This window comes from Aotus nancymaae, unplaced genomic scaffold, assembly GCF_030222135.1.
Source record: "Aotus nancymaae isolate 86718 unplaced genomic scaffold, 86718_ANA_hifiasm-v0.15.2.pri h1tg000108l, whole genome shotgun sequence".
NCBI classification, from domain to species: Eukaryota; Metazoa; Chordata; class Mammalia; order Primates; family Aotidae; genus Aotus; species Aotus nancymaae.
Genome location: NW_026988523.1, coordinates 36,763,209 through 36,907,387, shown reverse-complemented (window position 1 = coordinate 36,907,387; position 144,179 = coordinate 36,763,209). Strand labels below are relative to the sequence as shown.

The 144,179-nt window shown below is 40.9% G+C and overlaps 4 protein-coding genes and 1 pseudogene across 14 annotated transcripts in view; 4 read left to right on the top strand and 1 right to left on the bottom strand.

Moving 5' to 3' along the window:
• LOC105715415 (Fc receptor-like protein 3) overlaps positions 1–1,566 on the top strand; it is a 19,446-nt gene extending 17,880 nt beyond the window's left edge. For all 4 annotated transcript variants that reach the window (XM_021667389.2, XM_012449766.2, XM_012449765.2 and 1 more), the window contains 2 exons: positions 165–196; positions 294–1,566. In XM_021667389.2, coding sequence (XP_021523064.2) covers positions 165–196; positions 294–437 — 176 coding nt within the window. In that variant the 3' untranslated portion in view covers positions 438–1,566. The remainder of the gene's footprint in view (positions 1–164; positions 197–293) is intronic.
• A 7,852-nt stretch (positions 1,567–9,418) lies between these two features.
• LOC105715510 (large ribosomal subunit protein eL6-like) lies at positions 9,419–10,309 on the bottom strand (annotated as a pseudogene).
• A 10,400-nt stretch (positions 10,310–20,709) lies between these two features.
• LOC105715511 (Fc receptor-like protein 5) lies at positions 20,710–34,674 on the top strand. Of its 2 annotated transcripts, XR_010340483.1 has the most exons (5): positions 20,710–20,801; positions 24,157–24,177; positions 25,330–25,575; positions 26,885–27,705; positions 33,224–34,674. XR_010340483.1 is itself a non-coding variant. In XM_064370873.1 (4 exons), the coding sequence occupies exons 1-4, from the start codon at positions 20,771–20,773 to the stop codon at positions 27,232–27,234; spliced, it is 648 nt and encodes a 215-aa protein (XP_064226943.1). In that variant the 5' UTR covers positions 20,710–20,770; the 3' UTR covers positions 27,235–28,891. The 2 variants fall into 2 exon arrangements, 1 of the variants encoding a protein (XP_064226943.1); XM_064370873.1 differs by lacking the exon at positions 33,224–34,674 and having other exon boundaries at positions 26,885–28,891.
• A 12,581-nt stretch (positions 34,675–47,255) lies between these two features.
• On the top strand, positions 47,256–71,984 carry FCRL4 (Fc receptor like 4). 5 transcript variants are annotated; one of them, XM_012449763.2, is made up of 12 exons: positions 47,256–47,352; positions 49,224–49,244; positions 54,817–55,071; positions 56,169–56,423; positions 56,728–57,012; positions 57,824–58,111; positions 64,699–64,812; positions 65,944–65,971; positions 67,340–67,470; positions 67,650–67,718; positions 70,974–71,005; positions 71,094–71,984. In XM_012449763.2, the coding sequence occupies exons 1-12, from the start codon at positions 47,322–47,324 to the stop codon at positions 71,172–71,174; spliced, it is 1,590 nt and encodes a 529-aa protein (XP_012305186.2). In that variant the 5' UTR covers positions 47,256–47,321; the 3' UTR covers positions 71,175–71,984. The 5 variants fall into 5 exon arrangements, with proteins under 5 accessions (XP_012305186.2, XP_021523066.2, XP_021523068.2 ...); XM_021667393.2 differs by having other exon boundaries at positions 47,334–47,352; positions 49,362–55,071; XM_021667391.2 differs by having other exon boundaries at positions 70,974–71,984.
• Positions 71,985–73,856: 1,872 nt separating this feature from the next.
• On the top strand, positions 73,857–132,509 carry LOC105715414 (Fc receptor-like protein 5). Of its 3 annotated transcripts, XM_064370806.1 has the most exons (18): positions 73,857–74,129; positions 93,670–93,819; positions 97,007–97,027; positions 98,179–98,424; positions 99,919–100,167; positions 100,436–100,720; positions 101,845–102,123; positions 105,606–105,884; positions 108,717–108,995; positions 119,305–119,583; positions 122,604–122,882; positions 126,676–126,954; positions 127,423–127,539; positions 128,202–128,229; positions 129,191–129,273; positions 129,474–129,542; positions 132,087–132,118; positions 132,196–132,509. In XM_064370806.1, the coding sequence occupies exons 2-18, from the start codon at positions 93,678–93,680 to the stop codon at positions 132,283–132,285; spliced, it is 3,036 nt and encodes a 1,011-aa protein (XP_064226876.1). In that variant the 5' UTR covers positions 73,857–74,129; positions 93,670–93,677; the 3' UTR covers positions 132,286–132,509. The 3 variants fall into 3 exon arrangements, with proteins under 3 accessions (XP_064226876.1, XP_021523062.2, XP_064226877.1); XM_021667387.2 differs by lacking the exon at positions 73,857–74,129 and having other exon boundaries at positions 93,647–93,819; XM_064370807.1 differs by lacking the exons at positions 73,857–74,129; positions 93,670–93,819; positions 97,007–97,027 and adding an exon at positions 97,056–97,813.
• The last annotated feature ends 11,670 nt before the right edge of the window (positions 132,510–144,179 follow it).

The following is a 144,179-nucleotide window of genomic DNA, read 5'->3' as shown; positions in this document are numbered from 1 at the left end:
GGGGGAGTACTTACACTATGTGGCTTTGGGAGAATCCAGCAGAGGAAACAGTCAAGAGATCAAGCAAATCAAGAAGACTGGCTTGGAATGCAGTGTGTGTAGGTTGTAAGTTGGAATATATTGCCCACAGTTTAATACTTTTCTTTGCTACTCCTATCCAACAGCTAATTGTCCACGGATGCATCAGAAGGATGAAGTGAGTCACATTTCTTGGCTTTTTTTCCTCTCTGGCCTTCCTTACCTGTATTTAGGTACTTACATTTTGTTTTTTTTTTTGTTTTTTTCCCCACCAGGAACTCACAGTCTTCTATTCAGAGTTGAAGAAGATACACCTAGATGACTCTGCCGGGCAGGCTAGCAACAGAGGCAGGGTGCACGAAGATGATGAAGAAAACTATGAGAATGTACTATGTGTATCACTGGCATCAGACCACTAGCCTCTTACCCAGAGTGGCCCACAGGAAACAGTCAGCACCAGTTTTTTCTGTTCTCTCCAACCACACATCATCCCTCTGTCCAGACTCTGCCTCCTACGAGGCTGGGCTGCAGGGGATGTGAGGCTGTGCAAAAGGTCTGCAAATCTCCCCTGTGCCTGAGTCTGTGTGTTCCCTAGGAAAAGAGTGGGCAGTCTCTGAGCAAGCACTATGTTATTTTCACAGTGGAGACACATGGCAAGGCAGAAGGGCCCTCAGCTCCTAGGGTTGTAGAATTAGAGGAGAGAGAAATGGTCTAGCCAGGGCTACAAGGGCACAATCCTGACCATTTGATTCAAGAGTAATTGTAAATGGTTAATGTGCTATCTCTGTATAAACAATTTGCTCCAAATATTTTGTTTCCTTTTTTGTGTGGCTAGAAGTGGCATTGCTGATGTTTTGGTGCACATGCTGTATCCTTGCCACCATATTGGGAATAACCAAAACAAGTTATAGAACAAGATTTTAAGGTGACTCTATCTGAAGTGCATTTTTGTACTTACAGAGCGACATTCCCAACCAAACTACCCTAAGATATGATGAAAAATAACCCCAGCATTTTATTAAAGGCTCTGCTAGTTTCATATGTGACCTGCATCCCCACTGCAAAGACCTTATGTATAAATAATCACATTAATTGTGATTTTTGCTTTGTGACATAGTCTCATCATTTTCCATATGTGATCTATTTCTAGTCAGTTTTTATTCTTACAAGCACCCATTAACCCCGAGATAATAACCTACTATATCTATGTGGCTTCTCCCATTCTTTTCCTCTGCTTCACTCCATCTAATAAAAAGCCATTCTAAATCTTATGTTCATTATTCCGCTGCTCTCCTCTTTCTATCGTATTAATGTATCTATGTTTTCCTTAAATATATGTTTATATTAGTTTTAACTATAAGTTAAAGACCATATTGTTGCAGGTAATTTTTTTAGTATTTCTCTCTTCATGTTATATTTCTAAGATTTATCCATATTGTTTCATTTTGCTATAGTTCATTTGTTTTTATTGCTATTTAGTATTACTTGTGTAAAATATCTGGCTTGATGTTTTCCTAGTTATAACTATTAAAAACTCTTTCCACAGTGCTTTGAATTTTTGACAAAATGAATATGACAAAAATGAAAATGTACCAACGATTTTTATTGACTTCACCTCCATTCTGAAATCCTGATGTTTCCAAATATCTCTGGACATCTCACGTTCTAAGGACAACTGAGATTATGTTAACATTAATCTCTGAATTTTGCCAATTCTAGGCCTTCAGTTGGTTCATGTGGGAACACCAAGTCCCTTGAAAAGCATCACATCTTCCTCTAACCAATATTTCTTGAAGTCCCTAGAGAATGTCTTACATGCATTCAAACAAACACCATTTCTGGAGATACACTATAGGGGCACCATAACCTCTGCTAACCTTAGATTCCATCACTGTGGAAGTTGAGTTTCACCAGAAGGCACTGTTGTCCTCCATTACTACCAGCGAAGCCAACTAAGCCACAGCTGCTGGCCTCAGCTAGTGTAATGGTCAATCCACACTGCTCTCACTGACCTCTGTTCCCCTATTCCTGGCCTTTGACAGCAGGGCATGATGTCCTGCCTATACTGAGATGCTGATCTCTGTCAATTCATCTTCATATAGGCATTACAATTTTAAGGTCCCTTGAAAAGGGAGGAGGCAAATGTCTCTGACTTCTATGTAATACACTCTGCTGTAGTTCAGCCATTGTGGAAAGCAGTTCGTGATTTCCCAAAGAACTTAAAACAGAATTAGCATTTGAACAAGCAATCCCGTTACTGCATATATACCAAAAGGAATATAAATCATTCTACCAGAAAGACATGTGCACATGTATGTTCACTGCACTACTAGTCACAATTACAAAGATGTGGAATCAACCTAAATGTCCATCAACAGTAGACTGGATAAAAATCAAAATGTGGTACATGTTACCATGGAATATTATGCACCCATAAGAAAGAATGAGATGATGTTCTTTACAGCAACATGGTTGGAGCTGGAGGCCATTATTGTAAGTAAACTAACACAGGAACAGAAAACCAAATACCAGCAGTTCTTATTTATAAGTGGGAGCTAAATTTTGAGTACATATTGACGCGAAGAAGGAAACAACAGACATCAGGGTCCACTTGAGGGTGGAAGGTGGGAGGAGGCTGAGGATCCAAAAAGTACCTGTTGGGTACTATGCTTATCACCTGAGTGACAAAATAATCTGTATGACAAACCCCTGAGACATGCAATTTACCTATATAGCAGACCTGTGTATGTACCCCAGAACCTAAAATAAAATTTAAAAAATATATTAAAGTAAAAAAATTAAAAAACAAAACATGTCCTGGTTTTTACTGGAGATAATTAATGATAACATTACTGTTATAGCTGATGAATGAATTCAGTAAAGTTACAGCCTAAAAACTTAACATAAAATATTAGAAAAGTAGCATTGCTATATGCCAACAGCAAACAATCTAAAAAAGAAATCAAGAAAGAAATTAAATTTACAATAGCTACAAAGAATATAAAATATGTAAGAATCAATTTACCAAATAAGTAAAAGATCTATACAAAGAAAACTAAAAAGTACTGATGAATAAAACTGAAAAGGACACAAGAAATAAAAAAAAAATGTTTCATGGTCACAAATTGGAAGAATTAATATTATAGAATGACAATACTACCCCAAAACAATTTACAGATTCAATGAAATCCCTATAAAAATACCAATGACATTCTTCACACAAATTTTAAAAAGTTTTACAATTTATGTGGAAGCATAAAAGAACCTAAATAGCCAAAGCAATCCCAAGAAGAAAGAACAAAGCTGGAAGCATCACACTGTACAACTTTAAAGTTTATGACAAAGCTGTGGTAACCAAATCAGCACAGTAGTGGCATAAAAATAGACACATAGATCAATGGAGTAGAACAGAATATCCACTTATGAATCCACAAATTTACAGCCAATTTATCTTCAACAAAGGTGCCAAGAACATACAATGGGAAAAGGACAATCTCTTTAGTAAATGGTGTTGGGAAATTTGGTTAACTATATGCAAAAGAATAAACCTTAGATCAATATCTCTTACCATCCACACACAAAAATAAATTAAAGGCTTAATTCTGAGACCTAAAACTGTGAAACTACTAGAAGAAAACATTGGGGAAATGCTCCAGGACATTGGTCTGGGCAAAGATTATCTGAGTAAAACCTCACAAGCACAAGCAATCAAAGCAAAAAATAGACAAATGAGATTCTATGAAGCTAAAAAGCTTCTGCACAGCAAAGGAAGCAATTAACAAATGAAAGAAGACACACTGTGTAGAATGTTAAAAAAAATTTGCAAACTACCAATCTGACAAGAGATTAATATCCAGAGTTTATAAGGAGCTCAAACAACTCAATAGCAAAAAAACCCAACAACAAATAATTTAATTAAAAAATGAGCAAAAGACCTGAATAGACATTTCTCGAAAGAAGACATACAATGGCCAACAGATACATGAAGAAAACGCTCAACATTACTAATCATCAGGAAAACACAAATCAAAACTAATGTGAGGTACTATCTTAATCTAGATAAAGTTGCTTTTATCAAACAGGCAATAACAGGTGCTGGCAATGATGTAAAGAAAGGGGAACCCTCATACACCGTTGGTGGGAATGTAAATTAGTAAAACCACAATGGAGAATAATATGGAGGTTCCTCAAAAAACTAAAAATAGAACTGCTTTATCATCCAGCAATCCCACTACTGTATATATCCAAAAGAAAGGAAATAAATATATTGCAAGGATACCAATACTCCCATGTTTATCACAGCACTGTGAACAACAGCCAAGATATATAATCAACCTAAGGGCCTCTTTAAAAGAACATGGAGTCACAAAGAAAAAGAGCACTCACGTAAAGGATTTCTCAGCACCGCAAATTTACTTCTGCAGAAGCGTGTTGCTTATTTTCTGATCACTCCAAGAGAGCACACCAAATAAAGAAGGGAAGGGGTTTTTATTCCTAATGCAGTCAGTCCCTGCTACTGTGTCTGGTCCCCATTGGCTGGGGTCATACTGCACAATCTAAGCTGATTCAGATTGGCTACTTCAAATGAAGCAGGGGTAGGGGCTACAGCTGTGGGAAGAGTGGTTTCAGAATAAGGATGCCAAATAAGGAACAGATGTGGGTTATGTAGTTTACAGATTGGGAATGGATGTGGATTACAGATTGGGAATGGATGTGGGTTACCAATTGGGAATGGATGTGGGTTACAGATTGGGAATGGCTGGAAGCTTACAGATTAGGAATGGCTGGAAGGTTGTTTACCATAACTAGCGGCAAGGAGCCAAGGAAGCTAAGCCTTGAAAATAGAGGACAAGAAGAACCTTTGAAGAGGAATTCAGTTTCCAACAATTCCCATCAATGAATGAACGAACAGAGAAAATGTGGTACATATACACAATGGAATATTATTCAGCCATAAGAAAGAATGAAATCCTGTCATTTGCAGCAATATGGATGGAAGTGAAGGTCATATCAGGTGAAATAAGCCAGGCACAGAAAAATAGTCATTGCATGTTCTCACTCATACATGGGAGCTAAAAAAGTGGATCTCATGAAGAGAGAGAGTAGAATGACAGTTACCACAACTGTAAAGAGAAGGAGAGAGAGAGTTATAAAAAGAAGTTGGTTAATGTGTACAAAAATACAGTTAGCTAGAAAGAATAAATTCCAGTATTCAATAGCAAAGTAGGAAAATTTTAGTTAAAATAAATAATAAATTATATTTTAAAATAAAATAATGTATATTTTAATATATCCAGAAGAAATATGTTCCCAACATGAAGCAAGATAAATGTTTGAGGTGATGGATATCTCAATCACACTAATTTGATTACACAGTGTATACATGTATTAAATATTACATGTACCCCCAAAATGTACAACTATATTAATTAAAAACATTAAAAAATATTTTCTGTGTTTTCTAGAAATATTATATTTTTACTTTTACACTTAAATCTATAATCCACTTAGAGTGATTATTTTTCATGTTGTGTATAGTGTGAGAAAAAATGTTAATTTGTTTTTCTTATAAGTACCCAGTCATTCCAGACTATTTACAGAATAAACCTTGTTTTGCCTCTTGTTAATTGGGGTTATTTGTCTTTTTAGTATGTGGTCACAGGAGTTATTTTTGGTGATGGTCAGTCTGGCACAATCACCACAGGGGACACAGAGGAGGCAAAGGAAAAAACAAGTTTGTTATACTCAAGGTCCTAGAGGAACAGAATCACTGCACGCTCAGAGGGAGTGATGTGGAAAGGAGCACCAAGGAAAAAGGCTCAGCCAAGCAAGTGGGGAGCAGAGAGCAAGCAAAGACCAGAGGGTAAGTGCCTTTACTGGGGCTGAGGTTGAGATACACAAAAAAAGAGATACACAAAAAGAATTTTACTGGTGTATTGAAATGTTACTAGGTTATGGTCAGGAGATGTTGGAAAAGGAAACTTGTGGCAGGGGCCAATCTTACCACACTGGTGCACCAGATTGCCTGGGTGGGATGCTCTCAGCATGTTTGTAGGATCGTTGAGGAAGCAAGAAAATACACAAGTGTTAAAATTTACAATACAATATAACTTTGTCAGATACATGGCTACTAAGTATTTTCTGCCAGTTTGTGACTTTCCTTTACATTTTCTTAACTGCAATTAGTAATTCTAAATTTTTTCATTTGATGAAATTTACCATTTTTTTCTTTTCTTCTTATAGTTCATGCTTTATGTATCCTGTTTAAAACTATTTCTCTGACCAAATATCATATTCTCTTATACATTTTCTTCTAGATATCTAATATTTTTAGCTCTTGTGTTTAGATATGTAAGGCATCCTAAGTAAATTTTTATCATGGCATGAGGTCAGGATTGATGTCATTTTTGTGCACACAAATATCCAATGATCTTAGCACTCTGTTTTGAAGACCTCCTGGTTTTTTTTCCTTTGAATTACCTTTTCATTGTTGTCAACAACCAACTTTCTATATAAGTGTGGGTCTACTTCTGGACTACTCTGTTCCATTTATCTTATTTTGGAATTGATGGTAAGAATATATCCTTAAATCAAAAACCACACTTTCTTGATTACTATTACTTTATAGTAAGGCTTGAAATCAGTTACTGTAAGCCTATCAAATTTCTTCTTTGATTTTTCAAAACCATTTTGGTTAATCAAGGTTTTTGCCTTTCTGTATACATTTTTACATTGGCTCTTTGATTTATTCAAAAAGGAATTTCAGTGAGGATTGCATTGAATCTCTAGACCAATTTGGGAAGAATTATTACCTTAACAACATTGCGACTTTCAATCCATTAACTTTATATAACTTTTCATTTTATTAGGTCATTAATTTTCTTTTTAAATATCTACTATTAAATCTATTCTTAATTATTTCATATTTTATGGTATTATAAGTAGAGATAAAGTTTTTTGTTAAGAAATTTAAGCTCTTAATAGATACATACTATTTATGGTGTGTATGTATGTGTGTGTGCATGTGTGTGTGTGTGTGTAAATTTTGGTAAGTTGTATTTTTAAAGGAATCTGTCCATTTCATCTAGTTGTCAAATTTGTTAGCATAAAATTTTATATAATACTTTTATCCTTTTAATGTCCGAAGTATCTAAAGTGCTAACTCTTTTTAATCCTAATATTGCTGATGTATGTGTTCTTTTTTCTTCTTGATCTCTTTTCCATTTTTTTGATCTTTTCAAAGAACCACACTTTGTCTGTTAATTGACTCTATTTTTTTCTGTTTTTTAATATTGTTTCTTTCTGCTCTTATTACCACCTCACTCCTCCTGATTTTGTGTGTGGTAGACAGAATTCTAAGATGGCTTCCAAGATTCTTGCCTGTAACTACCCACGTCCTTGTATTATTTCCTCTCCTTGAGGATGATCAAGACTAGTGACTATGATAGAACATCACTCTCACGATTAGCTTGCTAATTGTTTGTCTGAGTTAATCAAAAGGGAAATTATCCTAGGCTACCTAATCAGGCAAGCCATTAAAATGAGGTGAAAGGATCCAAAAGAAAAAATCAAAGAAAACTCTACCAAAAACATGGTTTTCTTTGGGATTCAGAGGGATTTTCCTACTAACCTCAAACAAGAAACAAACTGCCATGTTGTGAGCTGCTTATGAAAATTAGCAGCCTCTCTGGTGTATAAGTCTATTCTCATACCACTATAAAAACACTACTTGAGACTGGATAATTTATAAACAAAGGATGTTTAATTGACTCACAGTTTCACATGGCTGGGGAGGCCTCAGGAAACTTATAATCATGGCAGAAGAAGCAGGCACCTTCTTCACAAAGCCACAGGAGAGAGTGTGTGTGAAGGAGGAACTGTCAAATACTTTTAAGACCATCAGATCTCCTGAGAACTCACTCACTATCATGAGAACAGCATGGGGGAAAACACCCACATGGTCCAGTCACCTCCCACAGGGTCTCTCCATTGACACATGGGGATTATGGGGATTACAATTCAAGATGACATTTGAGTAGAGACACAGTCAAACCATATCAGTTGGTTTACTTTATAATGCTTTATTTATTATAAATTAGGAAGACCAGAAACAAAAGAAAATATAAAATTTGTTCAATTGTGGGGGTTGTGGGCATTGAATGGCATTAATGTATTGTCGTTTTTGTACTTTTCTGTATTTGAAATTTTCTCAAAATTAAAAAAAATCATCTTCTAGACTGTAAGATCCTTAAGAACAGCAACTATGTTTTATTAATATTTTCATTGACAGTATCTAATACCATTGCTGGAAAATAGGAGTCCTCAATAAATACTTGCTGAATTTAAAAAAAAGAAAAAAAAAAAGAAAATTAGCAGCGTCTAAGAGCTGAGAGTGGTCCCCAGTCAACAGGTAGCAAGAGAAGGAAGATATATCATACAACTGAAATAAAATGAAGTTGGAAGTGGATCTTTCCCTAGTTAAGCCTCCATATGAGGAAATAGACAGCTGACACCTTGATTTCAGCCTTGCAAGAGCTTGAGCAAAGGCCCCAGTTGAAAGTGTTCCAGACTTTCGACCCTGGGCATTATGAGATAATGAATGTATGCTGTTTTAATTTTATGGTAATTTGTTACACAACAATAGAAAATGAAAGCATTGCTTCCTTTTTTGTTATTTTTAATTGACAAAAATAATTGTACGTAATTATGGGATACAATGTGATGTTTTGATACATGCATACATGGCGTAGTGATCAAATCAGAGTAATTAGCATATCCATCACCTCAAACATTTACAATTTCTTTGTGATGAGAAGATTCAAAATTCTGTCTTATTGCTATTTTGAAATACACTACACGTCATTCTTAACTATAGTAACCCCACTGTGCAATAGCACACCAGAAATTATTTCTCCTATATAACTGACCAACATCTCCCTTTTCCCCTTCTCCCCTGCACCCTGGCCTCTGTTAACCACCATTCTACTCTACTTGCATGAGTTCGACTTTTTTAGATTCCACATGTAAGTGAAATCATATGTCATTTGTTTCTCTGTGCCTGGCTTATTTAACATAACATCACATCCTCTAGGTGCATCCATGTTGTCAAAAATGGCAGAAATTCATTTTTTTTTAATGGCCAAATAGTATTCAATTGTGCATATATCCATTTATCTATTGATAAACATTTAGGTTAATTTCCATATCTTGGTTATTGTGAATAATGATGCAATGAACATGGAAGTGCAGACATCTCTTCAACACACTGATTTCCTTTCCTTCGAATATATACCCAGGAGTGGGATTACTGGATCATGTGGCAGTTCTTTTTGTAGGTTTTTTTTTTTTTTTTTTTTTTTTTTTTTTTGTAGTCAGCTATTTAATTAGGTTCTTAAGACATTTAGGACACCAATTTGTGAGGACAAATTCCATTCATCGGGGCAAACACAGATCACAGGTAGCCCAGGAGCTGAGGTTTGATTTTTGGTAAAATTTGTGAGTCCACAGCTTTCTGATCAAACTTGTGCTACTCTGTAATCTCATATTTCTCTTTTTCTGTGTGGAAGATCTCACCTTCCTGATGTTTGGGCTTCCACGGCTGCTGCTTCTTGAAGTAAGCATCAGTAAGATGTTTTGGGATTTTTACATCTCTGATATCAACTTTGGTATCAAAATTTGAGGTGGCAATGACAAATTTCTGGTGTGTTCTTTGTAGAGGAACTCAATTGAGGACCAGAGGTCCAGTCACGAGTAACAAGCCACTAGCCAGCTGCTTCAGGAAAATTACCCTCTTGCCAGCATCCGGTGAGGATGATCAGAATGGTCCCAGGGGTAATGCTGGCTCCCAGTTTTCTCACATGCTGACTGAAGGGTTTTTTGCTCTGGTCAACAACTTTCGAGGCACATCTTCAGTAACATAATACGTAGGCATTTTGTGGAGTTTAACCACCCGGGTACTGCCATTCCTGTCACCACCAACTGGTTTTGTAACAGTTGCAAGAACCTTCTTTTTCCTTTCAACCTTGGATTTAGCAGCTGAGTAATTCCTCTTGTATATGGCCTTTCTGGAATACATGGCAGATTGGGAATACCTGCCAATTCCTCTGACAAAGACAGGATTGCAGCTGCAGTGGGGCTCCCTCTTCTTGGGCTTTTTAGCCTTGAGGTTACCCTTTTTCAGATATTGCCACAAGCATCAGCCTTCTTGGCTTTGGGTTTCTTCTCCTTAGTATCCGGCTTCTCAACTTTTTCACCCACCATCTTGCAAGATGAGAAATAGCTTTTTTTTTTTTTTTTTTTTTTTTTAACAGAGTTTCCCTATCTTCACTCAGTCTGGAGTGTAGTGCAGTGGCCATGATCTCAGCTCTCTCCAACCTCAGCCTCCCAGGTTCAAGCAATTCTCCAGCCTCAGCCTCTTGAGTAGCTGGGATTACAGTCACCCGCCACCCCGCCTGGCTAATTTTTGTATTTTTAGTAGAGCTGGGGTTTCACCATGTTGTCCAGGCTGGTCTCAAACTCCTGACCTCTGGTGATCTGCCCGCTGTGGCCTCCCAAAGTGCTGGGATTACAGGAATGAGCCACTGTGCCTGGCCTATTTGTAGTTTTTTGAGAAACCTTCATACTCTTTTCAATAGTGGCTATACTAATTTAGATTCTCATCAATAGTTTCTTTTTATTTGGATCCTTACCAGCATTTGTTATTTTTTGTCCTTTTCATTACAGCTATTCTAACTGGAGTGATGTGATATGTCATTGTGGTTTGCGCTTGCATTTCTCTGATAATTAGTGATGTAGAGAATTTTTTCATGTACTGGTTGGTCATGTGCGTGCCTTCTTTTGAGAAATATGTATTCAGAATTTTGTCCATTTTTAATCAGATTGTTTTTGTTTATTTGGTTTTTGCTATTGAGTTGTTTGAGTTCCTTGTATATCCTGTATATTAATCATTTGGCAGATTCATAATTTGTCTCTTTATTCTGTTGAGTGTTTCCTTTGCTGTGCAGAAACTTTTTAGTTTGATGAAATCCCATTTGTCTATTTTTGCTTTTGTGGCCTATGCTTTTAATGCCTCATTCACAAAATTTTTGCCTAGACAAATGTCCTGAAGTGTTTTCCCTTTGTTTGTTTGTTTTTTCCAGTAGTTTTATAGTTTCAGGTCTTACATTTAAGTCTTTAATCATTTAATCATTTTGAGATTTTTTTTTTTTTTTTTTGTATATGGTGAGAGATAGGTGTCTAGTTTCATTCCTCTGCATATAAATATTAAAAGCTATCAGTTGGCCAGGCACGGTGGCTCATGCCTGTAATCCCAGCACTTTGGGAGACCAAGGCGGGTGGATCACAAGGTCAAGAGATCAAAACCACCCTGGCCAACATGGTGAAAGCCCGTCTCTACTAAAAATACAAAAATTCACTGGGCGTGGTGGCATGTGCCTGTAGGCCCAGCTGCAGTGAGCCAAGATGGTGCCACTGCACTCCAGCCTGGCAACAGAGCAAGACTCTGTCTCAAAAAAAAAAAAAAAGAGCTATCAGTTTTCCTCCATGCTCATTTAGCTATGTCTCACAAATACTGTCCTCATTGATATGGTTAGATTTAGGCCTTCCATCTCATTTTTGTTTCTTGTTTTCCTCTGATTTTTATTTTTTTATTTTCCCTTCCAGCATTATTCTAGATTACTTGTACATTTTTTGGAATTTCATTCAGTGCCAAATAATTTTTAATACTCGTTTTTTCTTCAACACATTGTTGTTTTAAAATACGTTGTTAATTCTCAAGTATTTGAGATTTTCCTAAATATCTTATTGGTACTGACATAATTTAATTACTTTGTGGTTGGAGAACATAATATTATTTCAGTCCTTTCAGATTTATCAGCACTTGTTTTATGGCCTGGCATATGGTCTGTCTTGGTGACATATCATGTGCACTTGAAAATAATGCATATTCTACAGTTTCAGAATATTCTACAAATATCAATTAATTAAGTCAAGAAAGTTGAGAGTGTTGTTCAAATTTTTTGTGCTTTTATCTCATTTTATCAATGGCTGAGAAAGGAATGTTAAAAATTTTTTACCATGATTGTGGAATTATTCTATTTCTCCTTTTATACCACAAATTTTTGCTTCATCTATTTTGAGACCCTAGTAAGAAATGTACATACATTAATAATATCTTCCTGAAATCGTCCCTTTCATTGTAATAAAATACCTTATTTATGTCTAATAATATTGTTTGTCTTAAAGATTATTAATTCAATAGTAATGTAACCTCTTCAGCTAGCTTATGTTTACTGGTTAAATAATATATCTTTTTCCATCTTTTTACTTTCAACCTATTTGTGTCTTTATTTTTCAAGTGAGCTTCTTGTAAGCAACATATACTTTGGTCTTGCTTTTTAAAATCTATTTTGATAATCTCTTCCTTCAGTTAAAATTCTTATACTGTTAATAAAGTAATTATTAATATGGTTGAATTTAAAAAAAATTTATTTTCCATTTGCTCCACTGTTTTTTGTTCATTTGTTTTTCTTTTTCTCTTTTGGATTATTTGAATATTTTTAGTATTCCATCTTAATGTATCTATTTTCTTTTTAGAATACATTCTTGTATTGTTTAAAAGGTTGATCTAGAGGTTACAATATACATTCTTAACCTTTCATGGCCTACTTAAAACTGATACTCTGTCTCTCCAAAGAAAATGTAGAATCTTGAAATCAATAGGTATATTTATATGTCCACCCCTTCAATCATTTATAAGATGGTTGTCCTAGCCTTTCATTTATATCCCATAAATGTCCAATCATTTATAGGATGGATATATAGGCATTATATCAATGTATATTTTAAAAATCCCACAAAAAATTGTGAGATTTATTAAATACTTATATTTTAGATAATTTTAACAGAAAAATGCAGTCTTTTAAATTTTTCCCCAGATATTTGCCATCTACAATGTTCTTAATTTTTCTTTCTGATAATCCTCATTATTTCTAGTTTTATTTCCCTTTAGCCTAAGATCTTCTTCCTCCTCTTCTTCTTCTTCTTCCTCTTCTTCTTCTTCTTCTTCCTTTCTTCTTCTTCTTCTTTCTTCTTTCTTCTTTGACAGAGTTTCACTCTTGTTGCCCAGGCTGAAGTGCACAATCTCGGTTCACAGCAACCTCCATCTCCCAAGTTCAAGCAATTCTCCTGCCTCAGCCTCCTGAGTAGCAGGGATTACAGGCACACGCCACCACATCCAGAACATTTTTTTATTTTTAGTAGAGACAGGTTACACCATGTTGGCCAGGCTGGTCTTGAACAGGGACTTCTTTAGAATCTCTTGCAATATTTTCTGACAACTAGTCTCTACATTTTGCTTTGCTTAAATTTTTTTAAAGAAATTTTGCATTCATTTTTGAAGGATATTTTTATTCAATATAAAAACTAAGTTTGATAATTGCTTTCCCTTTCTATAAAAATTTTCCCCTTACTTTAAAAATGTTCCACCGTCTTGTTGCGCCTATGGTTTCTGAGAGAAGTTTCTAGTCATCCAAATTACTGTTTTATAAATACTGTAGCATTTTTCTCTGTCTACAATCAAGATTTTATCTTTATCTTTGATATTTAGTAGTCTGATTATCTTTTTGGCATGGTTTTCTTTGAATTTATCCTGTGTATAATTCACTGAACTTCTCAAACCTGTAAATGTACGTTTTTCACCAAATCTGAGATTTCAGCTGCATTTTCTTTAAATATTATTTTATGTTCAATTTCTTTTCTTTTCTACTGGGATTCCAAATATATGTATGTTATAGTTTTTGATATATTTGATATTGTCTCACATGTCCCTAGTTTCTGTTTTTTTCAAACTTTCTTCCTATATTTTAGATGAATAATTTAATTGATATAGTTTTAATTTTATTGATACTTTCCTTTATCCTATTCATTCTGCTGTAAGTCCATTCAGTAAATTTTTTAAATATAGACTTATTTCAAAAATTTATATTTGGTTCTCTATTTATTTATCTCTGCTGAGATTTCCTGCCTTTTTATTCATTTTACGTATATATTTTTAAATCTCATTGAGTATAGTTATTGTGGCTACTAAAAAAAATCTCGTCAAACAATTCCAATGTCAAACGAATTTGAAGCTGGCATCTATTGATTATCTTTATTCTAGAAAATTGAATCCATTTTCCTGCTTCTTTGTATGTTGAGTACTTTTGGATTTTATCTTGGACATTTAATGTTGTGTTGTACAGATTCTGTGTTCTGTGACATCCATCATGCTGTTTTTGTTTTTGATTTTTTGTCTTAGCAGGCATTTAGCCCAGTTGGGGGGTTGTGTATGCTCCGCCTTTCCTTCTGTAGTTGGTGGTTTAAATCTTAATTCAATTATTAACTCCTTGTTGTACTGCTTCGAGACAGTCCTGTGCTTACATTGGCTCAGGTGTCAGCCTGAACTTGTGTATTTAACCACATAGAAAATTAAGGGACTTCCTTCTCTGTCTCTCTCCTCTCCAGATTTCTCCCTTCATTTCTAGTAACTGCCATTAATCAGACTTCCTTTTTAGATTGTCTAGCCAGAAAGACAGTGAGCTATCAAAATTTTACCCACCTACAATATGCCTCCTCTTCTACAAAAAATAAATCCACAAATCAAATCTACAATAAAAATGGAAAACTTCTGCCAGTCACTGCTCCAGCTTTCATCTCCCCACTACACCCTGGCTGCTCCTTTACTCTTCGGAATTCTCTGGTAGTCATTTTCTGTATTTTATGAGGCATATAATTGTTACCAGCTAGATGGCTTATCTGTAGGGAATTTACAATGTTATTCCAGAAGTTAATTTCCAGCTTAAGTAATAAATGGACATATTTGTATTTATTGGTCACTAAGGTGTGCATTATTCAGGACGTATCTACATATGTGTATATATGCATTTTATGTACTTGGACTGTAATTGTATTAAATGCTTGTTTATTTTACATATTCAAACCCTTTTCATGCTTTAAAAATGTTCTTCTAAGACATGAATATAATAGCTTTGTAATACTGCATTATATATATGTACTCTAATTTACCATTCTTCTAGATATTTTTGTTTTTCTACCTTCATAAAAATTTTGAGAGAAAATCTTTTTCTCTCTGGTGACTTCCTCAGAATAAACTTTTATTGAGGAAAGGAGTATAAGGAATTGGCATCTCATAATCCAGAAAGTTTTTACATTGTATGGTACCAGCAGGAAATAGTTTATGAGTTCCAACACTGGATGCTGTAATTTCTTTATTGTTTTTGCAAAAATGATAACAGAAATTATATTTTATTGTTTAAATTTTAATTTATGTGGTTATTAGTGAAGTAGAATATAATTTTATGTGTTTGGTAGAGTGTACTTTTTAAATCAATAGTCCATTTAGGGTAAATTTTTTTCACATTTTCAACAAATGAAGATACTCTTTTTCTAATAAATTATGTGAGTTTTTTAAAATGAACTAAAGATATTAATCCTTTATTGATTATGTTTGATGTAGCTATCCATGGTATGTCTTTTGCCTTTTACTTCTGTTTATGGTATTTTTAACATGCCAAGGTTATCTAATAGATTATGAACATGTGCTAATTTATTGAAACTTCTCTAAATATGGAACCAAGATTTCATCTGAGTTTGAGATTAAGAGAAGAAATTATCACAGGTAATGTGGAAGACAAGTCACTTCTCCAATTGTGTTCTTTAAAGTGTAGTATCTTGATGGTCATGACCTCCTAAAATTAGGTCCAGGATAGAAAGAATAAGAAATGGGAATTGTAACAGTAAAAGATCATTTCAGAATCATGGACTAAGGGTTACTGTCCAAGAGAACTATAACCCTTGGGCCACTCAGTCTAGAGAGCAGCTTCATTTTTGCAAAAGTGAATATGGTGGTATATAGATCAAAGTATTAATTTTTTTCTGTTCTACACACTTACAGGAGAAAATTCTTAATATCCAAGACAAAAGCAGTGCCTTGCTGATGAATAAAGAGACATGAGTATCAAAAATATAGCTGACAAAAGGCTGGGCATAGTGGCTCACACCTATATTTTTTAAAAAAAGAATGTAACTGACAATGCTGACCATGTAAGAGCCTCTTACACGTCCCTTTGATGCCTCAGTTTCCTCTGCCTACTCCGCTTTTCGTAGGTAAAATTATATCTACAAACTCTTCTCTTCCTGACAATTATAAATTCTTCTCTTTCCCTTCCTTGGATTGAAGGAAGCTGAATGAACCTATCTACACAAACTACTCTTAACTTATCCTCTTTCCTGTCAATGGGCAATCACTGTGATTCTTCTTTAGCAGCTACTGTTTCTTCAGCCCTTCCACTAGGATAGGGCTGCTTTACATACAGTGTGCTGAGTCAAAACAGAACAGAGGGAAGTAGTCACAAAAAGAGGAAGCAGTGGTTAGTGGGTTCTTGAGAAAGTTCTCCAAAGGTTACAAACTGAAAAGATTAAAAAATTAGCAGGTTTATGCTAATCTCTGCTTTCTCCTTTTTGGCAGCTCCACGCAGAAGAAAAAATAATCTGTGACTTCTGTGCCTTCTTCATGATCTCCAGGCAAGACTGGGCTTTTGACCAGTGCACAGGAGACTCATCAATATCTATCTAAGCCCCTTCTCTCTAACAGCTGCAAGAGTGTGGTCTTCTATCATCTCAGGCCAAGAAAGTGCAATAGTTACATTCATCTCCACTCCAATCACCTGCTTTTCATTTTGTATGAGCAGGTCCTGCCCTAAAAAGTAAACATGTCTGCTGAGAAATGCCAGTGAGAGAGGGAGAAGAGATCTTCAAAGGGAAGGGCAGATTTTGTAAGTGGTTGCTGGTGGACTGAAGTCCGTGCTATAAATCTTCTTAGGGTGCAGTAGTTGATTTAACTCCATTGAGATGGACCCTGAAAACAAATATGAACGTAAGGAATTTTACAGATAAACCCATGTTCCATGTCTAGAATAGAGCAATATCATTATGATCATTATCTGTTTTCAATATCCAACACTGCCATTTAGTTTCAGCTTCAGCTTCACCGGATCCTTCAAATATTTCTTCATACAATCTCTTTTTGTCCCTCAGTACCTGATGGAAAGAAAGACCTCCAATGCTAATATGGAAAAGAGAAGAGCCTTGCTCTCCAAGCAGGTTTAAATCTACTGAGAGTGGAAATTGCTCTTTTATTTACAAATACTGATAAGACCCTTTTGGTAGCAGGAAACATGGACCAATTATGCAACCTTAAGTAAAAATGGGAATTTATAGTAAAGGAAAATGGATAGCTGTTAGAATGCTAAGCAGGAAGGTCATAAACAAATTGGAATCAGTAAGTGGGAGGTCGTTGGAATCCTTGGGACTACCCTGACCCTGCAATCAGACAGACTTCTCTACTTGCCATCTGTGTCCTTGGACAAAGTGCTCAACTTCCCTATGCGTCAGCTTCCTCATCTGTAAAACAAGAACAATATTTACCTTTAAAGATTTTTGTGAGGATTGAATGAGTTAACACAGGTAAACAGCTTGAACCTATGTCTAAAATTTACTAATCACTCAAATACTATCTGCCCACATATGTTGATTTCTATTTTGTTTATTTTAATGAATTTGCCACTCTCTGAAATTGTCTTACTTACCTAATTGCTTATTTGTAAAGCATGAGATTTCTCCTCTAGTAGTTAAGGTTTATCACACCCTCAGTAGAGGGAAGGCAGTCAGTGTTCTGCCACGTGTCCTTTTTGCTGGAGCAGAGAACTTTCAGCCTGTTTCTGACTCAGTCCTCTGAGTACCTCTGCTCTGAAAGCTAACTCTCTCGCATTCCCAGGGCTGTTTCTATCTCCATAGCTAAAAGCCAGACTTCCTAGCCCATGGAAGGGAGCCCATTGATTCAGCTCAACTGTAAGGCAGAATCAATCAAGATTAATTTAGTTTCAAGCCAGACCAAGTAGATGACCATTACTACTGATACTGCTTGAAGTTCTGCCCCCTTTGAGGAATTTCCTTCATCACTTTCTTTCAAGAACAATACTAATTGCGGTTACAATGATACAACAGTCCACTTCGAGTTTTGCTAACATATTAGACAAAATCATCTGTGAAACAAGTCCTGGTTTTCCTTCTGCAGTTATGTAGTTAAAAGGAATTCCATATGAAGCTATAGATGTGAACTGCAGGACAGGAGGGAATGCAGTAAAAGTTGGTGCCTTAGCAGTCTAAGCCACCTGCTCATAGAACTTACTTTTGTCTGGTTAAACTCAGTCATATATACATCATACACACACACACACACACACACACACACACACAGACACACACACATATTATATATACACATATATATCTTTTTAAGGATGGATTGCTGCTGTGCGTGTACAATCTTGTGGCTAGATAAAACCTCACTCATGATGAGCAGTTCAGATTGCATGGTCATTTGATGTCCCATGTTAAGTATTAAGTTTTTAGTAAGGTCTAGGCAAACTAGATGCTATCTCCTAAAGAACATTTATCTCCATAAGAGAGTATAACTTTTCTCTAAAATCCTAGAATTCTGTGCTTTACTTTTCCTTTTCTGGCTTAGAAGCACCATACAACATCCATATTTGCTACAGTCATTTCAGGCTTGATTGGATGTAGCGCATCACAAGTCTCAAGTGCTCAAACAGCTTTCAAAGCAATCTGGAATTATTGCAAAGTTTTCTCTTGCCCTGAGCCTCACTCAAAACCGATAGTGTTATGGGCTCCTCAGCAAATGGGTATCAGTGATGCACTTAAATGATACATTGAATCCAAATTCCAAAGATATCCACTAGGTATTTTAGCAATAAGAAGGTGCAAGATGCAACAATTTGCTTTAATTTTGAAGACATTCTGACGTGAATAACAGCATAATCTAACTTATAGGGGTTTCATGAGAAGAAAATGAATTACTTAGCCCCACATATGACATTAAGTCAGCGCTTAATAAGTATGAGCTGTGACGATGATGACAATTATGTTTACTATTACTACTATACTTGAAATTTATGCAAGACCGCATAGAGAAGGCCTTTTCGGATTTCTGAAAACTTCCCTTCTTCACCTCCCAACTACAATATACTGCAATCAGCAGAGTCAAAAAAGAATAGAAATAACATCTGAGGTAGAGGTAATTGTATCTATAACTCTTCATAATGTAGATATGAAATTCAAGAAGCCAGTTATATCTGTGCACAGTTGTTACGTATTGAATCATTTTACATGTAGCAATATGTTCCAGTAAAGCCTTAGACTGCTGTATGTTTTTTAACAAAAATATGACAGGAAGTGTCTTCACTCCATAATGACTGTATATGTTTGTGTGAACTTGTAGTGGGGGGAGGGGCATGGAGAAGGGTTCGGGGAAACCTCCACCTCCAAGAAGATAAACAGGCCTTTGGGATTGAAGAACTTAACCCTCCTTAATTCTAGAAGAACTAGGTCTTTAGGAGCTTCTATGGGCTAAGCCCTCCCTAATAGACAACTAATCTCTACTTTGGAAAAGAGAATAAATGTCTTGAATTCAGCAGTCAAAAGAAGTGGTGGATGGACCTGGAATGAGAATGAGGGGAAAGGAAAGAAGAAGATTTGGGTGAAGGAGGGAGGTAGTCATCTGCTCCTGAACAGATAGTGTTCCTTAGCGTCTCTCTGACACTTTCCAGGACCTGTGTGTGTCGCAGGAAGTCCCAGGGTCATTCAACCATAGAATCCACTACTGGGAAGACCATTTTGCATTCTTTACTGGTGGCTAAAGCAGGGAACCCACCCAGAGATATTTCTTTCCAAGGAAGCTTCCTGGACACTTGTATGGTATTATTGTCACTCAAAGCACTGGCCACACACTCACCTGTGGAACTGTCATAGAAAAAACTTGGGATACTTGTAAAATCTATGGAGCACTAAGGACCCACTGGGTGAAAAAGAGCTAGGCAGTATGTACTCTGGAAGTGGACTGGAGCAATTTAGTGCATGCCAAGTTCCAGACAAATAGACAACTATTTTTCATTTATTTATGTATTATATATGCTGGGCACTATTTGAAGTGCTTTCACCTCTTAACTCATTTAATAGTGATGAAGAAGTTGAGATTTTTGCTCAAGGTGAGAGCCAATAGCCTTTAGAGCATAGGAGTGTGTTTGCAGGGTATAGGCAAAATAGAATCTATAAGGAACCACATGGTATATTGAAAGTGGCAGATAAGAAGTGCTCTGTTGAAAGGTAAGTTTTTAGATCCTAATAGGAAATAGAGAACATGTTATTCTCTATAAAGTCTTTCTACCATCATTAGAGTAGAAATTACATGAAGACAAGGATCATGTCACCTCTGTTCAATACTGCGCAACCAGTGAAACACAGCGAATACTCAATAGATAATTGTTAAATGAGTGAATGAAGTCCCCTAGACACAGAAGCTAAGGAGACTTGAGCCTTTCTAATAGGATATCATGTCTTAAAGTCCCTGGATAGCTTCTTGTCTAGTTCAACCATAACGTCACCCTGTATTTAGGAAGACTTATAAAAAAGACAGCAACTTCATTTCCTTAGGACCCACAGCAGAGGAAATGCCAGTTAGCTAATAACAGTATGCTTGACTTCCCTTTTTCAAATTCTCCAAAATCTCCTAGGCAATGCTCATGGGTGCCACTGTGGAGAGCATCTGTCCTCAGACCTGAATTGTGTGGTCAATCTCCAGGATAAATTTCCTTTGGGTTTCCCAGAACAGGTCCCCATGTTGCTGTGGCCTTTGATGCTGGTTCTAGGTGAGTGGACATCATGAATTAGAACCTGGATGGGGCAGGGGCTGAGCATTAATCTCAGATGCTCATAAAAGCTGCTGTTGTGCTCTGCCCTAAGGCAGTCTCTAGGCTTAGAGGGACGGGGCAAGCGTTTTTGGAATATAAGCCCCTGGCCTCTTAAATAAGAATTTAGGAGCACATCAAAACAAAAATGGTGATAATAGAAATGCTAATATTTATTGAGTGTTCACTAGTAATTTACAAGTGTTAATTCATTTTAATCTTTACACTAAATACTGCCACATGGGATTTGTATCAGAATTGAAGACTATATGGAAATTCACTTTTATTATATTAAAAAAACACATCAAAATGCTGAATAAAATAAATCATATGGGTTGGGCACAGTGGCTCATGCCTGTAATCCTAGCACTTTGGAAGGCTGAAGTGGGCAGATCGCTTGAGCCCAAGAGTTTGAGACCAGCCTAGGCAGCATGGTGAAACCCCATCTCTACAAAAACAATTGGCTGGGTGTGGTGTTGTGTACCTGTAGTCCCAGCTACTTGGGAAGCTGAGGTGGCAGGATCACCTAAGCCTGGGAGGCTGAGGCTGCAGTGAGCTGGTATCATGCCACTGCACTCCAGTCTGGAAACAGACTGAGACTCTGTCTCTCAAAATAAAAACAAACAAACAAAAAAAGAAATCATATGATGACAACGGGTGTCAAAAGTATTGACATAAGTATTAAAAATCAATTTCCATTCCAAAAAGAACTATTCTTAAGCCAGAAGAATACTTACTTAACATGATAAAGAATATGTGTTCTAGATGACAGGCAATATTACACATTAAAAACAGGACTAAAATTACCATTCAAATTGGAACTAGAACCAAGATGACTGCAATCATCATAGTTTGCAATTGTTTTTAAATCCTGGCCAACACACTAAATTAGTTGCAAAAATAAGCAGCATACATGTAGGAAGCCAAGATTTTTAAAAGTATTATTTATTCTTTATTCATTCCCAGGGCATTTATCTGTCACCAGCTTGTTTGCTATTATTGCTGTGTGCTATACAGCCCGTGCTCTTGATCATATCATCTATGTGGTATAGTTAGAAATGTATGAATATTCATAAACTGGGAGGATTCAAGATAAGTATCCAAAATTATGAAATCCAGGAATATTATGAATTACCACTTGGAGATTATAATGAAGAAATCATCTAAAACAGCAATAAAAGTGAAAACATAGGAATAGGGTTTTTTAAACCTAGAAAAGGAAATAAATAAAATTGTACAAAGGAATCTTCAGTGAATAAGGACATATCATCAGTCTGGATAGGAGTACTAACGTAGAGATATTATAAAAAGATCAGTTCTCCCCCAGTGGATTGTAGATGCTGTGTAATTTCAAACTACCTGTGGAATTTTCCATGAAACTCACTAGAATGTTCAAAAATATACCTAGAAAAAAAATATATATCGGTAAGAATGCCAAAGGATAGATTCTTTTCTAAAAAAAAAAAAACAGAAATGTTGGAAATCTAATTTATACATTAAAAAATAGATTTCATGTAAATATAGGTCAATGGAAAATAATAGAAACCCATAAATGTATCTAATTACATGTTATCTAATATATAAAAATAGGCATTATAAAACAATAGATATTTTCAATTCTGCTATAAATTTAAAAATAAAGTCTAGATAATTATAATTATATTTTTTAATTATTAAAAACTAATGGAAAATAAAATTAAGGTTGTTTTTTAATATGGATTCCTAAACATTGAAGCAGTAGAGATTTTAAATCTAAAAGTTAATAACTTATGTATTATAGTAATAACACAACTTTAATAGAACCTAATGTTGTATTAGGATATTTGTAGCAAGAAAGCCAAATAATTGAGATATGATATAAGGAATTCATGTTCATTGGCCAGAAAAACTTGAAAATATTATTGGGTAAATGGAAAAAGAGCAGAATTATAGAATACACAAACACTCCCTGTAACTACTGCTTACTGGCCTGCAAGCTTCATAAAACCCATTGCCTATCCTCCAAACCTAGCAGAGTGCCCAGTAGTCAGTATTTGATACTGACGATATTGACTGTGTTTCAAATTCCTAGCCGACAGTCTGCACAAGGGTCAGAAGCTGTTTTGATGTAAGTAAGGAACGTTCTGTCCCCAAATATTTACTTATTTGTTCTGATCAATTTGAGACCCTGATACAAGAAATCGTATGAAGAAAGTCTCATAACTACCCTACAGCATGTGTACTCTCTGGTTCCTTGGCCATCCCCGAGCAAGGGATAAGGCTTTTGCTAGCCTATCTAACGTTAGGGTCTCTTTCTCAGGCTTTCTCGAACAGAGAGCATAGTTTAATAAAGAGAGCATGGTACTAAACTTTAGAGACAATGAGGTTTATCCTATCTTTGTAACATTCTGTCTCTGTGACGAGGGACAAAATGATCTGAGACTAATTTAATTATTTAAAACTTAAACAAGATGACCACAAGCCCTTGAATCCAATGATTTCATGAAAAGAGTGTAGCCTGGAGTTTGGTACCCAAGGGAGGCTTATAATTCATGTCCATTTCCTTTCCCTGCCTTCTAATCAGTGTCCCTGCTTCGTATTGTCTCATTGAGGTCTGTCCACTGACAGATTGCTCCATTGAGTTCAACTTCTAACCTTGTCAACCTCCTCCTTGAAACCTTTCCATGACTCCTTATGGCTTTTATAATAAAATTACAGCCACTTGCTGGGGCCCTGCATTCCTCTCTGATCTTATTTTCCCCAACACTCCCAACTCCTGAGCACCTATGTTTTTTTCTCCACCTCTGTACCCTTTCTGTCGATTACCCTCCCCATCACCTCTAGCCACACACAAAAGCTAACATCCACCTGCAGATTCACTCACAGTTATGTTCTCACTCACAGTTTTCCAAAGTATCATCTCCTTCAGATACCTTCCAGGATCCATCCACCCTCTTCAACACATATACACACAAACACCCACTCTACACTCTACACACGCACATATATCCTACACACTGGACTAGGTGACCCTTCCGCCCCGAAGATACCCCATGTGTATTTTTGTTATTGCACTTACAGCCTGTGTTACAATTATATTACTTTACATCGTGTTTCTGTTTTTCCACTAGTCAACTTCTTGATGGCAGATACCATTTGTAAAGTCCAAGCACCATGCCTTAGTATATATGAACATCTGATGAATAATTATTAGATTTTTTAAAAATGAAATTTTTAATGGGAGAAGTAATATATGCATGAGGAAAAAAAGGGGATTATCTTCTTAAAGCAAAATAATCTTGGCTCTGTGCTCATCTCTGGCTCTTATTTTTTGCAGCTCCTGTCAGTGGACAGCTTGGTGAGTTCTCCCGTCTTTAGCTCTTCAGTGTCTCTGGATAAGAGTGTCTCTTCCTAGTGAATAGAAAACATTTGTGACGGTTGCCTGAGATCTCTAATATCTCCTGTTTTCTTGCTGAGGTCAGCAGGGATTTCAAAATGATGCCTGGTTTTTTGGCATTGCCCAAGGGCTAGGATAGTGCCCTGGTCACCCTCCGACCCTCCCTGGGTGAAGTGGTGAATGCACAAGCAGCTCCTGGCCTTTGCTAGGCTCTGCATTTACTGTTATTGCCAACAGACCCCACTTAGCCAGGAAGGACATCTTCAACTCCACGGTAATTGTGCTGGACTCAGGACAGGATCCTCTCCAATCAGCAAGCCAGAAAAATCCCTCTGAAAACATCCCACTGTGCTGATGTCAGCAGGAATGCTGCATTCTCTACAGCTTTGGAGTAAAATCCTCCAGGAAATGTGTGGGGAACAGAAAATCCAATAATTCGGTCCTTAAAAAAAAAAAAGGCACAGAAAGGGGAGATAGGGGAGAAGACAAGTCATCGGCATCCCACATTCAATGAGTTCTGGCTCTTACTGCCATTCCTTTGGCTCAGAGTGAATAACTGAGAACCTATGAATAGCAAGAACCCTCTATAACCCCTCTCCTTGTCCGAATCAGTGGCCGAAGCTGTAACCTTGTCCTGCTCACCTCTGGATGCCAGTGAGTGACTTGTCCCTTCCTTGCTCTGCCACAATTAGCTATGATGGGATTTTTCTGGGCATTTGAATCATCATCTACAAAATGAAGATGTTAAGTAAGTTGAGCTGCCAAGGTTTTCTCAGTGACAAATCTTAAGATAATATGATTTATTCTCTCAGGGTAAGTGCAACATTGTGATTTTTAAAATCACCTTTGGAGGTTCTTGTGAGTGTACGAACATGATGAAATGGCAGTGCAGTGGTGGTTTTCTCTGGGACCCCCTTCCATGTAAGGCTACCTAACTGTGACGTTTGATGGTGAATCCTGCCGGTGTCACCCTCCTGAAATCATTTTGCTCACTGTCATCTCCTGGGCAATTTCTCCCTTGGGTGAGGTGAGGGCCGGGCTATGCAGCAGGAGGCCCTGAGGCTGGGCCTGCAGGCGCCTCCACCTCAGACTCCTTTTCTCTTTCCTCCTCAGCAAGGACACACAAGTCCGTTATTTCCCTCCAGCCTCCATGGACCACAGTCTTCCAAGGAGAGAGAGTGACTCTGACTTGCAAGGAATTTCACTTCTACTCACCACAGAAAACAAAATGGTACCTTGAGAAAGAAATACCAAGAGAAACCCCAGCAAATACCCTCGAGGTTGGAGAATCTGGAGAGTACAGATGCCAGGCCCGGGGCTCCTCGCTCAGTAGCCCTGTGCGCTTGGTCTTCTCTCCAGGTGAGGGAGAGTGAAAGACGCACCGACTTTAGAAATCAATTCAGCCCATGTTTCTCTCTAGCTATTATGACTTCAGACCCTTCGTGAGTGGACAATTTTATTTCACACTGTGGTAAGGCAGGGAGAGAGTAAAAAGCTCAGAATACAACCAGACAGGGAATGGGATTAGCTGCTTAATTTTAAACATTAAAATGAAGAAAATTTAAATTCTCTGCATAAAACTCATTCAGCCCAAAGGACAGTGACTTCAAGCAGTGCATCTAGGAGGACATACTTATCACAAATAACAAGTAAAGGTTACTCGGATGCAGCATACAAACACTGCAATTTCCGTTGAGTGGATTAATGTCTCTAAACTTGTGGTTCTTAAAGTTCAATTTGAGCCACAAATCCTGAGCAGCTTATTAATCATACAGATACTCAGGGCCTACCCTATGTTTACTGAATAAAATAAGAGTAGGGCCCAGGAATTTGTATTTTTCAAGCTGCTCTGGTAAAAGAATATTTGAGGAGTAATTTATTTGAAGAAGTCTCTAATCTATTTATAGTTTTAAGCCATATTATGTGTCTGGAATAATAAGTAGAAGGAATGTTCTTTTCTATTTTGAGAAAGAAAAAGAGAGTTAGATGATATAGCATTTGAGAGAGAATGAGAGCTGAAGGAAGAGACATTGCTTTTTTTGTCCTAAAGCCACCTGTTTTGAAATTGAAACGATGGCATCCTAAAGTCCTTTAATTTAGTGAAAAAAGAAGCAGTTTTGTAGCAAGAAACAAATAAAATGCTTATGCTTTCTGACTTAACAATCCCTCTTAAGAATTTGCCTACTGAAACAATGATAGATATACATCCCTGAAAATTGCAGACCCTAGATGGTCAAGAATATAAGCCTCATTTAATAAATTACGTTACTGCCATTAAGGGAACATTCTGTGGCCACTGAAAATCGGGTTCAGGAATGATATTAATAACACAAGAAAGTGTTTGTAATATACTAATTGAAAAGCAAGTTATGAAATTTATAAATATAATTTCTATTCCATAAAAAATACATAGACTGTCAAGTAGTTGAAGAAGGAAGAGAAAACGGGAAAAACGTGCCAAAATGTGGCTGGCTTTTCACCTTTCAACTTTCTGCTTTTGAACTTTTCTCAAGGCTCATGTGTTTAAACAGAAAAAAAGAAATTATAATTATTGTAATAATCCTTTCTCCCAATCCATTTCTTTGAAATACAGTCTACTTGGAAAAACAATGAATGGAAAGGGGAAGCAATGAGATGAAGCAAGTAACCGCGGTTGTGTTTCCCACAGCTTCGCTGATCCTGCAAGCTCCGCTTTCTGTGTTTGAAGGAGACTCCGTGGTTCTGAGGTGCCGGGCAAAGCCGGAAATAACACTGAATACTATTTACAAGGATGATAATGTCCTAGCATTTCTTAATAAAAGCTCTGACTTCCAGATTCCTCGTGCAAGTCTCAAGTACAATGGTGCATATCACTGTACTGGATTTAATAGAAGTAATTTCCCTGTTTCTTCCAACATAGTCAAAATCCAAGTCCAAGGTAAAGGCTTCATCATTTTGCAAAGTGAGTTGGTCAAAAGGAGACTCCCCGGGGTCACAGAGGTAGAACGGGAGGAAAAGGGTGGGCTGGAATACCATTAAATCACAGGGACATTCCTGCAAGGACCAGAGGAGGTGCAGCAGTGCCTTGGACTGAAGGAAGCTAGGGGTTCATGACATCCCTTTCTTTGCTTGCTTTTGGATGTGCTACTGCTTGAAGTGTGTTTTTCTCCAGAGCACATCTCAGCCTCATTGCTCTGGGACAGTTGTTGTGATTCTTCTCTCTAGAGTTGTTTTCACGTCCAGTGTTGAGAGCAAGCTCCTCCCAGCCCATCAACGGGAGCCTAGTGACCCTGACCTGTGAGACCCAGCTCTCTCTAGAGAGGTCAGATGTCCAGCTCCAGTTCCGCTTCTTCAGAGATGGCCAGACCCTGGGATTAGGCTGGACCAACTCCTCGAAGTTCCAGATTACTGCCATGTGGAGTGAAGATTCGGGGTCCTTCTGGTGCGAGATAGATACTGTGGCTCACACCGTCAAAAAAGAAAGCCCAAGATCCCAAATTCGTGTGCAGAGTAAGTTTTTGTAAAAACGGACATTGGAGCCAGAAAAAGGAGGGTAGAGGAGGGACATTGCTTACAACTTAGTTCCTTTTTTCCTTGAAGTGGTGAGCAGGGGTCTATCTTAGATTCTGGTGCTATCTTGAGGTCTTCTCTCTGCTAGTGCATTAGGAGTGGAATAATTATCAGTAGACTCCAAAAAGTCTCAAGACTTCTGGATCTTTGCTAAATCTCTCTAAATTTGCCCTTTCATGTTGCAAAATAATCAGATATTTATTGGGTGTCCGTAATTGTGCTATAGAGGCTGGGGAGGACACAGATGATCTTTGAAGCATTATCCCTAGAGGCAGGAAACAACTCACATTATAGGTGGAAAAGAAAGAGAGTACTCTTGAATATTCATTGAAATTTTCTTTGTGGTGATAGTCAACATTTATAAATGTTCCATTTGTACCTGAAAATAAAATCCATCTTTTAATTATTGAGTGTTAGGTTTGCTCTTTATTAAATCAAATTAGAATTTTTCTCCTTATATATTTTTTTCTGTATTTTTCAATTACTGAGATTCCTATTAAGGTCTCCTACTATAAAAATAGATTTTTCTTTCTGTTCTTACAATTCTGTCAATTTTATGTTATATATTATAAGGGTATGTGATTGAAAGTATTGTTACACATTGCTAGTAGATGAAGAATTGTTATATGACCCATGCTATGGTGTAAATATATGTGTCCTCCCCAAATTCACACATTGAAACCCAATGCATAAGATGATGGTATTAGGAGGTAGGGTCTTTGGGAGATGATTAGGTCATGCAGAGATCTCATATCTGGGGCTAGTGCCCTTATAAAAGAGACTCTAAAGAGCTAGTTCCCCTCTTCATCATGCGAGCATGTAGTGAGAAGGTACCATCTATGAAACAGAAAGCAAGTCCTCACCAGACATTGCATCTGCTGGTGCATTGACCTTAGACTTTCCAGCCTTCAACTGTGAAAAATAAATTTCCGTTGTTTATAAGGCACCCAGTCTATGGTATTTTATTACTACAGCCCAAATGGACTCAGACAATCTCCTTTCTCCCTGTCTTGTCTCTTATAAACACAAGCTGGATTTAGCTTTCTCTCAAATCTCTTCATTTCTAGTGTCTAATTGTGAGGTTTCTCCCATTTAAGGTAATGTAACTGCTGATGTATATGGAATTATTTCTATGACCTTATTATTTCCTTTATTTGTTGTGTTTATTTTCTTCTTTCCTTCATTCAATCAAGTTTAAATCTTTTTTCTACTTTTTCTCTACTTTTTTGGAATTTATACACTGTATTTCTATTCACGTAGAGATTTGACTCAAAATTTTTACATGTATATCTAACACGAAGCCTACATAAATATCTCTTTATATCTACTTCCTAAAAATTAAAGGGCTTTTGAGCACTTTCAAACTTTTCTTCTTCTTGTCTTATCCAATATTATTTTTCTATATTTCCACAACCACAATTATAAGTTACTGTCTTTTATTGAAATTAGTGTCCAGATTTATTCCATTTGCCAATTTCTCTGCTCACTATTTCTTATCACTTTTCAAACTTTCCTTCCAGGACCATCTTCCTTCTTCATGAAATACTTCTTTAGTGCTTGTCTAATGGTGGCGTGCATTCTCAGTTCTAATTTGCCTGGGAATATCTTTATTTTATCTTTGTTGAATAATAGTTCCATTGAATAGATAATTCAAAGATTAATATAATTAATTAATTAATTAATAATTAATAATCCTGCTGTGTTGTAATTTTCCTTTCATTCTTTTGTAGCTAATCCATCTTTTCTACCTCTGTTTATTGCAAAATTTTATCTTTGTCTATAGTGTGTGGTAAATTTATAGTACATTTATTTGGGTTGATAGCTCACCCAATCACAGACAACACCAGTGCCAAATGAAGATCTGAGTTAGACCAATTAATACATTTAAAAAACAGAAAATTAACAATATAATATTTATGATACAATCAATGCTTCCAAGAAAACAACATATATAAGAAATGATTAAAGACCTTTGGGGAAAGTGGGCAGCCCATGTCTACAGTAGGTGTCTGGGGCTAACCAAGCCTTCTGCTTCCACAGCTGGGGACAGAGCACCTCCTGCCCCAGTGGTTCCTGAAGGCACCTGATCCCACTGTGGCCCTTAATGAGATATTCTTAGTCAGTGGATGTCCACTCCTGACAGGCACAGGCACCCAAGATTATGACTCCCTGGATTTACTTTCCTACGTAATAAGTTTGAAATATTATCTGACTATATAGCTATATATATATATATATATATACTATCAATACTTTTTTTATATTTGCTGATGTCTTTTATCTGTTTCTTTGCTTAAGATTTTTCCTTCTCATTTCTTCCTGCCTGTTGTTTCTTCAAAATGTTTTGTTTTGTATTACAGGCTTGACTTCTCCCTTTAGCTCTTTCTAGAGTTTAAGCATAGTTCTCTGAAGCTCCGTTGCAAATTCCTCTGTAAACTGTGGTTCCCAGACTGTGACTTCTGGTTAGTGGCCTTTGCTAAATGTCTATCAGAAGCTTGTGCATTTCCTAACATGTTGGCAATTTTTTTTACTGTTATCATATTTTCAGCAGTAATTGTTCTTTACAAGAGTCCAGGCCGGGTGCGGTGGCTCAAGCCTGTAATCCCAGCACTTTGGGAGGCCGAGGCTGGTGGATCACGAGGTCAAGAGATCGAGACCATCCTGGTCAACATCATGAAACCCCGTCTCTACTCAAAATACAAAAAATTAGCTGGGCATAGTGGCGCGTGCTTGTAATCCCAGCTATTCAGGAGGCTGAGGCAGGAGAATTGCCTGAACCCAGGAGGCGGAGGTTGCGGTGAGTCGAGATCGCGCCATTGCACTCCAGCCTGGGTAACAAGAGCGAAACTCCATCTCAAAAAAAAAAAGAAAAAAAAAAAGAGTCTAAACTGTGCCCTGAGCTGAGGAAGTCTCCTCATGGATTTATTGTTTCCTCTGCTGGGGTCCTATAGGTTTCATCTATTTTTAAGGTAGTTTCTAAGCTCAAAGTTCTAGCATGGAGTGAGAGTTAATGTCCACACTAATTCACTGTGCAGGATTGGATTCCAATTCCTCACAGATCCCATCTTTAAGACAGGACAGGTGGGATTCCCCAACCTGATTTCCCAAATGAGAAGACAGACTATATCCACCCCAACCCCTCATCTGGCTTTGTGCAGCCTCACTACAAGCACAAGCACAGCCTAGACTTCATCCTTATATAGGGCTATTACAACATGGGCCTCGAAGGTCGGTTTCTGGTTCTGATAACTTCTTGGGTCTCCAGAACTTCAAATCCCACTCACCCGCTTAGCATTAAGTTACCTCTTGTTTCTGTACCTGGAGTTTTTCTGAGCCTAAGTTATATAATTAAAACATTTTTGTTATGTTTTTATCAAGCACTATTGTGTGGTCAGAGTGTTAGGAAAGGCTCGCTGAGTCAGTTCAAGTGCCTTCTTCTCTGGAAGTTTCCAAAGTATCTATTCCTTTTCTGTAATTCTTGTTGCCCACAAACATCTGACATTTGGGGTGCAGGCAGCTATTATTTCAGGCAGAGGTTAGAACCCTGCTGAGAATGCAGAACGCAGTGTTCCCCTCTTGACTGCCAAAATAGGCAAGAACCAAATTGTATTGCTAGAAAAAAATAGATTCGTGTGTTCCAAATCAAAGACTGTAGATTCAGAGGATAGAGTTCTTCCAAGTCACAAACTAAAAAAATGCCAGGTAAGATATGTGAGTAATTTTCCACCATCTGTATATAACAGTCTGGAACTAAGTAAGCATTGAAGAAATGCCTAAAGTTGAAACTCTGATTACAACTTAGAAGGGACTTGATATCACCATTTCCTAGGGCTCAACAGAGGGAGATGTGAGGCAGAAGGGGGCAGAGCAGGCCAAGTGATAGGACCTCCAGACAGGTTGACTGGAAAAACAAAGGCAGGGGGATTAGGTCCCACTTACCTTTGAACAAGGGAGGGCAGGGCCTCCTCCCAGGGAGTCCTGTTGAGCAGAAATTGGGGCATAGCATGTTTCAGCAGAACAAGGGCATCTAGAAGTGCTACAAGCTCTCCTCATCCTGTGCATTGATGCTGGGAGATTCTGTAGTTCTCATGGGCCTCCATAGGGAAATGAATTACTGAGAGGGGTCATGGGCCAGAATATGCCTGAGGTCAAAATAAGGACGGTCAGAGTGCGTAGACCTCATTACGGAGGCTGTGGCAGGAACCACAGGTGTCAGTTACACCTGCCCACCCCAGCCCCAGAGAAGCAGGACCAGTCCTATCAGCAACAGATGTGGAGAACGATACCCAAAGATCAGGAGAAAATTCCCTGCAAACACTCGCAAAAGTGACAGAAGAGCCAGAAGATGGAACTCCTTTCCCAAATCCATGAGGGCAGGCAGGGAGAAGCAGTAAAGAGGATGGAGGTGGAAAAGACGGGAAAGGCCTTCCTGAGTAGTTCTATATGGGCATCAGTGGATTCTCTGAGCTTGATAGTGTCCAGGCTGATTCTTTCTCCCCCGGGGCATTTTCATAGCTTCTCTGGATAGCCTCGTATCTGACAGTAGGAATCTGTCACCTACTTTGTCATTCACAATGTACTCTCAGGGTGACCACTGATGACTCTCTTTGGCCCCTGCTTCCTGGCTGGTCCATTTCCATACAGCCTTTCCCTACTAGGGTTCTATTGCTCCTTCAAGTGGCCCTCTTGACAAATTCTTTTAAGGTCCCATGTCCAGCAGATGAAAACCAGCTTCCTTTGACTCCTCAGTGGGGTTGCAGTTTCCCTACTGGCAGTCCTGACTCTGCGGCCATGGGCTGTTTCAGCAACATCTCCCACTTTGAGTTTCTCAGATGTGAGTCAGGAACCTGTCTAGTGCATCCCCAAGCTGCAGGGAACACACATCAAGCTCTCTGAATGTTCTCATTGATGCTCCTCTCACCAAGCTTGAGGTGAAGGGCAGGTATGCATGAGGTATGGAGGGGACTCACAGCATAGCTCTTTATAAAGAAATTAATTTCCCATCATCTCCAGATCCTAAGTTTGTATGCCTTCAATATAAATGAGAGCTTGAGTCTCAAACCTAGTTTTCAGAACTAGCTTTGCAAATTCTTTGGTGAAAGGTATTTTCCCAAGAGGTTTTATTGTACCCTCCAAGTTCTCTGGGGATTGTAAAGATCCGATGAGGTGTGTGAAGGGCAATGAATGTGGGTTTGGCTTCATGTAGTACAGGCAGGGGACACACAAGTGGTGGAGGAAGCTGAGAGACTCTGGCTGCTACCCCTTCTCTAAATCTGGGATTCTTCTCTACCACTTTCTCAGGATATGACTTTGGGCAAACTGTTTTACTTCTTCAAATCTCAGTTTCTTTGGCTGTGAAATATCTTGCCTGCTCAGCAAGATGCTCTGAAACTAAATTAGATAATGAAGAATATGCCTCACAATAATAATTATCGTTATTTTGTTCCCGCCTTCCCAGAGCCTGTGCCCCTCCCACAGATCCTGACTGAGTCATCATCCATCACGCCAGGCTGGTGCAACCTCACCATGAAGTGTAAGGTTCTAGGGACCACAGAGGACCTGAACGTAATCTGGGAGACCCAGGGTCTCCCCAGGGAGCTGGAGCAGAGAGGGACACTAGGACCAGCCCCCAACCCATGGATTCTGGCTGTGAGCCTGTCCCCGAGCCAGCGAAATGCCAGCCTCACCTGTGTGGTCAGCAACAATGTGGACCAGAAAACTGCCACCAAAGACCTTGGGGAAGTATGTTGGGCTCAAAAAAGTGCCCAGCAAGGTGAGTATGCTCAGCTCAGAAGACACTTCTTTTCCTGGAGATTGGGGGAAGGGGAGTTGTGCTGACCACCCCATGCCAACTTTGCCGCCTCTTGACAATAAATGAAAGCTGGGAAGATCAACCAATAGTAAAAATTTGCATATGCTCCAGGAAGCTATCCAGGGAAAGGATGGAATCAGGGATTTTTAGGAAGAGAAAAGAAGAGCTATACTAGGCATTTACTTCTGCTCTGCTCTGAATCCTACTTGAACAGCCACTGAGTGTGAGGAGTCATATTTGTAGCAAGTGATTTCAACTGGGAAACAGGAAGAAGTTAGAGAAAGGCAAGTTTTGACTCATAATATTAGAGAAGAGCTTTCTAAGGTCAGAGTGATACAAAAATGGAATGGAAGCCTTAGGACAACAGTGAGGTCCCAGCCATTGGTGGGGTGTAAGCACAGCCATAGCCACTTGGTGGGGGTATTATAAGTGCAGGAGGGGCAGGACTCTATGGTAAGTTTCCTTCCAACGGCACATTCTTAGATTCTAGGTAACTCTCTTTGACAAAATCACATAGGCTTATTCCCAGCCACAAACTGTCAGGTGGAGCAGAGTACCTGGCATTGAGCTAGCCCCTGCAGGAAGCGCAGCCACCCCAGGAGTCAGTCACCCAGTGGCCTCTCTCTCCCTGCTCTGTGTCCAACCCAACAGGGACTGGAACTTCACTCTTATTCCCATTACTGTGTACGATGCTTGCAAAAGGCCTGCTGCTCCTCGGGCTCCTTGGAAAGCTGGGAGTTGAATTCACCAGGAAAAAATTTCCAGCAGAAGAAGGGAAGTGAGAACTGTCCAAGCAGACTTTATTTCCTTTTTTGTCAAGTTTTCTGAACCACAAATGAGAACTTTCTATCTTCTGCCAAGATGTACATTGTATTTGTTATTACAAAAATGATCTATTCATTACTAGTTTGAGTGAATCCACTGTCAATAGGATTTGATCCTTAAGTCCTTGAAAGAGAAAAGACTAATATATGTTTTACGACATTTCCTGTGTTGGTTTTTTGAGGGTTATACACACATGTAAATCAATGTAAATAATTTCTGTTTTGCTAGAAATTGTGCATTTAGTGAATATTTTAAATTAAATAGATGTTAATTATGTATTACATCTTTTAGAGTTTTTTTCTTGTTGTTGTTTTGCTATTTCATGTGTGACAGCAGCTTGCTGAAAGGCTAAGTGATAAATTTGGTGAAGATTCTAACCTTAAGAGCTACAGAATCTCATTCACCAGTTTGCAGTTTTTCTCACTGGGTCTGTTTACCAATGCAGTTTGGCGATTCAGCAGGTACTACCTAGAATGCAGTATATTGAGGGATGTCCTCTTCTTCCATTCCCTCTATTAAGAACTTGGAAGTAAGAGAAGTAAGTTTGGGTGGTTTTGTTTGTTTGTTTGTGTTTTAGCAGTTAAATGTAATTTTGTATACTCAGATCACAGGAGAGGTATAGAAATTCTAGTTTCACCATCCAGGGCAAGACTTAACCTCACGTGACCTAAGAAACAATATGTCAATCAGAAAGACAGGCAATAAGAAATGAAGCACAAAGAAAGGTAAGTGACAGAAACAAATGAAGTGCTCTGTTAAGCTGGAGATTATTTTGCCCTGATCTGGTAAGCCTATTGCCCTGATCCAGTAAGTCCTACAATGCACAAGAAAAGCTCAGACTCCAGATTGCCGGCAGAATCCACACTAGCAGCATCTGCTCACTGGCCCTGACTCCAAGCTCCCCAAGCAACTTATGGATGTCTTGGTTTCACATGTGGAAAGAGGGTGCACTGGTCAGGGTAACAGAAATATCCAGTCCAGTTGACAAGTATACTTCTTACTGTCAATTAATAAATATGCATTCTGGACGTGTCTATTCATAGTTTATGACATCTGCTACCAAGATTTTGCATCCCCAACACAAGTCAGCTTTGGACAATGTTTGATGGAACATGGAGCCACTAGGCTGAGGCTGAGTCTGAGGGTCAGACTCAGAACTTTAGTGAACACACCTGTGTAAGGCCAGCCTGTGGAGTCTCATCATTCATTCATTTCTTCCTCAGTCATTAATTATTGTGCTGTACACTGAGGACATGCTGAGGATTGTCTTGAAAGACAGGCTCTCGGCCTCTCCTTGACACATACATTCCATCTGAATTTTATGAAGATTCCATAAAAACCAAATGTTTGAGTTCTCAAATGCAATTATGCATGAGAATTACATATTGACATTTAAGAAAGACAGATAATCTGTAGTTTGGAAATAGGGTCCAGGCATCTGTGTTTTTAAAAGCTCTGCATGTGGTCTAATGAACAGCTAGGGTTGTGAGCAATTCAAAGGATTGTCCATTTGGATCAGTTAGACCAAAAGTTCACTTTGTCTTTACTGTCTACACAGATCCAGAGATGATTAGGAGTGACAATAGAATACAAAGGGGGAACATGAACATAAAAACTGTAACTGGTTACTGTAAGGCCGGTAGCCTCACCGGGAGCACGGATGCAGACCCCCCCCCCCCGCCACCTTTTTTCCAAAGCCCAGACGAGCTCGGGCAAGGTCAGACATGCTCAGGCATGTTCCCTTCTCCCATGCTCGCACAGCCTGACCTGCCCTTAAAAAGCCCAGTATGCAAACAAGGTGCTGCAACCCTAGCCTCTTTCTAGCCAGTAGCAGCCAAGTCTTTCTGGCCAATAGCAGCCGAGCCTTTCTAGCCAATGGCAGCCGAGTAATTCTAACCAACGGCAAGCCAAGTCCTAGCTGAAGGCTTGTAATTCTACCCAGTGACAGTCTTGCTCTCCCACAACCAATCGAGCTCCTTCACTCCCTATAAAACCCTGTGCCTGAGAGGAGTCTGTGCGACTTCTCCGGCCCCTCCTGTCAGACTGCAGAACCTCACCCGGGAGCCTGAATAAATTCCTTCGCATTGGATCTTTTCGTGCTGGCCTCAGTTTCTTCGCTTTAAACTCGGCGAGAACAAACCTTACAGTTACCGACAAGCCCTTTGTTGGCATAATGTGGCTTTATCTATTTGGAGTAGAGCACTGAGCATATCACTTGTGTGCTAAAAAATTGTAATAGATAGTATCTTTTTCTGATAATATTACAAATAATCTGATCATACACACACACACACACAACAGACCTCAGAAAATAACCACTGTTAACTGCTTCAACTTTTAGACTTCCCTTATGCTCACATAAACATATGAATAAAGACCAGAGACACACTTCACAATTTCAAAACTTAACAGAAAGCTAAAATAATCAAGACGACGTAGCACTGACATGAGGATTGAATTGAATGAGGAATAAAATTGAAGCCCAGAAATAAATCCACCCATCAATAGTCAATTGATTTTCAACAAGGCTTCCAGGACAATTTAATGGGATGAAATTATAAATCAATAATGATAAGAAGTTTGGAAAAATTACAAATCTGTGAAAACTTAAAAAGATACTCTTCAGCAGCCAAAGTGTCAAAGAAGAAATCACAGTGGAATTAGAACACACTTTAAGATTAAAAAAAAAAAAAACTTTGAAAATACAACATACCTCATACCATAAACAAAAATTAATTCAAAATGTATCAAAGACTGGATTGTAAGCGCTAAAACTAAAAAACTTTCGGAAAAACATAGCTGGAAACATTCATGAATGAAATTATTTGTTTACTAGGCAATAGTTTCTTAGATATAACATCTAAAACCCAAACAACCAAAGAAATAAGACAGATAAATTTGAAACTTTCATGCAGCAAAAAACATTATCAAGAAAGTGAATGATGACCCAGGAAATGGAACAAAATATTTGCAAATCTTATGTCTTATAAAGGTCTACTATCCAGAAAATATGAAGAACTCTTATATCTAAATGATAAAAAGACAAATAACTCAATTTTTTTAATGAGCAAAGAATTTGAATAGATATATCGCAAATGATGTGGAAAAATATTTCACATCATTAGCCATTAAAGAAATGAAAATCAAAGTCACAATGAGATGCCTCTTCATATCTACCATATTATAATTTAAAAAGTCACACAATACCACCTGCTGAAAAGGATATGGAAAAATCAGAACCCTCATTTATTGCTTGAGGGAATGTGAAATGGTGCAGTCACATTGGAAAGCAGTTTGGCAGTTTCTCAAAATGTTAATCATGTAGCTACCACATGACCAAGCAATTCCACTCCCAGGAAACTTCCAAAAAAATTGAAAATATATTCATACAAAAACATGACATTATTCATAATAAGGTGAAAATAACTGAACTGTTCATCATCTAATGAATGAATGAACAAAATGTAGTGTATGCCTATAATGGAATATTTAATCTTTATTCTTTTTTTCCTTCTGCTTGCTTTGGGTTTGATTTGCTATTCCTTTTCTAAATTCTTAAGTTGGAAGGTTAAGTTATTGAGCTAAGATCTTTCTTCTTTTTTAACATCGGCATTAATAATTATAAACTTCCCTCTGCATACTGCTTTCAATATATCCTATAAGTTTTGGTGTATTGTGTTTTCAGACTTTTTCATTTCAAAGTATTTTCTAATCCCATTATTATTTCTTCTTTGATACTTTGGTTGTTGAAGAGTGCATTTAAAAATTTTCATAGATGTGTGATTTTTCCAAACATCCTATTGTTACTGATTTCTAATTTCATTCTATTGGCTTTGGAGAGCATACTTTGTATGATTTCACACTTTTTAAGTTAATTGAAGCTTATGGAATAAAGTTTTATGGCCTAATATGTTGTCTTTTTGAAGAACACTCCATGTACAGTTGAAAAGAATGTGTGATTACTTCAGTAGCAAATGAGCAGTTCAAAAGATGGAACATGAAGTGTTCAATACACTTCTGTTAGGTCTAACTGGTTTATTGTATTCTATTGTCTTCTATTTTCCAAATAGATTTTTCTAGCCATTGTTGAAATTCTGGTATTAAAATCTTTAACTGCTATTGTTGAATTATCTATTCATACTTTCAGTTCTGTCAGTTTTTGCCTCATCTTTTAAGGCTCTTTTGTTAGTTGCATATATGTATGTTTATCATTATTGTAATTCTTTATTCCTACATTTCCACCTTTTTCATATTAAACAATTATTTTGTATGGCACCATTTTAGTTCCATTCTTATACTGTATATTTTGCAGTTATTTTCTAAGTGGTTTTCCTGGGGATTACAATCAACATATTAATTTATAAATACCTGGATTGTACTAATATCAGCTTAATGTAAACATTAACAATATTATATATTTACATAGAAAATTAACTGTGCTGGATTTAAGGTTGACATATCAAAATGCATTATATATTACAAACAAATATAAAACATAACTGAAGAAGAAAAGATATGATTCACAAAATTGTTCTGTTTTAAATAAACGTAAAAAAGGTTATCTTTAACTAAAGACTGTCTCTCCCTCTCTCCCTTGAATGTCTCAAGAGATTGTCAATCACACTCACATATTTTAGGATAGAGAAGTAGTCAAGCCTTCTTTTCTCTGTTGTATCCAGGTCACAGTTGCTCCACAAAATGTTTGATACCTAGTCCTGTGAGGAAGTATCTGACTATATCACACTCTACACCTCCTTATTGCAGTCATCTATCTACCAACCTCCTGGTAACTTCTCACCAAAAGCAAACTCAGACATTTTCTCTAGACAGATTCCTGTACTCACCCTGCATAGGATTAGCCCCCATGAGTGCATCAACTGGGATACTTGGCTGCAAATAACCAGCTCTAATTCAGGGTCGGGAAGTTACCACCAGTACTGCTGGCAGCAGAGCCATGCCATGCCTTCTAAATGCACATTGATTCAAGAAAAATCAAAGGCCAGCATTTTCTCCCAACACCCACAGATATAGAGAGACACATGTGGGCCTCTGCTACTGCAGAAAATCCAATGACATCATCACTGTCCTTGACACAGAAAGGCAGAAAAAGCAAAAGGGTGACTTCTGCCTCACTTCCAACTTCTAAGCCCACCACTGACAATGAAACTTAAATCACATTCAGAGCCCCAGCTGCCAAAGAGCTTGGTAAATGTGGGGTTTGCTTTATTGCCTCTAGGGTAGAGGAATTCCATTGAGTACCTGCTCACCATATCTACCACACCTCTTTTATTACCCTGCTAAAATCCCATGGATAAGCACATCAAACACTCCAGCCAGGCTCCTAAATACCTTCGTTTCACTACCACTAGGTCTCACCTACTTAGCAAATCATGAACCTTGGATTAATCCAACCTCTACACAACACTCACACTGCTTAACAGAATCACCAGTCTTCTGGATGATCAATCACAAATTCACAATACTTAAGAGCAACAAAATGTTAACACCATTCAACAATCAGTTAAGTGCATGACAGCTAAAGATAATATAAACTAATAATAGCACATATTGATTGCTTCCTACGAACCATGACTTTTCTTTTTTTTTTTTTATTGTACTTTGGGTTCTGGGGTACATGTGCAGATCATGCAGGATTGTTGCATAGGTACACACATGGCAATGTGGTTTGCTGCCTCCATCCCTCCATCACCTACATCCGGCATTTCTCCCCACGTTATCCTTCCCCAACCTCCCCAACCCCCTGCTGTCCCTCCCTTGGCCCCCCAAAACAGACCCCAATGTGTGATGCTTCCCTCCCTATGTCCATGTGTTATTGTTCAACACCTGCCTATGAGTGAGAACATGTGGTGTTTGATTTTCTGTTCTTGTATCAGTTTGCTGAGAATGATGGTTTCCAGGTTCACCCATGTCCCTACAAAGGACATGAACTCATCATTTTTTATGGCTGCATAGTACTCCACAGTGTATATGTGCCACATTTTCCTTGTCTTGTCTATCATTGATGGGCATTTGGGTTGGTTCCAGGTCTTTGCTATTGTAAACAGTGCCACTATGAACATACGTGTGCATGTGTCTTTATAATAGAATGATTTATAATCCTTTGGGTATATACCCAGTATTGGGATTGCTGAGTCAAATGGAATTTCTATTTCTAGGTCCTTGAGGAAATGCCACACTGTCTTCCACAATGGTTGAACTAGTTTACACTCCTACCAACAGTGTAAAAGTGTTTCTATTTCTCCACATCCTCTCCAGTATCTGTTGTCTCCAGATTTTTTAATGATCGCCATTCTAACTAGTGTGAGGTGGTATCTCAATGTGGTTTTGATTTGCATTTCTCTAACAATCAGTGATGATGAGCATTTTTTCATATGTTTGTTGGCCTCATATATGTCTTCTTTTGAAAAGTGTCTGTTCATATCCTTCTCCCACTTTTCAATGGGTTTCTTTGTTTTTTTTTTTTCTTTAAAACTGTTTTAGTTCTTTGTAAATTCTGGATATTAGCTCTTTGTCAGATGGGTAGATTGCAAAAATTTTTTCCCATTCTGTTGTTGCCGATTCACTCTAATGATTATTTCTTTTGCTGTGCAGAAGCTCTGGAGTTTAATTAGGTCCCATTTGTCTATTTTGGCTTTTGTTGCCAATGTTTTTGGTGTTTTAATCATGAAGTCCTTGCCTATGCCTATGTCCTGAATGGTTTTGCCTAGGTTTTCTTCTAGGGTGTTAGGTCTTATGTTTAAGTCTTTAATCTATCTGGAGTTAATTTTAGTGTAAGGTGTCAGGAAGGGGTCCAGTTTCTGCTTTCTGAACATTGGAACCAGTTTTCCCAACACCATTGATTAAACAGGGAATCCTTTCCTCATTGCTTGTTTTTGTCAGGTTTGTCAAAGATCAGATGGTTGTAGATGTGTGGCATTGCCTCTAAGGCCTCTGTTCTGTTCCATTGGTCTATATCTCTGTTTTGGTACCAGTACCATGCTGTTCTGATTACTGTAGCTTTGTAGTATATTTGAAATCAGGTAGTGTGATGCCTCTGGCTTTGTTCTTTTTGCTTAGGATTGTCTTGGCTATGTGGGCTCTCTTTTGTTTCCATATAAAGTTTAAGGTGGTTTTTTCCAGTTCTGTGAAGAAGGTCATTGGTAGCTTGATGGGGATATTGTTGAATCTATAAATTACTTTGGGCATGTGGCCATTTTCACGATATTGATTCTTCCTAACCATGAGCATGGAATGTTTCTCCATTTATATATGTCCTCTCTTATTTCCTTGAGCAGTGGTTTGTAGTTCTCCTTGAAGAGGTCCTTTACATCCTTCATTAGTTGTATTCCTAGATATTTTATTCTCTTTGTAGCAATTGTGAATGGGAGTTCACTCATGATTTGGTTCTCTGTTAGTCTGTTATTGGTGTATAGAATGCTTGTGATTTCTGCATATTGATTTTATATCCTGAGACTTTGCTGAAGTTGCTTATCACTTTAAGGAGATTTTGGGCTGAGATACTGGGGTCTTCTAAATATACAGTCATATCGTCTGCAAATAGAGACAATTTGACTTCCTCTTTTCCTAATTGAATACTCTTTATTTTTTTTTTCTTGCCTAATTGCTCTGGCTAGAACTTCCAATACTATATTGAATAGGAGTGGTGGGAAAGGGCATCCTTGTGTAGTGCCAGATTTCAAAGGTAATGCTTCCAGTTTTTGCCCATTCAATATGATATTGGCTGTGGGTTTGTTTTAAATAGCTTTTATTATTTTGAGATATGTTCCTTCGATACCTAGTTTATTGAGAGTTTGTAGCATAAAGGGCTGTTGAATTTTGTCGAAGGCCTTCTCTGCATCTATTGAGATAATCATGTGGTTTTTGTCTTTGGTTCTGTTTATGTGGTGCATTACGTTTATGGACTTGCGTATGTTGAACCAGCCCTGCATCTTGAAATGAAGCCTACTTGATCGTGATGGATAAGCTTTTTGATGTGCTTTTGTAACTGGTTTGCCAGTAATTTATTGAAGATTTTTACATCTATGTTCATCATGGATATTGGCCTGAAGTTTTCTTTTTTTGTTGAGTCTCTGCCAGGTTTTGGTATTAGGATGATGTTGGTCTCATAAAATGATTTGGGAAGGATTCCCGCTTTTTTAATTGTTTGCAATCGTTTCAGAAGGAATGGTACTAGCTCCTCTTTGTACGTCTGGTAGAATTCAGCTGTGAACCTGTCTGGACCTGGACTTTTTTTGATTGGTAGGCTATTAATTGCTGCCTCAACTTCAGCCCTTGTTATTGGTCTGTTCAAGGTTTCAACTACTTCCTGGTTTAGGCTTGGGAGGGTGCAAGTGTCCAGGAATTTATCCATTTCTTCCAGGTTTACTGGTTTATGTGCATAGAGTTGTTAGAAGTAATCTCTGATTGTAGTTTGTTTTTCTGTGGAGTCAGTGGTGATATCCCCTTTATGGTTTTTTATTGCATCTATTTGATTCTTCTCTCTTTTCTTTTTTTATTAATCTGCTGAGTGGTCTGTCTATTTTGTTGATCTTTTCAAAAAACCAGCTCCTGGATTTATTGATTTTTTGAAGGATTTTTTGTATCTCTATCTCCTTCAGTTCTGCTCTAATCTTAGTTATTTGTCTTCTGCAAGCTTTTGAGTTTATTTGATCTTGCTCCTCTAGCTTTTTCAATTTTGATGATAGGGTATCAGTTTTAGATCGTTCCTCACTTTTCTGGTGGGAATTTATTGCTATAAATTTCCCTCTAGATACGCTTTAAATGTGTCCCAGATATTCTGGTACATTGTGTCTTCATTCTCGTTGGTTTCAAAGAACATCTTTATTTCTGCCTTCATTTCATTGTTTATCCTGTTGACATTCAGGAGCCAGTTGTTTAGTTTCCATGAAGTTGTGTGGTTCTGAGTTGGTTTCTGAATCCTGAGTTCTAATGTGATTGCACTGTGGTCTGAAAGACTGTTTGTTATGATTTCCATTCTTTTGCATTTGCTGAGGAGTGATTTATTTCCAATTATGTGATCAATTTTAGAGTAGGTTTGATGTGGTGCTGAGAAGAATGTATATTCTGTGGATTTGGGGTGGAGATTTCTGTAGATGTCTATTAGGTCCACTTGGTCCAGATCTGAGTTCAAGTCCTGGATATCCTTGTTAATTTTCTGTCTTGTTGATCTGTCTAATATTGACAGTGGAGTGTTAAAGTCTCTCACTATTATTGTGTGGGAATCTAAGTCTCTTTGTAGGTCATTAAGAACTTGCTTTATATACCTGGGTGCTCCTGTATTAGGTGCATATATATTTAGGATCGTTAGCTATTCTTGATGCATTGATCCTTTTACCATTATGTAATGCCTTTCTTTGTCTCTTTTGATCTTTGTTGGTTTAAAGACCATTTTATCAGAGACTAGGATTGCAACCCCTGCTTTTTTTTGCTCTCCATTTGCTTGATAAATCTTCCTCCATCCTTTTATTTTTAGCCTATGTCTGTCCTTGCACATGAGATGAATTTCCTGAATACAGCACACCAATGGGTTTTGACTTTTTATCCAATTTGCCAGTCTTTGTCTTTTGATTGGGGCATTTAGCCCATTTACATTTAAGGTTGATATTGTTATGTGTGAATTTGATCCTGCCATTTTGATGCTAGCTGGTTGTTTTAACCATTAGTTGACACATTTTCTTCATTGTGTCGATGCTCTTTACCATTTGGTATGTTTTTGGAGTGGCTGGTACTGGTTGTTCCTTTCCTTGTTTAGTGCTTCTTTCAGGAGCTCTTGTAAGGTAGGCCCGGTGGTGGCAAAATTTCTCAGCAATTGCTTGTCCATAAAGGATTTTCTTTTTCTTTTGCTTATGAAGCTTAGTTTGGCTGGATATGAAATTCCAGGTTGAAAGTTCTTTTCTTTAAGAATTCTGAATATTGGCCCCCACTCTCTTCTGGCTTGTAGGGTTTCTGTGGCAAGATCTGCTGTGAGTCTAATGGGCCTCCCTTTGTGGGTAACCCGATCTTTTTCTCTGACTGCCTTTAGCATTTTTTCCTTCATTTCAACCCTGGTGAATCTGACGATTATGTGCCTTGCGGTTGCTCTTCTTGAGGAATATCTTTGTGGTGTTCTCTGTATTTCCTGGACTTGAATGTTGGCCTGCCTTGCTATGTTGGGGAAATTCTCTTGGATAATATTCTGAAGCATTTTCCAGTTGGATTCATTCTCTCCGTCACATTCAGGTACACCTATCAAACGTTGATTAGGTCTTTTCACATAATCCCATATTTCTTGGAGGTTTTGTTCATTTATTTTCACTCTTTTTTCTCTATTCTTGCCTTCTCATTTTATTTCATTGAGTTGATCTTCAATTCCTGATATCCTTTCTTCTACTTGGTCGATTCAGCTATTGAAACTTGTGTATGCTTTGCAAAGTTCTCGTGCTGTGTTTTTCAGCTCCATTCCGTCATTTATATTCCTCTCTAAGCTGGTTATTCTAGTTAGCCCAGCTGTAGCCAATGTATTGCAATGATAAATATTTCCTTTGGGTTGATGTTTCCAGACTAGACCCAGTGGGAGAAGACATGTGGGTAAGGGACCAGGGGTTGAGGACTGGAGGAGTCTACTTACCACTTAAGCCCTGCTGATTTTCTCAGGACTAGAATGATGACAAGTGATACTGATTTCACTCATCAAAGTTGATTACCATTGACAGAGATCAAAGACATATTGCTTATCATGTCACAAAGACACAGGCCAAAACATATTCAAGAGCTAGAGAAATAAATTCCACCTCTCTATGTAAACAGCTACAAAGTCCATTGCAAATATATGGATTTAGGGAAGGGAGAAATTTGTGGCTATTTTTGTAATCTACCACAGGTCCTGAAGAACTGAATGTAGTCTGGACAACTTCGTACACAGAATAAAGAGGTGACCCTATTGTGATTGGTGCTAACATTGAACTTGTTTTGAAATTTAAATTCTAGATGGTAATATTTTGTAATGACAGAGAACTTAAATCTCATTATTTATCAGAGTCACTTTGTGCTAAAGAGTTAAAAACAAAACATATCTCAAACGCAGTAATTAAAATGATGAGTTAGATAGGTTTCTGAGGTTAGAAGCACAGACAGGTTAACACTTTACTTGATGAATTAGATGCAAAGTATGGCAATCAGCTATACATGAATTTTAGGTGGCTTGCTTGTGGCATGGTGAATGAAAAGAAAATAACTTGTTCATTTCATCCAATAAACAATCTTAGTCTTGGCTCCTTACCAAAGATTAGATCAAATACTTGGCCTTTTTATCGAACAATAAAATCCATTTAAACACTTTGAATCTTTATCAGATAAACATTTATGAGTAATTACTGAAAATCATAATCCTATTCACTGAAATCAGTTTCCAGAAATAAAAGGAATGGATTGAACTGCATATCCTAAATTGCTGAATTGAAAAGTGAATTCAGAAAGTAAAAATCTAAAAATAAACCAGCATGGTTGAATTGGCTTTTTTCAATTAATGCTGAGAGCGGGGCTGAAGAGTTACAAATAGCAATAATTGAAGTAGGGAAGACAATACTGAAAAACAATATGGCAATGTAGGAATGCCAGAATTCTACAAATATCTCAGAAAAAGTTATCCTAAATATAAAACTATTGTGCAAAGTTTCTATCCATGGTCAGATTGCCTACATTTGCAAATAGCAGTTTGCCTTTATAAAACAATAAAACTAAATATTGCAACCATTCAAAGGATACAAAGCTGAATCTTGTGTTGCACATACACTGTGAAATACACATTTTGCCATTGATTTCTTGGCGCAAAAGAAGAGATGTCAAGCTTTTGTTTGTTTTGTTTTGAGTTGGAGTCTCGCACTATCACCTGAGCTGGAGTGCAATGGTGTGACCTCAGCTCACTGCAACATCTGTCTTCTGGGTTCATGTGATTCTCCTGCCTCAGCCTTCCGAGTAGCTGAGAACCTTTTTTTTTTTAAAGTTTTGGTGTTAAAGTCTCCAAGTAACAAAGGGATTTGCCTTGACCTACATAGCTTGTAAGTGATGAAGTTAAAATCATATTCTTAGAACTCTCTAGCCTCTCTCTTTCAAGGAAATCACAACTTATTCTCTCTGCTACCAGATACCCAGGCCTACATGTTTCAATCAATACATATTTGCCAAGATATTCCTGTGGCAAATTTTGTATTCTAGGACATTAAGTAAAAATGTTATGGTATATTATCTAGGAAGAGTATAATGGGGCTATAATTTACTACTCAGCTTGCCTTCTACTCAGATCAAAAGTTGTGGCTTCCCCTGAGACTGATGAGTCAGGATATTTTCATATATGTCAGACAATGTGTGAGTTGTCTTGTGATTGAGATGTTTCATCAGATATATAGATGGCCTGCTGGATGTGTTCCAGTAGATGGATCAGGGCTCAGAGGAGGGCTTTTCTAGGTTGAATGAAAAATTTTTCATCTCTGGGGAGATTCAGGGACATCCTTGGTTTATGTGCATTTCAACAGGCCTGCAATCTTACATCATCTCTGGTAGCAGTGAGAATAGGTTGTGATTTCCTTGAAAGACAGAGGCTGGAGAGTTCTGAAAATATAGTGACCTTAGCCTTGAGAAGTGATTCACACTAGAATGTCACAGCAGTACTTAAATAATTCTATTAAATTTTTATTGCCGTGGTCTGGATTCTCTCACACTGGGCAACATTGCTATCGGGTGTTTTCAGAAAGATTCCTCTACTTCCCCTTTCACTTCATTATCTCAATCAGTTTTATGCAAAGAAGAAGCTTACTGAACTCTGCCTGGTGCAGGTGTAGCCAAGTGCTACTTGGGCAATCTGGGCTGGCCTGCCTTGTCTCCTAAGAACTCCTCCTTCTCTGACCACCTGGAGCAGGCTTCCATGCTGCTGTGGACGTCCTTGCTGGTCCTTGGTAAGTAATGGAGAAGAGGCCTCTGCTTGCTGCAAAGCTGAGCCTTGCCATGAGCAAAAGTCCTCTTTTCTGAGCTGCTGAAATCATGGATTTTTACTCCCATTTCAGAACAGCAGAAAAGGAACAAAAAGGAAAGACAACGATTTACTGGTAGAAAGGGAAAAATGATAAGAACTGATTTCCAAAGATGCCTTTCTCATCTGCTTTTGCTATTAATTGCCTGTGGAAAATCATTTTTACCCCAAAATGGGCTTGTTTATATAAAAAGAAACCTATGGCTAGGTTCAGTTCGTAAGTCACACAGATCATGAGGACCTAGAGGAAAAGATTAACTGAGTTCCTTGTGAAGGACCATATCCTAATTGTGAACTCAGGTAGAAGGGATCATCTGCTGAGAATAGTTATTTCCTTCTCTGTATTCTGAGATCAAACCTGCTCTGATGTTTGCAAAGAGCATGAGAAGAGAAGAAATAAGATGGTTTTCCATTGATGCTTTTCTTCCCGCTTTTGTACTACTTGTCAGTGTTTGTCCAAATGAGGCACTGATTTCCTAGTAGCTCAAGCTAGGGAATTAAAGAACAATCAGTCTGCTGTACATTAAATATTTATTAAGCTTATTTGTCTAGTTCCCACCTGATCCCCAGACCCCAACTAAGGGAGGTTCTGTTAGTGTGACTGGCACATGATGAGAACTAAGGAGCGAATGGATGGGTATACATGGCATACCACACTGGCAGGCACCACAGAGGATACAGAGACCTGAAGGACACAAATTCTGCCCTCAAGAGGTGACATTCTGAATAGAACATCAACCTACACCTGCAAGAACACCTGTCTTGACAAGATGAGGAAAAATATTACACAAATAGTTATAGTTAATGTGTAAGGATGTCAATTAATTTTCGCTGAGCCCTGACTCCATCTCACTTTTCTTTTTCTTTTTTCTGAGACAAAGTCTCACTTTTGTTGCCCAGGCTGGAGTGCGGTGGCATGATCTCAGCTCACTGTAACTTCCACCTCATGGCTTCAAGTGATTCTACTGCCTCAGCCTCTTGGGTAGCTGGGATTACAGGCACCCGTCACCATGCCTGGGTAATTTTTGTATTTTTAGAAGAGACAGGGTTTCACCACCTTGGCCAGGTTGGTCTTGAACTCCTGACATTGTGATCCACCCGCCTAGACCTTTCATTGGGATTACAGGCATGAGCCACCACGCCTGGCCTTACATTTCACTTTTCTAAGGGTGTCCCACATAGAAATTTATCCAATTCTCTAACAATTGATCAGGTGGAACTCTTATAACTCCCAATTACAAATGAGGATATGAAAGCACAAAGATGTTGGTCTTATTCCTAAGATTTATGCAGCTAGGACAGTAGCAGAGTCAGGATTCAAACCCATAATCTAACTTTGGAAACTATGTTTTTGACTACTACCCCCTACTGTCTGTCTTATTTTGAGTTCCAAATTAGCTATGATAATAAGTGTTCTGAATCAAGAGAAGAGGGACCAGCGGCAGCCCCATACTAAAAAATTAATGACAGCAGCCATTAACTGAAATCTTACTAATCTAACTCATTACAGTAATACTATGAGGTCGCTTTTATGAGCCTCATTTTTCAAATGAGAAATCTAAGACTTGAAAGTTCATGTGGTTTGCCCCGGGTCATACAGTTAAAATTCAAACCACACTGTCTGAGTCCACAGCCTGAGCGTCTGGCCGCTGTGATCCCCGACTTCTCTGGGATAGGTGGAACAGAGCATGTTTCTCTTTCTCTTGGTTGGAAGTAGCATATGAGTGTGGGGCTCTCAGGGTGAATAGTCTGGAACTCTTTGCCTGTGCTGATGGCTGGCTCTTGACTCTCTTGCAGCTCCAGTCTGTGGCCAATCTGGTAAGTCCTTATTTTCTTTGCTCTGTTGTGTCTCTAGATGTCCTAATAACTACATTTTATCTCAAATACTTACAAGAGTCCTTGTTGTCCCTTTCATCCTTTTCCTGAGGGCTGCAGAGATGTGGAAACACCTGCTGATGTGGTGACCCGGACTCTAAGAATCAGATTATTTGCGGGTCACTCTCTTAAACGAAAACTGCCATTGTGCTGGATAAACATGGCAGGGTCTGAGATATGCATCACAGAATCCACAGGAGGAGGAGCTGCCACCCCACCTGATGTGGGATTCTGGCCAAACCTGATGGAATGCATAGCATCCGAGATGAACAAGGAAGAAATGAGCCAATACTTCAGAGGGGCAGGCGGGGTCTCCAGCAGATTTTCCACTAACCATGTGTAACAAATTTATCCCAAACTTCCGCATCCCATGGAGACACACTTCTCTGTTAATAGCTCAAATCATGATGACTCTGAGTCCCCATCTATCCCACTGGTCAGCAGAAAGTCCCATCCTCCATAGGGAGCCACCGCACGGGTGTTCCGGCCATTCCTGTAGAGCACCCTGGGAGCTGCTGGAGCCAAGCGAGGGCTCTGGCCCCCTTGAGGTGCACTGTCACTGTCACTTGCAGCTCCTAACTCTGCTGTTCTTCCCCTCGTCAGTGCCATGAACACAGACTATTTCCCACACATCCTTCCTGGGACAAGATTATAACTTGGCAGACTTTGCTAATTGTTTTAGAATGGGGAAATGAAATACAAAAAAAGTGTCTGGTATTAGCTACAGCTACCGATGTGGTTAATCTCAGAGCCCACCAGCTCAGTCCCAAACACACGAAGGCCCTGAAAAGTTATGTCCCTTCCTGGCCACACGGCCACCTGCACATAGCAGGGACAGCTTCCTCAGAGCAAAGAAGAGTCTAGTTGCACACACCAAAGGAAATAAATTCTCCTTCCCTCCAGCAGACCTATCATCTAAGTCTCAACTGCCCCACATCCAGATGCTTCTCAGGAACATAGCTGGTAGGGATTTCTAGTCTCTCAGCAGAAACACAGCCCCATCCCCACTGAAGACATAGGGTATTCAGTCCAAATTTTTAAAGACAGAATTTTATTTTTAAAAGGTGTCTGCAGAGGCCAGGCATGGTGGCTCATGCCTGTAATCCCAGCACTTTGGGAAGTTGAGGTGGGTGGACCACTTGAGGTCAGGAATTTAAGAAGAGTCTGGCCAACATGGTGAAACCTCATCTCTACTAAAAATACAAAAAATTAGCTGGGCATGATGGTGTGTGCCTGTAATCCCAGCTACCTGGGAGGCTGAGGCAAGAGAATTGCTTAAACTCAGGAGGCAGAGGTTGCAATGAGCTGAGATGAGGCCACTGCACCCAGCCAGGGTGAGCAAGATTCTGTCTGGGAAAAAAAAAAAAGTGTGCAGAGACACACAGATATTTTACCTTACCCAACAGAACATTTAGCTTCTTCATGTAAAACATGCAGTCAGGTTATTTTAGTTTTCTTTTTTTTTACTCCCAAACAGAGAAAGGGCATTTTCTTCACACTTAGCTGTAACTAAAAGATCTATTTGGGAAGTTCTTCTGGACAAAGGCAAGAAGGTTTCAAGTTTTAAGCTTGAAAAAGCAATTTTCTATAAGTTCTTAAATGTAGACAGTCTTTGTCTAAGTAAAAAAGATTCCAAGAAGAAAATAATTTAAAGTGATTCCATTTAAAATTTTGTAGAAAATAGCAATTCCCAAAATTGAGATTGTATTGTTTAAGGTTAATACAAATGAAATACAAATATTTTATTGTTTAAAATTAATACAAATGAAAACAGAAGTTACATTACCGTAGGCAATTTGTAGGACAAAGCATGAATCGAATATCGATTTTTTAAAAAAAGTGGTAGCTGCCACAGCTCCAGCCATCATGACTTTGTTCAAGGCAGAAAGTGGGGAGAAGTGGGGAGGCAGGTGGAGTAGGGAAGTGAAGCTGTGAAAGAGCTCCCAGTGTGCATATCTTCTTTCAAATAAAAGGAAAACTTTTCCCAGAATCCCTATTCCTTTGTCCATCCCCTCACATCATTTCTCTGACATTCCTTTATTCAGACCTAGATCCTGTAGGTGGGAAAGTTAGTACTTCATTTTTTCAAACACGTTAGTGAGCGACAGGTTAGAGAGAAGAGCATTGGGACCGACTTTTGAAAGCCAAACAAGTGTTTTCCCTATGATCGATTTTTCCTTTGTAACTGTTAATAGGTCTTTCTCTGCCACACTCTTCAGTGATTTTGTGAGTCATCAGAGCAGTGGTTCCACATAACTTTTACCAAGTTTATGAATTACTGCATCTTCAGCAGAATCTAAAATAGCAATCAATTTTCATTTGTATACCCACTGAAAGATTAGCCTACCAAGGCACTGATCTTGGAGAAGGCTAGATAGTAGTATTAAATTGGGCAGGTTGTTTGAGCGATGTTTCCAATAGTGAATAATTTGTGTTGTAATTGCTGTTATTGTTAGCCGGCACAAAGTCAGAGCTACAAAACTCAGAAAATAAACATTCAGATTAAAAAGAGTCTCAGCAACAGCTTCTTGTTAGAAGATATATAATTAAAAACAGAATCTTCTCCCAACTCAGAAATCCTTTCTCCACAAGGGTAGTAGAGAAAGGAAATATTTGTATTATTGAATAAGCAATAAGCCAGAATATGATGAGCATCACAGGCAACCCACTAAGAAGCTGCAAAGACAGAAAGGAATTCCACCCCCTCAAACAGCCAATTAGATACAGCCCATTCATACGTGTTTTCAAGATAAACAATAACTAGGCCTCAAGGAAGAGGGCCTGACAACACCTTTTCTCCCACTAGTTCATTTTAACTTTATTCCGGTAACTGGGGAGACAACCTGTCTTAAGTAACTGAAGGGAAACAAACTTCTTTGTGGTTGTTGTTGTTGTTCTTTATGCTTTGGTGTCATGTTTAAAAACACATTGTTAAGTCCAAGGTCATGAAGACTTATTCTTGTGTTTTCTTTAAAGAGTTCTATGTGGGAGGTCTTATATTTAGGTCATTTATCTATTTTGAGTTAATTTTTTTATGTACTCTGGGGTACATGTGCACATCCCGCATCCCGCAGGATTGTTGCATAGGTGCATACATGCCATGGTGGTTTGCTGTCTCCATCTCCCACCCCCCCACCTAGCCCAGTGAGTGTTGTTCTCTTCCCTGTGCCCAAGTGTTCTCATTGTTCATCACTCGCCTATGAGTGAAAACATGAGGAAACAAACTTCTATCTTTACAACAGCAGGTAGGTTTGCACATTGGAGAAAGCCCATCAAAGTTAGATACTTGCCCTCCCATAGGAACTGAGAGACAGGGTAACTATCTCTCTAGATACTTGTATTCAAAAAGGTGTTTCCCAGGACTTTCCTGGGTTGGGAGTCAGGCAATAGGCTTATTTAACCAATGTAAACATTTATATGCATTTGAAAAGGAGAGAGAAAGAAATTCTGAAAGAGGAGGAGAAGTCTCTTACTTTTGGCAGGGAGAATTAAGCCTCTTATTTTTAATTTGTGTTATCCTTGCCTTCTTCAGTTTCTTTACACCAATGCTTCAAAGATTGTAGGGCCTAATTTCATGTAGGATTAGTGTTTTATTGTCATGAGAGAGTGCCTTTGAGGTCTGGGGAGTTAGGAGCATCTAGCTCCCTGTATTCTTATTTTCTGCAGCTACCTGAATATATTTCTTATGTCAGACACAGCCTGCCCACCTCTCCCATACATACTTCTTGTCAGTAAAAATGTTACTTAAGCCCCTTTTCATAACTGTCTAATTGACCCCCAAATTCTATACTCACTCCATCTACAACTCCTATCCCATCTCATGTTCATGCTACATGTAGAGGAGGGATAAATTTCTCTCTACCTATCTTAGTTTTGAAGAGAACCAAAATATTTCACCCCCAAATATGGCCACCTGGTATAATGAGTATTTTAAATTGAAGGCCCTTAAAGATCAACAGAAGAAACTTTTCCCCTATCTACCTAAAGACCAAACCAACCCACCAGTAAGAGCAGTTGTTTTTCCTCCCCTCCCTGCTATCATCCTCGAATGTAGAGAAGACTGAAGGGTGTAGACACAGATGAACAGACCCTATCATAAGAAAATGTCTATCCTTCAGGCTCATTTAGCTTCCAAATAAAACCATTTATCCATTAATTACCCTAGTCATTATGTGTTGCCCCTCAAAAGAGTTACCCACATTACCCCTCTCCCAAAACCCCTCTAAAAATGGCTGGGTAAGTATCTGGGCCCCACTGGCATATTTGGGGAATCACTTTGTAATTCTTCCCTGTACATGTTGATAAATTTGTAGGCCATTTCTCCTACAAATGTGCTTTTCATCAGTTGATATTTCAGCAGACCTTAAGAGGGCAAAGAAAAAGTCTTCTCTTGATTCCTACAAGTTAATTTTCTGGGATCCATAAATTGTCTTGATAAAAGACAGATTAACAAGTGTACATACACACGGGAGTTTGCAAAGAAAAACATGGCTCAAGGAGGCAGCCAGATGACTGAGATTTACACAGGTTGAATATCCCTCATTTGAAAATCTGGAATCCAAAATGCTCCAAATTCTGAAACTTTTTAACCACTGACATGAGGATCAAAAGAAATGCTCACTGGAGCATTTCAGATTTCAGATTTTTGGTTTATGCATATGTTCCGAGATCTGAAAAGAACTCAAACTCCAAAACCCTTCTGTCCCCAAGTATTTTGAATAAGGTATACTCAGCCTGTACACCATCTTAGACTAAACAAAGGAAAAGGAGTTTTGGGTTTCTGGGTGGGGGAGGAAAGGTGTGGCAGGTTGACTAGGAAAACCATGGTAAACAAGGTTTAAGTGAATATTTAAGTGAAACAAAGTTTAAACAATATTTAAGTGAATGCCTTCTCTATTGATGAAAGTTGTTAAGAGTCTTCCTCTTCCTGGTATGGGAGAGGGAGACACATTTACAAAAGGAAATTTCATTTATAAGTGAAAATTTCTTTTTTTATTTATAAAGGAAAACGTGTGCCTTGTTTTTAGAACTTTTCCTATTTCTGGTGATTCTCCATGGCCTTTAGCTCAAAATAATTTATATGCCAAAGAGACAAACCTGGAGATGGCATTTTCTAGTACCCTTCACACACAAGAACTCATCTTAGAGAGGTCTCTGTAACACCAGGATCCCAGGTGGGAGCCCAGGAGAAATACAGTTTCCAACTATCTACCTGAGGACCTGGCTCACTGAAACAAGTAAGAGAGCTTGTGAGCCTGCCATCATCCGTCACTGCTGAGTGGATCCTGCTAGAGCTGCCCTCCCTCTGAAAGGCCAGTCTGCTGCTGTAGACCACTGAGCAGCCACTGCACCTGGGAGGAGGTGAACACAGCTCACCTGTAACCTGGGGAAACAGAAGTCGTCCTTGGGCCTCTTAGGATCTCCCATGCCATGTCCTCCAGTGTAACCCACACAAGCCACTGCAGCTGGGACTGCAGGCACCTCCACCTCAGACCCATTACTCTTTCCTCCTCAGCAGCTGCACACAAACCTGTGATTTCCCTCCATCCTCCATGGACCACAGTCTTCAAAGGAGACAGAGTGACTCTGACTTGCAATGGATTTCACTTCAATGCAACAGAGAAAACAAAATGGCATCATCTGTACTTTAGGAGAGAAACTTTGACCCTAACCCCAGGAAACACCCTCGAGGTTCGGGAATCCGGAGATTACAGATGCCAGGCCCAGGGCTCCCCACAAAGTGACCCTGTGCACTTGGTCTTTTCTTCAGGTGAGAAAGAAGAATTAGTTGAAACTTTATAAATGGGTTCGGTTTGTCTTAACTCCCTGGAGGTTCTACAAACTGGGGTCTTTTATTCCTCTCTAACACTCAATCCAAGCTACTTCAGTTTCACGTTCTCCCTCAATGTGTACAAAAGATTTTCAAACTACTATTGAAACTTGAGTTTAAATGGTTAATATTAATCAACATCCCCACACACCATCCCCACACATTTACACAGTCAAGGAAATGAGTTAGCTTTAGGGATCACAAAAATGAAGCTGTCTCAGATCCTGCCCTGCAGGGCTTTAATAGCCTCATAAGGGAGGAATTAAACACACATAAATGTACTGAGGACGAAAGTGCCACCAAAGCAGCTCAGAGGTGGGAAATCTCCAATCTAAGGCTTTTCATCCCCACCCGTTGTGACGTGTGCCCTCCTCATTCCTAGTTTTCCTTCTGCTTGGCATCAAGTTCCCACATCTCCTCCTGTCCAGTTTTACCTGATTGATGAGGATTTTTGTCACTTCCAAGGGCATGGTCTACAGTACTAGCCATTCAACACAGTCATCTAAGACAGAAGGGTTATAGCTAATCTCAAATTAAAATCATTACAATCTGAACAGCACGGAATTTCCATAGGACCACATCCACTGTCCCTGATACCTAGACTGTGTCTCTGACGAGAATCCTGCTATAAAACACACTCCAATGCATGGGAAGAGTTCTGTGCATAGTTCTCCAAGTGCTACTTCCTTCATAGCTCCTGCTCTGAGACTCGGTGAGCAGGTTGGTGTTAAATTCTGCTGTACTCGATCATGTCAGGGATTCTGATCACACCTCCTCTCAGCTTTTATTCTCCACATTAGAATCCTTATCTTTGGAATCTGACCGTGAATGCTTAAGTAGACGTGTCTCAGATTTATTTAGGAATTGTACCTGAAGCATGTTACACTGATTTAGAAGGAGTTTTTGAGCTTGGATCAGGAGATTGCATCCTGTGGAAGAAAGAAGAAAACAATAAAACCTTTGTAATTTAAGAGACATGGAGGAAGGAGGCAGCAGGAGTGCTTTGAATGATCATCTCTTCTCTGTGTCTTTTCCAGGCTCCTTAATCCTGCAGGCCCCATATTCTGTGTTTGAAGGCGACACATTGGTTTTGAGATGCCAGAAAAGGAGGAACACGAAATTGACTGCTGTGAAATATACTTGGAATGAAAAAATTATTTCCAAATCTAATAAAAGCTGGGATCTTCTTATCCCACAAGCAAGTTCAAATAACAGTGGCAATTATCGATGCTTTGGATATGGAGACAAAAATTTTGTATTTAAATCAAATAACAAAATGATTAAAATTCAAGGTAAATCTTTCACCTCATATAAATTTTGTTAGTAATGTCAGGGTTAGGAAACTGAGCATGTAAGGAAGGAATTTATGGATTACTATTGAAACTCTGAATAGATGATAGGCACAAGTCCTCTAAGAGGCAGAGAAAGTAGGGTAATTGGATCTGAATAAACCTGTGGAAGAAAAATGTGGTAGAGGGCTTGATAAGTTTGTCTTGCTGTGTGTCTAACGTTTCCTGGGACTGAGCATCCAAACCTGTCTCTCACAGAGTGCTAAATACTCTTGTGCTCAGAAATTGATTTACCTCTTCTCTCTAGAACTCTTTCCACATCCAGAGCTGAAAGCCACAGACTCTCAGCCTACCGAGGGGAGTTCTGTAAACCTGAGCTGTGAAACACAGCTTCCTCCAGAGCGGCTGGACACCCCACTTCACTTCATCTTCTTCAGAGATGACAGGGTCATCCTGTCAAACTGGAGCAAGTCCCCGGAACTCCAGATCCCAACCATCTGGAGAGAAAACTCGGGATCCTATTGGTGTGGTGCTGAAACAGTGATCGGTAGCGTCCACAAGCGTAGTCCCTCGCTACAGATCCACGTGCAACGTGAGTGTTGGAGAGCCAGGCACCTTCCCTGCCTCTCTCTGCCCCTTGGGCTCTGTAGGAATGGGGACTATGTAGAAGAGATGGATTTTATCATCCTGACAGAGGCACCAGACTTAGGCCAAAAAATGAAGTACTACAATACAAGAAATACATGACTACTTTTCTACCTCCATTTTCCTAAAAACTCAGTCTTCCTTTGAAACTCTATCACTTCAGAATCACAGTTGACTCATGGAGTTAGGTTTGAGAGCTATGGAAAACAAAACAAAACAGGAAAACAAGGTTCCCTGCTAGGGAGTTGGCAGATTCTAGAATGCTAGGTCTTGGGGGAAACTATTTAGAAGGCAAGCATCTACCTTTTCCTATTCAGTAGCTACAAACAATGTGAGTGTTGATGATGTGTACAGCAGAAGAGAAGGGGAGATAGATAGACCCAATAAGTATCACTTAGGTACCAAATTAGGACTTTTAAAAACAGATGTGGTCCAGCCAAGTGCCATGATGGCCACTATTGCTATCACCTCTCCCTCAAAACAACTCAGACCTCCAGCCAAGATGTCAGACAAAACCCAAATGCTTCCTCTGGGTTAGTCCTTTTTTCTTTCCTGGGGCCTTGTATATCAGGATGGAAAGCTTGTCACGTTTAGTGATATTCTCAGCCCTAAATTCACAGTCTGTCGGCCACCATGCTAGTACCTGCTGAAGAGTCTATCTTGAAGTCACATAAAAAGTGACCCTGCTCAACACCCCAGCTATCCAGCCCTGCCCTCCTTCACACCTGGCCTCCACCTGTGGTCTCATTTTCACATAGGGATCCCTGTGTCTGGGGTGCTCCTGGAGACCCAGCCCTCAGGGGGCCAGGCGGTTGAAGGGGAGACGCTGGTCCTTGTCTGCTCCATGGCTGAAGGCACAGGGAACACCACGTTCTCCTGGCACCGAGAGGACACGCAGGAGAGTCTGGGGAGGAAAACTCAGCGTTCCTCGAGAGCAGAGCTGGAGCTCCCTGCCATCAGAGAGAGCCACGCGGGGGGATACTACTGTACAGCAGACAACAGCTACGGCCCCGTCCGGAGCGCGGTGCTGAACGTCACCGTGAGAGGTGAGTTTTTATCTCTACTGACCTAATTATTTACTCTCAGCAGACTTCCTCAAATTAAGGGTGGGGATAGAGAACATTATTACCCTGTGACTCTGCTTTTTGTATTTCCATTTTGCCACGCTCCACTGTAATAAGCAATTTCTTCCGTTAGAATATTAATAACTCAGTCAGGTCAGAGTAAGGTCCTGTAGTGAGGTAATGATGGCCTGGCCGGGAGCCATTTTGCCTTTTGGAGGTGATTTTGTTTCTCTGTGCTTGAATCCATTGCGTGTTAATCTTCAAGAGGAGCCTTATCTCGTCAGCAGTGTTTCTGCGTGGGGCACAGCTCTGTCACCCCACAGTGTCACCCTACAGTGTCAACTACACCTCTCCTTTCAGTCAATCATCCACACACATCAGACCAGCAGCTTCAGGTCCACAGAACCAAAAGCACAAGGCATTCCTTGACTTCATTACTGTAATAGAATCCTGAAGGATTCTCGGCAGCCAAATTGTATATGGGTCAGGAAACTCAAAAGCATGGAGAGCAGATACAGAGCCCACTTTTGTCCATTGAAAAAAGAAGCCTTACTTTGGGATCTCACAGTTTTAGCTCAATTACGTCTCTTCCTCCATCCCCAAGAAGCCACACTGGGCCAAGCTATGTTCTCACTCAGCTACCTTGGCACTAAGGAAATGGTCTCTACTGGGCTTCAATCCCTTCTCAAGCTCAGGTTTAGTTGCATCCCTGGCTCTCAAAAAAAAAAAAAAAAAAAAAAACTAAAGTCAAAGAAAAAAAGCAAGCTTTTATTAAGTTACTGCAAAGTTCAATTTCCCTGCTTTCCTATATAATAAAACTCAAAAGCGTTATCTCTATTCACTCTCCTTACTTCACCTATTTTTTTCTTAAACCCATCACCACCAGGTTTGCCTCATTCCACTAAAACTGCTAATGATCTCCATGTTTCTAAGGCCAGTAGAAAACTGTTTTCATTTTATTTGATCTACCTCCAGGTTTTGAAAGAATTGATCCTTCCCTCCTTCTCGAAACATTTTCCTCCTCGATTTCTGGGACATAACCTATTGGTATTTTACCTATTCACCAGACACTTTTTAAAGTTTTCTTTCCCAATCCTTATAACATTTCCAACTTCTGCATTTTGGGAACTACCGGGGATCTGTCCTCAGACAAGCTGTGCCCACTTTCCATATCATCTCATTTAGTCCTGTGACTTTAAATGCACTTATGATTTCTACCTATGTGTCACTCCCAAACTGAACTAAAACTTAGACCTCTAGTCTGAACTCAAGGCTCATATATTAAAGTATTTAAATCAAGTGCATAAGAACAGCTAGTTAGCGTCTCAAACAACTCATCTAAAACCAAGCTCTTGGATTTTACTTCAGAAGGTTCCTGCCTAAATCCTCCTCTCAGTAAATACAAAACTCCCTTCCCCTAGTTGCTTAGGCCAAAAATCTAAGCATCGGCCTTGCCTCTTCTTGTTTCATCCCCCATATTTAATCCACTTCCAAGTGCTAATGGCTCTACCTTCAAAACACAGCCAGACTCTGACTACTCCTCACAGTCTCCACTGCTACCACCTGGTCCAAGTCGCCGGCATTCCTTGCCTGGATCATGGCAATGACATCCTAACTGGTCTTCTGTATGTCTATTCTCAATGCAGCATCAGAGGGAACTCTTAAATCATAAGTCAGATCATGTTTCTCTTCAGCTCAGAATCCTTCCTTGGCTTCCCATGTCTTTCAGCAGATAGCCAACACCGTCTCAATGACTCACCTAGATCATCCAGGCCCTGCATGATCTAACCCTCCTGTCACCCTGGCCTCATCTCCCACCACTTTGTCTTGCCTTCTCGACTCCCACCATGCTGACCCTCTGTCTCTTCCTCAAACTTTCCAGGCCCAACCCCACCTCAGGGCCTTTACACTGCAACCTCCCTGATATCCTCATGCTCACTTCTTCACTTCCTCCAGAACTCTACTCACTTTGTCAGTCTTTTCCCGACCACGCTCTGTAACATGGCAGTCCTCTTTCCAGCTCTTGCTCTCCTGGTCCTGCTTAATTCTCCCATCGCAGCACTTATCACCAACTCCCAGGCCATGAATGCCCTTATCTGTTTGTTGCCTTCTCCCAGGTGTCCCATATCAGCCTCATGCAGGTGGATCCTTCTTTTTACTACTGTTGTATCCTGAGTGCCTGGAATAGTGCTTGACTCAGGTATTCAGTAAACATCTGCTGAATAAATGAGTATTGTGCATATCATCTCTGTTGATCATAGTAACAATCCTATGAAGACATTATTATCTCCATTCTACAGAAGGGAAAGAACAACTCAGAAAGGTTTGGTGATTTGTATAAAGCCACAGAGCTTACACATGGCAGTCTAGATTTGAACCTTGATGCAGTCATTTAGCTCAGAGATACAGAGAGCCATGTCAAAGCTCTCCAAAGAAATACCACACAGTCAAATACCCACTGTCAACCATGCTAAATAGGCAGACAGCTGCACTGTTTATATGAGGTCATCTCTGACAGTCAGAGACATAAACCTGAACAGCTTAGTCAGAGGCTCTGGCAAGGGGTTGCTATGCTAACGGCCCAGATGCTGCTCAACTTTCCCTTCAGCTCCCTCGAAGCAAGTCTTGTGATCAAGCAGGCCCTACCAGGCTAAGAGACTGAGGTGTTTCCCCAGAACTAAGTGCCACAGCAGTCTGCCTCTCAGTCTGGGAACAACAATGGGTATAATTCCCAGCAGAGAAGGACTGAGACTGAGCTAATGTCATTTTTTTTTTTTTTTTTTTTTTTTTTGAGACAGAGTTTCACTCTTGTTACCCAGGCTGAAGTGCAATGGCGCGATCTCGGCTCACCGCAACCTCCGCCTCCTGGGTTCAGGCAATTCTCCTGCCTCAGCCTCCTGAGTAGCTGGGATTACAGGCACGCGCCACCATGCCCAGCTAATTTTTTGTATTTTTAGTAGAGACGGGCTTTCACCATGTTGACCAGGATGGTCTCGATCTCTTGACCTCGTGATCCACCCGCCTCGGCCTCCCAAAGTGCTGGGATTACAGGCGTGAGCCACCGCGCCAGGCCCACTAATGTCATTTTAATGATTTTTTTTTTTTTAAAGACGAGGTCTCCCTCTGCTGTCCAGACTGGAGTTCAGTGGCATGATCTTAGTTCACTGCAGCCTTGACTTCCTGGGCTGAAGCAATCCTCCCACCTCACCCTCTCAAGTAGCTGGGACTACAGGCATGTGTCACCATGCTCAGCTATTATTTTTTAATTTATTTTTTCATAGAGAAAGGTTCTCACCATGTTGCCCAGTCTGGTCTTGAATTCCAGGGCTCAATGGCATTTCAACAATCAGATTAGGGAAGGCAAAGAAGGCATTAGCAAAATTGCAAGCTGCCAAGGGCACCCTCTGAAGACTCCTGAATGCCCTGAAATCCAGAATAACACTGATGGTAGAGGGTGTTTCTTCTACAGGAAGCCTCTTATTCTGAAAAGTTTACCCCAGGAAGCTCAAAGATTATAATCTCTGAGGAGATAACAGTGAATCTGTTGGTAAGTACAAATTATTCCTCTCCCTCTTGGGGGTTAAGGTCATTAGAATGGATCAGCTTCTCCTGATCCAGGCGGTGAACTGGCCACTCCACACATATTGTTTCATTTTATTCCCACGACAACCCTGGAAAGTAGGTATCAATATCTGTTAAGAAAACAGATGATCTCAGAGATTAAACAGACATCAAGGATCCAGTAATATTTGATGGAATATTACTGGAATATGAATATGAATTTAGAATGAGTATCCTAAATCTTTTTTATTCATGGACTTTATGCAAAATCCCTGTGCTTAGAAATAGGAGAATTTACAACAGGAGAGAAACTCTGCTGTAGCTGCATGCACTGGGCTAAGGTGGGCTGTCTCAGTCAGCTTGAACTGCCACAACCAAATACCATGGACTAGGGGGCTTAAACAACAGAAATGTATTTCTTCATAGTTCTAGAGGCTGGAAGTCTGAGATTGGTGCACTAACATAATTTGGATTCTTGTGAGGGCTCTCCTTCTGGCTTACAGAAGGCTACCTGCTTGCTGTGTCCTCAAGTGGCAGAGAGAGAGAGCAGGACAACCTTTCTGGTGTTTCTTCTTAGAAGGGCACTAATCCTATCTTTGTGGCCCCACCCTCATGACTTCATCTAAATCTAATATCTTTTAAAGGCCCCATCTCCAAATACCATCACATTGGGGTTAGAGTTTCAACATATGAATCTGGGAGAGAAGGGCACAATTCAATCCATGGACTGAGGTTGTCTGGGGTAGGACTAGGGTAGCAAGCTTAACCTCTGGAGGTGTCCTCTAAGCTAATCAGAGAGCAGCCTGAAGTTCCTGAGAGCCTAGGGCATGGTGTTAGAGCAGCCTGAAGTTCCTGAGAGCCTAGGGCATGGTGTTAGGACAACAAATAAGAGCTAGTACTTGCCTAGACATAACACTTAGATGCCAGGCACTGTTCAAAGCACTTTACATGCATTAACTCATTTACAACAGTAAATAGTTACAATCATCCCTGTAAGGCCGGTCGCCTGCCGGGAGCTCAGACACTGCCCCCCTCACCCCCGCACAGCCTAGCTCTCCCTTAAAAAAAAAAACCCCACAAAAATGCAAACGAAGTCTTGTAACTCTAGCCAATAGCAGCTGAGTCCTGTATGCAAGCGAAGTCTTGTAACTCTAGCCAATAGCAGCCAAGTCCTGTATGCAAACGAAGTCTTGTAACCCTAGCCAATAGCAGTAGAGTCTTGTATGCAAACAAAGTCTTGTAACTCTACCCAACAGCAGTCTTGCCTTTCCCACACCCTGCTCTCCCACAACCAATCAAACGCCTCCACTCCCTATAAAACCCCACGTCTGAGAGGAGTCCGTGCGACTTCTCCGGCACCCCCACCGTCGGACCACAGAACTTCACCCGGGAGCCGAATAAATCCTTTGCATTGGATCTTCTTGTGCTGGCCTCAGTTTCTTCCTTTTAAACTCGGCAAGAACCTAACAAACCTTACAATCCCCAGTTCACTGGGAAAACTGAGGCAAAGGGAGATTAAATAATTTTCCCTGGCCACACAGTGAGTAAATGGAGGAGGTGGAATTCTAACCAAACAATCTGGATTTAGAATCTGTGCCTTTCTAACTGAGGCAGATTTCAATTACATTCCCCAAAGTAGCCATTTCTTCTAGGAAACAGGGTTAACAGGAACATAGAGTAACTTGCTTTCTGCCCATTGAGTCCAGAATCCTAGACCTGGGCATGGCTGATTCTGATTTTGTACAAGCGGTTGCCCCAGCAGGCAATGGGGAAAGATTCAATACAGGATGTAGTGGCCAAGCTTCTCTGTCCTTAGATTTCTTCCCTGCTCTCCACCCTACTCCTTCAGCTGTTGAGGTTGGGAGGTTGAGCTGGCTGCCCACGGAACACCGTCTACAGGTAGAACCACTCATAGGTCAAAGGGCAGGTTTGTTGGTGTTGTCAGGAAGGGAAGGATAATGTCAGAAATGTCACCAGCCACTCCTGGCCAATGGCCCCTCTGTGCCAGAAATCATAGATGAAAATAAATGAAAATCATGGTCAGTGTTGCTGTTGTTCTACTCTCTGCATGTTCTCTGTCAATTCTGTGGTACCTGTGTCTGAGGTCTGAATTTAGTTTACCTGGGGACCAAGAATATATATGAAAAGCACCACCCCCCAAGCTCCGCCCCTCTCTCCTGCTTTTGCTCTTTAGCTCATCACCACAGGGCGTGGTATAAATTTATTTATTTGGGTATTGCTTGTCTCCCCTCCCTGGGTTATAAACTCCAGAAGAACAGGGACTTTACTGTCTCGTTCACTGCTATATTTTCAAGGGTTAGGTCAGTGCCTGGCACAGGGTAGCCTCAGTAAATATTTGCTGTATAAATGAGTAAATTGAATGAAACCTCCCTTTCTGTGGATGAAAGGTTAGAAGAATGGACCCCATGGAAACATCAAAAGCCCCTAAAATTTATTGATTGTTTGTACTTTTCCATCAGTTTTTTTTCTCTCCTGCCCTTCAGAGCGCACAAGGCACAGGCCTCTATGAGGAAGGAAGCTGATGTCATTTCATCATGTGGTCCAATGTGCTTTTTTCATGCAGAGCTTTAAAACAGAGTCTCTGTTGGTTCAAGTGGCGCCCTAATCAGTGATGAATTTTCATTCTTTCTCGGACAGTTTGCTTCCTAAGTTAGGTGCTGCCAAGCCACAGTCCCATGGTAGCTCTCCAGGTGTCTGGGGGAAATTCGTAGGAAGCCAGGTTACCAGAATACGTTAGGATTTCCCCTAAATTGTTAGTTTCTAAAATGATTCACTGAAGGTAGAGGGAGCTCTTTCCTTTTCCATGCAGGCCCTGGCCCATCCACGGTGAGCTTTCCTGGCCATAACCTGGCCCAAGATGTCTTTATGAGTCCTAGTCCTTTGGATTCTTCTCTTTTCCAGGGCTCAGTACCCAACCAAGCTGAGGAAAAGGCAATCCCAAGCCCTGAACCTCTCCACTGAGGTTCACACAGGTCCTTTTCCCTTAGTGACTCCAGGCAACAGAGATGGCCTTGTCACCGCGGGAGCCACTGGGGGGCTGCTCAGCGCTCTTCTCCTGGCTGTGGTCCTGCTGTTTCACTGCTGGCGCCAGAGGAAGTCAGGTTTGTGCTCTTCTCTTTGCCAGAGTTCCTGCCCTGTCCCTTCCCCTGAACTGAGCATGCAGCCAGCCTCAGTGGCCACCAGGCCACCACTCCCAAGTCGCCACCCCCATCGCTCACACACACTCATGTCTAAGGGGGAGTTTTGCAAATAGAGGCCGTGAATGAGAGCTGCTCATATCTAGTCTGATTGATTAAGTATCAAGTGAAAAGGAGGAAGAGTGGAATTTTTAATGTAAAGTTCCAAAAACTTTATCTGAACTGTTTACTGAGGCAGTTTCTTTGGTTCATGCCGACCGGCCAGTTGAATACTTCAGCCTATCCTAAATCCATCATAAATGGAGATTCAAAATGAACTGAAAGGCTCTGCAGAAATGACTGAGAATAAGAGCTGGCTAATTTCTATCCTTCTCTCCCCTAAGAGACTTTTCTGGGGCGGAGCTTGAGCCTGCTGTCTTACGCTCCAGCAGCCCCTCTCTCCCCAGGTCAGCCTCCGCTGCCTTACGGAGACATTTGTCCCAGGCACTGTCTGCTGCATACTTCCAGAGGCTTCTCACCTCAGCCCAGTTCAGGCTAGCTTTGGATGCCAAGAAACGTGGTGTAGAAGACAGGCACAGAACCTTTTTCAGCTCTAGAATAATTACCCACATCCTTCAACTCTGTCTCTTAATTCAATTTCAACTTTCCAGATTCTTGACAGCACCTTCTGTGTGTCCTGCATTGGGTTGGATGTAGGGAGCTTTGGATCTCTGGCCAAATCTTAGTGAGCCTCAGTCAGACCCCGATGCTCCTCTGGGCATGGCCACAGCTGTTCCTCGAAGTTCACCCACAGCTCTCTACTCTGCAAGTAACAATTTGGTTATATGTAATATTTCCTGAGGGATTTCAACACAGACTTGAGTCTTAATAAATTCTCAAACAATTGCATATTTAACTCAGGAGTGTGCAGTCCTGGCCTCAACAAATTATCTGCTTTGTTCAATCTTTCTTCACATCATTTTCAAGAAAATTCAGGACTGGGCAGGTGTTTGAATTTACTTTCTTGATGATCACTCTTAGATAGCTCCTGTATGTGAAGTATTTGAGAAAGGGCTTTCTCTGTTGACACAAATGCGTCTTTGCTTTATTTTGCAGGAGATGGTTTCTTGGGAGATGAAACCAGGTGAGACCTCAGCTTCTACCAGTTCCTTTTTTGTTTCCCAAGTACACAATATGCAAAACTGTGGGGTTACAAAATTAGGTCAAGTTATTTCTCTTTGGCCCTGTGGCTAGATACCCCCATTTTCACATTCCTTGAATTGGTCAAAAATGAAGCTTTCTAGAACTTTGTCAGCTCATAGTTTGCAACATGCAAAATAATAGATTTCTTATTTCACATTAGTCTGTTCATCTAAATGGATAATACCAAAGGTTATAAATTTTCTGGGTTGGCACAGCCTGTTTCTTGTCCTATAATTAAGTTAGACAATGTGTTCATGTGACTATGCATACAATGACTACAGACCAGATTTTCTACAAATTTTCTAGGTTTTCCAGGGAAGTCTATGTTTCTAATAATCTTCTTTTTGCACCACGCATGTATATATACTTATTCAACTTTATGTCCTTAACTTCCATTTGGAAAATACGGCCCTCTTCCTCTTTCTATGCCAGTGTCTTAGGAATTGGAGTATGGATTATGTCTAATTCCTTCTTAGATTGCACAGACATTACAATGTGAAGTACAGTGGTGCGATCTTAGCTCATGGCAACCTGCGCCTCTCAGGTTCAAGCAGTTCTTGTGCCTCAGCTTCCCAAGTAGTTGAGATTACAGCCATGAGCCAGCACATCTAGCTAATTTTTGTACTTTTAGTTTAGACAGGGTTTCACCATATTGGCCAGGTTGGTCTGGAACTCCTGGCCTCAAGTGATCTGCCCACCTCAGCTTTCTAAAGTGCTGGGATTACAGGTATGAGCCACCTCACCAGGCCAACGATAAAGTGAAGACATTTAAGCACTCTTTCCTGATAATGAAGAAGGCAGTGTATGTACATTTGAGACAGGATCTCCCTCTGTCACCCAGGCTGGAGTGCAATAGCATCATTTCAGCTCACTGCAGCCTTGACCTTCCAGGTTCAAGCAATCCTCTCACCTCAGCCTCCCAAGTATCTAGGACTACTGACGCATGCCACCAGGCCTGGCCAGCTTCATTTTATTTTGTGTAGAGACAAGATCCCACTATGCTGCCCAGGCTGGGAAGCCAATATTTTTTAACCAACCAAGAGTGATCATTCTAACTATGAGACGATGATTGTTACTATGATGTCAGAGACTCTCTATCCTTGTTTCCAGAGCTCCAGGGTTTGTTTCAAAAGAACAATCTCACTCTATATAGACCTATTGAAACTCTAAACCATCCAGGGTTTCCAGTGCCCTCTTGGCTGCTGACTTTCCCCAAATCCTCTTTCTCCTCTGCCTCTCTCCCTGGGCATCTCACTATCCTGCATGTTATAATGTTCCAGGGATTATTATGTATTTCTGTGTCTCACAGGATCCCTCCCACTCCGGGGCCAGGAGAGTCCTCCCATTCCATTTGCCCTGCCCAGGTGGAACTTCAGCGGTTGTATGCCAATGGTGAGGGTTCCCCTCTAGAAAGCTGTTCCTGGCCTCAGCCATGGAAAGGTAATATGCTTTCAGCCCTGGGAAATGCCCCTGGACTCCCTAAAGTGTCCCAAATCCAGATATTCCCAGATAATTGTTCCATTGTGTGTCCAAGAAGAGTGGAGGTGATGCTTAGGAAGAGGCATCTGTAGCACTTTAATACTAACAGAAACAGCCTTGAAAATGTCTTTTATTTCCAGTACATCCCAAAGAGGAAGATTTGATATACTCTGAGATCCAGATTATTCGACTGGGAGAAGAAGGGGAAGGTACGTCTCTGGGAAGAGGTTCTGGCTGCAAACTACATTCATTCATTCATTCATTCATCAACAAATATTTACTGAGGACCTCCTATGTGCTAGGTACTATTGCAAGTATTGGAAGTTAACTAGCAAACAAAGCAGACAAAAATCCCTGCAGTGGGGAGCTTAGATTCTAAGAAGGAAAGATAGACACTGAAATACACATGGTATACTTTTGCTGATGATCGGGATGAAAATAAAGCTTCCTTCTGATAGATACTGTGATCACTATAGTGTATGTACTAAGGTCGCCCTTAGGTCTGAATGAATAAATGTTTGTAAGATGTCTACTATGTGGTAGGCATTGTGCTGAGAATATTTATACATATATATCATATATATGTACATATGCATGGCATTTTTAAATTAAGTGCTGGAAAATGTGATTTTTACAGTATTGTATTCCTCTAATTACTGTCAAATTTTAAATTTTATTCTGGAGCAAGTAAGTTATTTGGAATGAATTGGATCATTTTGAGGCTTGCTTTTAAGCTTTATAAGGGTGAATCTCAAACAACCTTTACAGAAGGGTTAATCTAGCCCGATAGTAAAGCGATGCATTTCTGGGGATTCTACACCAGATGGTCCATGAATTACAAGATCTGCATCAGTTTCTGGTATTACTTTGCCTCTTCTTTTCTGGCGGTTCTTACCCTGGCCTAAGATACTTTCCTCTTACAAATATGCCTATCAGTATTCAGCCAAAGACTTAAGAAGAACTCTCTGCAGACCTCTGGAGCTTTCAATCTGCATTCCTCCTATCTCTCTGGTACTGTCCTGCAAATTGTAGCTGCTTCAGTAAAACAGAACTGTTGGTCTCTGTTGCTTCAAGTCAGCAAAGCTTCAAGCCAGAAGCCAGGCTCTGTCTGAACTCCCCAGTCCATGCACAGCTCGGTGGTAAACTGGTGCAATATGTGAAAACTACCGCTTTGTCCTTTATTCTCATTGTTTAAAATGGGAAGATATATCCAGTCCCTGTAGGTCCCTTTTGGTCAGAATAAGCCGAGTTGTCTCTTGAAGTTCTACTTCACTTCTTTAATCCTATTCAGTTCCATTTTAAGACCCACTGACGAATTGAGATCTGTTGTTAGAAAAACACTGCTCTAAGTAACTGCAACCGATGGTCCACTTTGGCTTTCTGAGGTGGGAGGTCTGTATCCCAGTATCAGGGAAATCACTTCAAAATCACTTCAGAAGTTCAAGAGGAATTTCTGAGACCTCCTTCACCTGTCTGGGGGCCACAAAATAGCAAACTCCACCTGTTACTGCCACCTCAGAAAGCCAAAGCGGAGACACAGTGGACATCAACTGATCAATCCTTCTAAAGACATCTCTTCAACAGACCTTTTAATAATTTTCCTCCCCATACTTCGTTGCTTTGATTGATTAACCTGGGTCCTTAGAGTCAAGGAAACAAACAATTCTATTTCTTGTATGAATCTACCCATGGCACCTCACTTGGGAAGTTAAAATCTCCTAGGAACTTCAGTTGTAACCTGATGCTGAAGCTATTCTATGGAAATGAAATATTATACATAAGACTCAGAGAGGTGAAGGACTTTCCAAAGGTCACAAAGCCAGTAAAAGACAAAGCTAAGACCAAGTCTTCTGTCTTGCTATATCTGCTGCATGAACAGTCTATTACTATATTTGACCAACATATATCACCTGATCCCCTGCTTTGTCTTCACTTGGTTCCCTGAGCCACCTCCATTAATCAGGATCCCCTTTGAATGGGAGAATTAGAATGGCCACAACCTTTCTTGGGTTGATTGAGTACATCTTATCTTACAGAGCTACCTTGGTCATTTTGATTTTCTTCATTAGTCTGTTCATCTAAATGGATAATACCAAAGGTTATAAATTTTCTAGATTGGCACAGCCTGTTTCTTGTCCTATAATTAAGTTAGACAATGTGTTCATGTGACTATGCATACAATGACTACAGACTAGATTTTCTACAAATTTTCAAGGTTTTCCAGGGAAGTCTATTGTTTCTAATAATCTTCTTTTTGCACCATACATGCATATATACTCATTCAACTTTATGACCTTAACTTCCATTTGGAAAATACGGCCCTCTTCCTCTTTCAATGTCACTGTCTCAGTCTTAGGAATTGGAGTATGGATTATGTCTAATTCCTTCTTGGATTGCACAGACATTACAATGTAAAGTACAGTGGTGCGATCTTAGCTCATGGCAACCTGCGCCTCTCAGGTTCAAGCAGTTCTTGTGCCTCAGCTTCCCAAGTAGTTGAGATTACAGCCATGAGCCACCACATCTAGCTAATTTTTGTATTTTTAGTAGAAATACAAAATACACTCTTTCCTTGACATATTTATCAAAACACCATTTAAGCCAAGCATTCTGTTGATGGACTTGTTATATTTCAGAAACTTGAAGTATTAATGATCTGTAGAATGGTTTCCTCACCTGTTCCTCAAGGTTTACATGAAGCCCCTGAAATCATACGCAAAGTTTTGTGCATATGACCATTATTCTGGGGAGAGTACATAGTTTTCATCATATCATTAAAAATATCTGTAACCCCAAAAGGTTTGGGGTAAGAATATGGTAACAATACAGTAAGAAACAGAGAAACGTCTAGTGCCCCGGAGTGTATGTTTTTTTCAGGCTCTATCTCTCAATAAAATTACTACACTGCTCCGATCTACCTTTTACTCTGAGACTCTTAATTTCTAATAGGCATGGTTCAACAAATCATATCTGCTGAACTTTCCCCTCACTCTGGCTCCCTCTCTAGGAAACCATGGCAGTAAAATCAAGAACTAGAGCTTGCTAATGTAGGAGAGAGTTTCTCCTCACAGGGCATACATATGGAGCACCATAATGGGAACTTGCCAAACCATTGGGGGTAGTGAGAAGACAGTGTTGTAAGTTAAGAGAGGCAAGAACTAAAACTAAGAGAAAAATAATCTCTCAATATCTGGTAGAGGAAGGGTGTGAGGTTTCTTAGTGTAGTATTGAGGGAGGACTTAACAGATCAATGGAGCTTGAAAAGAACTCGCAGAGGGCTGGGTTAAGAAATGATAGAATGGAAAGTCAGATGTATTGAAGGACATGTTAAGGGATGAGGTGGGGACACATGATAATCAATGGACAGGACCCAGTGGCTCCCAGACTCTAGGGAATCAGCTCACAGACTGAGTTCTAACTTCATCCTTATGCCCATAGTTGAGTGATTCTCTTTCTCTCCACAGCTAATATCTCCAGGACACTTCTAGAGGATAAGGTGAGTTTTATTTTCCCACTGTTTTATCTCCCCCATTACTTGCTGCCTCACACTCCCTCTCTGTTTCCACTTCTTTCTTCCATTCCAGGATGTCTCCGTTGTCTACACTGAGGTGAAGGCACAACACCCAGATAACTCAGCTGGAAAGGTCAGCTCTAAGGACGAATAACGTTATGAGAATGAAAAGTTAGGAGATTGTCCTACTCATGTGATTTGTCCCTTATCCAAAGCCCCAGGCCCAGTGAAGTCCTCATGGCCCCTGGAATGATCAACTCATTCCAGCTTTCCAATTCTTCTCACCCATATGCATTCACTCCCAGGAGTACTCATTCATCTACTCTGAAGTTGGGATGGGATGGCCTCTGAAAGGCTTCACTAAAATGGCCAGGATCCACAGTTAAGAGAAGACCCCGTATTACTTGCTGTGGACCTGACCTAACATAGCCCCTAGAGTCTGCTTTAGAGATGAGGGATAAAGAGAGAGAAGGACTGGTTTGAAAAACAGAAGCCCAAATTTTGGTGAACTAGGATTTGCACAGAGATGAAAAAGGCTGGGTGACCTGGATCTCTGCTTAATACATCTACAACAATTCTCTCACTGGAGACTCACTTGCATCCGTTTGTTTAACTGAGTGGCTGCACAGGTACTGCACAGACAATGCAAAGCCCCTTCACTTCTGCCGTCACAGCTTACACTGTCAGGATTCAGTTGCAGATAAAATAACCCACCTGAAATGGTTTACGGAGAGAGGAATTTAAAAGAGGACATCAGAAGAGCTATAGATGCAAGCTCTACGTTGCATTTCCAAAAGCAAATGATAATTATGTTAATGTCATTGGGGCAAAGACTTGCAACATTAAAGAGACACACATATAAAATTAAAAACTTAAGTAACAACTCTGTAAACCTAAATTTGAATTGAAAATATTAGTATAAACTCATAATGACCTCTGCCTTAAAAAAAAAAAAAAAAGATAAGTATTTCCTACATTTGTCCACTGAAAAGGCCTAGAAATAATTACCAACCTGTTAGCAATAAGCACTCCTTGCAGAGGTTTTATTCTCTAAATACCATTTTCTATTCAAAGGAAATAAAGTTGCTTTTTTTGTGGGAACTGTGTCTTTGAATTACTAAGTAGGTTATGTGATAATAATTCTTGCAATAAATGAAGAAAGAATGAAAGAAATAGGAAACCACAATTTCATATGGATGTTTCATGATAACACCTACTGGTTGAATAATTGACAAAAACTAGCAGCCAAATGTTATAGGTCTCCTGATGGAAGTGTACAATACCACCTGCAAAGCATCCATGCCCCCAATATTAAAACTGAATCCATTCAAGTCTTTCTAACTAAATAACTGTTTATAGAAAATGCACGGGAAAAAAAGGAACTTGTTTAAATTACATCATAGGATTGCAACCAGCAAAACACAAACTGAGGCAAAGTTCTATAGGGCAAATGACCTGGCTTCTTTAACAAATACATAGCAAAAAAAAAAAAAAAAAGAAAAGAAAAGAAAAGAAAGAAAAGAAACGGAGAGAGAAAGCAAGAGAGAAGAAAAATGAAGAAAATTAATTAGAATATTTCCAACATAAGGAAAAGACATAAAAATATTTAAGGTGACAGATATCACAATTATGCTGATTTGATCTTTACAAATTATATGAATGTATGAATTTGTCACATGTATCACCCTAAAAAAGAAAAAGAAAAGGAGAAGACATATAAATTAAATGAGACTTGAGACATATCAACCAAAAGGAATGCATGGGTCTTGTTTGGATCCTGACTCAAATCAAATTAAGAAAAAAATTACCCATGAAATACTAAGGAAAATTTGTACACTAATATTAAGAAATTGTTACATGTTTTGGATGCAAGAGTTTATTTTAGTGAATAAAAACTAAAGGATATTCATTTTTAGAGGTTATACTGAAGTATCAGATGAAAGGTTATTAATGTAGATTCAGTGTACATTAAATTAGTAGATAAAATGATGTGATTTGGTTTGAAATAACCCGATGAGGTGAGGGTGGAGGGTGGTAGGAAGTGGATAGGTATAGATGTAGCAGGATCAGTCATGTGTGCACCATTTCTGGAGCTGGGTGATGGGTATGTTATGGGAAGAAAGGAGGCTTATTCTATTCTTTACTTTTGGATGCTTTTAATTTTCCATAATAAAGAGTTAAAATATCTACACCCAGAAGACCACCCCATTTTACCACTCCAGGCTTCTACCCTTGTCTGAGGTACCACTCACTTCTGTTACAGCGGTGGCTTCTTGTCTCCTTTCTTTGTCCCTTTCCTCCCTACAGCCTGTTCTCAGCACTGCGGTCACTGTGCTCAAAACCCTGCAGTGCCTCCCACCTCTCTAACGGTGAAAGCCAGAGCCCTAAGTGCCCACAATCTCCACCCGATCGCCCCCATTGCCTCCAGTCTCCTGCCACTCTTCCCCTTAGCACTTCACTGAGGAAGCCCTGCCTTCTGCATTGCTTCTTACACACACCAGGTAACTGCCTGCTTGAGGCCTCTGCACGGGCAGCTCTCTGCTTAGAATGCTCTTCCTCCCAGATAACTACCAAGGCTTTGAGGTCTGCCCTGGTTGAGTCACATGTAAATTTGGAAACTACTTCCCCCCATCTTCAGTACCTCCAGTCTCCATCACCCAGATTTACTTTTTACTCTTAAGGGCAACAACCTTTGTTCTCTTTGTTCATTGACATACCACAGGTACCCAGAACTCTGCCTAGTACATAGTAGGTGTTTAATCAATATTTTTAAATGAATGAATCATCTATGTCAGTGGGGAAAATCATTGCTCTCTCCCTGATGGACGGGATCCAATGCAAACAATCTACTACCAGAGAGCACATGGGCCTCTGAGGATCTGATTTGGCCTCTATGTCTGTCAATTGGGCACTCAGCAGTGGTCAGAGTGGCCTGAGTGAAACTGTGTTACCGAAACTTTACATAACCTCTGCGCCTTCCACCAAGGCTGCTTCATTCATGAGCCCTTTGAACAATCGGTGGAGTAAGTGGAGAAAGAGGTTGCCTGACATTCAGCCAGAGCAGGTGATCACAGTCTCCTGATTACTGTCTTCCTCAGAAAGGCCTTGGGTGAGTATTCTCATAAAACACAAATATTCTCATACTCTGTATCCATTCAAAGACATCCAACAATATGATTCTTCCTGAATCTTCCAGTTTTATTCTTTCCAAATTCCTGACCATACAGCTCCAAACACTAGCCACTGCTCATGAATCAGAGTAGATCCTCACCTCTGGACATCTCATCTTCCAGGCAAAGTGGACCACTGGGAATACCCATTTTTGTCACAATCCTCCAGGGATTCCCAAATGTGGCTGTGGTGCTGCAATTGTCACCCTTAGCTGATATGAGGGCATATATAAAACTGGATAGTTTTTTTCCTCCTCTTTCAATTGGTCATAGGGAACTCACCACCAGGTCATAGTTGCTGGTTCAGAGAGAGAGGTGAAAGAGCAGCAGGATATGAGCTATTCAGTGTTTATTCAGCTTACCATTGCTTTCAGACCATTCTGGAGTGAGACGTCCTGCAAATCACTTTCACTTAATGATGGAATAATCCTCAATATGTCATGAATTTTTGCTTAGTGGATCAGACAGCTTTCAGTTCATGGGGAATAGCTCAGGTCTCTGGTGGGCCATGTTCAAGTGTTCAGTGAAAAAAAAAAAAAAAACTTACTTGAAGAGAACATAGCTTCGCTCCAAAATCCTACGGTTCTCAACTGTGATCCTCCTGTAGAGCCTTACTGTAACCTTTACACAACACCCTGATCAGCCACAACACTTCTGGGCTCTTTGGATATGCTGGATCCTAAAAGCCAAGGTCAGTGCTGCTTGCACTGTAGCCTAGACAAGCTAAAGGCCCCTTGATTGCTCAGAGGCCCACTCAAAGATGGTAGGTTCATGAGTTATTCAGTTATTAAATCAGAAAAGGCAACAAAATGTGATGTCTGTTGCTTCCAAGATCCAGAGGCCTATCAAATGTTGGGCTTCTTCCTTAAAAGTATAGAAGCAACAATTTAATTTACTATCCCAACGTGTTGTAGACAGTCAGTTGCACAACAAATCCCAAAAAAAGGAAGAATTTGATTTAATAGAATTTCCTTAAATTATTAATTTTAATGCACAAATCTGTATATTTTGCTGAGAATAGTAGACCAAGGATAGAGGAACATAATTCCATTTGAAGCTAAATAAATTGATGCAGATACACTTGGAAGAGACTCTCAACTCAATGGACTAGGTCAGGCTGCTGGAAGTGATTCTAGTTAGTTTCTCTCTTGGTGGATCAAAATCTGTAGGCAACAACGGCCTTGGAAAAATAAAGTTGAGATCATAACAATTCCTTGGTATAATGTAGAGGAAGAATTCAAAGATTTCTAGAGATGGGATTGCTGCGGTAGATTCATCACACATGTTACATTCACATGTACCCTATATCTCTTAAAAGGGTATTTCCACAGAGCATTGAAAAATACTTTAGTGATGAAAGTACCAGCACCTTTGGAAAGTATAATAGAAACAGGTCAAGGACAAAGGTGAAGACATTGCATCAGAAGCAGATTCCCTGATTATGATGGAGTCTCAGAGTAGCAGAGACAAAAGAAGGCATGGCTACAATAATAAGAAAATGGTACTCACAAAACTACAATGGACAAGAATGTGGATCATGGGAACAAAACAGGTGAGCAGGCCATACGCATACAACTGAAAGTAAACTGGAAGCCTGCTCAAAATCATCAAAGAGAATCATGTTCACCCCATTTTCGTGCCAGTTGCTATACCAGTCAGGGTTCAGTGGCAGAAAACAGAGGCCATCCTAACTAATTTACGAAGAAAGGAATTTGTTTAGGGTATTAGTGGAAAGACTAGAGAGTAAGGCTCTAGGCTGTGCCCCTAGGGACAACTTCCAGAAGTGAACTGCCAAACTGGCCTGAGAAGAGGGCAGCTGCTGTCACCACAGCTGACTCAAGATCCATGGAGCCTCTGCTGCTACTGCAAAAGTCCCCAAGTCAAAAAGTTGCGTAACTGCCACTCAGTACTACAAGGTTAGACTGACCAAAGGCCATAGCTTAGAAGAAGCAACATTTCCACTGGCATCACTCAGTTTCCAGAAGAGTCATACCATCATGACTTCATTAGACTCAAGCTCACCTCTGAGTCTTGTAGGTGGTCTGTTTAGTGGAAAAGAGGCTACATGCAAAGACCCTAGTTTTACCTCTCTACTTCCTACTGAACAAGAAGTCACAAGAAGCCACTCTAGAAAGAGCCTAAATTGCTATGGAAACAGCTACTCTTCAGTATCTACCACCATGTTTCTTTTAGAATGGGGTGTGTGTGTGTGTGTGTATGTGTGTGTGTGTGTGTGTATTCTTTTATTGTAATTAGTAAAAGTTGCACAGAGGGAGTGTATTGAAATAGAATATAGATTTTTAAATTCAGGAGATTTTAGTTCAAGTTCAAAATGTGCCACTTATTAGTATAAGCCCTAGACAAGTTACTTACATTTTCTGGATTTAATTTTCTTCTGTGCAAAACGAAGATAACACCTACCTTGTACAGCTGCTGTGAGCACATTTCTTCTTCCAGACTTTTGCACTTTCTGTTCTCTCTGGCTGTAATACCCTTCCCCTGGCAGCCACAGCCTTCAGTTCCTGTTCAAATGCCAACTTTTTTAGGAGGTCTTCTGTTGCCACCTGTTTAGAATAGCAACATGCCCCAACCCTTATCACCCTCCTGCATCCTACTATACTTCATGTTTCTCCAATGCACTTGTCACCATCTGATATTCTAAATTTTTTCTCATTTCTTTATCTGACTGTTTCACGTATAATTTATGCTTTATGAAGACAGGGACTTTTGAAAAAATTATTGTACTTTAGGTTCTGGGGTACACATGCAGATCATGCAGGGTGCATAGGTGCATATATAACCAGGTGGTTTGCTGCCTCCATTCCCCCTTCATCTATATCCAGCATTTCTCCCCACTTTATCCCTCCCCACCCTCCCCATTCCCTGCTGTCCCTCCTCTAGCCCCCCTCAACTGACCCCAGTGTGTGATGCTCCTCTTCCCGAGTCCATGTGTTCTCATTGTTCAACAGCTGCCTATGAGTGAGAACATGCGGTGTTTGGTTTTCTGTTCTTGTGTCAGTTTGCTGAGAGTGATGGTTTCCAGATGCATCCAAGTCCCTATAAAGAACACAAACTCATCATTTTTTAGGGCTGCGTAGTATTCCATGGTGTATATGTGCCACATTTTCTTTGTCCAATCTATCATAGATGGGCATTTGGGTTGGTTCCAGGTCTTTACTATATAGTACACAGTGCCACAATGAACATACGTGTGCATGTGTCTTTATAACAGAATGATTTATAATCTTTTGGATATATACTCAGTAATGGGATTGCTGGATCAAGTGGAATTTCTATTTCTAGATCATTGAGGAATTGTCACACTGTCTTCCACAATGGTTAAACTAATTTACACTCCCACCAACAGTGCAAAAGTGTTCCTATTTCTCCACATCCTCTCCAGCATCTGTTGTCCCCAGATGTTTTAATGATCGCCATTCTAACTGGCATGAGATGATACCTCATTTGCATTTATCTAATGACCAGTGATGATGAGCATTTTTTCACGTTTGTTGGTTTCATATATGTCTTCTTTTGAGAAGTGTCTGTTCATAACCTTCACCCACTTTTGAATGGGTTTTTTTCTTGTAAATCTGTTTTAGTTCTTTGTAGATTCTGGATATTAGCCCTTTGTCAGCTGGGTAGATTGCAAAAATTTTTTCCAATTCTGTTGGTTGCTGGTTCACTCTAATGATTGTTTCTTTTGCTGTACAGAAGTTCTGAAGTTTAATTAGATCCCATTTGGAAGGCAGGGACTTTTATCTGTTTTGTTCACTAAGGTATGCCCACTGTATCTTAGAGAAACCAATATATGGTGAGCACTTAAGTAACACTCATGAGTCCTAAGGATTATATAAAGCAATAAGTGTAAGTGCCTGATAATGTGCCTTTCTCATATGAGCACTCAATATATGTTAATTATTAGTATTAGTATTTACTACTAATACGTTTCTAGGTCAACTAACATTTATTGAGCACTTGGTATACCAAATGCAAAGTTTGATCAGAAAAAGTGTCTCTCTCTTGACTAACATACAGGTTAGGGGTAAAAGTGTCTCTCTTTGTGAAATTTCCCCAGTAATGTACTGGAAGAGATAGATGCATAAAGAGATAATTTCCATATAATATGAAGGTAACATTAGAACTAATAAGCACTAAGCCTATGTGCTAGGGAAGATAACACTAGCAGTTGTAACACATGATCCTAGAAATCTTAGGAGCTCTCCAAAACAAAACATCCCATCACTTGCTCCCAGGGTAAAGGGCAAGGCTCTGCTCCACATGGTCATTCAGGATCCCAGGCTCCTCACATTTCATGGTACCACCATCTTCAGGGCTTCCAAATTCTCTGCAAAAGGAGAGAGTGTGTGGCAAATGATCCAGGAGGCTCTAGGGGCCATTCCTGAAAGTGGCATGCTTTCATATTTCCCACCTTTCATCTACCAGAATTCAGTCACAGTTCCTTGCCTATCTCAAGGGGTGGGAAAAATAGTCTAGCTATGGCCCAAGAAGCAGAGGATATAGATCTGGTTATCATCCTGGAAAGTGACTACCATACTCAGCAAAGGGAAACATTCAGGGAAATTTTACTGGAGGAGATAGCACACAGACATTAAGACAGTGACATGTGGAGTCATGAAAAGCTGAGTTCAAATTCAGGTAAGAATCAGTAGCTATGGGCCGGGCGTGGTGGCTCACGGCTGTAATCCCAGCACCTTGGGAGGCAGAGGTGGGTAGATTACCTGAGGTCAGGAGTTTGAGACCAGCCCAGCTAACATGACGAAACCCTGTCTGTACTAAAAATACAAAAATTAGCTGGGTGTGGTGATGGGCACCTATAATCCTAGCTACTCAGGAGGCTGAGGCGGGAGAATCACTTGAACCCAGGAGTTGAGATCACACCATTGTACTCCAACCTGGGCAACAGAGCAAGACTCTGTCACAAAAAAAAAAAAAAAAGAATTAGTAGCTATGTAACCTTAGTTAAGTCACTCACACTCTCTAACCTATTTTCAATCTCTGAATAGTGGGAATAACAGTAAAATATAATAAACTTCAATCTATGAGGATTAAATGTGTGAAATCTTAAGCACAGCATCTGGAAGGTAGTAAGCATTTAGTAAATGTTAGCACTCAGGAAGAGGAGGAAGTATGAGAAGGGAAGCGGGAACAGGAAGAAGAGCAAAAGGAGATGGAGTTGGAAGACTAGACACAGAGAGGATGGGCAGGGGAATGAAGAAATGGCTTTAGACTGAAACAGAAAATATGCGGAGGCATAAGACAATAATGTGTGTTCAAGAAATTACAAGCAGTTTAGTATATTTGCAGAATAAAATTCTCTTTACTGGAAAATCATGTCAGTCCAGGGAGGGTGAGACCCTAGTAGGCCTTGGTGCCATAATCAGGGGCTTTATCTTGTAACAGCTGAAAGCCAGTGAAGTGTTCGATCAAGCAACATGTCAGGTTTGTGTTTTCAGATAGATCCTCCTGGTGGTTGTGTAAAAGATAACTTTAAGGTAGGAGAGACTAGGAGAGTGGTTGGTTGCTGTGACTATCATCTAGATTAGGTAAAGAGGGCCAGAGTCACAGATGCGCTAGAGAAGAGGGGTGCAAAACTTGTTTTATAGGAAACTTGGTAAAAGTAGTGATTGATTGGGAGGGAAGGAGACCTTCTAGGTTGATTCCCAGGAATTTGGCTTAGTGGAACCAAGGGGAATGATGTGCCATAAATGGAAAGAGACTATAGCATAATCTAAAAGCTCCTTGGCCATACCGAGGTTTCATTCTTTTTCTATTAATGTTGCATTTTATGCAGCAGAATTTAATTTTCTAAATCTGTTCCCAAAACAATTTCCAGAAACTTTGAGATTCATATTGGCCTTCTTTCTCCCAGAATATCACCTTGTGTCTGAATTAAAAACAAAAAACTGCCTTTGATAATTTCTTGCCTTTGTTCTTGAGTCAAGGTAGAAAGTTTACCTATATAATCTCTGTGACCTGTGCCATATATTCCGTGATTCCCCTGTGCACACCATCAGCCTTCAGTACACAACAGCTCCATCCGATTCTCGCTTGTCATGTTTAATGAAATCTCCAAAGCTGGCATGAACTTAAGATAAGATTTAAAAACAGCCCCCACCCAAATGTTAGTTCTAGACTTGCAGAAAGAGGAACCTCAAGATAAATATATCATTTATGTTTATGCAAAAGTGTGTTGGGTCATCGGACTTCCCAGATGCATGGAAAAGTAACACCTCAAACATTTACATAAGCTGAGGGGACAAGGGGAAAGCCTCAAACCAGTTGGCTTCTATTTTCTGGTTTAATAATGAGGGGTTTCATTACAAAAGGAAGACAGTTCATATGTATAGGGCCTTCCTTCTCTGAGAACACATCTATTCTACAACCTTTTAAAAAAGCCAAAGTTCTCCCCCGGCAGTTATTACCCAGGGACTGCAGAAAAGAGAACAGTTAGATGCAAAACTGGCTACATGATTTGCGAGACTCCGCGCAAAAAGAAAATGCAAGGCCTTTGTTCAAAAAGCAAGAAAAAAGGTGCCATTAAAGGTACTTTTTCCTTTATTCCATGGTCTCTCCCTTGACTTGTCATGATGCTTTTTATTTGCTATTTAATGTCATTCTAAAAGAAGAAAAAAATGACATCATAAATTATCAGTGTGGATTTTATTGTTTATCTTTATAAGTTGCCCTATAAAAGCATTTAAATATGCAGGATTATTAAAATTAGACAATTCATACTTCATTGCTTATACATACATGCATGCATTTTGTTCTTATCAGAACAGTGGAAATGCTACAAAATTGTTTTTAAATGCAATTTCTTTTATTTCTTGATATGTGCACATTCTACCAACACTTTCTACCTTTAGTTTATTGATGAGAATGGAAGTAGTGAAAGGTAAAACAACTCCAGTTTGCTGTATCTTTCCCTTTCCTTCTGTTATTTTCAACAAAAGTGGTTAGCTAATATAGGGACGTAACATAAGAGAAATATGACAGAATTCCTTAGCTGTTCATGTTTCTTAGAACACCACTGCCTTCTTCCTATATGAGAAGCAAGATCTGCATCAAATGGAAAGTGATGGCTTCTTGGAGCTGTCAGTCATCGATATAATACACTCACTTTGTACTTGCTTTGAGTCTCACTGAAGTCCCACTCATTGTGGATGCACTTGGAATTCCGTGATCACGTGATACTGAAAATGTAGACATGTCTATTGTAACTTCTCAGCTCATGCACAGACTTTTGTCCCATTAGACTTTACGTACCAAACACAAGTTCAAAGATAGAATTATTACAAGTTTCAACACGGCAACAACAAAGCATTAAACCAAGCTCAGGGCCCTTCTGGGTGCTGGGCCCTGTGTGACCACACTGATCATTTCCCAGGAAGCCAGCTGTAGGCAGATATTTTCATCAAGTCACAAGAGACTGGTAGGAGGGCTCTTTAACGGAGAACTGATCTTCTAGAATCAAACAGGCCCCAAACAAGTTCTTACTCTCTTTTAATAAATTCCTTGTAACTATTTCAACCTGTCATTGGAATTTCTGACCATGACTGTGCTGGGCTTAGGGGGCTACTAAGTCTGAAAGCCCTGGACTAAGAACGCCTTGATGAAATAGTAATTGTGTGAATGGAAAGAAGAGCTGAGGCCAGAGTTCAGGGTGGTGGGCTGATAAACTTTCTAACTGCCATTTACGCAGCTTCTGCTATGTGCTTGTAATACACGCTTTACAAACATTCCACTTAATCCTGACAACAACTAGAAGGCAAGTATAACTACTTGCTTTATAGATGAAAAAACTGGGATCAAAATCTTGCAAAAATTTTCCCACAGTCACCCAGATGGTGATAGAGCTAAGATTCAGTTTTATGTCTGTCTGATTCAAAAATCTATGCTCTTATTTATTATTTATTTATTTCTGAGACAGGTTCTCATTCTGTCACCCAGGCTGGACTGCAGTGGTGCAATCCTGGCTCACTGCAACTTCCACCTCTCGGGCTCAAGTGATCCTCTCAGCTCAGTCTCCCAAGTAGCTGGAACTACAGGCACACATCACCACACTTGGCTAATTGTTTATTTTTTAAATCTTTTGTGGGGATGGGGTTTTGCCATTTTGCCCAGACTGGTCTTGAACTCCTGGGCTTAAGCAATCTGCCCACCTCGGCCTCCCAAAGTGCTAGGATTACAGACATGGGCTAACATGCCCTCCCCGACCAATACCTATTTTCTTTCCATACAACAAGCTTTCTCCCTTGCCAAGGATCAGAGTCTGAATAAGCAAGGCCAATACTGAATTGAGACGGCTGAGTGGGAGAAGGACCACAAAGAAGAGAAAAGCCTTAATGCAGAGACTTCAGATGAGAATCACCTTGGCAGGCCCAGCATGTATCCTAAGACGGGAGGAGATCTGCTTAACAAACCTAATGATAGGTCCCAGTTTCAACTACTGTTTTCCTAAACATAAGCAGATAGCTAAATTAATACGGAAGAAAAAAATCAATAAAAACAAAATAACAGGAGATATCCAGGAGCTGATTTAGGTGGAGAAATGGGCATGTATTGGAGAACTAACAGAGTTTGAAGGCTGAAGAGCTTTTGTTCCTAGAACCCTATGCAAGTAAGCAAAGCCGCAGGACACAAAAAGAGGGTGGCCAGCATTCAGGGTCAAAGGTCAAGGGGCAAATTTAATCAAATCAAATATTCCTTTTGAATGTAGTTGCAAAATTAGTAGCAAGAATGCAAAGTAACCCAAAAGCATGGGTGGCTTGCCCAGGAAGTCTGAGCTGCTGCTTATGGCGGACATCGAGACATCTTTCCTCATTATCTCTAGCTGTTGCTCTTATTTATCACACTCAGGTTGGTACAGGCAGTACCCTAAGAAAAACTGCAAAATATTACAGTAGATTTTTTTTTCTTCCTTTTTTGAGATAAGATTTCCCTCTGTTGCTCAGGCTGGAGTACAGTGGTACAATGTCAGCCCACTGCAGCCTCAACGTCCCAAGCCCAAGAGGTTCTCCTGTCACAGCCTCCCAATTAGTTGGGACTATAGGCATGCACCACCATGCCTGGCTACTTTTTCTATTTTCTGTGGAGACAAGGTTTCACTATGCTGCCCAGGCTGGTTTCAAATTCCTGGACTCAAGCGATCCTCCTGCCTATACCTCCCAAAGTGCTGGGATTACAGGCATGAGCCACTGTGCCTGGCCTCCAGTAGATTCTTAATAAACCTTATTATACTGCTCTAGAAGATTTAAACTGCAAAATACAAATTCACAAAGTAATGATGTATGCTATTACATGGATGAGCCTCAGAAACGCTATAATCAGTGAAAAAAGACAGATGCAAAAGGGCACAAATTATATGAATTCATTTCTGTGTTCAGAATAGGCAACTCCACAGAGAAAGAAAGTCAACTGGTAATCAATCAGTTGCCTGGGGTTGTGAATGGGAATTGAGAGTGACTGCAAATGGATGACAGATTTCTTTCTGGGGTAGTGAAAATGTTCTAAAATTAGGTTATGATGATAAAACAAGTGAATACTATCATTAAATATTGTACCTCAATACAGCTGTTAAATCTATAGGCAGTCACCCAGAGATTTTTACTAAGCATCCATTACCACAAGTAAAGATAACTGGTAGAAAGGCCGAAGTGTAGAAAGTGAATAGAACTTTAAAAAAGCAACAGATTTTGGTGTCACACAGATTGGGGTTTTGAATATATTGAATTATGTCCTGTGATTTTTTTTTTTTTTTTTGAGACGGAGTTTCGCTCTTGTTACCCAGGCTGGAGTGCAATGGCGCGATCTCGGCTCACTGCAACCTCCGCCTCCTGGGTTCAGGCAATTCTCCTGCCTCAGTCTCCTGAGTAGCTGGGATTACAGGCACGCGCCACCATGCCCAGCTAATTTTTTTGTATTTTTAGTAGAGACGGGGTTTCATGATGTTGACCAGGATGGTCTCGATCACTTGACCTCATGATCCACCCGCCTCGGCCTCCCAAAGTGCTGGGATTACAGGCATGAGCCACTGGGCCCGGCTTGTCCTGTGATTTTTTTACACCAGCCTAATGAGAAAGGCATTGAGGTCTGCATTTTAAGGATGAAGAAACTTTAGCTCAAGTTTAATAGTTTGCTCAGGGTCACCCAGCTGGTGAGTGGCAGAGCCCTGAGTTTTTCTGGTAACAGGGCCTATGCTCCTTCACCTCTCCATTGTGACACAGCATTGCCCGTAAGACTTTCCCTCGGGAAATTCTAATATTAACATTTAAGAAGTTAAATCTTCGTTTTGCCCAGATTTGTTTTCACTGCCAACACTTTCTCTTCACCTGTATCAGCTCTCTCCCCATTTACCATAGGACATTTTTCTCCTAATTACTGTGGCCATAGCATCTTGCTTGACAGCATACAAAATTCTCCATGTCTCTCCTGGAGCTCCTGAGAGGCTCTGCCCACTCTCCAAACTGACTGACAGAGCCAGGGAGCTACTCCAAGCCCACTCTGTGATCATGAGATTACTGTGGTTAATTCCCCACTGCCTGTTTAAATATGCCCTCCAAGAACCTTTAGTTTTGGTCTTTCTGTGCTGTAAATAGCACAGTGTTTATTTATAAACTTCAGAACACTAAGTTTCCACTTCCTGTCACAAGAATAGGCTCTTAGTAAGTACTCTTGAGAGGTAACCATTAAACCATGGCCCCTGCTGCTGCTACAGCTGGCTGTAGGAAGCCCTTGCATCTAGATTCCTGTTTAGATGCCTGTGACTGTTGAATCTCTTTATTGAATTTTTTAGGCTCATACCACTAACTGTGTCTTTTAGCTTACAAGGTGCTTGAAAGTAAAGTATATAATTTCCTTGAGCTTCAGTTTTTCTCATCTATAAAATAAGGATAAAAATACCTGACTAAAAGAATATTGCCTGTATTTTTCCATTGATTCAAAGGTTAAATAAGATCATATTTACGAAGTACCTGGTGAGATGCCGTGTTACAGTAATCATCTAATGTATGGTTACTATTATTGAAATAAGGATAAGGATCTCCTTCCGTTGAGAAAAAGGCATATCTACCACATTTTACTTTCTGAAACCAACCACAAATAACCAAAAAAAAAAAAAAAGTAAAAGAAAAAAAAGAAACTCTATCTTCAGTGAAACTTTTGAAGAGTTACATCCTCAATTTATGAACTCTGGAGAGCAGCTTCTAATTACAGTGAAATGGAAATTCAAATCCAAACAAGGGAAGAAATGAGGTGATGGGAAACACAGGCTCCAATACACGTGCACAGGAAAAGCTCCAAGTTTTCCAAAAGTAGGGGGCAAAGCTCTAAAACTCCAAACCAGTAAGCCCATACTCAGAAGACAAGGTGTGGGTGTATGGAGACTGTAGGAGCATCCTCAAGTCCCACTGAACCCCTCAGAAAAGCAGGAAGATCCAGGCTGAATGAAGCACTTTGCAGGCATGAAGAGAGATGGTACACAATACTGGCTCTGCAGATGTGAACATTATTCGCTGAAGAGAAGTACATGCTAAATCACCACATGGAAAAATCTGTGAAATACAGGACGTCATGTTAAGCCAGGAAGCCCACCTCTTGATTCTCAAGAAAGAAAACATGGCAGAGATGGTGAGGAAATGTTCTGAAGCAAAATACCTATGTCTGAACTGTCTGCTGTCTCAGCTCACACCCCAGTTGTCCCACACACTCCTCTTCAGTCAATAGAGAGCTGGGAAAGTGTGACCCTTGTTGAGAGATGAGCCATAGTCAGACTGTCACTAGCATGGGATTCGGGCATGCAGACAGAATGAAAAAGCATGGGCAGGCAGAGAGTGTAGACAGAAGAAGCACAACGCTACCCAGCCACCCAGAAAAAATCAGATAACCTCTTCTCCATGACATCAGAGAAATTTTAAAAATAAAGTCTCCTTTTCATATAACGACACTTTGGGCTTGAAAAAATGTAGCAGAAACGGAAGACTATTGAGAGTAAATTAATAAAGCTCAAAAAACAGAAGAGGAAAATCGACCATAATAAAATCAGAAAACAGAAAAAGAATAAAATCTGCTGAAAATATAGTAATGAAAGATGGATTTGATAAAACTAAACAAAATAAAATAGGAAAGAACAAAGGTTTAAATTATTAAAGAGAAAATAATTGATATGAATGACAGATAAAACAGATTCAGTATTCCCTTAAGTGGTCTCTTGAAAGAAGCCAATAGAATAAATGCAAATGAAAAATATTTAAAGAGATAACACAAGAAAGCATCCAGAAAACTGATACAGACTTAGCAACATGACATATCTGAATAAAGTTACTATACTTCAGAGATTTTTAAAAAACAGTTTGGTTCCCTTTGGGAGGCCAAAATGTGGACAGATCACCTAAGGTCAGGAGCTTGAGACCAGCCTGGCCAACATGGTGAAACCCTGTCTCTACTAAAAATACAAAATTAGCTGGGTGTGGTGGCACACACCTGCAATCCCAGCTACTTGGGAGGCTGAGGCAGGAAAATCACTTGAACCTGGGAGGTAGAAGTTGCAGTGAGCTGAGATGGTACCACCGTCCTCCAGCCTGGGTGACAGAGATGGACTCTGTCTCAAAAAAAAAAAAATTGAAGAATTTGGTGGGCAGCCAGGAAAAAGTCAAGTTATGTGGGAAGGGGAAAAAGCTGTCTTTAAACTCATAGCTGCATTCAAAACTAGAAGGCAATAGTCTAATGTTTAAAGACCCTCAGGAGAAGAAAGATTAACCCAACAATTTTAAATCCAGCTATATTTGAGGAATAAAGCAAAGTCATACTTTCTAACATGCAAGAACTCCATGACAGTGCCACCTTAAGACAAAACATGACTTAAAACCTATGATGAGTATTTAATTCAATTAAATATAACACTAAATTTAGGCAGTTATGAGTATTATGATTATAGAACACAGTGTAAATGTTACAAACCCTGAAAATACAGAAATTATATTATTAAAAATAAAAATCAGGAGGTAGAACATATGAAAACATGGAACAAAGTAATAGCAGGCCGATTCCTTTCTTTTTTAATAGGAAATAAGTAGATACTGTCAAATCAAGAAAGATAGCTATAAGAATACTAGAGTTAGGAGATTAAGAACAAACTGTAATTCTTTCAAAACATGAGCAATGCTATACCCTTTTTAAAAATACAAACAAAGGAATGAAAGAAAATAAAACATTTAAAAGAATAAGTTTGATAACATGAATTAGATAACAGAGTTAAGACCAACCACCTTTGTCTTATGAATATGGAAATGTGATAATTGTATCAAAGAAATTGATTTGTAATGTAAAAACAAAACCCAAGCATATATTGTATGCAAGAAATAATTCTAAAACAAAGTAGCCTAAGAGGTGATAAAATGAAGACAAAGCATACCGCAAGCAAACAAATAAGAACAAGAATCATCACATTAATATCAAACAAGTTTAATTTGGCTAAAATAATAAAGTATTAAATCAGACCCAGAAAATGACTCTATAATTATAGAGAGTACAATGTGCAACAAATTTTGAGAATCAATTTCTGTACATCAGATCCTGTACTTAAAAAATTTATACATCAGTGAAAAATAAGTATTACATGAGGTGACAGAAGATTTATTTAATATTCAATAATTGGCTAAACACCCTATCCTGAAGATAAAGAATATATCTCCTTTTCTTTTTAAAGGTCCATAGAATACTTATTAAAAAAGAGGGGGAAAAAGACCATAGTAGCTCACAAAGAAAATCTCAATAAATTCCAGAAAGTAGTAAATTCCAGAAACTACATATATCACATTGTTGTATTAAAATGCAATGCACAGTAAAATGTCACTATTAATAGCAAAATCAGAAAAAGAAAAATCTACCATCAAGATATTTTTTAATATTTTAAAAATTCCTGCATTAAAGAAGAAATCAGAACTGAAATAATAAACTATATGCAACATATTGTAATGAAAAGAATATATCAGAACCTATAGAACATGATTAAAGCACTGAAGAAAATTCATAGCCTTGAACATTTAAATTTCTAAGTAGAAAAAATGGAAAATACATAAACATTTAATTTAAAAATTTAGATAAGCAAAAACATGCCTAAGAAAAGCAGAAATGTATGTATTAGAAAACAAAAAAACAGAGCTGGTAATTAAAGAGCTATTTTTTTTCAATGCCAAGGAACAGTAAAGAGAATTGTCCTGGAATAAGATAGAAAATTTAAACAGATAAATTATCATAGTAGAATTTTAAACAGTTTCCAAGGAACAATCCAATTTAAGAAACCTATCAATACAAGATAGTTTCACAGATAAATCTTTCTCATTTTCAAAGAATGAATAATTACAAGCTACTTAAATGGTCCTGAGGCACACAAAAATTAAAACTAGAAGGATCTTTTTCTTAATATGATAACAATTATGTATCTCAAGCCAAAAGTTAGATTTGCATTTAATGAAGAGCACCAAAATAGTTTCCAGTAAGGCTGAAAAAATGGTAATTTAGAATTTTTCCGGTAATATGTTTTAGTGGGAAGAAGACAGTTTGAAACAACTCTAAAAATTGAGCAACTCAACACATAATAGCTTATTTTAATTCAAGTTACATGTCCAACATGAATTGGCAACTGACCCAGGCTCATAGAGGCTTCACCGTTTTGTACCTGTACTGCCTGAATCACATAGGCTATTTGGTGCCAATAGCAAGAGAAGTGATACGTGGGCATTTCATGCCTGCTCTTGATATGTCATCCTGGAAGTAGCTTATACTACTTCCACTAACAGCCTATAGGACATATCTAGTCATATGGTTCCCTACTATATGGAAGTTGGAAAATGTGGAGCACACGGCTATTCCGTGAGCAGTAAATGTCTTTACCGCATAGTACTAGCCAATGGATAATAGTCAAGAGAAAGAAAACGATACAATTACAAAAATTGCAAAGAAGGAGATAAAATTAAAGCATGCAAAAGCTATGCTATAAAAGAAATCAAGAGTTGAGATAGACTAAAATTAGAAAAGATGTGTATTTGAATAACATGAGTCACAAGTTTGATCTAACAAGAAAAATTAATTTTAAAACAAACATTACTAGAGATAACTGTATTATTACTTAATGATAAAAAGAGCATTCCTAAGCATGATAGAATAAGCCCAACTCAAGGGCTCATGCCTGTAATCCCAGCACTTTGGGAGGCTGAGGCGGGCAGATCACGAGGTCAGGAGATCAAGACCGGCCTGGCCAACATGGTGAAATCCCATCTTTACTAAAAATACAAAAATTAGCTGTGTGTAGTGGCACATGCCTGTGGTCCCAGCTACTCGGAAAGCTGAGGCAGGAGAATCATTTGAACCCAGGAGGTGGAGGTTGCAGTGAGCCGAGATCGCGCCATTGCACTTCAGCCTGGTGACAGAGCGAGACTTGGTCTCAAACAAAAATCAAACAACTAAAAACCCAAATGGACCATGCTCAGCTAGACACTGAGGTTACCTAAAGGTCATTAATAAAATTACAGCAAACACAGCATCGGATTTGGGTTTTTAAGTATAGCATCCAATCAACTGAATCAAGTCTAAAGGTAGATGAGATTCTCCCAGTGTGGCTTTCAGACAAGAAACAGAGATAAAGAGAGATATTTAATAATAGCAAGTGTGTCAAACTATCAGGAAGAGGTAACAATTCTAAATGTGTAAGCATTTCATAAAATAACTTGAAAAATAAAATATTAAAGAGGAGAAATTAATAAAAGAGAAAATGAACACACAATAGAGAAAAATCAACAAAGCCAAAAGTTTCTTTGAAAAGGGTTATTCAATTGATGATTCCCTCTAGAGACTGATGAAGAATTAAAAAAGAGAATGATAAAGAGAAGACAGTTATTAATATTATGAGTGAAAAAATAAAAATCATTACTACAAATCTCAAAGATATTAAAAAATAAATGAGGATCCTGTAAATAATGTTGTACCAATAGACTTGGAAATATTGATAAACAAATTTTAAAAATATACAACATATCAAAGCTGGCCCAAGAAGAAATAAAGTATCTGAATAATCTCATATCAGTTTTAAAAATCAAATCTATAATTTGCCCTTCCCAAGAGAAAATTTCAAGCTTAAGTATCTTTACCAGTAAAATCTTCCAAACATTTAAGGAAGAAATAACATCAATCTTAAACATCACAAGAATAGAAAAAGAGGAGCTTGCTTATGACACCAATATAATTTTGTTACTAAAATTCATCAAGAAAATAAATTGGTCCATCTATCTCATGAACACAAATGCTAAAAAGCACAGCAAATGTATAAGTCAAATTCAAGAATACATAAAAAATGTAACACATCATGGCCAAATTGTAATGCACAGTTGATTTTACATTTGTAATCATCAATGTAATTTACCACATTGACAATACAAGTAAATAACCCGTATGATCATATTAATAGAGGCAATAAAGATAGTTACTGAAACAGCATCCATTATTTAAAAAAAATGAAAAAATCTTAGCAAATTAGAAATATAAGGAAAGGTATTTAATCTGATAAACAGTATTTACCTTAAAAACTTACAAAAATACCATATTTAATATTGAAATATTAAGAGCTTTTTCTGTGAGACTAAGACAGGATGCCTGATATTACCACTTCTCTTTAGTATCATGTTTGAGTTCCTAGTCAGTGCAATAAGTGAGGGAAAAGGGCATCTAAGTTTTAAAAATAATGAATACAACTATCATTATATGATTGTGTATGCATGAAATCTAAAAGAACCTAAACTATTAGAGTCAATAAGTAAATTCAGCAATTTTAGTAGATATTAAAAGGTCAGCAAGGCCAGGCACGGTGGTTCATGCCTGTAATCCCAGCACTTTGGGAGGCCAAGGTGAGCAGATCTCTTGAGGTCAGGAGTTCAAGACCAGCCTGACCAACATGGTGAAATCCCATCTCCTACTAAATATACAAAAATTAGCTGGGCGTGGTGGCAGATGCCTGTAATCCCAGCTACTCGGGAGGCTGTGGCAGAAGAATCGCTTGAACTGGGAAGTGGAGGTTGCAATGAGCCAAGATCGTGCCACTGCACTCCAGCCTGGGGGACAAGGAGGAAACTCCATCTCAAAAAAATAAAAATGAAGGTCAATAAAACAAAAAACTATGATATTTCTACATACCAATATACATTTAGAAAAAAATCTGATGTCACTTACAATCTCATCAAAAACATATCAATAACCTAAGGATAAACCTAACAAAAGATGTATTTTCTACAGACAAAGCTCCAGAAAATTACTGAAAGAATGTCAAGTTGGCCTAAACAAATGAAGGTATATTTTATGTTTATGGATTGGGAGACTCAATCTTTTCTAATTTATACAAATTAATTTATAAATCCCGTGCAATCCCCGTTATTAAAAGTCTACTAGGCTTTTGGGAGAAAGGGGACAGGAATTGACAAGGTGATTTTCAAATGTACAGAAAAATCCAAAGAGCCAAAAATAGCCATAACAATTTTGAAGAACAGCATTTTATGACTTAAACTACCAGTTAATAAGAGTTAATATAAAACAACAATAATCAGAACAGTGTCATATTGGCATGAGGATAGACAAAATAGAATAATGAGCAAGAAAGGAGTTTCCAAGAATAGACTTACATGGCTTTTTGTTTTAAAACAAAGGTGAAATGGCACTGTACTGTGGGAAAAAATCAACTTTCAATTAATAGGGCTGGGTAAATTACCTATATTTACATTAAAAGTGAATAGAAACATTCATACTATACACAAAAATCAATTGCAATCCTATTATAAATATAAACTAAATGGTTAAAAAAAAATAAAGTTTTAGAAGATAACCTGGGAGAACATCTTTATGACCTTGGAGTGGACAAAATTTATTAAAAGGGATGCAAAAATCTCTAACCATAAAGGAAAAGATTGATAAACTGAACTGTGTCAAAATTAGAACAGTTGTTCATCAAAAGTCAGTATCGATGAGCAAGGAAGCTCCAGATTGAGGGAAGACATCTGCAATGCATATATCCAACGAAGGGTTTATATTCGCAGCGTAAAATAACTACAAAACAGGAAAAGAAAGGCTAAAGAGAAAAATGAGGAAAGGTTTTAACAGATTGCACATAAAAAGAATATCTACATCACCAATTAGACTATGAAAAAATGCTCAGTCTCAAATTCACCAGACATAAAAATTAAAACTACATTGAGATAATTCTAGCAGAATGGCCAGATTTTACTAAATGACAATATCAGTATCAGCAAGAATTTTAGAACAATGATAACTCTCATACGTTGGTTGGCGGCTGTGGTGTGAATGGACACAACCACTTTGGAAAATAATTTGGTTGTACTTGCTAAACTGAAAATATCCATTCCTTATGAGCCAGGAATTCCACTCCCAGGTATATACCCAATAAAATTGTATGCCCACATGCCCCAAGAAATGTATACAAGAATGTTCATAGCAGCACTATTTGTTTTAGCACCAAAAGTAGGTAAAGACTCTGTGTTCCCTTTGAAGCTCTCCTCCTGGACTTAGATGGATTAATCTCTATTCACTCCTGTAACCCCTGTATGGTTTTCTTGCCTCAGGATGCAGTGGGTCAGATGTGACATAACACAACTAAGGTGATGTAAAATTTGTAGATATAAAATTAAATGTCCCCTTAGGAAGACCAAGGTATGGGCCTAGAGAGAAAGGGTGGAGAAAATTTTTGAAAGAAAGAAACTGTCACTCCTCATGGCAGCTAATGTCTTAGGAACCTCTGTTGACCAGTATACCAGGATGGAAACTTGACTTTTAGAAAATTATAAGAGCTATACATTCACATGATAATTTTTAAAAAAAATCAAACAGTACAGAAATACATAAAATTAAATGTCTTTTTCCCACCTATTGCTCCTCAAGCATAATCAATATTTTTGTGTGTACTTTCCAGGAAAAGAAGTATACTTAAAAGAGTTGATGTATACATGTATCCTATTTTTTTATATCTATCCACTGGGATAATACTACAAAACCAATCTATATCTCACTTTTTTCCTCTTCACGTCAAACAGAGTGGTCTTGCCTTCTTCGTACATCCTGATTTACCTTATTTTTTAATGATTGCTTGTCATTGCACAGATGAATCAGAATATTCTTAAACAGTTTCCGTAGCATGGTTTTTAAGTTTTGTGCCCAGTGTTTAGGCAAGAATGAATGCTACAATAAACGTTCTTATAGAACTCTCTTCAGATACTTCCTTCAGGGTAATTTCCCACTAGCAGAAACGTGGGGTCAAGGGTATGTGATTTTTTAAAACCTTAACTTCTTTTTTCCTTCTTTGATCATCGGGCAGGAAACTTTGATTAGTAGTTGAATATGAGTACTCCCACTTCCTTTTTTCTAATTCACTAATGTATTCTGCTCTTTTTGAAAGTGTAGCTTCTCAGATGTGCTCCCTGGAGCTGGTGTGCAGTGTCCTGACTGTAAGATTAAGTCCAAACCGGTTATTCCTGATGAAACTTCTCTTTTGGTCTCAGCCCTTGGTGGTCCAGGTCTTCATGCTGCTGCGGGTGATATTACTGCTCCTGGGTGAGTAAATGGGCTCAACATGGGCCCTGGGTGGGGTCGAGACAGCTTCTCTCCACTGCAGGTCTAGTTGTTTCGTGGGGCTCAGCCCCTGCTGATAGAATCTTTCCTACGTGAAGAGACTAGATTTTCGAACTTTACTCTGTAGCTCAGGGCTTTCTATTGAGGCTTAAGAAAATGGTCACAGTTGGAAGAAACCTTCAATCTTACAGAGTAGGAAACCATAGTAACCATGACACTTAAAATTTCATTAATTTTTTTTCTTCAAAAAGTACTTCATAAAGGCTGGAAAATGTTTCATGGTTGTTTGTTCATATTGTCTTATTTATAGAAAAGCCTGCTCTCCTCTCTGCAGAGGAGATGTATTTACTCCTTGTATGACAAGGCCAGATCCTGGTCCCGAGCATGCGAGGGCAAGGTTTCTAACAGGAAAGACACCTGTTTCTTTTGGACACAACTGCAAACCACTGCAGCGATTGGCTGATTAAGAAATGGAGTGGGGGAGGTTGGAGAGGGGTAGGTGGGCAAAGCAAGGACAAATCTAAAGCATATGACTTTCTCTTTGTGCCTGTGGGTATGGATAAGTCTCTATCAATTCAGAGGTGCCAACTGGTTGGTTTTTACTAAAGTTTAAATATTAGAATGAAATATGTTTATTTGTTCAGCAAATGTGTTTAGTAATAGCTATGCACAGTATTGTACCAGGTGCTGAACAGTAAGAGTCCACAGGAGGCACCATGTCTATGCTCAGGAAGGTCATGACATAGAAGGGCTTCCCGCATGGCCAGTGTGCTTTCAAACAGCTGTGCAACAAGATCCCAGTTAAATAACTGTCCAGGAAAAGTTACCAATGAATGCTGTAGGCAGACGATAAACTATATGCAAAATAGCTAGTAAAGACTTCATGAAACTTAGAGGTGAGTTAGGAGCTAGAGGAGCAGAAATGGAGCGGGCATGATATAAGAAAAGAGGACCCCAAAGTTGTAAGGTGCATAGACTATAATTCCTGAGGTAGGAATGCATCTCAGTGTGGCACCCACATAATATGAGCATTAGCCAGGTCCTTTCAATGAGAGGGCAGAGTTCACAACATGGGCTCTGGGGTCAAACAGGATCTAGGTTCAAAACTTCATTCTGCCACCTGCTAGCTACCAGATTCCTGGCCTATAAAATGGGGTTAATCCTAGTGCTTATCTCATAGGGTTATTGACAAGGTTATATAAAATAACCCATGTAAATGCATACCATATAGAAAGCACTCACAAAAATATTAGCTTCATTTTAAACAATACAAAGACTAAGGAAATCAAAATATTCAGGTGAATGGTGAATAATTTGTTGTTCTCAGTAAAACACTTAAATTTGGATAAGTCTCCAACAGCCTCGTGTGGACAGGGATGATGTGTCTCTCACTCCCTGCTGGATTTCTATTGCCTTGCCCTGGAGTATGATTGGCATTCCAAAAGTCTCTGTTGAATAAATAAATCAAACGTGAATCTTATGCAGAATATCTACTCAATTTATAAACCTGTCAGTTTTCTGTCCTCTCTCTCTTCATTACCCAGCTCTCAAATCTCTATCCTTCTATCTCTGTATTACTAACCTAGTTCTTTAATTAAATCATTATACAACAAAAATATATTTAGGGAATATTAAAAGAATATCTTTTATATACCAGGCACTGTTACAGGTCCTAGAGGATATATGGTGAACACAAGAAAAGTCCTAGGTCTCATAGAGCTTGCATTCTAGAGACCGGAAAATAAACAGATAATGAAGATAATTTTGGATAAATACTCTGAAAAAAAATTAAACATTACCATCTCTTGGGCAGAGCATCAGGTCTAAACGACCTGAGCCTCAGTTGATTGTTTAAAAATTAGGCATGGGCCAGGTGCAGTGGCTCACGCCTGTAATCCCAGCACTTTGGGAGGCCGAGGCGGGTAGATCATGAGGTCAGGAGTTCGAGACCAGCCTGACCAACATGGTGAAACCTTGTCTCTACTAAAAATACAAAACTTAGCTGAGCGTGGTGGCACATGCCTGTAATCCCAGCTACCCAGGAGGCTGAGGCAGGAGAATTGCCTGAACCTGGGAGGCGGAGATTGCAGTGAGTCAAGATCATGCCACTGCACTCCAGCCTGAGCGACAGAGTGAGACTTCATCTCAGAAAAAAAAAAAAAAATGTAGACATGATGATAACAAGCCGTTGGAGTCAATGATTTCATGAAGAGAGTATAGCTTGGACTCTGTTACTAGTCTCCCTAATAGGTGGGACTACAGGAGCCTGCCATAATGCCTGGCTACTTTTGTATTATTAGTAGAGATGGGGTTACCTCATGTTGCTCAGGCTAATCTTGAACTCCTGGGCTCAAGTGATCTGCTCACCTGGGCCTCTCAAAGTAATGCCTGACCATTTCTTTGCCCTGCCTTCTAATCAATCTCCCTCCTTCGTATTGTATCCCACTGAAGTCTGTCCTGGGACGGAGTGTTCCATCAAAGTTCAACGTCTAACCTTGTCAATCTCCTCCTTGAAACCTTTCCATGACTCCTTATGGCTTTTAAAATAAAATTAGAGCCACTTACTGAGACTCTGTATGCCTTTCTGATCTTATTTCCCCCAACACTCCCAACTCCTGAGAACCAATGTCGTTTCTCCACCTCTGTGCCCTTTCTGCCTTGATTACCCTTCCCATCACCTCTCGCCACACACAAATGCTAACATCCACCTGCAGACTCTTATGCTCTCACTCCCAGTTTTCTGAAGTATCATCTCCTTCAGATACCTTCCAAGATCCATCCACCCTCTTCAACACATATACACACAAACATATACTATACACACACACACACACACATATCCTACACACTAGACTACGTGGCCCTTGTGTACACAAGATATCCCTGTGTATTTCTATTGCACTTACACCCTGTGTTACAATTATATTACTTTACATCATGTTTTTGTTTTTCCACCAACTTCTCGACAGCAGATACCATTTTTAAAGTTTATTTTAAAAGTCCAAGCACCATGCCTTAGTATTTATATATAAACAGTTGATGAAAAATTATTAGATTTTTTAAAATGCATTTAATGGAAGAAATAATACATGCATGGGGAAAAAAGAGAATTGTCTTAAAGTGAAAGAATCTTGGCTCTGTGCTCATCTCTGGCTCTTATTTTTTGCAGCTCCTGTCAGTGGACAGCTTGGTGAGTTCTCCCGTCTTTAGCTCTTCAGTGTCTCTGGATAAGAGTGTCTCTTCCTAGTGAATAGAAAACATTTGTGACGGTTGCCTGAGATCTCTAATATCTCCTGTTTTCTTGCTGAGGTCAGCAGGGATTTCAAAATGATGCCTGGTTTTTTGGCATTGCCCAAGGGCTAGGATAGTGCCCGGTCACCCTCCAACCCTCCCTGGGTGAAGTGGTGAATGCACAAGCAGCGCCTGGCCTTTGCTAGGCTCTGCATTTACTGTTATTGCCAACAGACCCCACTTAGCCAGGAAGGACATCTTCAACTCCACGGCAATTGTGCTGGACTCAGGACAGGATCCTCTCCAATCAGCAAGCCAGAAAAATCCCTCTGAAAACATCCCACTGTGCTGATGTCAGCAGGAATGCTGCATTCTCTACAGCTTTGGAGTAAAATCCTCCAGGAAATGTGTGGGGAACAGAATATCCAACAATTGGGTCCTTAAAAAAAAGAAAGGCACAGAAAGGGGAGATAGGGGAGAAGACAAGTCATTGGCATCCCACATTCAATGAGTTCTGGCTCTTACTGCCATTCCTTTGGCTCAGAGTGAATAACTGAGAACCTATGAATAGCAAGAACCCTCTATAACCCCTCTCCTTGTCCGAATCAGTGGCCGCAGCTGTAACCTTGTCCTGCTCACCTCTGGATGCCAGTGAGTGACTTGTCCCTTCCCTGCTCTGCCACAATTAGCTATGATGGGATTTTTCTGGGCATTTGAATCATCATCTACAAAATGAAGATGTTAAGTAAGTTGAGCTGCCAAGGTTTTCTCAGTGACAAATCTTAAGATAATATGATTTATTCTTTTAGGGAAAGTACAAAATTGTGATTTTAAAAATCACCTTTGGAGGTTCTTGTGAGTGTACGAACATGATGAAATGGCAGTGCAGTGGTGGTTTTCTCTGGGACCCCCTTCCATGTAAGGCTACCTAACTGTGACGTTTGATGGTGAATCCTGCCGGTGTCACCCTCCTGAAATCATTTTGCTCACTGTCATCCCCTGGGCAATTTCTCCCTTGGGTGAGGTGAGGGCCGGGCTATGCAGCAGGAGGCCCTGAGGCTGGGCCTGCAGGCGCCTCCACCTCAGACTCCTTTTCTCTTTCCTCCTCAGCAAGGACACACAAGTCCGTTATTTCCCTCCAGCCTCCATGGACCACAGTCTTCCAAGGAGAGAGAGTGACTCTGACTTGCAAGGAATTTCACTTCTACTCACCACAGAAAACAAAATGGTACCTTGAGAAAGAAATACCAAGAGAAACCCCAGCAAATACCCTCGAGGTTGGAGAATCTGGAGAGTACAGATGCCAGGCCCGGGGCTCCTCGCTCAGTAGCCCTGTGCGCTTGGTCTTCTCTTCAGGTGAGAGAGAGTGAAAGACGCACCGACTTTAGAAATCAATTCAGCCCATGTTTCTCTCTAGCTGTTATGACTTCAGACCCTTCGTGAGTGGACAATTTTATTTCACACTGTGGTAAGGCAGGGAGAGAGTAAAAAGCTCAGAATACAACCAGACAGGGAATGGGATTAGCTGCTTAATTTTAAACATTAAAATGAAGAAAATTTTTACTTGAGTAGATTAATGTCTCTAAACCTGTGGTTCTTAAAGTTTGATTTGGGCAGCTTTTTAATCATACAGATACTCAGGGCCTACCCTATGATTATTGAATCAAAATCTATAGGAGTGGGGCCCAGCAATTTGTATTTTTTACAAGCTTCTCATGTAACAGAAAGTCTGAGAAGTAATTCATTTGAATGGTTCCTGAATCTATGCATAGTTTTGTTTTTTGGTTTTTTTTTTTTTTGAGATGGAGTCTCACTCTGTCACCCAGGCTGGAGTGCAGTGTCACTATCTTGGCTCACTGCAACCTCCTCCCTGGTTCAAGCGATTCTCCCACCTCAGTCTCCCTAGTAGGTGTGACTACAGGAGCCCGCCATAATGCCTGGCTAATTTTTGTGTTTCTAGTAGAGACGGGGTTACCCCACGTTACCCAAGCTAATCTTGAACCCCTGGGCTCAAGCTATCTGCTCGCCTGGGCCTCTTAAAGTGCTGGAATTAAAAGTATGAGCCACTGCACCTGGCCTCTATGTATAGTTTTAAGTCATATTATTTACTTGGACTAATACGTGGCAGAAGGGTTGTTCACTCTTATGGGTAGATAATGTACAGGTAGATAACTATACAGAGACAGAAAGATGAAGCAGGAGACATTTCCTCTTTTGCCCTAAAGCCACCTGTTTTGAAACTGAAGTCATAGCATCCTTGAACGTAGTGGAAGCAGTGTGCTAGCAAGGAATAAATAAAATGCTTAAGCTCTTTGACTTAACGCACCCTCTCTTAAGAATTTGCCTACTGAAACAATCATAGACGTACATCCCTGAAAATGGCAGACCCTAACATGGTTTAAAATAAAGAATACTCATTAAAAAAATTATGTTACCGCCAGTGAAGAAAAACTGTGAACATTAAAAATCAGGTTCAGTAACGATACTAATGACGCAGGAAAGTATTCATAGCATCGTAAGTGAAAGGACAGTCATCGGAACTACAAGTACAATTTTTATTTCATAAAAAAATACACAGGGACTCTCAATACTTGAAAGTGGAAGAGAAAACTGGAAAAACATGTGCCAAGATGCAGGTGGTGAGGTGGTCGGTGATTTCACTTACCTTTCTGCTTTTCGACTTTTCTCAAGATGTATGCGTTCATTTTTAAATCAGAAAAAAAAAAGAAATGATAATTACTTTAAGAATTCTTTTTCCCAACCCTTCTTTTAAAATAAAATCTACTTGGAAAAGCAATAAAAAGGGAAGCAATGAGATGAAGCAAGTAACCGCGGTTGTGTTTCCCACAGCTTCGCTGATCCTGCAAGCTCCGCTTTCTGTGTTTGAAGGAGACTCCGTGGTTCTGAGGTGCCGGGCAAAGCCAGAAGTAACACCGAATACTATTTACAAGGATGATAATGTCCTAGCATTTCTTAGTAAAAGCTCTGACTTCCAGATTCCTCATGCAAGTCTCAAGGACAATGGTGAATATCGCTGTACTGGACATAAGGAAAGGTGTTGCCCTGTTTCTTCCAACACAGTCGAAATCCAAGTCCAAGGTAAAGCCTTCATTATTTTGTGAAGTGAGTTGGTCAAAAGGAGACTCCCTGGGTTCATAGAGGTAGAAGAGGAGGAAAAGGGTGTGCCACAGGGCACATTCCTGCAAGGACCAGAGGAAGTACAGCAGTGCTTTGGGCAAAAGGAAGCTAGAGATTGATAGCATCCCTTTCTTTCCCTACTTCTGGATGTGCTGCTGCTTGAAATGTGTTTTTCTCCAAAGCAATTCCAGCCTCATTGCTCTGGGACTATTGTGATTCTTCTCTCTAGAGCTGTTTTCACGCCCAGTGTTGAGAGCAAGCTCCTCCCAGCCCATCAGCGGGAGCCCAGTGACCTTGACCTGTGAGACCCAACTCTCTCTAGAGAGGTCAGATGCCCAGCTCCAGTTCCGCTTCTTCAAAGATGGCCAGACCCTGGGATCAGGCTGGAGCAGATCCCCAAACTTTCAGATTGATGCCATGTGGAGTGAAGATTCAGGGTTCTACTGCTGTAAGGCAGCAACAGTGACTCACAGCACCATATCCCACAGTGTGGGATCCTGGATACAGGTGCAGAGTAAGTGTTGGTGGGATCTGAGGCTTGCTGAGGATAGGGCTGGAAAAGTGGGACAGAGCCGCACATCAGCTTGGGTCACCAGCCTCTGTAGAAAGAACCCTTACCTGAGAGAATGGGAGTTGTGCAAGCAAACAGACCCCTACTCTTGTGGACATCTTAGAAGAACTCAGACCCAGGAAAATCCAAGGAAAGAAAAGTCTATGTTATTTCTTCCAATGCCATTGAATACTACTCTTTCTTTTCTCTCACAGGGCTCTCTTCCCTGCCATCATTTTTTTTTCTTCTAGACCCATAGGGATAAGCTGTGGGCTATGGCAGAGCTCTCTCTGACTCTGGGGTACAGAGGTATCTGTTGTCCCAATTAACATTACTTACTGGCAATAACTCATGTGAAAATTTCTGTAGGATACAAAGACAGATAGCAACATCATAGTTAAACCAAATATGTAACTCTGGAGGCTTACCATTCCCTAGTTGTGGGTTATAAATATGCACCCCAGATTACATCACCTCCCTTACTAGTATACAGCACCATCCTTACCTCAAAGCTACTGTAGTAATCATGGTGATGAGGGCAAAACAGCTTCTGTGGAGCCCTGTGTCACCCCTCCACTCATGGCAAACTCCAGGCTCACTTCTAAGGAGACAATGTGATCATCACCGGACCAGGAGTCAGGACACTAACTCTGGTCCTGGCCGGCCCTGAAAACCTACACAGGCAGGTCTCCTAGTCTCTTTCTAACTCAGTTTTCTCACCTGTAAATAAAGAAGGTCAGCCTGGGCCAAGGGAGAGAGTGGGAGCTGAAGAAAAAGCTCTAGAGGACTATGCTAATCTTTAAGGAAAAACTGTCAATGGCAAATAAATCCCTGAGGCCAATGCAAGTCAAGGGAGAAATGAACAGGAATGGGAAAGAGGACTCAGAATAATTGGGCACTCCAGGGACAAGCTTCCACAGTCATAGGGCAGAGGGAAGGAGCAAGGAGCAGGTGCAGGTAAGGGTGTGTGATTCTGATGACAGCAAGGTAAGGGTGGAGACTGGAGACTGGGCATTTGCATTGACCATGCCTTGAAATCTACAGTAAGAGGCAAAAGCAATTCTTGACTAATTTTTTCTCTTCCTCAGTCCCCATGTCTCATCCTGTCCTCACTCTCAGCCCTAAAGAGGCCCTGAATTTTGAGGGAACCAAGGTGACACTTCACTGTAAAACCCAGGGATATTCTCGAGACACTTTGTACCAGTTTTACCATGAGCATGTCCTACTGAAGCACAAGTCAGTCCGCTTTGCAAAGGGAGCATCTATCAGCTTCTTGCTAACTGAAGAGCATTCAGGGAACTACTACTGCACAGCTAACAGTGGCCGTGGCCCCCAGCGCAGTGAGACTGTGAGACTCTCCGTCACTGGTAAGCCCTGGGTTCCTGCCAATCATCCACCCCTGGCCAAGAGTCCTCTCTTACTAAGCCCTTTAGAAGATGGCATGTACCTTCCAGTTCCCTCTGCTTCTTCCTTGGGACAACCTAATGTCCACCTCCAGTCTCTGGCTCACTGAACCAGCTGTCTGCCTCCTGAGCCTTGTTGCATTGCAGTCTGGGTGCCTTCACACCCCTTCCTGATGGTGCAGCGGCTTTCTCTCCCCTGGTCCGTAATTTCTGAGAAGACAAGTCCTTTTCTCGTGTTCTCTACTTGTCTTGTGGCTCCCCAGATGCCCGATTTTCACTCATTATATTCTCAATAGACACAGACTCAATTTCCAGGAGCACAGAAGTATCTCCTGTTCTGTTAATATCAGACATTAATCAATAAACCAGAGACAAAGACATGTAAGACACAAAGACAAGTAGCTGGATCACAGTTACCCCAGCATGTCCCTCTTGCTCAAGCCTTTTTTAGAGTTGATTTGGGAGTAGGTAAGAATTGCACAGGCAGCAGTGGGCTGGGGGCAGGCCAGGAGACAGCTTCACCTCTGCTTGCTTGGCTTAATGCCCTCACGGCTATTCATGCAGCTGTCAAATAGTTATGATATCAGAAAGGTTTCCATTGAGCTTTGGATCTAAGTTTTGAATCATCCATGGGTGGCTAAATGCCAGGTCCAATGTTTAAGGAGACAGCATGATTTGGGCCTATACTGGAGACAGAGAGTCCAGTCTTGGCTGGGCCTGGAAGCAGCCTCAGTTTCCTCTCCTGCAAAACATTAACACAAACTTGGAAGACAAGCAAGATCCAGTCCCCCCCAGGAATATATGAGATTATAAAGGAGAGGACCAGGGAAGCGGGGGGAGTTATCAAATGACATAGAAAGAGAACAGTGCCCCTAACATTCAGAGGCCTAAGTGGAGACAGTGACATCATGATCAAACACACTCAGAGATGTACAAAGTCCTATTCAATGGCTCATTTTTTTTCTTCACCTAATACATACTGATGCCTATATTCCATGGACCAGACTGTACTGACATCTAAGGATGCATCTAAGACTAGACAAACCTGGCCCTGCCCACATGGTTCTTAGGGGCTAATAGCAAATGCAGACAAGTAATAGGGAAAACATCAACCTGAGGATAAAAATACCTGGTGGCTGCAGGAGCAGATGAAAAGGCACACCAAACTGAACTGGAAAGTGAGAAAAAATTTCTTAGAGGAGCTCATGTGTGAGTTGAGACCTGAGGATGAATGGAAACACGTCAGGAGAAAAGGATTGTGGTGAGGGAGGGAGGACAGGAGCCAGGAACTGGAGTGGGGGTCGGTTCTTGATGACTGCAGCATAGACGGAACAGTGGAGAAACACAGGATAAGGTTGGGGAAGAAGACATGGTTAGAACATATTTAGAAGCAGACCAGGGCCTTGGGCCATATTCAGCAGGGGAATGTGGGCTCCATGAATGGTTTCAATGTTGGGGAAAACCACTCCAGCAGCACAGTGAGAAACGGGTCATAGAGCAGCCAGTTTGGGGAGCAGCCAGGAGTGAAGGAGAGGGTCCAACAAGAGAGCGTCCAGTTGGACGGAACCCCCAGGCCAGTCCTAATAGAGGAGATGGGACATGAGAAGGAAGGACTCTGGCTGAGAAAAGAGGCACCATGAGAGTGCGTCCCACTGTCACCAAGGGCAGAATGTGTTCTAAGCAAGAGAGTGAGCTGGTTTGGATAAGGCAAAGCTAAAAGATGATTGATGACAGATAAAAACTGAGTCACATCCAGTGAATTTAGCCACAAAGTATTCTTTGGCAGAAATACACAGACTAGGACCAGAATTCCTGGGTTTGAGTGCTGCCTCTTCACTTACTAGCTGTGTGACTCAACCACTTAGGACCTCAGCACCTTCATCTGTGAAACAGGGACAACAATAGCACCTACCTCAATGAATTGTTGTGATGATTAAATTAGTGTCTCTATACATATAAATATTTGTGAATTACATCCAACAAATATACACACACCAGAACTTAGTTACAGACACTATAGTGTCATTACAACAGATGTCTATTTTATTATTTTTATCATTATCATCATAATTATATTCAGAAACATGAAAATCAGCTTTAGTAGATTGTTGGGGATAAAAACCAAGTTGTAATGGACAAACTATGTACATGAGATACGAGATAAGGAAGTAGAGATGATAAATGTAGCTCACTTCTTCCAGAAGAATGACCACAGAAACAGACTGAGGAACTTCAAATGCAAATAGGGTTGTTTTTCTATTGTCTGGTTATTTTCTATCATGGAGAAGGTTAAGCACATGCAAATGGTGTTTGCAAGAAGCCAGCAGAGGTAAGAACGTTTTATCTAGGACAGAGGCAGGTGTGCACAGGGTCAAGAGACAGAAGAAGGTCCCCGCCCCCAGGCAGGTCAAGGAGGACTGTTCCGTGGTCTCAGGACACAGGAAGGAGTGAGGAGCTGATGCAGGTAAGGGTTTGGGTCGGCTGGTGGCAAGACAAGGGAATTCTTCCTTGAAAGCAACATCTCCTCTGCAAAAGAGAGGCAGGTCATACAACAAGGGGAGCTGGAAGAGGAGAAAAGACAGAGGTCTGATGGAAAAGGAACAGACAGGGAAAGAGCAGCATGGAGAACAGGAGAGCTGGTGAGAGAAGCCTGGGAAGTGGCTGGGTCACCCTGTGGGTGGGTGGAGCCTGGAGACTATGGCCTGGAGACCGAACATCAGCATTGGCCAAACATTGAATGTGTGAACCAAAAACTCTCTGAGACAGGTCTCGATCAACTTGTAAAATATATTTTGCCATGGTTAAGGACATGTGCCACGGATTCAGCCCCCTGCCTTCTCCAAAGATGATTTTGAGAGCTTTAATATTTAAAGGGGAAATGACAGATATTGGAGAAAAATGAAGAACTTTTTTAAGGTATGGGTAAATAGGAGACAAAATGTTCATTCTTTTGAGTCTTTGATAAGCCTTTAGCAGAATACACAGTTTATATTTAAGAAGAGGGTAGAGGAATAGTCACTTCTGTCTTCCTCTAGCCCAGTGAGTCTGCATTTTAAAATCAAAGAAACAATCAGTATGTATTTGTCTCCTGTAAGCAGGGGTGACTTAGAGTTCTGTCTTTCATCCTGCACCTGTGAAAATCAGCTATCAATTTACATTGTTAGGGTAAAACAGGACCAGTTAAGACAGAACCATTTAGAGTAAAGATCTTGGGGTCCACAAATTTTTTAGTGGACAAATTGTGAGGGAGGTATGTAGCTTTTTAAAAAGTCTTTGTGGCGATCCTATTAAGGAATAAAATGAAAGGCAGGTTTGCCTGACACAGTTCCCAGCTTGACTTTTCTCTCTGGCTTAGTGATATGGGGCTCCCAAGATTTATTTACCTTTTACCAAATGTATAGCAAGAGGCAGAATCAAATCTTGACTAATTTTTTTCTCTCTCTCAGTCCCCGTGTCTCGTCCTGTCCTCACCTTCAGCTCTGTTGACGACGTGAATTTTGAGGGAGTCAAGGCAACACTTCGTTGTGAAGCCCAGAGAGGTTCACTCCCCATCCTGTACCAGTTTTATCACAAGGATGTCGTCCTGGGGAGTAGGTCGGCCCACTATGCAGGAGGAGTGGCCATCAACTTCTCTCTGACTGCAGAGCATTCAGGGAATTACTACTGCACAGCTGACAATGGCCGTGGCCCCCAGCGCAGTGAGGTTGTGAAACTCTTCATCACTGGTAAGCCCTGGGTTCCTGCCAATCGTCCACCCCTGGCCAAGAGTCCTCTCTCACCTAGCGCTTCAGAAGTCTGCACGTACCTTCCAGTTTCCTGGGTTTCTTCCTTGGGACAACCTAATGTCCTCCTTCACCGTCTGGCTCACTGAACCAGCTGTCTGCCCCTTTGAGCCTTGTCCCACTGCAGTCTGGATGCCTTCCCATCCCTTCCTAATGATGCAGCAGCTTTCTCTTCCCTGCTCATGAAATTCAGAGCAGCCAAGTGCTTTTCTTGTACTCTCCACTTGTCCTGTACATCCACCTAATGCCTGATTTTCATTCACTAAATTGTTCTTAGTAGATACAGACTCAGATTCAGTTCCCAGGAGCACAGAAATGTCCCCTGTCCAGTTAATATCAGACATTAATGAATAACCACATGCAAAGTCATGTAAGATACAATGACAAGTAGCTGGATCATAGTAACTCCAGCATGTCCCTCTTGCTCAAGCCTTTCATTAGGGTTGATTGGGAAGTATTAAGAAAGGCATAGACAGCGGTGAGCTGGGGGCAGGCCAGGAGACAGCTTCACGTCTGCTTGCTTGGCTTAATGCCCTCATGACTATTCAGGTAGCTGTCAAACAGGACATCAAAAAGGTTTCTGTTGAGGTTGGATCTGTTTTGGACCATCCATATGTGGCTAAATGCCAGGTCAAAGTTTTAAGGAGACAGTGTCATTTGGGCCTATGCTGGTGACAGAGTATCCAGTCTTAGCTGGGCAAAGAAGCAGCCTCAGTTTTCTCTCTGATAAAACAATAATACCAGGTTGGAAGGCAAACAAGAATCCAGTTGCCCCCCCGACCACCAACATGGATGTGTGAGTTTATAAAAGAGAGGACCAGGGAACCCGAAGGGAGATATCAAATGACTTAGAAAGAGAACAGTGGCCCTGATATCCAAAGGCCTAAGGAAAATGGAGACAGTGACATCATGATCAAACACACTCAGAGACGTACAAAGTCCTATTCAATGGCTCACTTCTTTACCTAATAAATACTGATTGCATATATTCCATGGACCAGACTGTACTGACATCTAAGAATGCATCTAAGACTAGACCAACCCAGCCCTGCCCACATGGTTCTTAGGGGCTAATAGCAAATGCAGACAAGCAATAGGGAAAATATCAACCTGAGGATAGAAGTTGCTGGTGGCTGCAGGAGCAGATGGAAAGGCATGCCAATCTGAGTTGGGAAGTGAGAAAAAAATTTTCGAAGAGCTCATATGTGAATTGAGACCTGCAGGAGAAGAGGATTGTGGTGAAGGAGGGAGGACACGAGCCAGGAACTGGAGTGGGGGTCGGTTCTTGATGACTGCAGCATAGACGGAACAGTGGAGAAACACAGGATAAGGTTGGGGAAGAAGACATGGTTAGAACATATTTAGAAGCAGACCAGGGCCTTGGACCATATTCTACAGGGGAATGTGGGCTCCATGAATGGTTTCAATGTTGGGGAAAACCACTCCAGCAGCACAGTGAGAAACGGGTCATAGAGCAGCCAGTTTGGGGAGCAGCCAGGAGTGAAGGAGAGGGTCCAACAGGAGAGTGTCCAGTTGGACAGAACCCCCAGGCCAGTCCTAGTAGAGGAGATGGGACATGAGAAGGAAGGACTCTGGCCGAGAAAAGAGGCACCATGAGAGTGCGTCCCACTGTCACCAAGGGCAGAATGTGTTCTAAGCAAGAGAGTGAGCTGGTTTGGATAAGGCAAAGCTAAAAGATGATTGATGACAGATAAAAACTGAGTCACATCCAGTGAATTTAGCCACAAAGTATTCTTTGGCAGAAATACACAGACTAGGACCAGAATTCCTGGGTTTGAGTGCTGCCTCTTCACTTACTAGCTGTGTGACTCAACCACTTAGGACCTCAGCACCTTCATCTGTGAAACAGGGACAACAATAGCACCTACCTCAATGAATTGTTGTGATGATTAAATTAGTGTCTCTATACGTATAAATATTTGTGAATTACATCCAACAAATACACACACACCAGAACTTAGCTAAAAGCACTATAGTGTCATTATAACAAATATCGATTTTATTTTCAGCATTATTCTCATAACTACATTTGTAATCATGAAAAATCAGCTTTAGTAGATTATTAGGGCTAAAAACCAAGTTGTAATGGACAAAATATCCATATGAGATATGAGATAAGGAAGTAGAGATGATAAATGTAGGTCACTTCTTCCAGAAGAATGACCACAGAAAAGTAGAGAAACAGACTGTGAGGAACTTCAAATGCAAATAGGGTTGTTTTTGTATTATCTGATAGTTTTTCTTATATGGAGATAGTTAAACACATCAAAATGGTGTTTGGAAGAAGCCAATAGAGGTAAGGACTTTATGTCTAGGACAGAGGCAGGTATGCACAAGGTCAAGACATAGGAAAACCCCCTTTGGGCAGGCCAGGCATGGATCTTCCATGGCTGCAGGGCACCCTGCATGGTTGCAGGAAGGAGTGAGGAGCTGGTGCACGTGAGTCTGGTGGTGGCAAGACAAGGAATTTCTTCCTTGAAATTATCATCTCCTCTGCAAAAGGAAGGCAGATCACACAACAAGGGGAGCCATGAGAGAAGAGACCAGAGGTCTGGTGGAAAATGAACAGACAGGGAAAGACCAGCATGGGGGATAGGGGAGCTGGTGAGAGAAGCCTGGGAAGTTGCTTGGCTGCCCTGAGAGTAGGTGAAGCCTGGAGACCTTGGACTGGAGACTGGGCATCTGCATGGCCAAGCACTGAAATCTACAGTAAGAGGCAGAAGCAACTCTTGGCTCATTTTTTCTCTTCCTCAGTTCCTGTGTCTCGTCCTGTCCTCACCCTCAGCTCTGCTGAGGCCCTGACTTTTGAAGGAGCCACTGTGACACTTCACTGCGAAGTTCAGAAAGGTTCTCCCCGGATCCTATACCAGTTTTATCATGAGGATGTGCCCCTAGGGAGCAGCTCAACACCCTCTGTGGGAGGAGTGTCCTTCAGCTTCTCTCTGACTGCAGGGCATTCAGGGAACTACTACTGCACAGCTGATAATGGCTTTGGTCCCCAGCGCAGTGAGGCGGTGAGCCTCTTTGTCACCGGTAAGTGCTGGGTTCCTGCCCATCACCCACCCCTGGCTGAGTTCTCTCTCACCCATTCCTTTAGAAATCTGCTTGCACTGTCCAGTTTTCTCCCCTTCTTGGCTTCTTCATCAACTAACTAGCTGGGGTTCTTAGTCCTCATTCAGTCCTGGCTCAGCCAGACCCCCCAAATAGCTCAGTAGATTCCCCAAGTTTTAACAAATGAACTTATGGATTGTATTTTCTTCTCATTCCTCACGTGTTCTATCAGTACACTGATTTATCTTGATGCACAGAGCGTGTCCTATTTCTCTACTGACAATTACATATTAACTTAGCTACAAGCACAGTCTTGTAGATAAATATTGGTCAAGGCCTTAAATTCTCCAAAGGATTTCCAAACAGTTAGAACTCTTATGATAGATTTGGAGAAGGCTGCTTGTGAATAAAGGAGGAAATGGCTCCCTAGGAACCAGCTCCTCAGACTTCCGGAGTTTTTATGATCCCTTGTTTTCTAACTCACTAAAATCAGTATCATTTTGTTGCATTATTAAAAAACTTTTGTTGAAGTGTGACATACATTCAAGAAATGTGTGCAAATTATATGTGTATGATTTGGTGTCTTTTTAGAAGCTAAGTTGCTTCCGTTTTTAATTGAATCTTTATTTAGTAGAAAGTGAAAGTTTATTTTCTTTACAGAGAAGCAAAACGGTATGATAGAAAAATCTTGAGCCTGATGTGTCAGACATGCCCCTAGTATAAGTTTTTGAGTAAAGAGGCTATTTTTAAAATGTAAATGTTCTGAGACTACTCCAAAGTCAGAGTGCAATCTATCTAGGAAGCTTCCTGACTTCATTCATTCTCTATCCCATTACCATGTTTTTATCCATGTTTTACTTTCTTCTCATCTTTGGCAGCATCTTAAGCCTCTTTATTTTTGGTTTCTTGACTGTCTTCCTTAATGCCAATGGAATGTGAGCTTCATGGGAACAGAACTGCATCCATCTGGGTCTCCACAACCTCCCTGTGCCTACTCAGTGTTTGGCACACAGTAGATTGACACTGTCAACATTTGTAATTTAGTAAACAGATGATATGACAAGATGATAAGAAGGGATTTAAAAAAATTAGCAAAGTCCAAGAGCAAACAAAACAAGCTACTTTAGAAATGAGATACCAATTTGAAGCAGTAATAATAGAATGGAAACCTTTGAAAGCAGTTAATTGAATGAAAAATCAGTGTGAGAAAATAATACAGAATGCAAAGTAGAAAGGCAGAGAAATAAAGGCAAGAATTATAATATGGAAATCAGACAGTGGAGCCCCCCAATTATCCAGTTATATGGATAATTAAAATAGAAACCCTGGGAAAATTGAACTGAAGAGTAAAATGAAACTCAAACATGTAGTAGACATTGTTGGGAAATTAAGAACACTTGAATATGTAGATCAGAAAATATATATTGATGAAGTATTGACCTTTGAGGTTAAAAATATATGTATGGGGATCCAAGATGGCTGAATAGGAACAGCTCTGGATTGCAGTTCCCAGCGAAAATGCAGAGGGTGAGTGATCACCACATTTCCAAATGAATTTTTACTGCCCACAGACCAGGAGATTCCTGGGCAGAAAAGCACCACAAGTCTCCAGCACAGCTGTTTCCACTGGCGCAGCAGGTCTCTGCACAAAAACTCACACAAATCTGGGCGCCGTTTCAACTGGCACCAGGAATGCCTGGGAGACAGAGTCACCCATTCAACTGAAAAAAAGGGGGCTGAAACAGGGAGCCAGGTGATTTGGCTTGGCCAGTCCCACCCTGACAAAGACCAGCAATCTGAAATGCTCTGGACTGAGAGTTTCACAGCAAGCACAGCTGGACCCAGGACAGTCCAGCTCTGTGGGGGGAAGGGCGTCTGCCATTACCAAGGCAGTCCACCACTACCAAGGCAGTCTGCCATTACTGAGGCAGTCCACCAATACCAAGGCAGTCCGCCATTACCGAGGCAGTCCACCATTAGCAAGGCAATCCTCCATTATCAAGACAATCTGCCATTACAGAGACAGTCTGCCATTACAGAGGCAGACCGCCATTACCGAGGCAGTTGTAACTATACCTCTATAAACAAAACCGCAAGGAAGTTCACACAGCAGCTAAGCGGAGCCCACAGCAGCTCAGCAACGCCTCTGCTGGCAGACTGTGACTAGGCTACCTCCTCGCTGGGCAGGGCATCTCTGAAAAAAGGCAACAGCACATCAGGAACTTACAAATAAAGCCCCACCTTCCCGGGACAGAGCACCTGGTAAGAAAAGGCGGCTATGAGTTCCGCTGCAGCAGATGTAAACACCTGCCCAGCAGCTCTGAATGGAACAATGGAGCTCACAGCTCAGCATTTGAGCTTCTATAAGGGACAGACTCTCCTCAAGCAGTTCCCCAACCCCTGTATGTCCAAAGAGACACTTCATAAAGGAGAGCTCAGGCTGACATCTAGCGGGTATCCTTCTGGGACAAAGATAGAAGAAACTGGCAGCAACCCTTACTGTTCTGCAGCAGACGCAGGTGATCCCCAGGCAAGCAGGGTCTGGAATGGACCTCCAACAGTCCTACAGCAGAGGGGCCTGACTGTTAGAAGGAAAACTAAAAAACAGAAAGAAATAACTTCATCAGCAACAAAAAGGACGTCCACTCAGAGACCCCATCCAAAAGTCACCAACTACAAAGACCACAGGTAGATAAATCCACAAAGATGGGAAGAAAGCAGCACAAAAGGATGAAAACACCCAAAACCAAAATGCCTCTCCTCCTCCAAGGAATCACAACTCCTCACCAGCAAGGGAACAAGGCTGGATGGAGAATGAGTCTGATGAATTGACAGAAACAGGCTTCAGAAGGTGGGTAGTAAGAAACTTCTCTGAGCTAAAAGAACATGTTTTAACACAATGCAAAGAAACTAAGAACCTTGAAAAAAGGTTTGATGAAATGCTAATGAGAATAAACAGCTTAGAGAGGAACATAAATGACTTGATGGAGCTGAAAAACACAACACAAGAACTTCACAAAGCATACACAAGTTTCAATAGCTGCATCGACCAAGCAGAAGAAAGAATATCAGAGATTGAAGATCAACTCAATGAAATAAAACAAGAAGGCAAGATTAGAGAAAAAAGAGTGAAAAGAAATTAACAAAGCCTCCAAGAAATATGGGATTATGTGAAAAGACCTAATCTACATTTGATAGGTGTACCTGAATGTGACAAGAGAATGAATCCAAGCTGGAAAACACTCTTCAGGATATTATCCAGGAAAATTTCCCCAACCTAGCAAGGCAGGCCAATATTCAAGTCCAGGAAATACAGAGAACACCACAAAGATATTCCTCAAGAAGAGCAACGCCAAGGCATATAATCGTCAGATTCACCAGGGTTGAAATGAAGGAAAAAATGCTAAGGGCAGCCGGAGAAAAAGGTTGGCGTACCCACAAAGGGAAGCTCATCAGACTCACAGCAGATCTCTCTGCAGAAACCCTACAAGCCAGAAGAGAATGGGGGCCAATATTCAACATCCTTAAAGAAAAGAACTTTCACCCCAGAATTTCATATCCAGCCAAACTAAGCTTCATAAACAAAGGGGAAATAAAATCCTTTATGAACAAGCAATTACTCAGAGATTTCATCACCACCAGGCCTGCTTTACAAGAGCTCCTGAAAGAAGCACTAAACATAGAAAGGAACAACCAGTACCAGCCACTCCAAAAATATACCAAATGGTAAAGAGCATTGACACAATGAAGACTGCGTCAACTAATGAGCAAAACAACCAACTAGCATCAAAACAGCAGGATCAAATTTACACATAACAATATTAACCTTCAATGTGAATGGGCTAAATGCCCCAATTAAACGACACAGACTGGCAAATTGGATAAAAAGTCAAAACCCACCAGTGTGCTGTATCCAGGAAACCCATCTCACATGCAAGGATACACATAGGCTCAAAATAAAGGGATGGAGGAAGATTTACCAAGAAAGTGGAGAGAAAAAAAAAAAAAAAAACAGGAGTTGCAATCCTAGTCTCTGATAAAATAGACTTTAAACCAACAAAGATCAAAAGAGACAAAGAAGAGCATTACATAACGGTAAAAGGATCAATGCAACAAGAAGAGCTAACAATCTTAAATATATACGCACCCAATACAGGAGCACCCAGATACATAAAGCAAGGTCTTAATGACCTACGAAGAGACTGAGACTCCCACACAATAATAATGGGAGACTTTAACACTCCACTGTCAATATTAGACAAATCAATGAGACAGAAAATTAACAAGGATATCCAGGACTTGAACTTAGATCTGGACCAAGCAAACCTAATAGACATATACAGAATTCTCCACCCCAAATCCACAGAATATACATTCTTCTTAGCACCACATCACACCTACCCTAAAACTGACCACAAAATTGGAAGTAAATCACTCCTCAGCAAATGCAAAAGAATGGAAATCATAACAAACAGTCTCTCAGACCACAGTGCAATCAAATTAGAACTCAAGATTCAGAAACCAACTCAGAACCACACAACTTCATGGAAACTGAACAACTGGCTCTTGAATGTTGACTGGATAAACAATGAAATGAAGGTAGAAATAAAAATATTCTTCAAAACTGACAAGAATGAAGACACACTCTACCAGAATCTCTGGGACACATTTAAAGCAGTGTCTAGAGGAAAATTTATAGCAATAAATGCCCACATGAGAAGCAAGGAAACATCTAAAATTGACACCCCATCATCAAAATTGAAAGAGCTAGAGGAGCAAGATCAAAAAAACTCAAAAGCTAGCAGAAGACAAGAAATAACTAAGATCAGAGCAGAACTGAAGGAGATAGAGACACAAAAAACCCTTCAAAAAATCAATAAATCCAGGAGCTGGTTTTGTGGAAAGATCAACAAAATAGACAGACCACTAGCCAGATTAATAAAAAAGAAAAGAGAGAAGAATCAAATAGATGCAATAAAAAACAATAAAGGGTATATCACCACAGATTCCACAGAAATACAAACCACCATTTTAGATTACTACAAACAACTGTATGCACATAAACTAGTAAACCTGGAAGAAATGGATAAATTCCTGGACACTTCCACCCTCCCAAGCCTAAAGCAGGAAAAAGTCAAAACCCTGAATAGACCAATAACAAGGGCTGAAGTTGAGGCAGCAATTAGGAGCCTACCACCCAAAAAAAAGCCCAGGTCCAGATTGGTTCACAGCCAAATTCTACCAGACATACAAAGAGGAGCTGGTACCACTCCTGAAACCATTCCAAACAATCCAAAAAGAGGGAATCCTTCCCAAATCATTTTATGAGACCAACATCATCCTGATACCAAAACCTGGCAGAGATTCAACAAGAAAAGAAAACTTCAGGCCAATATCCATGATGAACATAGATGCAAAAATCTTCAATAAAATACTGGCAAACCGATTGCAGCAGCACATCAAAAAGCTTATCCATCATGATCAAGTAGGCTTCATCCTGGGGATGCAAGACTGGTTCAACATACACAAGTCTATAAATGTAACTCACCACATAAACAGAACCAAAGACAAAAACCACATGATTATCTCAATAGATACAGAGAAGGCCTTTGACAAAATTCAACAGCCCTTTATGCTAAAAACTCTCAATAAACTAGGTATTGACAGAACGTATCTCAAAATAATAAAAGCTATTTATGACAACCCTACAGCCAACATCATACTGAATGGGCAAAACCTGGAAGCATTCCCTTTGAAATCTGGCACTAGACAAGGATGCCCTCTCTCACCACTCCTATTCAATATAGTATTGGAAGTTCTAGCCTGAGCAATCAGGCAAGAAAAAGAAATAAAGGGTATTTAATTAGGAAAGGAGGAAGTCAAATTGTCTCTATTTGCAGAGGACATGATAGTGTATTTAGAAGACCCTATTGTCTCAGCCCCAAATCTCCCGAAACTGATAAGCAACTTCAGCAAAGTCTCAGAATACAAAATCAATGTGCAAAAATCAGAAGCATTCCTATACACCAATAACCGACTTAAAGAGAGCCAAATCAAGAATGAACTGCTATTCACAATTGCTACAAAGAAAATAAAATACCTAGGAATATAACTAACAAAGGATATAAAGGACCTCTTCAAGGAGAACTACAGACCACTGCTCAATGTAATGAGAGGACACAAACAGATGGAAAAACATTCCATGCCCATGGTTAGGAAGAATCAATATTGTGAAAATGGCCATACTTCCCAAAGTAATTTATAGATTCAATGCTATCCCCATCAAGCTACATATGACCCTCTTCAGAACTGGAAAAAAAACCCACCTTTAACTTCATATGGAACCAAAACAGAGCCCACATAGCCAAGCCAATTCTAAGGAAAAAGAACAAAGACGGAGGCATCACACTACCTGACTTCAAACTATACTACAAGGCTATAGTAATCAAAACAGCATGGTACTGGTACCAAAACGGAGATATAGACCAATGGAACAGAACAGAGGCCTCAGAGGAAATGTCACACATCTACAACCTTCTGATCTTTGACAAACCTGACAAAAACAAGCAATGGGGAAAGGATTCCCTGTTTAATAAATGGTATTGGGAAAACTGGCTAGCCACATGCAGAAAGCAGAAACTGGACCCCTTCCTGATGCCTTACACTAAAACTAACTCCCGATGGATCAAAGATTTAAACATAAGACCTAATACCATACAAACCCTAGAAAAACCTAGGCAAAACCATTAAGGACATAGGCATAGGCAAGGACTTCATGACTAAAACACCAAAAGCATTGGCAACAAAAAACAAAATAGACAAATGGGACCTAATTAAACTCCACAGCTTCTGCACAGTGAAAGAAACAATCATTATAGTGAACTGGCAAACAACAGAATGGGAAAAAATTTTTGCAATCTACCTGTCTGACAAAGGACTTACATCCAGAATCTACAAAAACCAAAACAGATTTACAAGAAAAAAACAAACAAACCCATTCAAAAGTGGGTGAAGGATATGAACAGACACTTTTCAAAAGAAGACATATATGAGGCCAACAAACATATGAAAAAATGCTCATAATCACTGGTCATTAGAGAAATGCAAATCAAAACTACATTGAGATACCATCTCATGCCAGTTAGAATGGCAATTATTAAAAAATCTGGAGACAACAGATGCTGGAGAGGATGTGGAGAAACAGGAACACTTTTACACTGTTGGTGGGAGTGTAAATTAGTTCAACCATTGTAGAAAATAGTGTGGCGATTCCTTGAGGACCTAGAAATAGAAATTCCATTTGACCCAGCAATCCCATTACTGGGTATATATCCAAAGGATTATAAACCATTCTATTATAAAGACACATGCACATGTATGTTCACTGCAGCACTGTTTACAATAGCAAAGACTTGGAAATAACCCAAATGCCCATCTATGATAGACTGGACAGGGAAAATGTGGCACATATACACCATGGAATACTATGCAGCCATAAAAAATGATGAGTTTGTGTCCTTTGTAGGGACATAGATGAACCTGGAAACCATCATTCTCAGCAAACTGACACAAGAACAGAAAAACAAACACCGCATGTTCTCACTCATAGGTGGGTGTTGAATAATGAGAACACATGGACACAGGGAGGGGAGCATCACACACTGAGGTCTGTTGGGGGGGGACTAGGGGAGGGACAGTGGGAGGTAGGAAGTTGGAGAGGGATAACATGGGGAGAAATACCAGATATAGGTGATGGGGATGGAGGCAACAAACCACATTGCTATGTATGTACCTATGCAACAATCTTGCATGTTATTCACATGTACCCCAGAACCTAAAGTGCAACAAAATATATATATATTAAAATAATATATATATGTATGTGTGTATGATTATAGGGAAAAATGCAGTCATCTCAGAAAGAAAAATATCAAGTTAGTCTTAGACTTTGCAGAGCACTCAATGCCAAAGAGAGAGCAATGATATCCAGACTTGGACTTTCAGGGGAGGAATAATAACTGAGAATTTAATATCAAATCAAAAAGGCATTGTCAAAAATAAAGGGATTCAGGAAACTGAGAATGCACTAAGCCTTCTTGAAAAAATCACCTAGTGACAAAATTCAGCCCAACAAGATGTAAATGAACATATAGGACTCATAATGAGGAAACAGCATTATGAAAAGCCAGTTCTGAATCTATGTAGATGACTGGTTCTCAACCCTGGCTGTACATTAGAGTCACCCAAGAACTTTGTAAAAGACACATTACTAAGCCCCTCGCCAGAATAATTCATTCAGAATCTCACAGATGGGGCCACAGAATCGATATTTTTTGACACATCCTCAGGTGAGAATATTGTGTGAACAAGATTGGAAACCACTGATTTAGATACAGAAACAAAGGCTAATCAATTGTGAGAATTATGGTCACAGAATAGAAAGTAACTAGTGTAAACACTGAAGATGTAAAAAATTGTAACAAAGAAAAATCAGTTGGTCAGAGGAAGAAGAGTAAGTAAAGGAACAATCATTTTCTCATTATTATTATTTCAGAGTATATTCTTGAAAGTATATTCTTTCAGAGTATATTTTTGAATTCTTTCAGAATTCAAAAAGAATTGACAGTTTTTAAAAATGACAGATTTCAAAATATCCATTTTGTAAATCGTTTCTGAATACTTTGCCAACAGTAACTCATCATTAATGGTTTATACTTCACTAAAATTCCATGGAAAACCAACTAGTAGCCTGTAGGGTCACATAGGATAGAACAAGTGAATTCTTCAAGTGGAGCAACCATAGATATTAGGACTGACAAAATAAATAAATGATAAAAATAAAGCTGTGTACTGATATGACCATAAATGATCAGGGAAACAAGAAACAGAAACTCATATACACCATTATTGCAACTGACATGAGGTGGTATCACATTGTGGTTTTGATTTGCATTTCCTTGATAGTGATGTTGAACATGTTTATGCGTTTGTTGGCAATTTGAATATCTTCTTTTGAAAATTATCTATTTGTGCCCTTTGCCTACTTTTTGATGTGATTATTTGTTTATTTCTTGATGATTTGTTTGAGTTCCTTGTTGATTCTGGATACTGGTCTCTTGTCAGATGCATAGTTTGTGAATATTTTCTCCCACTCTGTGGGTTGTCTGTTTATCTGCTGATTTTTTTTTTTTTTTTTTTTTGCTGTGCAGAAGCTTATTAGCTGAATTCAGACTCATCTATTTATTATTGTTTTTGTTGCATTTGCTTTGGTTTGTTGATCATGAACTCTTTGCCTAAACCAACATCTAGAAGAGCTTTTTTTTTTTTTTTTGATGGTATATTCTAGAGTTTTTATGGTTTTGGGTCTTAGATTTATGTCTTTGATCCATCTTGAGTTGATTTTTGTATAAGGTGAGAGATAAGGGTCCACTTTCATTCTTCTACATGCAGCTTGCCAATGATCCTAGCACCATTTGCTGCACAGGGTGTCTTTCCTCACTTTATGTTTTTGTTTGCTTTGTCAAAATCAGTTTGCTATAAGTATTTGGTTTTATTTCTGGGTTCTCTCCTTCCACTGGTCTTCCTTTCTGTTTTTATGTGAGTACCATGCTGTTCTGGTAACTATAGCTTTGTAGTATAGTTTGAAGTTGGGTATTTTGATGCCTCCAAATTTGCTTTTTTCTTAGTCTTGCTTTGGCTATGTGGGCTCTTGTTTGTTCCATATGAATATTAGGATTGGTTTTTCTAGTTCTGTGAAGAATGGTGATGGTATTTTGATGGGAATTGCATTGAATTTATAGATTGCTTTTGGTAGATGGCCATTTTCACAATATTGTTTCTACCTATCCATGAGAATGGGATGTTTCCATTTTATTGTGTAATCTATGATTTATTTCAACAGTGTCCTGTTTTTCTTACAGACATACTTCACCTACTTGTTTAAGTGTATTTCTAAGTATTTTTTTTCGTGTCATTTAAAAGTTTGAATTTTTTTATTTGATTCTCGCTTGATCACTGTCAGTGGGTAGCAGTTCTACTGATTTGTGTACATTGTTTTGTATCCTGAAACTTTACAGAATTCATTTATCAGATCTAGGAGCTTTTTGCATGAGTCTTTAGGGTTTTCTAGGTATACCATCATATCATGAGTGAACAGCAACAGTTTGACTTCTTCCTGTTTACCAGTTTGGATGCCCTTTATTTCTTTCTCTTGTCTGATTGTTCTGGCTAGGGTGGACAACTGTTTTTAATTTTAAAAATACATGTGTCCCTAACTCATTTTCTCTCTCAGTTCCAGTGTCTCGCCCCATCCTCACCCTCAGGGTTCCCAGGGCCCAGGCTGTGGTGGGGGACCTGCTGGAGCTTCGCTGTGAAGCCCTGAGAGGCTCTCCCCCAATCCTGTACCAGTTTTATCATGATGATGTCATCCTGGGGAGCAACTCAGCCCCCTCTGGAGGAGAAGCCTCTTTCAATCTCTCTCTGACTGCAGAACATTCTGGAAACTACTCCTGTGAGGCCAACAATGGCCTGATAGCCCAGCACAGTGACACAGTATCACTCAGTGTTATAGGTAAGTTGACCCAACCAGCAGCACAAAAAGAAACAGACCATCTCTCCCAAATTTCCTGATAGCCAAGATCGGAGCTATGGTTTCCAGAGCCATTTGCTGTGTGACATCCTGTTAGACCTGGCACCTTATACAGCCTCCATCTCTGAGTTTTGTATCCTACATATTCAAGAACTTGCACCTTCCCTTCTATTGCTGTACTTTTCCTGCTAGCAGCAGTCCAGCCACCGTGACCAAAATTCTTCTAACATAGGAGTAAAGGCTTTCAAAATACAAACTATATTCTTGCCAACAGTGATAGTAAGAAAGAAAGTTATGAAGTTCCATGTGCTTCACCTTAGAAAAGATTTAGTTGTGGTTTTCTCTGTCTGCCAATCAATAAAAAGACCAACACAATTCTCTTATTGGTTCACACATTTTTCTCTAGCCTCTCCTGCCCCTGTCCCAGAGTGGTTTGGGTTCCCATCCAAGACCCTTGTTAGAAGATATCCTTCTCCTTCCTCCTTGCTTTTCCTGTTCCATTCAACAACAGCATGATCTTCCATGCATCCTTGTCATGGGCTGACTCCTAGTCACGCCCACTCTCAGTGAAGGCTTTGGCACTGCACTTTGTCTTCCTCCCTACCCCACAATCTGTCATCATTTCATGACTCTCATGGCCACATGTATGACTCCCTTAACACCATGGTCTGTCCTCTCCACAGCAGTCAGCCACTCCCACATACATATACTACTTCATCTCCAAAATGACAATTTTAAGCCCTTATTATCTGAAAACAACCTCTATCCTTCTACTTGCATCAACCTCTCCTATCACTATTGTTTTCAGACCTGAACAGAATTCCCAGGTCATTAATACCTCTACTCCTTCCCTACTCCATCAGACAATAACTCCTTCCACTGCCACCAACAAATTGAGTGTCTAGCTCTGTATCCACCCAGTAACTAATCTCTCCTTTTCCTAAGTTATAGAGGACTCTCCTCCCTACAGGTGAACATCTCCATCTGGACTCCAGATTTCATCATTTTGTGCATTCTCAGAAGCTATACAACCGATTATCCCTCTCTCCTCTATGGCCCCCAATATCTCCCTCTCTGTAGGATCCTTCCCACTGGCATTTCACATCCTATATCTCTCCCATATCCAAGGAAAACCCTCTCTTGATCCCACTTATACCTCCATACACTACTGCTTCATGGCTAAACTTCCAAAAATAGCTACCCAGGTTTTTCCCATGTCCCCATTATTCACTAGGCTCTAATCTACTAGGCTTTTCCAACATCTCCACCAAAATGTTTCTCACCAAGGTCATCAATGACCTCTAAGGCTTTAAATCCAATGGCCATTTTTCAATCCTCACCTTCCTTGACATCTCAGATATATTCCATATTGTTTACCTTTCTTCCTTCTTGAAGCCCTCCCTTCAGGGAATCCATCTTCTGTTTCTCTTCTTTCCCTGGCCACTTCTTCTCAGTCTTCTTCATTGGCTTCTCCTTTTATAGAAAACCTTTAAGCATTGGCATGTCCCAGAACTTTGACTTATGCCCTCTTCTCTTAAATCCTTTGTCTGGATGATCCTGGGTATGGCATCTATAAATAATTATTTCAAAACTTCTATCTCTAAAAGGAACCTTCCACTTGAGCATCTGCACATGACATATCTTCACACAAATATCTCAAAAGCTTGTCAATCTGAATATCTCTAAAACTAAACTGCTGACATTCCCCTCCTCTTTCAAAGGTTCCTACTTCTGTGAAACACATCTCCCCTCATCAGATACACAAAGCAGAAACAGAGGAGTCTTTCTCTTTCTCAGCATTTCTCTTCCTCACCACTCACAGCCAATTAATCAGTAAGTCTTGCTGATTTGATTTCCTAAATATTTCTCAAATCTTTATCTCTACCACCTCTATCTAGACAAGTCCACCATCATTTTGACTACTGCAATGCCATTCATCCACTCTACCCCTCAATTCCACTTCCATTCCACCACAGTCCATTTTGTGCACAATGGTCAAAATGGTCTTTCAAAAGCAACAAATTTGATCATCTCACACCCCTGCATAGATAGACTTATAGGCTTCCCATTGATCTATGAAGAAGGACCAAAATTCTTAGCATAGCTTATGAAGTCCAGCCTAGATTTCCAGCCTCCTATTTCATGGTAGTTTGCAGACTCTTCTCAGTGTGATGCTACCTTATTTCAATAATTCAAATGTGCCAGTCTTATTCCCAACTCAGGGCCTTTGCACATACAATTTGCCTGCCCAGTGCACTCTATACCTCCCTCTTCAACTGGCTAATTTCAATGCTAATTTCAAAGGTCATTTTGTGAGGAAGCTTTCCTTGACAACACATACATTTCACAGTACCCTGTCCTTTATCAATTATCAGTTTTAATTCTATACTTACTGCATTTTTATTTAATTGCTGCCTCTCATCCTTCTATATTGTAGGTTCTGTGAGAGCAGGAACTGTCTTTCTCACCATTGATTCCCTAGGACATCATACCATTCTTGGGACTTATTAAAGGCTCAATTTTTATTTTTGCCCAATTTTATAAAAATTTTTGTTCAATTAATTTTTGATGGGTGAATGAATATAAAAATGAGCAAATAACATGACAATACTCTTTCTCTTGTGGGCCCTATTCCTGATGCAGCCCAGATGCAATTACATCCCTGGTGATATAAGCCGCAAGTCTCTCTTGTTCTTCCTTTTCTGTTGGACTGATTCCTCCTTTCTCCAATTGTCTTTTGACTTCTAAGATACCTGTCAGTTTAATCCTTGTTTTCACAATCCTCAAACACATTTGAGTTTGTGTATTTCAGTATTCCAAACTGTTTATAGCGCTACAAAAATGTTATTCTTTCTGGAGATCTGAAAATATTGCTGAGTTTTGAGTAACATCACAAGGGCATTAAAAACTGAGAAAAACATTTTTCCATTTCAAATATCTTTAGCATGAAGGACTATATTTCAGCAGAAGCAGCTGATGGTTAACTGTTTTTCCTCCCTCAGTTCCAGTGTCTCGCCCCATCCTCACCATCAGGGCTCCCAGGGCCCAGGCTGTGGTGGGGGACCTGCTGGAGCTTCATTGTGAGGCCCTGAGAGGCTCCTCCCCGATCTTGTACCTATTTTATCATGAGGATGTCACCCTGGGAAAGATCTCGGCCCTCTCTGGAGGAGGAGCCTCCTTCAATCTCTCTCTGACTACAGAACATTCTGGAATCTACTCCTGTGAGGCAGACAATGGTCTGGAGGCCCAGCGCAGTGAGATGGTGACACTGAAAGTTGCAGGTGAGTGGGCCCCGCCCACCAGCCACACAGCCCAGACCTGACTGTGCCTGCTCTCCCGCAGCTGACAATGGAGCCACAGAGCTCCTCAGGGCTGTTTGCTTGTGTGGCGTCCCAGCACACTTTCTGCCTGCAGAACCTCCCTGTGAAAGTCTGGGATCCTTTGTGGTACAGTTCCGGGAATCTGAAGTCTCCCAGCAGTCTTCTTGAATGTGATCAAAGCCCCTCACTAAAAATGCAAATAAGACTTTTTAGAACATAAACTATATTCTAAACTGAAATTATTATATGAAAGTGAAACCAAAGAATTCTAAATATAGGTTTCCTAGAAAATATTAGGCGGCTTCTTGTCCAGATTCTTCTCTCACTGACTTCCAACAAGCCTCTATTCTTGAGTTTCTTGCATTACTGGGGATGTAAATGTTCCTTATGTTTCCACATTAAAAATCCTATGTTAACATAAGCTATGTGCACAGCTCTTCAGGAGGCACACTCAGTGATCTTTAAAGCAAAGGACACAGGTGACCAGGGCAGAAAACAGGGAGCAGGATGACATGGAATGGAAACGGCCACCTATCAACCAAAATCCTCCATTCTCAAAACTGTTCTTTGATCCCATGCAATTAAGTGTAATAACCCAAGGAAAGCTGCTTCTAGTGAGCTTTGAATATTTTTGGTGATGACCTCCTACAAGCCAAACTTCGAACCCCCTGTGTAGAGAGACCTAGAGTTTAGCAAAAGTATGCTAAGGGGTGTTGACATGAATGTTCTAGACTTGGCTCTGAAGATAACTAGCTGTGTGACATTGGCCAAGCGCCTTTCCCATATTGACCTCGGTTACCACACCCATAAAGTGGGAAAATCAGACTAGATGAAAATCATATCATCCCCTGTCCTAGAATTCTATGATTTTGGCAGACAGGGAATATGGATTATGGAGACTTACAGGTTCCTAGAAGGAGATGTGCAAAAGTAAGAGTGGGTTGTCCCTGCTTTTGGAATATATCCTGGAGAAACAGGAGACCATACGATGGTATGCAGTCACCATTCTAGTCATGTAAAGCAAAATATACATTGATGCTTTTATTCCCCTTGGCAAGATGCCTGGGTATCATAGGAATAGAGACAGAGCCACATAAGCAGGTTGATCTGGGCATGCTAACCTAGGATCCAGCATCTCACAAGGTAGCCAGTGCAGCCATCTCATTGGCATCCAAGAGATGATGACTTCAGATTTTCCTATTCAGTAAGTGCCAAGACCAGGTTGGTCATGGAGACCCCAACCCAGGTGGTGCTGAAGGAATTAAGAAACAGACACAGAGATAGAGAGCAAAAGGTAGGATGACAGGGGGCCACAGCATTCCCAGTTGAGAGCCTCAAATAGAGTTTGACCCACACATTTATTGACAGCAAGCAAGTGATAATCATCATCTAACTAAAAGCATTCTTCTCGGGGAACAAAGCATTCTTTACCAGTGGCAAGAAACAGGCTTCAGTGTGTTTATCTGCTGCAGCTAGAACATGTCGTTAAGGCATGGGTCACTCATTCTATCGTTCGTGGTTCAGAAGACCCCGAGCAAGAATGGGTTAGGTATTTCTTTCCCTTGCTCCAGTAAACCAACAACCTCTAGCAATGTGTGTCACTGCCATCACGAGGATGTCACAGTGCTATAGATATCCTGTTTATGGCCAGTATCTTTAAGGCCTGTTTATGCCAGGCTTAGGGCCTGCTCCCAACATGCTCCCAACAGGTAAGCTCATTCTTCTTCCCCCACCAGCAGCACCAACCTCAACCCATTTTCCTGAGATTTGCAGGGACTCTTGCCACACAGTTTACACACCTATCCCTTAGAGCTGGCACACAGGCAGGTACCACTGACCGAGGGCTGCTCCGTCTCTCCTTGCAACACAGCAAGCCAACACATCGTACCTCCCACATTCTGTACTTATGATTTCATGATTTTCTGCTCATCCTCACTCCCTTGTTTCTATAATTCCCTATCACAAATGCATGTTATTTCTGCTGCTGCTATTATCACAGCTAAAGGGCTTCTTGTGCAGCCTGAATGAATTGTGTCTGAGTCCTGAAACTAAGACACAGGTCATAGGGACCAGAAACTGCCAGAAAAGGAAATATCATTTCTTATTATCATCATGACCAATGTCATCATCAACACTCAGTGAGCCTTCATCAGGCTCCAGACTCTGTGGTTAGTGCTTAATATCCAATATCTCATTTAATCATTAAGATAAACCTGTGAGGATAAATTTTAAGCCATTTTATCCCCTATTTTCAGAAAAGAAACTGAGACTTAGAGAAGTGAAGTAACTAGCTTGCAGACACACAGCTAGCAAGGGTAAAGCCAGTTGAAGCGTGGTCCTCTCTAACTCTTAACATCAGTCTGAGACATTATGACATTTCCTCATCCATTGTGGCCACATTTTTTTTTTCTTTTTTTTTGAGACAGAGTTTCGCTCTTGTTACCCAGGCTGGAGTGCAATGGCGCGATCTCGGCTCACCGCAACCTCCGCCTCCTGGGTTCAGGCAATTCTCCTGCCTCAGCCTCCTGAGTAGCTGGGATTACAGGCACGCACCACCATGCCCAGCTAATTTTTGTATTTTTAGTAGAGACGGGGTTTCACCATGTTGACCGGGATGGTCTCAATCTCTTGACCTTGTGATCCACCCGCCTCGGCCTCCCAAAGTGCTGGGATTACAGGCGTGAGCCATCGCGCCCGGCCTGTGGCCACTTTTTAACACAACCTTTTAGTTTTTAGTAATTTGTTATTCTGAAAGAACACATGAATCTTCATGATGAAAAAGATCAAATAATACAAAAGGGCCAATATTGAAAAGTAAAAGTGTCTTTCTACCTGCTCACAATCAATTCATATGCACATACTCTCTAGACATAACCATTGTTAACTGTTTCATATGTATGCTTCTAGGAATACTCTATAAAGGCATTTAATTTTTACAAAGCTAGAATAATATTATACTTATAGTTATGCCAGTTGTGTTTTTTTTTAACTGAAATATATAGCTCGACTTTTAAGAAACACATCTTGGATAGCATTCGTATTTCATTACCCAATCCAGTAAGTTGCCTCTAATTTTTAGCTCTTATTAAAATGCAACAGTAGAAATTCTTGTACAAATATATTGGCATATTTTATGCTGGTATCCCTAAAGGAGATGGCTCTAGAAGTAGGACTTGAACTCCTGGGCTCAAGTGATCCTCCTGCCTCAGACTCCCAATTCGTTGGGATTACAGGTTTGGGCCACTGCACCTGGCCCGCTACAAGTAGATTTGTTGGGTCAGAGTTTATGGGCACTTTAAATTTTGTAGCTATTGACAAATTGTCATTGAAGGAAGTTTGTTAAATTTGTATTACCACCTAGGGCAAATGTAGATAGATGCCTGTTTATCCACAAGCTCATCAGTATGATCAGTCTATGTAAGCTTTGCCAACCCGAAAAATAGAGAAAAGAATAGTATTGTATGGTTGTCTTTAGTTGTGTTTTGTTAATTAGTAATGAAGATGAGAATCTTTTTATATATTTATTGTCTATTTGAAGTTTCAGTGATTTACATACTTTTTACAGTTTTCTATCGGATGTTTTTGTACACTGAAAACTATTCGTGGGTCAAACTACTTAGCTCTGTTTATCATCTGTATTTTAATCTACTTTCCAAGATTGAGATACGACTTTTTACATATGTTGATAATACCTTTTGTTTCTTACAAATATGTTAGAAGCAGAAACTGCTATTGACTTTTTGTTCTCCCTCAGTTCCAGTGTCTCGCCCCATCCTCACTCTCAGGGCTCCCAGGGCCCAGGCTGTGGTGGGGGACCTGCTGACGCTTCACTGTGAGGCCCCGAGAGGCTCTCCCCCGATCCTGTACTGGTTTTATCATGAGGATGTCACCCTGGGGAATAGCTCAGCTCCCTCTGGAGGAGGAGCCTCCTTCAACCTCTCTCTGACTGCAGAACGCTCTGGAAACTACTCCTGTGAGGCCGACAATGGCCTAGGGCCCCGGCGCAGTGAGGCGGTGACACTTTATATTACAGGTAAGTTTCCCATGCCTAGGCCACAGATGGAGACAAAATGTTTCCCCCAAGGACCCTCTGATAACCCTCACGGTGCTTGACTAGAACGGCACTCCTCAGGGACAAGTAACACAGCTGGCAGCTCTCTAAACTGCTATTTCCTGAAGTGCTTCTAGAATGATGATGCGGGGGCTTGGAGCACAGGGTGGCGGTGGGGGGGCAAAGAGCACCACTGACTTTAGAGCTCCTCACCTGGCTGCCTCTTCTCTCGCCAGCCACCACCCACTCTGACCCTCCACCCTTGCCTCAGGCGCAGAGACAACTTCCTCACAAAGACAAGAGCCATCTTCTGTGCCACATCAGCCCCTGCTTAGGTGCTGGGACCCTGCTCACCTAGGTTCACCCTCAGGCCCAAGCAGCAGCTATTGGGGGTGGGCAGTTCAAGACCACAGCCTCTCCTCTGGCTCATGTGTGGGGTCTCCCCCTCAGGGTTAACCGGAAACAGAAGTGGCTCTGTTGCCACAAGCATCACCGGGGGCCTGCTCAGCATGGCGGGCCTTGCTGCTGGGGCACTGCTGCTTTACTGCTGGCTCTCGAGAAAAGCAGGTAGGTAACTCTGGGTACACCTTGGCTTGAGTTCATGCCCTTCCCAGCAACGCTCCCTCGGGCCTCATGCTGCCTTTGTGGCCATCCCCAGGCTCACAAGAGTTCCTCCCTTCTGTCCCTCAATCCTCTGCCTTTCCCACTGGGTTCTCCAGAATTGCTTTTACCAAATACACAGTTTCCAAAACAGACCTATAAGGTGGAAGATGTCTTGATGAGATGTAGTTTATCTAACATCATAAACTGCAGAGTGTCTTCCTCTGGACGCTTAAAAGACCCCCAAGGAATGGGAAGAGGAGGAGAAAAACTCTGAGAAATAGAAAATGGAAACCAGATAGGATCCAGTAATTTTCTGATATTTTAAATGTACACTCTTTTTACAGCTGATCAAGTCTGTTTTCTTGCCTGTGGCTACCAATCATTATCTTTAAAACCTCCAGGTTAAAGGATAACAGATTGTGGACTCCCATTTCACATCATAACATACCCCTCTGGCAGGGTCAGTAGCTTTTGCCCAGTCTGCTGCCTCCCTGGGGCATAACAAAGAAGGATTCAACCTTCAGTGACAGCACCTCCTGGCAGTTTCTAAGTGAGCCTTCTCTGATCTGTGCCCCTCTGAGGGTCTCCTCTTCCTGAATCCAATACTCCTCTGCTTTCCTTTACAGGGAGAAAGCCTGCCTCTGACCCCTCCAGGTAAGACCTGAGCTGCATTCCTGTGTGATTAATGAAATGTCCACAGAGTGGAAAAATTGAATTGAATCTGGTGATTACCAAGAGAGCACAGTTTCTGCCAGGTGCCGCTGAGATGGGCTGTGCCCATTTCCTGTTGTACCTCCCTGGGGATATCTCAAGGCAATTCCCAACACCTTTGCACCCACCCCCTTAGCTGTATAGGCTGTTTTCTCATCAAGTGTTAATTGCTCTTTCATTTATTAACCCACATCCCTGGACCATTCTTGGCTTGGTTGTCTGAGTGACCATTATGACCACCATGACCACCAAGTTGTTCCATATCTTGAGATGACTTTAGAGCAGTCAACCTGGAAATCTCTGGAGATGCTGATCTCATCAGCACCTCTTGTGATAACAACTGAGAAGATGGAGCCACACAACTTGACCACCCAGAGAGGTCAATCTGCCAGAAGGACATAGTCCCTATGAAGAAGGGGTCACCGTCTTATATCCCAAAGGTTGACTTTAGGAGCCACAAAAAGGCTCGCCGCTATCCCTGGGCAAGCCCACGACAGCAGCATGCAAACCACGCAGAGCGCCTCGGAGCCTTCTGATCACTGAGCATGCAGGCTTTGGAGCCAGCTTTGAGCCTTGGCTCATCCCCTCTCTGGTTACATGATATTCATAAGTCACTTCTTGGAGCCTCTGTTTGTTTCAGCTACAAAATGAGGATGAAATAGAACATCATGTTGTTATAAGCATCAGCACAATGCCTGTTACATACTAGATGAGCATAAAGCCTGGAAACATAGATAATACGATTATGATTCATAATAAAATGCCCATGGGCCATTTGTTGTGTATTCATCCATGTTTCCAGGCTTGGCAGCCACCTTGCAGTAAGAAATCACTTACTAGGAGTAATCATTAGAGCTACTTTGTCAGGATTCCTAAGAAACATCCACGTTTCCCTGTCTCACAGGAGCCCTTCAGACTCAGACTCCCAACAGCCCACCTACCACAATGTACCAGCCTGGGCAGAGCTGCAACCAGTGTACAGCAACGGTGAGGCCCAAGGACCCCGCAGTTGGCAGAAGCCAGAGGGCTGGTGTGGGAAAGGGGTGGGGCAGGAGATGGGGAGGGACTGTGCTGAGGCCTGCAGGGCTCTAGTCGTTCCAGAGAAGAGACTTGCTGGGGGAGGAGGAAGTATCTCTAACAAGAGGCAAGAACCTCAGCATCCTCTGAAACTTCAATTTCTTTCTAAGTAAATCCTAGAAGAGAAGATGTGGTTTACTCAGAAGTACGGAGCATCCAAAAGAAAAAGAAACATGCCGGTAAGACCCAAGGAAGTCTTTGTTCTGGCCAACCCTCCACTTAGATAGCATAGCTCAATTTCCACCCCCTCAGCAGCTCTGAGCCAGCCAGGCATAGAGCCGCCCCTCCCACTGGGTCATGGGGCTTCTTAATTTGCGCCTAAGCCACTTCAGGCGAATCCAAGCCTCCCCTGCACTCTCCTTTCTCCATTCTCTGCAGAGGGCCTCAGTATAACCTGAGTAACAAAAGCATCCTTTCGGGCATTCCCTTAATCTCTCAGAGCTTCAGTATCTCTATCCATAAACTGTGACTACTTCCCTACCAATTTAGTCAGTTCTGGCTCCTCTAACAGAGTACCATAGACTAGGTGACTTAAAGAACAAATATCTATTTCTCACAGTTCTGTAGGCTGGAAGTCCAAGATGAAGGTGCCAGTACGGTCAGGTTCTTAGTGAGCGCCCTATTCCCAGTTTCCAGACAGGTGTCTCCTTGCTGTATCCCCCACACAGCAGAGAGAGAGGAAGAGATCATCACTCGTGTCTCATCATCATGATCATCATGATGTAATTGTCACCCTAGGCTTCACTTCCAAATGCCATCACATTGGGGATTAGGTCTTTAACCCATGAATTTGGAGAGCAACACAAATATTTAGTCCACAGCACTTACCTGCCTGTACTAGTTTCTGATTGCTGCTGTGTCAAATTACCATAAATTTGGTGGGATGAAGCAATACAAATGTAGCATCTTACAGCTCTGTGGGTCAGAAGTCTGACATGGGTCTCACAGGGTGCTGGCAGGGCTGTGTTCCTCCCCGGAGGCTCCAGGGGTGAAAGTGTTCTTGCCTTTTCAGCTTCTAGATCTCACCCACTTTCCTGGGCTGGAGCCCCCTTCCTCTCTCCCCAAAGCCAGCCAAGTAGCCAAGTCACATTTCCCTAACCATTCTTCCATAGACAGGTCTCCCTCTGACCTCAGCTGAGAAAAATGCTTGGGTTTTCTCAATGTGAGTATATTGGGCCCACCTGGATAACCCAGACTAATCTCCCTGTCTCAGGGTCTGTAATCCTCATCGCATCTGAAAGGTCCTCTTTTCCATTTTTAGGGTAATATATTCACAGGTTCCAGTGATTAGGGTGTGACATCTTTGGGGGGCACATTATTACAGCTACCACGCTGTTTCCTAGGGTCACTGTGAGGACTAAATGAGAAAATAGGTGTGGAAATGCTGTTGAAACTGCAGAGGGTGGAGCAGCTGTGATGACAACTACATGCTGGAGGTCTAGCTGTGTCATCAGCCCTCACAGTCAGTGGTTTGAAATGAGGGAATCCCAGCCTGGCTGCCTCCTTACTAGGAGCAGGAAAGAGAAGCAAAGTCCTTTGGGGCAGGCTTTTCTTTCTACCTCTGCTTCATTAAAAGTGCTGCGTGATTTTAGCCGTGAGCTTCCCTCTCTGGTTTTCCAATTTTTCTTATATAAAGTCAAGTGAATTGTGTTCGTGCCTCATTCTTGGTTCTGTAGCACCTCTCTGAGACATGTGAACTCATTCACTCTTACAAGCCCCTTTGAGGTATACGCTGTTACTACTCCCCTTTTACAGATGAGGAAACCGAGGAATAGATACCTTAAAAGACTTGCCTGAAATCATATAGACAATCACCAAGCAGTTTGTCTCCAGAGTCCACACTCTGGACCAAACTCTGCTTTTCTCAGTGCAATTCCAGGTAGTCCTGATGCTCATTCCCCAAAAGGGGAGAGCCATGTCTGGAGAACGTCATACTTGCCTCCAGTTTGATGATAACGTAACAATAGTAATTTCTAACATCTATCGTGTGCTGAACAGTTCTTATTATGTGCCAGGTACAGTTCTATAAGTGCAATAAGTAAATACACTATATCTGTATGGATAGCTCTTAGAACTGTACCTGTAGCACATATATAGAACTATGGCACGCATGCATATGATAATAGAGAAAATGTATTGAATATAGCAATCAGGACTGTACCCGACACATAAAAACTGCTCAATACATGATAGATGATAGAAGTAGTATAGGCACAGACACACAGACACATGAGCACACACATATGTGTAAACTCATATAGCTTCACCAAAACCATACAGGCAGATGATATTTTTATTCTCATCATATAGATGAGGCAACCGAGGCAGGAGATGTTGAGTGACGTCCCCCAGCTGCAGAGGTGGCAAGGCAGGCCGCAGGCTCAGTCTCGGGCAGTCTAGACCCGCATGGAGCGTGCTAAAACTTGCACCCGCCACGCCGCCTCTCCAGAACACATAATACCAATTACGCTCAAAGAACTAACAAGATAAAAGACAAACGTCTTTCTCTGGAAAGCCCCTAAGCAGCTCCGAGTGGGCCACGAAGTGTGAAGGGGTGTTGAAGAGAGGGTCTTAGGAATGGCAAGGGACAGGGTGGGCACCAACCGAGAGCAGCGATGGACTCACCGCGTGGAGGGACAGCGGGCCTCCAGGAGCCTCTGGCCGGCGCAGCGGGAGAGCTCCACTGCAATCTTCCACAGCTGAACACTTTCCTCTTTCCACAGCGGCCTCTGACCCCAGGCGTCTCAGGAACAAGGTGAGTCTCCCCCTCTGCCTGGCCTCCCCCACCCCCAGGCCTGCCCTGGCCCTCACGCGGGTGCTCTTGTCTCCTAGGGTTCCCCTGTCATCTACTCCGAAGTGAAGGTGGCGTCAACCCCGGCTGCCAGGTCCCCGCCCTGCGCTTCCTCAGCTCCTCACAGATGAGCCCACATGTCTCCCAGCTGCTGTCTCAGAGAAGCAGCATTGAAGTGGGAAGATTTAGGCTGCCCCAGGCCACATCCACTGGCCTTTGTTTCCACGTGCTCATTCTCAGTCTGACCAGAACGCAGGACCCTGCCCACTCTCGCCTGTTTCCTAGTTAAAGCCCTGCCTGGCGGGTTGATGGCGAGGCACTCCCATCCCGGGGCGCAGCACGTTTCCGGGCTTCCTTAGCGGGCTTCAGCTGTGGTTGCTATTCTGAGTACTGCTCCCATCACACCCCCACAGAGGGGGTCTTACCACAAGAACGGAGAGCGGGCCTTCAGGAGCCGCGGGGCTGGCCTAAACTCCGACACAGAATTCCTGCTCTTGGTGGATGCATTTCTCAATTGTCATCAGGCTGGCGGAGCTACTGCAGTGTGCTGTCAAACAAGACAGCGCACATCCCGTGCGCACAGGACTTGTAATGGATCTCCCCACAGGGGCTGCATTTTACACTCCTCCACCTGTCTCAAACTCTAAGGTCAGCATTTGACACCAGGGTAACGTCTCTCCTGCTCATGTGCCAATATCTACCTGCCCAAGTAAGTGGCTTTCATACACCAGGTCCCAGGTACCTCCCATCCTAATAGAAGCAACCTAGCAAGTCAAGGCCAGGAGGACCGGGGTGCAGATAGAACACATATTGGAACATAGAAGGTGCTCAATGACTGTTCGACTGAATGAATGAATGAATGAATGAGGAAGGAAACTATTGGAACATAGGAGGTAGTCAATGACTATTTAACTGAATGAATGAGGAAGAAAACTGCGGGTCATCAAAATGGCATAAAATCCAGTGTGCTCTCTAGGAAGTCCAGGATGTATCCTGGCTTCTCTTAGTAAGAAATAATGTAAGAAAGGGAGCTTGAGTGAGGAAAACTGTTCAGCAAGAGGAAGGGCTTCTCACACTTTCATGTGCTTGTGGATCACCTGAGGATCCTGTGAAAATACAGATACTGATTCAGTGGGTCTGGGTGGAGCCTGAGACTGTGATTCTAACATGCTCCCAGGGGATGCTGATGCTGCTGATCCGTGGAGAGGCAGCGTGTGCTCTGGCTGCCCAGAGCCTAACTCGATTCACATGGATCATGCTGCTTTCTGGCCAGCCCTCGGCCACAGCACCATCAGCTGCTATGGCTGAGAGAGCTTCTCTGTGACATGCTGGCTTTCCTCAGCCACCCTGGGAAGGGGAAAGTGCTGCCACTCTCTTTGTTTCCCCACCTCAGGCCTCACACTTTCCCATGAAAAGAGTAAATGAATACAGCCTAGCCCTCTCAGTTCAGAGCTGTTCTCCCATCTCTGAGCAATGGGATGTTCTGTTCCACTTTTATGATGTCCATCACACCTCATCTTGAACTTTGCCTGAGACGTTGATCACCACCTGTGGGGGTCTGTCCTGCAAACCGTGACTCTGTGACAGATGAATAAAACACTCAAACACAGAGTACAGTGAATGAGTGGGCTAGGGAGGGTGTCAGCTGCTCTCAGAGCGCAATTGCAGCTATGTGACCCCTCACTTGCTGTTCCTCCTCACGTTTATTCAGTATAGATTTAATAACAGAGGTTTTAAGTCATCACAATTGTGGATAATTAATATGGTTAAAAGAGTTGTCTTATGAATGATAAGAGGTTTGGTTCCGGGGCCCAGAGCAAACACCATTAATGGGTAATATCCCTGGTCAACCTCCTCCTGCGAGGGCCATCCGGCTCAAAGTTTACATGAGTAAACAAGCTAGTTAGAGGAGAGACAAAGGAATGTGGGGTAAACAGACTTAACTGGGGAAGCTTCTATTATCCTTAAACTTTACCCTGTGACCTAATACTCTAAGGTAAGAACTGGCAACCTTCAGCCTGTTCCATTATTACAAGTTATCAAAACCTTTGACCTACCAAAAGGTTTGAGACTATATCTTATAACTTTCCCTAATATTTCCCTTAATATTTTGCCAACCACCCTGAGTGAATCCCAACATTTGCCCCCCAGTGGATTGTATAGTGTTCACTTCTAAGGCCCATGGCCCTGAAATAAAATCCTTCCAAGGGTGTTCAAAGCTCCACTCCAGCTGTCACATGGCTTTTCATGCTTCTAAGTGTCAGGGCCTTGCCCAGATAGACAGGGCTGGGTCTGCTGTCCCAATCTTTCAAGGAGGAAACCAGACACCCGAGACAGGAGCTGGTACTGCAGCCCAGAGCAGCCTCACAGAGCACGAGGCCCGAGGCATTGTCCTCACCACAGATGTGCAACCAACACAGAGGTGGAGCAAGAAAAACACATTTCCGCTGACGCCGCTTTTTTAGGCCTAGTTGAAAGTCAAGTGAGGACAGCAGCAAGCACAGGTCCTGGGACCACACTACGTGTGTGCGAGGCCTCGTAGGTCTCGGCAGAGGCCTGTGGAGAGGCAGTGTGTGTTCTGGCTGCCCAGGGCCTAACTCAATTTGCACAGATCACGCTGCTTCATGGCCAGCCTTCGGAGCTCGAGACTAGTGTCTTCTCTCGAGGATTAAAGAAAAAAATCTTCTCACAGTCTATGCTGGAGGCCACATCACCAACAATGTTCACACCCCATGCAGCTCTGAGAAGGCAGAAGCTCCAGGCTCAAAAGAGGAAATTTAAAATTTCTCATTGGGAAAGTAAGGTACCCCCATCCCAGAATGAAAACTGCACAGTGGCAGAACAAACTCCACCCTAATGTGGGTGGGCCCATCCAGTCTGTTGAAGGCCTGAATAAAACAAAAGAGCTGATTCTTCCTCTAGTGAGGGGAAACTCCTCCTGCTTTGGGTTGGGACATAAGTTTTCCTGCTTTCAGATGCAAACTGAAAAACGGCTCTTCTTGGGTCTTGAACTTGCTGGTATTTGGACTGAAAGAAACTACACTATTGGCTGTCCTGGATCTCCAGCTTGCTGACTGTAGATCACGGGCTGCGTCAGCCTCCACAGTCATAAGAGCCAATTCATTCTAACAGATCAATCTCTATGTGTGTATGTGTATGTGTACATATGTATATGTGTGTGTATATGCAGATGAGGTGTATATCTGTGTGCTTACCTCATGGGTGCATGTGTGTACACACATAAAAACATATATACACACAAGCACACACATCCTGTCGGTTCTGTTTCTCTAGAGAACCCTGACGAACACAGTGATTGACAAAGGTGTGAGAACCAAATGGGCCGGCTGAGCGTCTGCTCTCCAGGCTGGACTAGAGACAGCCCACCTGAGGAAAGGCTTCAGTCTTTAGGACAGACACATTTTTCTAGTTTGCAGCTTTGTGCTGGTCCTGAGTGAAGAGGAAGGAGAAAGTGAACAAATTCCCCATGCTGTAGCCTAAAATAGGACAGACCCAGTGAAATGGGTCTATCTGTAATTTAGAATGGGTAATACAACAGAGAGCAAACCTCAGCCTCAAATATAGTGTGGCCTGGAGTGGACTCGAGTTCTCGAAGGACAAAATCTCGACTGCTGAGCAGTGGTCTCAGGAGGCTCCACAGAGGCAGAATGTCTTCTTTATTTATTTATTTATTTATTTTTAATATATATTTTATTGTGCTTTGGGTTTTGGGGTACCTGTGAAGGACATGCAAGATTGTTGCATAGGTACACACATGACAATGTGGTTTGCTGTCTTTCTCCCCATCCCACCTATATCTGGCATTTCTGCCCATGTTATCCCTCCCCAACTCCCCACCCCCCCGCTGTCCCTCCCCTAGGTCCCCCCAACGGACCCCAGTGTGTGATGCTCCCCTCCCTGTGTCCATGTGTTCTCATTGTTCAACACCCGCCTATGAGTGAGAACATGCAGTGTTTGGTTTTCTGTTCTTGTGTCAGTTTGCTGAGAATCAGAATGTCTTCTTTGGGGGAAGAGCCCCACATACTAGGAGAGCAGTATGATTCTTGTGACTGTGGAGGCTGATACAGCCCATGATCTGCAGTCAGCAAGCTGGAGATCCTGGAGAGCCAGTAGTGTAGTCTCTTTCAGTCTAAATGGCAGCAAGCTCAAGACTCAAGAAGAGCCGTTTTTTCAGTTTGAGTCTGAAGGCAGAAAAACTTAAGTCCCACCCCAAGGCGAGAAGAGTTCTCCCTCCCTTACTGGAGGAAGAATGAGCCCTTTTGTTTTATTCAGGAAACAATGGACTGGATATACCCATCCACATTAGGGAGGGTAATCTGCTCTATTTAGTCTAATCACTCACATGTTCATCTCATCCAGATAGACCCTCACAAAACACTCACAATCATGTCTGACCAAATGTCTGGACACTGCGGCCCAGTCAAGTTGACACATAAACTTCACCATCACAACCATAAAGGTGGTCTCGGCTCCACACATTTTCTGGGGGTTGTTTCTGTGTTGGTTCAGAACTCTGAGCTGTTACTTTTAGGGTCTCCTCAAAGAGAAGAGAGGCCCAGCTTCCCTCAGGTTTGTGGTTAAAATAAAGCTATTCCAGGATTATGCACACTCCCTTTTTGTTGTCTTTTGTCACTCCTCGAAGTCCACCTGTCTCTTTGACATCTAGCTGACCTCTTTCATGTCTCCTAATTTCACCTCAACTAGCCAACCTTATTGTCTTTCCCCTCTTCCAGTCTCCCCTGATTAATACTGCCCGCTCAACCGAGAGCTCGCCGTAAGAATAACTACCACTTATTAAAGAATTCATGTGTCAGACCTTATGCTAGGCTTTTTGCATAAATCATCTTATAGGCACAACAGGCCTATGCAATACATATCTATTACTGTCCCTGTTCCTGGAACCAAGCTGGGTCCGGCTGTGTTATCTCAAGGCCCTATAATGAGAAGCAGATAAAGCAGGAAAAAGGGAATGTATTGCTTTAACTGGATACAGTGAGAAGGCCAGAGATAATTCCACCAGACCAACTCAAAGTGTTAGAATTTTCTTAGTGCTTATATAGGTTGGGGTTATGTGACTATGTGCAGTATAGCATTCGCCTAGATCCATTGGTAACTAATTTTGTTTCAACTAGAAGGTCAGAGGCAAAAAAAAAGCTTGCTAAGTCTGATTAAAAGGACCCCAGTACCTTCAAGGCCTGTCTCCTATGGTATTAGAGTGATTATTTCTATCTTCTCTCCTTTACAGCTTGGTCTGGAGAACTGTCTTAGACTCTCCAATGAATCTATTCAAACAGTTGCCTCTGTTTCCTTGACTCGTCTTAGATTTCATTGACCAGAGACAGGTCCTGGCACTAGGAATGTAAAACTGTTCCTTTTATTTTGGCTTGCTCCAGGTTAGGGAGAAGCCCATGCGAGGCTCCTACTGACCTTATGTTTCATTTCCAGCTTTGATGTCTGGGCGCCGATTTCCCTGGGTTTAACTATTTGCTCATGTTAAGGCAGCATGACAGAAATCTGTCTGTGTAGCTGGGTGCTATGCGGACCTGTCTATGTGACTGTCATGCAGGCCTGTCTGTGTGATTGTCAGGGAGAACTGGCCTGCCTCATTCCTATTTTACAGATGAGGGAAGTGAGGACTTAAAGGAATTAGTTTAGCCTAAGACCACACAATAGTAAGTCAGAGCTAGAACTGTGCATCCCCAGAGTCCACGCTTAGTTAATTGACCAAATGTCCTCAGTGGGTATCATGGGCCACCAAGTCCTATTTGGGCAGAGAAATTTGTGAAGCAGGAAAAGAGCACATGATACTTGGGGCCGGAAGGCCTGGTTCCTGTACAGGCCACTACCCATTGCTGTTAAGCTCTCTCAGCTCTGGTTACCTGGTCTGTAAAACTGGAAAAGAAATATCAGCTGCTCGGATTACATCTGGAAGGAGATAAGGTTTGCGTAAACACCATGCAGATGTTCGCGGAAGCAGGTGAGGAGCTGCCTGTGTTTGTTACAGAGTTTGCATTGCTTTCTGTTTGCCTTCGTTGGTCCCTCTCCTATCATTACAGTGGAGCAGCTGCTGAATTGCAGAAGCATACTTCAGGAGAAAATGATGGAAAATAATCTGGTCTTCTTTTTAATGTGAGGGGAATGGGAGGTGTGGGAATACAGACATTCAGCGTGTCAGGGATTACATAACCTCATAAAATCCTTCTGATTTGAATGTCCTGTGGTCATTTTCCAGAGAAATAAAAGCAAAGGGGTGATGTCCCCAGAGACATTCTTCCAGGTCGCTTATTGACAAAAGAACGTGTTTGCTTACAAGCAGGCTTTGAATAAATATGAATTTCCTGGGTGGGGCCCAGCATATCCTGCAGCTCTAAGTTTCCTGGCATCAGGCAGTTGAACAGATGAAGGGTCTGATGAAGAGAGATGATGAAGTGAGAGTGTTCAGGCTGCCGGGTACCTCAGGGCCATTCCTCCATGCCCAGCCTCAGCCTCCCTTCCCGCCTCTCCACCATGGCTCTCTCCATGTCTTGTGTTCACCCCACACCTCCGAATGCCACACCCACCTGTGTCTTTAAGTGCAGCACACCACAGAGCAAACCCGATGCATAGGTCTGGTGCAGAGCCGGCCTTGTGCCTACATTGGTGCCTACATTTTTTTTTTTTCCACTGGGCGAATTCGTTTATTGGGATCACCGGGTGGACACGGAGGAAGGAAGGACTGAGCTGCTGCTGTCCTGGTCTGGGGATGGATCGGTCACCAAGGTTAGGGGAGGGAGCCCAACACCACAGTAGTAAAATAATAAAAAAACAGCAGTCAACGGGAAGACCCACTGCTTGGGATGAGGCTACTCTGAGGTAAGGGGTATCCTAGCCGCCCCAACACACACATTCTCCTACCGGAGGCCTGGCCTGTGTTAGCGCAGGGAGCGTGGGACAGTGGGGGAGGCCAAGCGGTAGCAGCGGTATCCCTCCAACTCTTGGGGAGAGTTGGGAGAAGACATGGGAGAGTCAGGCTGAGAGGCAGGTGCCCCTCCCTTGCCTTTCTTCCGTACGTCCAGCTGCGCTCTCTGTCAAAGTCACTGTCACCTGGCCTCACCAAAAATAGAATGAGCTCTGCATGGGAAGGGAAGGAGGAGGAGGGGCTGTGGCCATAACCATGGGGTAGCAGGGGTGCAGGGAGGGCCAGGGAATGGCTCAGGAGGACCCTCCTCAGCTGACCCAGGGACTCCAGGCTTCAGGCTTTAGGGTGTGGGAGTGGTCAGAGAGGGGCGAGTTGGCTAATTTTCAAGTCTTATTATTAGAAAAGACCTTGAAGGGCACCCACTTCTTGTACTTTTCTCACGCTTGGGCCCCTCCACAGCATCCCTGCTGAGACATCAGGCAGCCTGTGCTGGAATGCCTCCTGGGCCAGGGAGCTCAGCACCTCCCCAGGCCTGAAATCACTGAAGGTTAGAACTGAAAGGGGCCCTTGAGACTGTCAGGCCCTGTGCATGCTCGTGTGTCCTGTCACTCTTCTTGCACTCTGAAAGCGACCGCCCTGTCACTCTTACCCTTAAGAAGAGTGTGCTCCCTGTCCTTATCAGCCACACTGCCTCCTTCAGATGTCACCGTCAACAGCTAAACCGTGGGGCAAGGCAGCGTGGGAGCTCCTCCTCTCTCCTCACCACCATTCGCAAACTCCTTCCCTAAGTGTGTGTTCTTATTTAGTATGAATTCATATTCAGTGCCTACAACTGAGAATTGTTGAGAAGTCTTCAGGAAGACCCACCTTGCCACTAAGCACATCCTCAGTTTTGCCTACAACTGAGAATTCACATTCATATGAAACATGTATTCATATTCTGTGCCTACAGAGCCAGGTGCTTGCTGTACTAAGCACTTGGAATACATTGGTAAACAAGGCAGATATAAATAATTGGTAAACAAGGCAGATTAAAAAAAACTGGTATATAAATACTTGGTAAACAAGGCAGATATAAATAATTCTGCCCTCAAGGAGCCGACATTCTAGCAGAGAAACAGACAGTGAACACTAAACATGATAAGTATGTAACTTATGTCATAATTTAGAAGGTGGCATGTGCCATGAAAAAGAGGAAGTAGAGCCAAATAGAGTGATTAGAATGCCCAGGGGAGGCTGCAACATTAAAGAGAGTGGTCGGGGAAGTCCTCATGGAGAAGGTGATGTGAGCAAAGGCATGAAAGCTTCCATGGCCATATGGGCAGCCTACGGGTGTCAGAGGAAGGATGCTCCAGGAAGAGGGCATAAAATAGCATCACACTCAACAAGTTTGAGGCTAGACAGCAGGGAGCCACGTGGAGACAGTGGGGAGGGGACCAGTTAGGAGACCACGACATGATCCAGGTGAGATATTATGACAGTTGAGATGAGGGTGAAAGTGGTGGCGTCAGAAGTGGTGGAATACTGGGCATATCTTGAAGCTAGAGTACCCAGAATTTTCTGATGGTTGAAATGAAGATTCATGAGAAAGAAAAGAATCAACATGACACCAAAATATTTGGCCTGGGATTCTAGAAGAATGGCAACTCCATCCTGAGGTGGAGAACGCTGTGAGTGGAACAAGTTGGCAGAGAAGATCAGGAGTTTGGGTTTGAGTAAGTTGCACTGGAGATGTGCATTGGACATGCATGTGGAGATGTTAAGGAGATAGTGATGGAAGACTGGATTCAGGAGGGAGCTCTGGAGACATACATGTCAGTTATGGCATGGGGGATGGCACGAGGGCATCAAGGGTGTGCATAGTGACAAGGTGGGCCCTCTTGACTACTTCAGAAACACTTTTGGTCTGCCAATTCAGGTTGGCCAAATGAGCACACCCTTTACTTCTCCCCCTTGCAAAATCCACCAAAATGTTAGGCTTATCATTTATTGGTCATTGTCCCAACAGTACTACATGTATTGTGTCACGCCACCTCAAATTAACTTATGAGAGAGCTGTATTGTGCCCATTTTACAGATGAAGATGCCACAGTGCCGAGATCCAGTTATCCAAGACCACAGGATTAATATGAAGCAAGGTTTCAAACTCAGGAGGTCAACTCTTTTTTTTTTTTTTTTTTTGAGACGGAGTTTCGCTCTTGTTACCCAGGCTGGAGTGCAATGGCGCGATCTCGGCTCACCGCAACCTCCGCCTCCTGGGTTCAGGCAATTCTCCTGCCTCAGCCTCCTGAGTAGCTGGGATTACAGGCATGCGCCACCATACCCAGCTAATTTTTGTATTTTTAGTAGAGACGGGGTTTCACCATGTTGACCAGGATGGTCTTGATCTCTTGACCTTGTGATCCACCCACCTCGGCCTCCCAAAGTGCTGGGATTACAGGCTTGAGCCACCGCGCCCGGCCTAGGAGGTCAACTCTTAACCTCTGTGTTATACTGATGTAGCACGTCTTCCAGCAAATCTAAACTTGAGCAATAAAAATAAAATCCAAAAGAGAAAATGTCACAAGATCCATGAGAATGTAGGACTCAGGTATACAACAAAAAAAATTTCAAGCTGACAGCCGCACAGCAGCCCTAGAAAGCAACGCATCCAAAGAAACTCAGAAGACTCGGCGAAGATTGTGCTACTCCCACCAGAGCAAGTCTCATCCACTACAGAAATTATAGAAATAAGAACACAAAATAAAGATTCTAAGCAGGTCCTGGTCGGCGCTAAACAATGAGATGAGCTATGTTATTCTTCAATAACAATTACAGCAAATAGAATGACAATTAGAGACCCAGGGAAAACAAGACAGTCTAAAAAAGTCGTGGTTCAAATTTGATGCAACTGAAGTGTGGGTAACTCGATAATTAATGGAGTGGAAAAAGAGACCTTCATTCATAGAACATTCTCCTTTGAGTGCCCAAGGTTTAATCACATAGTATTTTATTTCTTTTTCTGTGGGCCTAATCACAGTACTTGGTTCTACAGTAAATCGTGTTTACATAATCATAATGCCTTAACTACTGTTTAAGGGTTTTCAATTTTTAGAATCAACTCCAAAAACAGAACACTTAATTATGGCTACTTCAGTATTTAAATTCTATAAACATAATCAACAAAAGTGATCTTATGGCTCACAGAAATCTGGAGGTGGAGAGCAAAGGAAAGTCTACATGCACTAATTTCCTTTTTTCATGTAGTGGAGAATCAATATAGAATCTTTCCAATATTAATACATCAATAGGCTGGGCATGGTGGCTCATGCCTGTAATCCCAGCACTTTGGAAGGCCAAGGCAGGTGTATCACCTGAGGTCAGGAGTTCGAGACCAGCCTGGCCAAATGGTGAAACCTTGTCTTTACTAAACTACAAAATTAGCTGGGTGTGGTGGTGTGCCTGTAATCCCAGCTACTTGGGAGGCTGAGGCACAAGAATTGCTTGAGCCCGGGAGGCAGAGGTTGCAGTAAGCGGAGATTGTGCCATTGCACTCCAGCCTGGGTGACAAAGCAAAACTCCATCTCAAAAAAAAAGAAAAAAAATACATCAAGAAATTCAGATTTACATGCATTCTTTTTAAGCATAAATCTAACTACTAAAAAACTAGTAATATTACAGATTAAAAAGATGAAGTAAAGGAGACGGGAAGAAAGAAAAGTTATATAATGCCCTAAATTCTTGCTCTTTCCTACAATGTAGTTAATAGATACCATCTCATATAATTTGGATGTGTGTTTCTGCCCAAATCTCATTTTAAAATGTAATCCCCAGTGTTGCAGTCAGGGCCCAGTGGGGAGGTGATTGGATCTCTGAGGCTGGAGGAACTCATATCTCTTACGGAGCTATGTAACTGAATGGTTGTCAATGTGTGCATTCAACTGACAGAGTTAAACTCACGTGTGGATTCAGCGGTTTGCAAACCCTTTCTGTGCAGAATCCCAAAACCGGAACTTCCAGCCCAATGCCGGCATACGTACTAAAGAGCAGGAAACTTTCTCTAAAACTCAGGAGAAACGTTTCCTTGAAACTGCTCTGCTGTGCGTTCGTTCACCTAAGAGAGTTGAATCTATGTTGAGATTCAGCGAGTCAGAAACACGTTTCTTCTAGGAGCTCATGAATGGTTTAGCACCAACCCCCAGGTACTGTCCTCACAATAGTGAGTTATTGTGAGATCTAGTTGTTTACAAGTGTGTGGTACCTCCCCCAACACTCTCCTCCTCTCCCTTGCTCTCGCTATGGCCATGTGATGTACCTGCTCCCACTTTGCCGTAGGTCATGATGGTAAGTTTCCGGAGGCCTCCCCAGAAGCTGAGCAGATGCCAGCAGCATGCCTCCTGTGCGGCCTGCAGAACCGTAAGCCAATTAAACGTCTTTTCTTTATAAATTACCCAGTCTCAGGTATGTCATTGTAGCAAGAGAGAATGGATTAATACACTTAAGTGGATAAATCAAGAATTTACATGCATCATCAAGTTACTTATATTCATGTGCTGACCGGATAACTAAAAACAGAAAATGTTAATCACAGGAGTAAATGCAAGCTATAGGGAGGAGAAACTTTACCTTTTATTGCATGTCTGTGCCAGCTGTCTGATTGTTATACATGGGTAAAGAATAGGTGCTCACGTTTTAATATGGAGCTGCATCAGAGCCTTCTTGTACATTAAACTCAAGTGCAGCTGCAGTTCTAACTGATGGCCAGTAGGTGTCACTAGGTCCCCTGGCTGTGCCAGGCTGGGAGCAGAGTAGGCAGGAGAGCTGACTGCTCTGTCTCTTTGGGGCCCTGACAGGAAATGGAGCAAAGGTAGGCAGCAGCTGGAGGCCGGTGACTTGCCAGCAGCAGAGCTGGCATTCTGCACACAGCTGCAGTTCTTAGTGCAAGGGCAGCCCCAGATGGCACCACCATGGGGAAAATATCCCGATGGAGGAGGTGCAGAGAGGCTGGACTGTGCCAACCTGCATTAGGAGGGCAGAGACTGTGAGAAAGCAAAGAAAGCCAGCCATGAGAAAACAGAAACTGAAGCAGAGAGCAGTACTTGCATCAAGCGAGAGTGCCTGAGCCCA

Bases quoted from the DNA above. Each gene is read 5' to 3' on its own strand.
- FCRL4 (XM_064370872.1), top strand. From the start codon at position 54,732: ATGTCCTCCAGTGTAACCCACACAAGCCACTGCAGCTGGGACTGCAGG. The intron at 58,112-64,698 runs GTGAGTTTTTAT...CTTTTCCCTTAG, and splicing joins GCTGAACGTCACCGTGAGAG to TGACTCCAGGCAACAGAGAT. The intron at 65,972-67,339 runs GTGAGACCTCAG...TGTGTCTCACAG, and splicing joins TTCTTGGGAGATGAAACCAG to GATCCCTCCCACTCCGGGGC.
- LOC105715414 (XM_064370806.1), top strand. From the start codon at position 93,678: ATGTGCTCCCTGGAGCTGGTGTGCAGTGTCCTGACTGTAAGATTAAGT. The intron at 100,721-101,844 runs GTAAGTGTTGGT...TCTCTTCCTCAG, and splicing joins ATCCTGGATACAGGTGCAGA to TCCCCATGTCTCATCCTGTC. The intron at 122,883-126,675 runs GTGAGTGGGCCC...GTTCTCCCTCAG, and splicing joins GGTGACACTGAAAGTTGCAG to TTCCAGTGTCTCGCCCCATC.
- LOC105715511 (XM_064370873.1), top strand. From the start codon at position 20,771: ATGTTGCTGTGGCCTTTGATGCTGGTTCTAG. The intron at 20,802-24,156 runs GTGAGTGGACAT...TATTTTTTGCAG, and splicing joins GCCTTTGATGCTGGTTCTAG to CTCCTGTCAGTGGACAGCTT. The intron at 24,178-25,329 runs GTGAGTTCTCCC...TTTCCTCCTCAG, and splicing joins TCCTGTCAGTGGACAGCTTG to CAAGGACACACAAGTCCGTT.